Below are 144,179 nucleotides of genomic sequence, written 5' to 3' on the forward strand. Positions count from 1 at the left end.
GTTGCCTTTCCTTTGCTCTTTCTTTGCCCCCTGCCTACTTTCTTCGGATCGTTCTGACAATGCTTATTCTTTTTGATATAACCTTGTCTCAAGGGCCGCCTGCACAGCAATCAATCGTCGTTAGCGCTTCCTACTCCTTCCGCTAACACGAGTGCTCCATTCTCCTTGAATATATCTTTCATCATATTTTGAGTCTTCCTTGCTCTTCCGATGCTAGAACTAAATAGGCTATGCTTGGCGAGATCTCAGCTATCGGGCAAAGAATATCTCCTACTATTACAAGGATTTGAGGTGACCACATGTTGCTTAGGACAATCTAAAACTCTTTTTTTTTTTTTTTTACAAAGAGAGTTTTTGCTCTAGGAGTTTCGTTGCAAAGTAAGTGAGAGAAACTTTCAAACACAGGATTTTGTGATATTTAATCTTTACTTTATTGGAGGACGTCTTGAGCGTCTTGAGTTGAAATTGGACCACTGAAAACAAAATCAAACCAAAAGATTTTGGTTTTTCTTTTTTTTTTTTTTTTTAATTTGGTTCAATTTTTTTTCTTTTTTTTTTAAGTTCAGTTTTTTCAATTTTAATCCGATGTTCGGTTCGGTTTGATTTTTCTTCAGTTTTTCGATCCCAGCCCTGCTTTCAAAATTCAAAGTATTCTTCATAATTTTGTGAAGTAGGCAACCTTTTAGGTTTTTTCACGTAACTACAAAATGGGAGCAAATTACAAAACACCAGATAAGCCCCCACTCCAACCGCCAACTTAATTTCAAATTTAATGCAAAGTCCAAATCCTCAATCCTTCGACTTCCTCGCCATCACACACTCACTTCCTTTGCATTCTGGCCACATTTCTTCTCGCCCCTCTCCACCCACGTTTCCAAGAAAAAACATCATTTTCCTTCTCAGCTAACATAGTTTCTTCTTTAACCAAACCTTTATGATTTATCCATTCGTCCACCGGCAACTTTCTCAACCAAAACCTCCATCAACCCATCAAACAGTCAAAACCCCTTCCTCTCTCCCCACATTTTCCCGGTACGCCGTCAACCATCCGGTAGGTTAAAACATTGAAAAAGAAGAACCTACTGAGCCATTTCCCCAAAGACCTTTAAGAGACATACACACACACGTACGGACACATGAATGGTCGTCTTAGCAAGCTCGGGACTGCGCTCACTGTAGTGTTTGCGGTCACTCTCGCTGCCCTCGTAGCGCAGCTCTTCTTCCTCCTCTGGCGGCGAAGGAAGTCCCGGTTTCCGACCCGCATCGGGCCCCACGAAGCTCATCATAGCAACCAACCACCTAGCTCACTGCACCGCAACATTGACGTGGACGTGGACGAGGTGTTCAAGTGGCAGCAGGGACTGTACGGCGTGTCGTCGAGGGTGTTGTTCACGATCGCGGAGGAGGAAGAGAGAGAGGGTCTGGACTCGGAGACGCCTACAACGACGTATTCATCTTGTGCGGAGAAAGAGACGACGACGGCGACGACGGTGGTACTGGATGTAGCTGTGACTGTGACAGTAGAGGTGGAGGAGGAAACGCCGCCGTTCACGACTCCTTGTGATTCGCCACCGTACTATACTCCTTCGCCTTCTCCTAGTCGTGATTTTGTAGTCTGAACTGTAAAGAAAGTTCTTTTCTCCATGATCCATCAGTGATCCGAAGTTGGATTGTCGGGTCAAAGCAGGATCGGGTTTGGCAGTCCAATAGTTCATTAATGTGGTTGCAACGGTAGCATTGTAGTTAGGTGATCATTGATGGCTGTTGCTTTTCGTATAACAATGGCAGGAAAGCAAAAGTGGGGAACTGCATATGCAGATTTTATAAAGACTTGGTACTAGACGTTGGAGTAAATGTGTGTAGTTTCTGTGGCACCTCATTTCAACTTTACTCTTTTGTATCTTTTTCTTCTATTTTTATGTGGAAACTGTTAACTACGCTTCAAAAAACATCTTTCTTAAAGAGAGTTTGCAATGTATTCTAAAGACGAGCTGATATACCACATATCTTATCATAAATAAAAGGACACTAAAAAAATCCTTCTCTCTTTGGTAATGTTATAGTATATGGAAGCTGTTAATGACCCTTCAAAAGTCTTTTTCGATAAATTTTTCATTATATTCGAATACGAACTAATACATTACATGTCATAACGTAAGTAAAAAATCACTATATTTACTCTTTGCTTATATAATAGTACATGTAAAAATCCTCCTCTCTGCTAAAGTTATATTAGCATATGAAAAAGTCCCGTTTGTTCCTCATTCTCATGTATCAAGGTAAAAAAAAAATCCTAGTTACATATAAAAGAGAAATCTTTCACAACCTTTGCAGACTACCCATTGGGCTTTGGGTCGGTGATCCAACCTTTTTTTTTTTTTTTAGTGTGTCAAAAATACAATATAGTATACTAAGTGTTATAATACAAATAATTGAAATTTTTTTTTAAGTATTGAACCACTTGTATTATGATATTTGATATACCAGGCTATATTCCCAGCACACTGAAAATCTCTTCTCACCTCGACTATATATGTACTCTTTCCCTTTCTTCAGGCTATTTTTCAAGTTTCTATATGTTTTGGTTTGCGATAGAGTAAATTGTAGCAATGGTCACTCAACTAAAAATTCATTATTATTGGTCCCTCAACTTATCAAAATGTCTAGCTATGGTCTTTTTCATCAACTTCATCAAAATTTTGTCAAAATGAGTTATGTTGCAAGGACCATTGCTACAATTGGGGTTCCTCAACTCATCAAAACATGTAGCTATGGTCATTTTCGTCAACTTCATCAGAATTTTGTTAAAACGAGTTATGTTGGAATGACTATTGCCATAATTGGGTTGCAATTGAAGAACCATTACTCGAATTGGATTAAAGTAGAGGGATCATTTCTTCAGTTGGATTCAAGTTGGGGGACCAATGGTAATGAATTTTTTGTTGAGGGACCATAGCTGCACGTTTTGATGAGTTGAGGGACCAATAGTAATGAAATTTTAGTTGATAGATCATTACTCTAATTGAATTAAAGTTAGAAAACCATTACTACAATTTACTCATTACGATATTGTGGTGCATTGTTTACGGCTGTGGTGATAATTTCTCATTCGTTGGCGATCCACCCGTTGTCGACAATAGTGGTGGCTCCTCACGGTAGCAACTACTGTTTTTTATCTTAAGTAGTGCTAAGGATTTTCCTTGGGTGGCCCATTTATTTGGGCCATATATATATATTGCAAATCCTTTTCTACCTATAAAAACAAATTAATTGATGCTCAAGGTGCTCTCCCTTTCTCCGGTTGAAAAAAAAAAAAATATCACTCGTGACTGTTCTCTCTCCCTCGCAAAGGTCTTTACCCACAAACTCTGATTACCAACGGCCGGCCCCTTCTATTGGTTGGGGTACGTAGTAATTACTATTTTTGAATGAGGGAAATGAATTTGAAATTTTGATAAAAGTCAGAATTTATAAATTGACATGCACCAATTTCCTTGTTTGGATTCATAAACATAGAAATTTAGAATTTCCGCGTGGAAAAAAAACTTGGAGTTTGGGACCTCGAGTTCCCATGTTCAAATTCCATGTAAATAGGTGTCATTTCCCAATTTCTACGATTGAGAGTTTAAAAATAACAAATTCTGTATTCAATTCCATTATTCTTTTAGATTAGCCAAACAAGAAAATTTACAAATTTTAGAAAATAAAATCTCGTCATTTCAATTTCCGTCATTTTTAAATTCCTCAGTAATTTTAAATTTCTTCATCCAAACATAGTGTAAATTTACTTTTCCTATGACTCGGTTGTTTTACTTTACTTGTTTTCCTTTTGATCCTTGTTTTTGATGATTTTGTATCTGAACTCAGTTTTTGTTTCTCTATGCTCTGTCTCAATCTCCCTAGGAATTGTCTCAATTTTCCAAAGTTTTGTCTTAGTTTATGGCGACTGCTTGCGTGGTGGCGACTGGTCCCTCCTTCCAAATCTAGGGTTTTATTTTTTTTAATGTGTTATGGGCTCTTTTGTTGGGCATTTTCCCTTGTATTTTATTTGGTTGCACTCGTACTTGTTTGGATGTTTTGGATTCTCTATGGACTTTCCTGACCTTGTATTCGTCTTTATTTAATGAATTTCACTTCGTTTCACCAAAAAAGAAGTCCATCAAGTTGTAGAGTTCTAATGATACTGCAACACAATCGGTATATTACTCAAATATCAAGGTTATAAAAGAGGTTAGGCGCTAGTTGGGTGGCGGGTTAGGGCCTAGCACCTAGGCGGCCAGATTTAAGTAAATATGTCATATTCTGTATAAATAAGTGTTTGTTTATACTTAGAATATATATAATTACATCATAAATTATAAAATAGAATGACATATATATTATAATGTACTGGAACATAATAAAAACATGGGGACACAAACATATAATGTGTGTTCATTTAAATATTCAACAAGTCTCTTACAATGTATTAAAAAAAATAATCCAAAATGAAAGTTATATATTTTCTGTCTAAGTGAGTCACAACCTAGACGAATATCTAGGCAGGTCTGGGCGAGCTAGGTGGGCGCCTCAACAAGTCTAGGCGCCATTTCTAAGTTTCAAACGCCTAGGCATTAATTAGGAAAGTGGTCATCCGCCTAACGCCTAAACGGCTTTCTCCGCCGAAACTCACCACCATGGAGTTTTATTTGAACTAGAATTCTGAATCTTTGAGTGATGAATTCAACCCTTATTTAAAAACCAACCATGATCCTAATAATTTGAACCTCACCAAAATCAATTCTTGTCCTCAACCAACTTTGCCTCGGACTCGGCCGCACCACCAGCAAAGCATTACTGAGCCAAGACTCAACCCCCTTCTTGAGCTCACATCTAGCAGCTCGGCCCAAACATCAAATTTAGATTTCAAGCCCAAAGAGTAGCATACTATAGAAAATATGCATATCGTTGGTCATTCTTGGTTTTTCAACTTTTTTTTTTTTTTTTTTTGGTCAAAGGATACTTCATTAACAAAACAAGTATATGCACATTACAGGTTCAAATATAATATCCACATAAGCAAAATAATGGACCTCAAAAGTAACCCAAAAGCCCAACCAAACTTTGAGCCCACAACAGAGAAACAGACACCTAACGGTCCTAACCCTAAAGGTCTTCTTCTAGCACCTTCATCGATATCGCCGCAGCTCTTCCGACGGTCTCGAAACACCACCACCAACCATACCATTACTAGCACCTCAGAGGTAGAAAGAACAAGGATCTCGTCTTCCAGTAGATAACAACAGATCGAACACGACCACCAGATGGAAGAAGCTTGTGGGGATACCACAAACAACAGTGCTAGATTCGGCAGACAAAGAGAAGGAGGTGGTGTAGTCACCCGAGCCGTTGTAAACACCGGAAAAAAAATGGTCATTCTTGAGCTAACAGTGTGCCAGAGGCAAATGACCAAGTGGATCAATGTGTACGTAGTATCAGCAGAAATTTGTTCCTCAATCTCCAATGAGCAGGCAGTATTTCAAGCATCTTTTCACGTTATTCCCCAGTTACTACGCTAGGAGTAGTTTGGCAAAATATTATATTATATATCATTTTCGTTGAAGGAGTCACTCACAACAAAATAAATTACTTTCAAATTTGACTTCTCACCAAACTGCGTTTACAAAGTTGTTTTTTATTAACATGAAACATGAGAGGGAAATTGAAGTTTAATTGTCATGTCGACTCGATCTACAGTCCATAACATTATTATGCGGAAGTTCTAGAACGTCTTTTTTATTAGATACAAACGATACTTTACACTATATTAATTTAAACTACGGAGGAATGAGCTCAAATTTAAGTGCTTAGAGGGGAAAACACTGTTTTGAAGGTTTCAGGATTTGATCTTTAATTAAGTTATGGCCAAATCAGCTATTTCATTTGGTTTAGATATACGAGTTCAGTTCATTACTTTGATGTTTTAGGCTTAAAAACGATAAGAAAAAGCCCATGTGACAAATCTGATTTCTAATTGTAAGTTAGTTACAATCTGGGGAAAAGTTTATTTAATGGTAGAACACAGCAAGGAGCCATCTGTTTTGGTACAAGCAGCAAGGAGTACTAATATATTCCACCTACAATGTGTCGCCTTCTCTTTCAGCAAAATTAGCCCATGTGACATATACTAAGTGGCCGCAGAGACGAGAGACAGGTAACATGAGTTGCCAATGCTCAAGAAAATACTTCTCTACATATCCATTTCAGTGTCATTTTTACTCTCTTTCCTCATGTGATTGTTCACATAAGGAGAACGATTTAGAGAAGACACTGAAATCGAAATGTGTAAATTTCTCTTTCCTCACGTGATCGTAGTAGTACTGATAATTTTTTATTGAAGTGAACCGTATATAGTATATATCTCACCAATCAACTGTTCACATTTCCAATTAGATTGCATGCCATTCGCAATTGATTTCGTCCTTTATTATATGAAGTTTTCTTCCAAAAGACAATATTCAATCGTTAAGAATTAGAAATGGCATGAGACTTTAGCGGCGGATTATCTTTTTTTGAAAGAAAAGAAACGATGAACAAGTTGTAAAAAAAATATCAATTTCGTTACCATCATGGAAAGCAAAAGTCTTGCCACTAAAAATAATACATTAATATTTATTTTATGAACATGCGTAACAGGAGTAGGTATTAAATAATAATGCCAAAAACAAAAAACAAAAGAATAGTAGCAAAAATTAAAAATAAAAAAAAACTGATGAACAAGAAGATATATGAACTCGATCGATCAATCGTAGGCTGTGTAGATCGATTAGAAGTAATCAACGTCGCACTTGGTAGTCTGGAATGTGCCAACTGAACTTCCGTTCTGATTCAATGGAACCTTCAAGTCGCATTCAATCTTGGGCTTGAACTTGCCAGTCTTGATCCATCCGAATTTGAACCGAATCCGAAGATAAATTTTCAAATCGATCTCGTAAATCCCGGTACTCTTCTGCTGATTGTACTCGGAAAGCACCTTTGAGCCTTGAACCACTTGCTGGCCTTGGAACACGGGGTTCAGCACGTTCGTTTTCTTGTGCCCTTGGTAGAAAGGCGTCGAGGGAACCGTGCTGAACCTCTGATCCTCGTAAAAGGCCCGGGTCTCGATGCGGTCGTAGTAAATACCGATCTTCTTGTTAGGGTTCCGGATGGTGAGGTTGAGGGCGAGATTGTAGTGGAGGGTGTTGTCGTTGGAGAAGTTGAACTGCGTGAGGGTGGCTTCCGTGACGTGGAACTTGACACGGTTAGGGCGGACGATGAGCCAAAAGACGAAGAACGCCAATCCCATGAAAACGACGGCGGTCATGATGAGCTTGAAGACAAGGCCGAAGATGCAGCTGCAGCAGCAGCCGAGGCATCCGCCGCCACCGCGGCCAGGGCGATGGTAGGACTGGGATTTGGGAGGGATTGAGGGGCCGTAGTAGGCCCCGTTTAAATGGGCTTGTTTCTCTGACATGGCGGAGGACGTCGGAGGAGCAACAAACAATTTGTAATGGATATAGAGAGTAGTGAGATGGGTGTGGCTGAGAAGAATGAGAGGTGAAGAAGGTGAAGTGTGAGTATATATAAGGGCGGAATGTGGCAAGGCCGCGTGGGGAGGTGGGTGGAGAAAATCAACTCGACGCGGTTGCTTTAGAAGGCAGAAGGGGTACGTTTTGTGTGTGTGTGTGGGAAGTCTTTGTTTAAGAGACTATCAGCGTGTGGAGGGATGGTGATTTGTGAGCATTGGGGAATTGAGGTGGTTCGTGGTAGCTTCCGTTGTCATTGCTTGACTTGACTTTTGGCCCAAGGGACAAAGGGGATATTTATGAATGAAGCCTCTTGACCGACTAAGCTCCTTGCAAATTATATCTAAAAATCGTACGATAAAACATGATTAATTGCAAACAAATAAGTAGATTTCAAGCATTTCGTTAAAAGTCGAGCTCATAAAAATTCACAAGATTACAAGGAACAATGTAACTGCTAAATCTTGTGTTACACTTAAATCATGTGAGAAGAAATTCTCAATTCCTGTTTTGATGTACTAGTCTCCATATAGTCGCATTATTGTGTTTTGATGTAAAATATGAATTAATTGCAGAGTAATTAGTGGAATTTGGGAATAGGAAATCTTTACACTTGTGCTTAAGTTGTTGGCTATATAAAACGTTTTTGTTTGTGTTAGGTTACATAAATGCTAATAATAATCTTATTTTTTTTCCTCACCAAGAAAAAAAAATTGAATTGTTTACCAAATCTAATACATATTTTAAACAAAAAGAGCAAAGCAAATGATTTTTTCACACTAGTTTTTATCATCTTTAAAAAATGATCAAGTTGATGATCTTGTAGAACAACTTGCAAATTACAATAGTGTGTTAAGCCATGTAAGCATTTGCATTAAGCTAATTTAAAAGAACAAAGCATAAAAAAGACGGAGAAAAAGAAGCAATAAGCAGTCGATTTACTCAATTCAAATAAAATAGAAAGTGCACCAACGGTCATATTTGACGGCTGGCTTTTTAAAAAAAAAGAAAAGAAAAGAAAAGAAAAGAAGCTTATTATTTTTCTACCATGTGATAATTAGTCATATTAGTAAAGCAATCTGATCTGGGTGCAGCCACATATACGAAGCACAAAAAATATATATACACAAAAACTATCTCCATTTTTTTGGATTGAGATCCTCTTCAAATCTTACATTTTGGAGTCGACAAATTCAACTATCTGAACAATTCGATTTATAGCATTCGTTCTCCATTAGTCATATTTTATTGGCTCATTTCACATACAAAACTACACCCTCATCTCTCTCTCCAACGCCCTCATCATTCTTATAAACGGTCCAAATTATAAGATTTCTTGGTTTCATATTGAAATTTGGAGGGGATCTCAATCTTCTCCATTTAGTGTTGAATTTTATGCAAAATATTATATAGATTTGACAATCAGGTAAATTGTGCATTGCCAAGTCTTCCTTCACTTTTTAAAATATTTTGTTCACAGTTGTTTGCGGCCAAGTCCAACTTTGTGAAATCATGACCTGTGATCCATGGCACTAGTTTCGACATTGATTGGGTCGGAATCACATCAGATACATTTCAACGTTGCATCAAAGCTGATCACAAGGAGAAATTTTTTATTGAGATGAGAACACAGATGATAAATTTTGTGTTTTTTTAAGTGGTGGAAAGTTTTATTTTTTAAGTTATTAATTTTTTAACACATATATCTTTCAATTTATATAATAACACATGATATACCACTATATGTGTTGTTTATACTGAAAAATCTCTCGCTTACAAGATAAAATCACACCAAGTTCAAGAAGAATAGGCAGAACATGCGGGAAAGGAAATGCTAAGGGGACCCGCTTTTACAACATCGCCGTCAATTATTGGAAGGCAAGAACAAAGAAAATAATGTTGTCCTCAAACTCAAAAAATCCTTCAATAGTTAATAAAATCAAGGGAAAATAGTGGGCCATCCGAGCCCTCAGCTTTCTTTGTCGCTAGCGATGTAACTGCCCATAAAAAGAAATAAAAGGTCTCTATTTTACAAAGTTGGCGAAAAATAACTGAATAGGTAGTTGGAAAATTCTCTGAAAAGTGAGCTAACAAAAGAAAATTGAATTGGAAAAGAAAAAGAAAGTCACTTAGTATTACAATTAGTGTTATTTTTTTGTACTTATAAGTAAAAGGTATTGAGTTCAATTTTCGTCAAATGTGAATTTAAATTACATTATTGTTAAGCAATTATGAAGCTTAACTCATTCTTCAATCCATAAATATAGATAATATCGTTTGTTTAAAAAAAAAAAAAAAGTTTATTGCGTGCTTAACTACATTACTTACAAGTACTTAATACTTATCATTTGATGACTAGATATGTTATAATGACATGTAAAGAGCACATTTGAGCGCCAGATAATTACAATACTATTATGCTATTGACTTTTTTGGATGTGTTAAAAGTTTTTGGAACGATTTCTTAGTAAAAACGCAAGTGAATCCTGGAAAAACACTTGAAAGGTTTCTTAGAAGAAGCACATTAGTAATGCTTCTTTCAGGAGGGCACTTTAAGTGCTTTTAAAACCCAAAAACAAATTTTTTTTTTTGAAGTGTTTTCAATTATTTTAGAAGTATTTCTAAACGAGCCATAAGTATTTGTAAGCACTGTAGCTAGTCCATCAAATTTGAGTATGCTTAACTTTTAGACTTCAAGCAAGTGGCCCTTTACTATAGTGGTGAAAAGGAGTTGAGCATTTGCATGACGGCGTGGGTTTGAATTCTGTCAGTGGCTAATCTAACATCTAATATAACAAAATCTATCATTTGACCAAAAAAAAAAAAAAAGAATTTATCAAAATGGATTCGAAATTTATGATTGTGCAAATGAAAAACAGGGCTTTTGAGATAAATCCATTTTCATGGACCATACTAGGCCCAACCTAGTTTTTCCCAATTTGCCTTAATTCCTAATGATAAGTATGTTGGGCCCAGAAACCGCCCAGCTTGAAACGTACAGATCAAAGGGGTTCAGCCTACAACTGAGGAAGCTGGTCTAGCCGAAACATTTCTCATAGGTAACCAACCCCAAGATCAAAGCCTCTCTCTCTCTCTCTCACAAAAAGCCGTAGGAAAATCTTGACCTTTGCTGGGACATGTAACATGTTACTCCATTTCCTCATGTTGCAGGCGTTTTATTTTCAGTTTTTAATTCTTAGGTTTTATATTTCAGTCTTCATCGTTTTGAAAACTAAAACTTATTTGCTAACTACTTTTGGTTTTCAATTAAAAGAAAAACTGATAACCCAAGGCCAAAATTGAAAATAATTACAAAACGAATTTTAAGTTTTAAAATAAATTAGCAAGCAATCACTAAGTTGTTGGCATGTGATCCCTTTTTTTTTTTTTTAGTAAACGTTTCGGTGGTTCCTAGATCCTCCTTTACAGGCCCTAAGAAATCCCAAACATTATATTTTCAGATATATTTGTTGCCACTATAAACCCAACTTTCTCTCTCTCTCTCTCTCTCTCTCTCTCTCTCTCAGACCAAAACTTGACTTATTATGACAAATTTATTGTAAGGTTTAGTTCACTTTCCAGTCTTTCCTACTCTCTCTTAGTACATATATTATCATTTGTTAAAAAAAAAAATGATCTTTTTTGGAAATCGTTATTGGCTCTCCAAAATTCTCATTCTACACTCCAAACTTTCTATATTTAGAAAGAAAAAGAAAAATACACTTCTGAGAATTGTAAAATGAGATTTTTAAAGTACCAACAACACTTTTTTTTTTTTTTAATAAAAAGATTATACTGTAAGTGTTTTTTAATTCAAAATTATCATGAAGTTAAGCGACACTCTTGTCTCCGCACGCGTCAACAATACGTCAGGCTTACAAACACTCTAACATGCATTGAGCAGTTGCCTTTTTGGAAGAAATTTTTCGTTTTTGACCGAAATACGGATGGTACACCACGTGTTTTTATACAAATGGTGAAAAATTATATTTTTTAACTTAATAACTTTTTAACATAGATATCTCACCATTTGTATGAAAACATGTGGTGTACCATCCCGTATTCCGATCATACTGAAACATCTCTCATTCTTGGAAGCTTCATTAATTATCAAGTTTTTATTTTAAAAAAAAACTAATGAAAATAGTTTGAAAACTTTAAGTTTTAACGATAAGGACAAAATAAAAAGTAAAGTGAATAATATCATGATTAATTTTTTAACGTAAAAATATAATTTTTTATTAAAATAAACGATACCGAAAACTTTTCATTAAAGTTCTCTTTATTTTACCATAACAAAAGTCCCTTTCCATGCATCCCTCGATTACTAGTGGTAGAAAGAGCAAGTGCTGAGTCAGGGGTTATGAAAAGGACCACCACTACCACTTCCATGTCGATTGTCGAAGATAAAACCACCCCCAGACCCATCCAAAATTTCTAAACTTTACTAAAATAACATTAGGCACTATGGGAGGAGAATTTAAACCCGGTTGTAGTAGCGGAAGCACGCTGTTTTAGCCAATTGGCTAAGTTCGGGTCGACAGTAAAACATATGTTTATAAATTTATCTTTAAATTTTATATAAACTCATGAAACCCATGGCATGCCCCCATCACAACATACTTTCTAGGAGGACCACTCATATGTAGAAGCAAACATTTCATCTCATTCAATATATATGCACTCAATATTCTTCTCCTTTTCATTGGCTTCTGTTTTCTCCAACTTCTCACAAGAAAATGAGATGGACTATGTATAATAAGACCAATCCCATGTGTGAGAATCAGAAAAAATATTGATGAAAAAGTTGGATTCTATTTTTTTATTTATTTTTAAGTTTAATTTTTTAAATCAACGAGGAATACTTTCCACCTAAGTACTATAACTAAATCAGTGAAAGAAAAGGCTAAGAAGTTTTCATCATTAATTAAATTTCCAAAAGGGAAAAAATATAAAAAGAAAATGTGAGAAAGTGAGAGAGAAACAACAAAAAAATGAGTGAAAAAAAAGCAACAATACAAATTTTAAATGGGTGAATTGAAATGGAAATAAAATAACATGGACACCCCAACCTTCACTTGCACCCAAATTGCTATGTGACCAAAATAAAATGCATAATTATTGATTTCATATGATATTTAATAAAACTATATAATTATACAACTTAAAATTCAATTACCACCGACTGCAATTTTGCTATACGTCTATATCATGAAATCCTCCATATTTATTCTATAGCAAAATATACATGAAAAAGATATTCGAGAAAGACAGATATTCAGAAGCTAAAAATAAAAATAAAAAGGAGAGAAAAAGGAACTCAGCCACCGGCGTTAAACCAATAATTAACGGCACATCAGTTTTGCCTCCAATTTCTTCATACGGTCACTTTGCAGCGCTGCACCAGCTGGTACTTGACGGCGTTGTTACCGACCTCAACTCCGGTGGTCCTGGAACCCAGAGCGATAAAAGCGGGGCACCGGATGTACAAATGGTACCGACTGGAGATGAAGGTGCCGACCTTCCACCTGACCCGGCCGTCCATCTTGATGAGCAAAAGAACCGACCCGGCATTCTGGTCCTGCCCCAGAGCGATGGAGTTGTACGGAGCGATGGGGACGTCGGTGCCGTAGATGAACGGCGACCAGATGTTGACGTCCTTGTGGCCTTGGTATACCGGCGGGATGAGCGTCGGGAACGTGATCTGCTGCGCACGGTAGGTCGCGTAGACGTTGAGCCTGTCGTAGTAGATGCCGATCTTGTCGTTCGGGTTTCGGGAGGAGATGGTGACCTGGAAGCTGGAGGAGAAGACGTTGGAGGCGGAGGTGTTGAAGTTGAAGACGGTGACGTCTTGGAGGACGAAGCGGGGCTTGGAGGGCTGGAGGACGGCCCACACGATGAGGATTGTGACGAGGAGGATGAAGTTGAAGATTAGGATGCCAGCGCAACAGCGGCGGAACATCCTCCGCCGCTTGTTTTCGCGATGCAGTCCACAATCCTTCGTTGACATGGCGGTTGGTGTGGCAGAGAGAGTAGAGAAGATGGTTGAGTTGAGCTTGTAGTCTCTGTCTCTCTGATTTATCTTCAGAGTTCAGATGAAGCAATAAGCTTTGCTTAGCGATGTGCGTGTGGGTATATTTATATATTAAAATATTTTAGATGGTTTTTCTAACGATGATGATGGAAGTATGTGGTGGATCATGTATGTATGCATGGTGGAAAGCAAATATATAAAAGTAAGTTGGTGTAAATTGTAATGTGCTTAGAGACATTTTATGGTTTCACTAACTATGAGGCAAAATGCATATTTTAATTGCATGAAAAGATAAATTCATATCATATGGAAATGATAGGAAGATTGAATTTTGAAAATTAAATAACATGGAAGTTTATGATTGATTTATTACTTAAACGTTGATAAACATGCTCATTTTTATTAATGACACATTATTTAGTTTGCAAATTTAGTTTCAAAATTTTATCTCTCTAACATTACTCTTGATAAAAATAACGATATCCATCAATAAATTTTGAGTAATTAATAATAACAGCATTTTAGGTACTATAAATGTGACATCCCACATCGCCCAGGGGGTGATCCTTAAATGTATATTCCCATCCCTACCTAGCACGAGGCCTTTTGGGAGCTCACTGGCTTTGGGTTCCGTAGGAACTCCGAAGTTAAGCGAGAAGGGGGCTTGAGCAATCCCATGATGGGTGAACCAATGGGAAGTTGCTCCTGAGTTCCCAAAAACAAAACCGTGAGGGAATGGTAAGTCCAAAGCGGACAATATCGTGCTACGGTGGTGGAGCGGGCCCGGGAAGTGGTCCGCCCCGGGCGGGGATGTGACAATTTGGTATCAGAGCCTAACCCTGGCCGCGTGTGTGCCGACGAGGACGTCGGGCCCCTAAGGGGGGTGGATTGTGACATCCCACATCGCCCAGGGGGTGATCCTTAAATGTATATTTCCATCCCTACCTAGCACGAGGCCTTTTGGGAGCTCACTGGCTTTGGGTTCCGTAGGAACTCCGAAGTTAAGCGATAAGGGGGCTTGAGCAATTCCATGATGGGTGACCCACTGGGAAGTTGCTCCTGAGTTCCCAAAAACAAAACCGTGAGGGAATGGTAAGCCCAAAGCGGACAATATCGTGCTACGGTGGTGGAGCGGGCCCGGGAAGTGGTCCGCCCCGGATCGGGATGTGACAATAAATTGCTAAATTGATACGAGATATAAGTCAATAAATTACTCGTTTTATTTTTTTCTTGAGTGGGAGATTTTAGATTGTTTGGTGCCATAGTATCGCAAGGTAGTGGCAATGGGTGACCCAGCTATCTTCAGCACCAAGGCATTATTTATTGAAAAGTTTTTCCTTATTACTCAACCATATCAACGTGTTCATACTAACCAATTAAATTACACAAATACCCCATGTCATCTTGTGCCTCTTGACCAGGCTAATTACTAATTAGAACAACTAATTTAGTTTATTATCATATGATTACATCTAAATAACTTGGATTAGTTGGATGTGGGTTTCAATTTACTTTTACGGCATGGTGTGCCCTAGCTAAGATGCCCATATAGTGAAACAGGTTAGAACAATCGTTTTCTTTGTTTGGATTTATTCAAACAAATTGGAGCTGAAAATGTTTTGTCATGCTTACCCACATGCAGCATTTTGCCCTTCAACAAACGCTTGGTTCATATCCTTCCATCTTCTTCAAAATTTTCATGTGTTCAATTAATCCATAAATACATTAAAGTTTATTTAATTAAACTAGAAGTTCAACTCACTAAGCAAGATCTTGTTGTTAACTCGGAGCCCTAAACTCTATACAATAAGGTAATGTTAGGGAGATCAACATTTTAAGAGTAATGCTATTCATACCATGTTTTTGTACCACATTTTCATACCACTTTAGGTGGTATTTGATGTGAACAGCCATATCATTTGAATTAATTAAAATTTTAAATTTAGTTCATTATTTAATAAACTAATATTTAAGAACAACTAGTTAATTAAATGATGATTGTGATATACGAGGGGTCTTTCTCTATTATTTCCTTGGGTTTTGCGAAATTTTCAAATGATATGGCTGTCCACATTAGATGGCACATAAGGTGATATAAAAACGTGGTATGAATAGTATTACTCAAATTTTAAACTAAATGATATGGTTGTTGATAATTTGATTATTAATTAACTGTTGATTAACGTGCTTATTTTTCATTAATGATATTATTTTATTTATAAATTTGATTTAAAAATGTGATTTCCCTAATACTATCCTATACAATATAATAACCGTCCATTAATCCTTTCTGCCATCGATCTGCATTGTTAATATAAATAGCAAAATGAGTATGATTGTAAGTAATGACCCTATAATTTAATAATTTATCTGTGCTCGCTTAGTCAAAAAGTGAAGCTCACTACTTTTCCGTCTCCTCAATCAAATTTAGAAAGACAAAGGGCCTAAATAAAAGCTCTCAGAATCGACTTCTATGAAAGAAAGCTTCGATGCTTTAAATTATTACGTAAGTTAGGCTAATCTGAATACTGTTGCATAAAAAAATGATGCGCAAAAACAAACATGAATGCGAAAAAAAATATAATGGTCCGTACGTAAATCATTTTCAATCAAATAATGTATGATTAATTATTTAATTGTAAAGACTAAGTTAGGGTGATCACTAAATTTTGAAAACTAAAAGATATAGAAATTGATAATTGATTTATTACTTAAACGTTGATAATATACTCATTTTTATTGATAACACATCATTTCAATTATGAGTTCAGTAAGTCAGAAAAAGGAAGGATTTTGTTCGTGGGCTAATACTAATTAACAAAGAAAAAAGTGTTTCAAAAAGCAAAGAGCCTTCGCTACCGTCGGATTGAATATAATTACATAGGAAAAGCTTAAGCGACACGTCTCTTGCAACCAGTTGGTCCCACTTATCATGACAGAGGAAACCTCCAGATCAACCAACCAGCAACATGTATTTTTGGATTCCAGAATACCACTTGCCACCAGATCAAGCATAACTGTGATGCAAAAACCAAAAAAATACAAAAAATAAAAAATAAAAAATGCAAAAACAGAATGCATGATTTTGTCATTAATTTCAGGAAAAGGTTTATGCTCTTATATATTTTTCGAGAGGCTAACATAGCAGCGGATGCGGTAGTTAAATTTAGATGTATCATAATAATTTGATGTAGTTTTCATAGTTTTTTTTAATCAGGTCACAGCGTATATTTATTATGATCGCATGTATGTTAAAATCTCTACAACATCATCACTGTAAGAACAACTCATTTAACAAAAAAAATGCATGATTTTGTTGTGGATGATAAAATTTCATTATCTTTGAATCAATTAGGATTAGGAAGCAAGACTTTCCTTGGCTTAATTAAAAGCTTAAACTTTATAAAGATCCCATTTCTTTCCTACAAAGAAAATTAAGGCCTTTCTTCGATCAGTTCGTTTCCTTAATTGTTATTTTCTCTTTTTCTCTTTTTCAAAGTTCCAAAAATGTTACTTAGAAAACAACAATCGGAGAAAGTTGATTTTATCAGTGGTGAGAAGATTAAAAAAGAATACTTATTTTAATTCATGTGCTAATTTTAGTTAGGGTGGGATTATCTACAAACTTCTTTTTACCTTTTACACATATTCTGTTAATTTATGTTATTTGATCTATTTCAATTCATTCGATTTAATAGTCGAAATTTGAAAAAAAGTGCGTGAGAGATAAAAGAGTGTTAAAACCACCAAACCAAACTATCCTCCTATACATTATTGAGGCTAGAAACCAGAAATCGATTATGTCGGTTGGTACAGTATGAAGTATGAAGTAAAAGACTGATGATGTGCTCTTTCACACATATGCTATCCACATCCAATTCTAAGTCTTCCCTCTCAACCACCAATACGACCCACGACACATGTTTCTCAATTTTTCTCTTTGTACTCTCTCTCTCTCTCTCTCTCTCTCTCTCAAATTCTGATGAAAGCTACATGAGGTTGTATAAAATATGTTGGATATAACACTTATCAACGATTGTAGTGTATTCATTCGTTGCATTTCCTTCCCTTCATTTTATTATCTAAAACGTGAGATCTCAAGTTTTTATGTGCTTAAACCAAAATGATTTTTTTTCCTAGCATATAGAAATTAGAAATTTGGTAATATTACTAACATCACCTTGTCTCTAGCTTTTTGGATGTGTTACTACGGAAACAATTTTTATCTAATAATTTTATTGTCTTTTGTAACAGGCCAGAGACCAAGTGAAAAAGGAAAAAAAAAAAAAGAATCAAATTTCAAACGATGCACAATCAATTTGCACAAATTAAATAATTCATAAAAGTTGAATATTTTTAGAAGGGCTAATTTGTTTTCTTTCTTGGAGAGTCGCATGGGTGAACTTGATCGTTGCAAGAGTCAAATGTTGGCTAAGTCTAATAAAATCAAACATCAAGATATAAACCTCTTGCAGAAAAGAAGGTGATTGATGATCAAATGTGTACACCAATAAACATACACAGTCAAAAAGATTAAAACATGAAATAATAAAATTGACAAAGTTCTATAGTGTTTCGGAATATAAGATACTTTAAATTGTTAAATCATAATTTTTATATTTTGAATAAAAATTTAATAGTTAAAACATCCAAAATATTTCATATCCTGAATTGTAGAAAATTCCATAAAATCCATCCCTTCATTGTCGTATTGGCATTAGTAAAAGCAGACGACTCTCTTTCTTCTTTTTCATTTTTTTTTATTTTTTTAACAAATGATAGTATTTACACTAAAGGGAGGTAAGAGAGTGGGCTAAGTCTTACAATGAACTTGCCATAATAATGTGGTTCAACTTCACTTTTGGTGATAATTGAACCTAATACCTGTCACTTACAAGTGACGAGAAATACCACTAGACCGTAGTACTAATTAAGTGGCCTTTTTTTTCTCTTATTAGACATTTCAAATGACATCAACTTTGTAACAACTGCATCCTTCTCCTAAATTGGCTATGAAATATCAACTTGAACGAAAATTATTTGACATACGAGAAACCGTGCCTAGTATTATTATGTTACACCATATTCGTAAATAAAAAACCCTTCTGATTGCAAACCCCATTTTTAAGTTACGAATTTTCTGCCAAAGAAAACAGCAGTAATATTGCAGCCTTAGTCAAGGACATAGTGGGAAACCTCAAACCCTAATTAGTTGATACAATGGTGTTTTATCCCTGACAATTCCCTTGTGTCCCAATTTTGATTGTTTTTCCTAAGTGTTGCATCTCTTATGTACTAATCGCCAATGAATCCAAGTATATTTTTCTGCAGTGACTGTGCGGAGTAGTGCTATTTGCCCAGTTCTGTAGATGATTCTCAGTTTATCATTAAAACAAGAAGAAAATGCATCGGATAAGACTTTTGCAGAAACTGAAGGCAGCAAAAAAGAAGGCAAGGATATCCCAAATGCACGTAAAAGGTGGGGTGGTTTGTGGCCTATGGCGACTTCTAGATTCTCTACTCAAAGGTATTCTCTTCTGCACTTTCACTGATATACATGCTGATTCTTATCCCCTACTTTGGCAATTACAATGTCCCTACAAGATCTTCCTTGAACCACCAAATCCCAATTGTTCATTAGAATTATTGTTTTGTAAATCACACTTCACCTCCCCATTGTAGTCGATGCAAAGGTCCAAAGCTAAAATAGTAACTTGGATTGTGGAGAAGAAACGTTCTTATAAATCACTGGTTTTATAGATTTTTCCGTCTGCACCTACAAAATTTTCGGCCTTCTGCCACCAACAGAGAGTGAGTGTGTAACACTCCAATAAGGAAGCAACAAGTGGCCCATTCATACAACTTGCACCCAAGGATTGGTTTGTTGTTTTCGTGCGCTTTGCTGCTAAAATGTGACTGGAATCAGTGGCTCTGGTTCTCCTTCGTGACGAAGGTTAATGAAAAAGTTGTAGAATAAAGCATTGGGGAGAGAAAAGGAGAACCTTTGGTTGGTGGGTCATTCAAAAATAAGGGAAAAGTTCCAAAAAATGAGAGAAAAAAGTGGGGAAGAGAAGAGATGGGGGTGAAAGAAAGGGATAATATTCTTGGTACCACACTATTATAACTACAAGATGATGACTTTAGTTAATGGAATCGTTATTGGCACTCCAAAAACATTTTATATTTTTTTTAAATACATTTGTAAATAGTGTATAATGAGATTTTTTAAGTACCACTAATAATTCCCGTAGTTAATTGGGTTGATTAAAAGTGGATTTGAGAGCTTATTGACGGACCCTATTAATAATAAAAAGTGAAATAAATAGTGAGCTGGTGAGCCAATGAGCCTATAGAATCATTTGGATGCATCTGCCAGTTATCCCATGGGAGAAATTTCTTTAAAAAAGGTGTTGGAATATGATGGAAAATGAACTTCAAAGCAAATTTTAAGAAGAGAAAAAGGGGAATGCAAACCATGTTGGGAAGCTCATGAACGTCTCTTACTCTTGAGAAAGGTGGAGAAACATCATCTATGATGAAGGGGAAATGTTCTAGAATTCAACTTTTTCATACTTCCTCACGTGAAGTGAAATCCATAGTATTACCGGAGTCCTTGAAAGCGAACAAATTAGTAAAAAAATTCAAAACTAGCCATTTAAGATTAATCTTCAAAATCTATATTAAAAAAACACTCAATATGTTGCAAATAAGCACAAAAAGGATATTGGATTTTAGACACTTTCCTTGAATTAGAGATGAAGATCATAAGTAATGATGCAAGCAACAACTTTAAATTATGTCTCCTAACATCATCGATGAATTATTAGGAAGCGTAAAGATCAAATGACATGCCATCTAACCAACTTTTTGATGCACTCAAGTTCTTGTGGGTTTTCTTTTACTTTGTGGGTAGTTGTTTCTACTCCCTATTACTTCTATGTGCCTTCAAGGCCACGAAACAGCCTAATATTAGGTGCATTTGTTGAAACATTGTTTTGTGTTTTGACTACAAATGTTGCATAATAATAGGTGTAAACGACTAGAATCGTTTGAATCGTATTTTCCACATGGCATCACATGGACATGGTTCTCATCCTTTGGACCTTCTTGTACTATTTCTTCTTCAAAGCACAAAAGAGATCCTACGTACCTATCTACAAGGTTTAATTTAATATTCTCCAGTATATCTTACAAAATTTAATTTTAATCGAAATTTTCTCAAGGGCAGTAGTGTTTGTATCTCCAGAAGTATCGAACATTTACCCCTTCAGGTTTGAGTTTGAATCTTCATTCATTTGGCCTCCTTTTGTAACCCCAAAAGGTATGATTCGTTACAACTACATGATATAACACAATTTTATTAGAGAATTATATGGTCTGATATTTGTATTATAGTTTTGCTAAGTGAATTAACCTTTTCCTGCTTTGGTCAAATAATTCTTACTTGAGAAATTTTGTTAACTGCAACTCGTACGTATTATCTTACTCGGATGAAATAAATCTTTAATTTTTAGGTAAACTAAGGCATAGCCAAACCAAATTAAGAAATAATCATCAAGCAAAACAGATTTAACACAAGTAAAGGCTCCTCCAAAATGTGAAAACTATTACTAATTAAGATCAGTCTTACTCAAGCGAAGTACAATAACTTTGTTTCTTTACTAATTAATTCTCTAATGATAAAGGAAGTAAATGAAAAATGATTGTTCTAATAATTGTCAATAAACGTAACGCATCTCAATTTGAGATCAATCTCCCAAAACTTGGATTTTCTTTATGAATGCTTTTTTTTTTTTAATTTTTTTATTCTCCTTTCTTCGGGGAGGGGAAATTCAAACTGAAAACCTTGGGAGCAAGCGAGAATGTTCCCAACCGGCTGAAGCTATAAGTCCATTGCTTTTACCCAACAAGTCTTGCTTCTGTTTTTGCTAAGAAAATTCCAAACTGTTTCTTCACGGGGACATTATAAATTTATAACCTTCCCAGAAAAAGAAATAGAAAGAAAACCCAGATACCACAATTACTTTTACATGCACTAAGTATCGATGTCAATCTCTTTCGATCTCAACCACAATATACACCAGGGTCCTAATCATGTCCAACTTAGACATATACAAATATGGACACACTTATCGTTGTCTAGGAATCTTATCATGTTTCTTATATCATATCAAAAGTTAAACTAATATATATAAAATATAATTCCCTTGTGACTTGTATAACAAAAGGTTTCATAAAGTTATATAGGCCATGGCCAAATAGGTTTCTCCACAATTGCTTCACCCACTGGCTCCTTAATTACTATAACAATAGGTGGAACCAAGATGCCTATTAAAATCTGATAATTATTTAGGAGGAAGGGATTAAACTCTTGCTAGTCCAAGTTCAAAGTATTTATTCCTCGCCGCATAAAAAAAAAAGAAAAAGAAAAAGATGCATGATTTTCTAAAATCGGTGATAAGGCGAATTTTTTAATCAATAAGTATACATGCTCTGAGTTATCACATGTTTTTTACATCGTCATAATGATAAATGTATTGACTATACATATAGGATTCATTTGGTGTCTATAAGTGGGTTGCATTAGATAACTCATAGGATTTGAGGCATGTTGAAGTAAGAAAGAAGAATCTCTTATTTTGTAGGAATAAGAAATGATAAATTATATAGTGCTGATATTCTAATTTCATGACTAATCTATTTTCTTCTTTCAACTTGAACAAATTTTTTTCTTTTTTTCTTTCAGCATGCCTTGAATGTTGAAGCTAGTGATTATCCAAACAATCACAAAGCACCAAAATTAATGATTAGACAATTGAAACTGAAAGAAAAACTGTCATTTTATATATAGTTTATATACTGTATTTATAATATAAAGATTTGAAATAAAACGTATATGGGTTAAACCAATTGACCCAAGTTGTCCTTATTTTTTTTTTTTTTTTTTGTGACAAACGATATGATCTACACTAAGAAGAGGGAGGTGAGCTTAGTCTCATAATGAGTTAGCAACATAAGACCTCTCACTTACAAATTAAAAAAAATATTACTATATCGTAGTACTAAATAGTGTCCCCACTCTATTGAACTTAAGTTCGAAATCCCCTCCACATAGATTAGAATAGTTTAAATATTCTTGATAAATTATACATATACTAAAACGAAATTTTTGGGTACTGTTTTGCACTGTTAATGAACAGTGAAATGACGGAAATGCCCTTATTCTCTTCCTTGCTATTCGTTGTTTTTCCTCCTTGGCACAGTAGATTTACTTATTTCTCCACCTTGCCCACGCGTCGATCATCGTCGACTGCTCCGCTTCCCCAACATCTCGAATTTTCCTTCCGTTTGCACTTCTTTCTCTCACAAACCTGGGCTTTTCATTTGCTTCCGGTGGTCCTCCTTTTGGTACACGAACTCCAGTTCTCTCTCCCTATTTTGCACGAGCCAGAACATATGCTGTCTATCCGTTCCGATTCGAAGAAATTCCTCAAGGGTTGTCCATGTTGTTCTTCTCACAACAAAACTAAAATTCCTTGAATTCGCCTCATCTAAGTCCAATTCCACTCTGCCATACCCAGGAACGCTTGCCTCCATTCTGATTTGAAGAAATTTTAAACCCAGAAAGCTTGGGTTTCCTGGTGAGTTCTCGGACATATTTGTTTCGGTTTCGTTTTTGGGTTCTATTTTTTTTGTTCAAATTTTTGTGATTTTAATTTTAAAAATCTAGGTTTTTTTGTTCAATGGTTTGGTCCATCTTATTGGCCTTCTCACCAGAGATCTCTGCCATCACTGTTCCACCGAACTCGCCAATAGCGACCGCTCTTTCGAACCAGGTACGACTTCTTTCACTTTCTGTTTGTTTCCGGAAAAATGCAGGGCTCGAAAGTATGTAGAGTTGTAGAAATAAAAAAAAAGTCTCAATCTTTATGTTGTCCTGTACCCAAAGAAATTGAATTTATGATTTTGTGTTTCGGCATACCCTTACTGGAATTTTGTGATTTGGAAATTATAGAAGTTAGTACCCAGATAAAATTTCAGATTGGGGTTTTGACCATTGTTCTAGGTTATGGATTAGAACAAAAAGTTACCTTCTAGAAGAGACGTAAAGTTACGTAGTTTTCAGTGTATAAATTGGCTTTTAAACATTGTTCTGGGTTATGGGTTATTACCAAAGATTTATCTTCAAGAAAAATTACATTTGATTTACAAGAGGAGATCTTTGAAAATGAGGTCTCAGCTGGCCATGATTCATCGTTATCTTAGAAGAATGGACGCGCTGACATATTTCTTAAACAATAATGTGTGACTTTTAAGCGGACCATTTCACTTTTTGTTTTCATGTCAAATCAACTTGCCTCGCATATATAGTTCTGTTGTTAACATATATATTTTCATGTCAAATCAGCTATGTTATTTCTTTTTGAGCAAACTATTTCAATCACCCTTCAATTCTTGAGTTGTGCAAATTGTACATTAGAGGGAATCCCTTGATATATATTAGTTAGTTCTTACTAAAATTCATGCAAAATGTTTTTGTTATGTTGAAGTAAAAACCTTTTTAAGGTCGTAATTGGTTTTTCACGTGTAAATAATGTGTATCATGTATATACATCATAACTTTCTACATGTTTTATACGGTTTAAAAACCTGCAGCAACGCGCGTGTACAAATAGCTAGTATAGAACATAAAACTCAACACAGGATGATGTGGCATGATTATTTCATTGACTTGGCAGCAATATGATACAACAAGAGGGAGATGACCAAGGGCAATAAAGCATGTATGAGCTGGGTTTGATGCGATACGTGGATAAAAGATCTAAAATGAAGGTAAAAAAGACCAGAGTCCATCAGTACGTAACAAAAATGCCACATTATAAGTAACAGCATAAACATGTAAAGATCTATATAATAACATGTTACGAGTGTAATAATAATGGATTAACAAATACTGAGCCAGACTAATGAATTTTGGTGTTTCAATATAAAACCAATTGATAATATGAGGAGTAACTCAAGTACTTATAAGCCCGTCTAAGGTTCATTCTCTCATCAACATGAGATTCGTCAAAATGTCCCCTCACTTGTGGAGAATTTTCAGACCAAATACGTGGATAACACAAACGGAGTGAGATAGAGCAAGTGTGACTGTTGGATTTCACACGTAGAGAACATGCTTTGGTATCATAAAAGCGATCTTCACAAAATCAATGCCTGAAAATTACAAAACCCTTGAAATCTTTTTCACACCAAACTAGAGAGAGAGAGAGCATTCTTTTATTAATTCAACAAATGTAATTCTCTACTAAATAATCTGGAATCTCCCAGACTTATATACACAACAGTAAACATAATTAATTAGAGTTAAACAAGCTTAATTTAAAAACTAAACTCACTAATCAATAACTACATGAGTCAGCAGCTACTAACTAAATCTATGTTTCTCTATGCTAACACTAACCTCAAAACTAAGAAAATGGAGCATCCCGTGGTGTACCCAAACTCATCACACAAATTTAATCAACCAAAGCTAAACCATAACCTTATTCAACCACTTATCTCTTCATTGTAAACCTAATTTGATGTCTCATGCCTTGAATCCTTTATTTTCACTTTAATTTCTCTTGCTCTCTTAAGCCTGCATAAATCATTGCAACAAGATGTAGGAACTTATTGTCACTTCGTGCAATTGTCTTTCTCATGACAGGGTTGAATGCAGTGTTCCATCTTTTATTCCCCACTTTTGGGCTTTTCTTTTTTTTTTTGTTCGTGCCTCATTTTTAGCAACTATGTCCTTTTTTTGTCCTCAACTGGCTTCAAAGCAAGCTTCTGATATTCACAGGGCGTTATCCTTCCATTATCCTGTTTCCGTCCGATCAAAAGCATCATTATCCAATAGTAATAGATTGTATTTAGGCTCATCCAGTGCAGTTCTCTTAAATTGTGCATTCCAATGCCATAGCCTTTTTGTACATGGGCGATGTGTAAATGCCACTTGAAATCCGAAAAGCTGGTTAAGAATAAAGCTCTTTTCTGGCAAGCATGACCAACGATACCAATGGAGACTTCTTCTTGATCCCTCAGGAACTCCCCATTTTTGTCAGAGGTAGACGAGCCGTATCGGCTTCGGGGGACCCGTCACCGATCGCAAGGGCAAGGAAGAGAACAACGGCAACGGTGATGGCGGTTAAGAGTCATCTTCGCCTCTGAAAAATTTCCCATGCTTTACCCTCTGAAGAATTTCCCATGTTTTATCGTTGCTCTTGGTTTCGACGTCTTATAGTGATTGTGCTTTCCTTCATCCAGTTCAATGAGAACAGGGGATAGAGAGACGGTCAAGGGTTTTAAATTGGGCAAAGAGAAGAATAGAAAAACTTATTGAAGTTTTTGGCCTGTGCCCCCATTGTGGCGTGGGTGACACCATGACTTTTCAAATACGGCTTTTTGTACAAATTCCCATAGATGGCGTCAATTGTTGGAGTGGAAAATTTTGGTTCCTCCAATCCTCTAACAAGTAAACCTTGTAAATATGTTGAGAAGTCCACAACACCATCTTCGCTCGACATCAATGAGGGAGGAGGGGATCTGCGAAAAAAACACTCCGACACTCAAGTTAGTATTTGTTCAGAATGCTTATAAAATATAGAACGATCTTAGACCTCTCTTTGCTCCCTTCATGCTGATGAGATTATTGCCCTTTTATAGGCATTCAAGTCTTGGGCTCCAAGTTTAACTCTCCGTCTATTTCTCCATGTTCCATGTAGTGGGTATTATGTTGCTTCATTGTAGCTCTACTCCTCATGTTTGGTGTGCTACTGACTTATTTAGTAGAGTAATCATTTTTGGCTCCCACAATGTAGCATCATAAGTGCCCTGTGTGCACAACTCAATAGCGTATTGACACAGTTAAAAATCAAGTCAGAGCAGTAGCCGTTGTTCTTCTCCGAAGAGAAAACATTTAACATTGTGTAATATAGTGAAGTTGTAACGCTGTCGGAATAGTAGTTTGTTTTATTCTTGTAAGAGAAAACGTGCAATCTAGTGTCGAAGTAGAGTACCTTAACTGGAAAACGGCTAGGAAAGAAGTACATACAAAACAAGACATGTAAACACAAAACTAGAACAAGAGTTTACATTTGATAACTCCACTATTATCATTGACACGCTCTAATCCCGATGTTTCCTGAACACCAGGGTAGGTACATGCTAGCCGACACCCGAAGGTGACACAAGCCATTTAGGATGCATGAGAACAAGAAATAAATAGGACTTATAAATTTAAATATAATTAAAATATGAATAAGGAACGTGTTCAGAGCATACAACTAATTTGGAACACTAGAAGAAATAACATAAAATTGAATGAATACAAGAATGGGTCATAAACCGAGAAGACTCCAAGATGCCTATGCGGAAGTGCCTTGACGCTGGGATTGTATGCCTCGATTCTAAATTCTGAGGGGGCGCAAAACAAACATGAGTGGACCAAGTTGGTATATATATAATAAAACAGTTATCAACATACTAACCTCCAAAGTTTTATGGAAATTCAATAGTATATTCTGTAGTAGGTTTTTCCGAAAACCCTAGCATGCCATAACACTTCTCATGAAACATATCTTATATATAGTGTGCTAGCTAGTGGTATCATGTATAAGTGTCATACGGCCGAAGCCACCAACCTACGCCCGGCTGAAGCCACCAACCTACGCCCGCATGCAAAACAATGACCACTAGATATGCACAAAAACATTGAACATAGACTTTCCAAACATAAGTGTGTGTGTGTATATATCTCAAAAACATATTCATAATATAAAGTCATCCATCATCTATACTATAAAGAAGTGTGTAAAAACATGTTCTAAATAGTATATCGTCCTCCATTAGATATCTTACAAAGAACATAGGTTCGATAGAAAATAAGGTATTCCAAAATTTTCTTAGTAAGCATAATAATCATATAAGGTCAATCCAATTTACTCATAAAACATTATCTAAAACGTGATCATTAAATCATGCTTTTTATGCATGCATTTCTACTATTAAAACACACATTTTAGAAGGGGTCCACTCACAAATACTCCGTCGTAGAAGAGCCGTACGAAATAGGAATAACGGAATCGCCGCTAATATTCGCACCTAAGCACATAAAGTGTACAATTAATAAAACTTTATTCAAACGATTGAATTTCGAGAAACAAACATCATAAATGGTTCCAGGACGTCGAAATTAGCCTAGGAGAGGTCCTAGACGAAAACCCGAAAAAATAAAAAAGTCAACGCTAACTGTTGATTGGGTCGGGTCAACTGGGTTGGGCCTAAAGGGTTTGGGTCTAATGGGTTTTAGGGTTTAGGGTAAACGGGCTGGAGGCCTAAGTTCCATTTGGCCCTAAGGCCGGTTCTTGTGGGTTCTAACACACGGGCCTGCTTTGGAAGCCCGACCCAAGGTTTACGGTTAAAAAGGTGTACGAGCCTAAGGCCCTAAAGGAAAAGGCCCAAAGGCCTTTGCATTTTAGAATTAAATAATTAAAATAATTAAAATAAATAAATAAAATAAAAAGGTTGGGTTGGGTTTTAAATAGGCCTGAGGCTCGAGTTCTATACACGATCCAAAGGGGCCTGGTTTGACTGGGTTTTGGGTGAGTCGGCCCAACGACCTGGTTTCGACAGGGAAGAGGACGCCAAAGCTTCCCCAGCTTTGGTCGATGGCAAGATGCCAATCTACCTACAAACATGGAGGTACAAGAGTGGGGAAGAGGTTTTGTACCTAAGATCCAACAGAAATTGCACGAGGTGGCTGGAATCTTGTGCGAGAGGCACGGGGCTCGCCAGAGAGATTTGGGTGCCTCTGGGTGTCTCGGAGCTTGCAGAGATGAGGGGGAGTAAGAGAGAGAGTTCGCGGAGATGGTGCTGGTGGTGCGTCGACGTCGAGGTAGAGGTGTGGGTGTGATCGAGAAAAGGGCTGAGAGGGAGAGTTTCGAGAGAGAGTGAGAGTTGAGAGTGAGAGATTCGAGAAAGACTCGGGAAAGAAGAGAGAGGTAAGGTGAGTTAGGGGCCTGCCACGTGGTAGCGTGAGGGAGAAAGAAAACCTAGATGGAGGGTCCAGATTAGATTAGGATAAGGGACCTAATTTCACATTTCAATAACTTTTAGGGGAAATGTGGGATTACAAAGAGATTTTGGGGAGGGGTTTTACAATCATACCAACTGAAATCAAATAAAAACCTTCTTTAACATTAACATTGTGCTAGAAATGCTTCGGATGAGTCGAACTAACTACATTTTTTCCCAACTACTCCCTTGAATTCTTAATCCATATCGAACAGTATTGTCTATAGTACAACTTGACCAACAATCAACGCCGCATTTACACTACAAGCACATATATAGCATCTATGAGAGAACAAATACCAACAAATTTACTTCAAAGAAGAACCTTGTTTGAAACCAAACAGATAAACACTAGCATCGACCTTCCCTCCCCAGAAAAAACCTTGTACACGTTGATCGACCTTCCCTTCCCTAAGAAGAACCTTGTATACTTCCCGATAACACTGACTACAAATTTATAATCATATCATCACAATACAACAGCTTCATTCACAAAACTAACTTTACAACCAGCCATTCAAGCACAGTAAACTAGACATATGTTTCGATATCATTCACGAGTAATAGGCAAGGGTGTCTTTAGAAGAAAGAGATGAGTTTTCCAAAACTAATGCTTGGTGCAAATGTGTATCGTAAAGGCACAATCAACCCTTCAATAACGAATTTATGCGTCCCTACAAATTGAGTTGGTGTAAAGAACAACTTCACCAAGCTACATTAGATACTTCATAGTCTGAACTCTAAAGTTTGAATATACAATGGAAAGGCTTTCAAAACTCATGCTGAGGGTTAGATATATGCCAGGTGGGGAAAAATAACTCTTAGTTGTCAAACCTATTTACCAATCTCAGTTCAAATCACACTTTCCATCCAAATTCCGTCTGGCTCGAACCAATGTGTGCATCACTTGTAGGTGACTTAGGGTCACATAATGCGTGTATTGGCAAACTTGGATAGAATTCGGATAGATTGAGAACAATAACAGGTTTCAGCACATGAGCGACATTGACATATGACTTACACCAGGAGGATGATTTTTTAACCGGAAATGATTTATGCAGTCCCTTTTAACCTTGTACACGAGCCTATTCTACGCTTAATTTTAATCTTTACAAAAGCAAAGTGCAAGGTCCTAAAACATCATCCAACCAAAACCAACACTCTGCCAATTCCTACACAGAAATATGCAAAATAGTACAAACGATGCTATGATTCAGAAAACAATTCCATTCCATAGCCCAAAATCATAAACAAGGACTAATTTATAACGTTCACCAATTTTTGGGTTAAAAACGAAAGAAAAATAAAATATGAAAAAACCTATTTGTATTATTATACTGATTACTCAGTCTCATAACTCAACTTCGCACGGACTTGACTGACCCGTCAAAGTCCCGGTCCCATTATTCCGGGCAAACCCGGTGAATTCGACCCGATTGCAGTAGACCTGCAACAACCGCGATCTCGATTGAAACACCCCAGACTTAAACCGAACCCACGCCGCCACCCACACTCCGAACCTCACCGACCCGCGATCCTTCCCGTCGGCGATTCCCCTCGCCACGTTGTCGCCGACGTATTCCCCCACCGTCGCGAGCTTGAAATTGACGCGCGTCTGGTTCCTCTTGGCTAAGACGAAGGGAGGCACCGCCGCCGTGGTGAGCGGAACTCTGCCGTACACGGGCGAGGCCGTGAGGCGGTCGTAGAAGATGGTGAGCTTGTCGTTGGGGTTGGTGGCGAGGAGGGTGAAGTCCCACGTGGCGGTTAGCTCGGAGCTAGTCGCGTTGAGCGGAGAGACGCTGGCCGATTCGACCCGGAACTCGGGGAGTTGGGGGCGGAGGACGAGCCAGGAGATGAAGGAGATGATGGACATGACGGCGAACAGAGCGACGGCGGCGATGATGATGCGGCAGAGGAGGGTGGGTTTGCGCCTGAAGGGCCCATTGGGCTGAGGGTTGTAGTAGGGAGGTGGTGGGCCCGTGGGATGGTAATTATTGCGGTTGGGGTGCGGCGGTGGGGCCGCATAAGGGTAGGGAGCTGCGGCAGGGTAGCCGGCGGCAAATTGGCCCGGCGGAGCTGGATAGCCGGTGACAGTCTTGTCTTGTCCTTGGGACGAAGAAGCAGCCATTTCAAATGAGAGAGCTTTGGTTTTAGATTAACGGTTAATAATAACAAATATTTTTGACAGATAGTTGGAAGCTGTCATAAATTAATACTTCATTGGGGATGGGAAAAGATTAAATAAAAAATCAGTAGCACTTAAACCAAAAGCTGGCATCTCCGGCACGTTGGGTTGAAAGCAACGTATTGAGGAATCTTAGCGCCCCTTCAACACGGCGGCGACACTTATCTTGTCGTCATCTGTCGTCCCCACACGGTCTATCTCGGCTAACCCACACTTAGGCAACTCTCACGGCTGACCTTGGGCTCATTCAGGCTTTGCCATTTGCCCTATCGGTGATGGATTCTATATAAAGCCCAAATTCACGTAAACAAGCCCCAAATAAAATAGTTTGGGTTCCGTTAGATTTTTATTAAGTGTCATGTTTTTTAAACAAAAGATATCATCCACGCGCTTTATTAATATAATATTATTTAAAGGAGCTAAAAACAAACGTAATAGGGTTGCTTTGCTTTTTCAAGCGACGCCCTTGAAAACTAAAGCTCCAACGCGCCTTACATTTATTATTTTGTATAAGCCCAAATAAAATAGTTTGGGATCTGTTAGATTTTTATCAAGTGTTCCCTTTTATTTTTTAATTTTTTTATTTTTTTTTAATTTTTTAATTTTTTTTTTTTTTGAAACAAATAATATTATCTATACTAAAGAGATAAGGGAGTGGGTTAAGCTTCACAATAGATTAATTTATTAAGCATTGTTTGATCAACATTTCATTTACAATTTTTAATTTTTAATTTCACTTATTTTGAAAATTCAAAACTCCAAGTAATTACCAAACAAAGTTTTGTTTGTTTGTTTGTCTTTTATTTATTTATTTATTTTTAAGTAAAATGTAAAGACAAAATTATCCTCAGTTTATAATTCTGCTCTGCTAGGTAAAAACAATATGTCTTTGCCATTTAGTATTACGGTTTAGTAATATTTCTCTTCACTTGTAAGTGAGAGGTCATATGTTTGATTATCACTAAAGGTAAATTTGAACCACATTATTACTAACCCATTGTGAGGCTAAGCCCACCCTCATCCATATTAGTGTAGATAATATCGTTTGCTAAAAAAAACAACATGCCTTTAACAAAGCCTTCTATGAGAATAAAGCATGGGCCTCGGAATCTCAAGATCTGCCGTACATTGTCATTATCTCTAGTCAACAATAAATTATGTTTTTTTTCTTTTCAGGAGGGCGTGTTGACCCTAAAAACTACCAAGCCTACGTGGTGCGCATGCTGATTAATTAATAAGCTCACTACGTCATTCGGTTGTGTGCGAGGCATGCTAACTCGTCGGTCGAGCTCGGCCGGGGAGTAGAATGTGTTGATGTCGCGTTGGGCGAGCTGCTGACTTCTTGATCTTGCGACTGTGGCCGAGGAAGGAACACGTCTCAGCCTTTGAGTTCTAGAGCCTGAAGACAAGGCTGCTAGTTTTGCGAAGTTCACAAATCGTCGACACCAGGTTCAGTCTCGGTAATTATATTCGTGAGAGTATAAGTACGCTGAACTGGTATCAGACTATACAGACACAAATACTCGAAAGAGATAAATGTCTTGATGGTAAACGTGGTTCGGCCATTGGAATGTCGAACTCTAAAATGTACTTGTGAATATTCAATCATAAAATAAAACTTAGCGTTCAATGTGCCAAGCCTAATAACCTATAACACCTCACTTCGCTGAGAAGGCTGATGAGATAACCTCTACCAACAAAGACTCGAAAACCCTTATTGGCTGAGACTTAGATAAATAATCAATCGACCTCGAAGAAGTGCTGTCTATCCAAACTAAAGATGCTCATCGGTCAGTTGATTATAAGGCTCCAGTGCTGTCTATCCAAACTGAAGATGTCGCCGGTTGCCTTCACAGTGTTGTTTATCCAAATTAAATATATGTTGGCGGGAAGAAAGGGGAAGAGGACAAATTCTCAGGGTTGTTGAGAAGCTTTGCGCAGGGTAATTTTTTTGAAGTTGTAATAACACCTTTCTTTTTAAAAAATGACTTATGTGCCACAAGTACACTATCACGATGACATCTTGTGCCAATGAAATAAAAATATATGTAAGTTTTTGTCTACATATCTTTATTTTATTTACATGAACAACACACGATGGTGTACCCGTGCTATGTAAGTTATTTTATAATACACATTTTTATGAGTTGTGTGGAACTACAACCTAACACTACTCATCAACAGAATGCATGCATTTGAATGTCCACTATTATATTTCTTAGCTCTCAATACCAAGATGCCCCACTATCTTTCTTTCATAAGTAATGCTATTCATACCATGTTTTTATACCATATTTCTATACCACCTTAGGTGGCATCTGATGTGGACAGCCACATCATTTGAAAATTTTTCAAAACCGAAGGAAATGAAGGAGAAAGACTCCTCGTATACCACAATCATCATTTAATTAACTAGTTTTTCTTAAATATTAGTGTATTAAATAATGAACTAAATTAAAAAATTTGATTAATTCAAATGATTTGGCTGTCCACATCAAATGTCACCTAAGATAGTATGAAAATGTGGTACAAAAATATGGTATGAATAACATTACTCTTCTTTCATTGTTTGTGGAAGGGAACTAAGGATATCTTCCAATATTTAACAAAATTAAAGTATCTACAACAATTAGATATCAGAGGCTTCTAAATTCAGAAAAAAAACACCACTTCATCTAATATACAACCAATTAATAGATAATCTCCCACAAATGAAGACATGGAAAGAAGATCATCATCAATGAGATCATGAAATAAAAAAACAAAAATCCGACCATTTTGTCGCCTATCATGACATGACTATATATTTCAAGCAGCAGTTGAGTTACCAACCGTCGGTAATGTCGCATTTCTTAGAGCTCCCACCAGGCATGCTTCCACTACTTGCACCCATCGGAAGATTTACCTTCAAATCCGTACATTTCACCCTGAGTATCCCAGCCCTATAGTTTCTACTATACCACCACCCATGTTGCATTGTGTACGTGAGCGACATCCTCAAGTTGAAGCTCACACCCCCTCCTTCCTTCTGCTCCTTCTCCATGTCCTCCACCGACGAGCTCCCCGCCGTGGAGTTGGACATCTCCATTTTCAACTGCATGGTGCCTTTGGACTTGGAGTCCAACCGCATGTCCTGCATGAACGACCCTCCCGACGACAAAAAGTTATCTTTGTGGTACAAGGCAGTTTCCCATTTGTCCACGTACATCCTCAGACCGAAGCTAGGGTTTTCCACGGACATCGTGGCCTCCCATTTGCCCGAGACTACTTTGGTTGCCGGGACCATGTTGAAATTGGAAACGCCGAATGACTCAACTTTGAAAGTGATGTTTTCAGGGCGGACGACTGCAAACATGATGATGCTAGCCAGAAGGGTCCCAGTGAGTAAGAGGAATAATATGATGCAGAAGCAGCGAGCGAAGCTGCTCGCGGCTTCGTCGTGTTGAGAGTAGGTGGTGGCGTAATACGCATTCGGGTTCGCTTGATAAGGGTTGTAACCGGCGTTTGGAGGGTAGCCATGGTAGGCCGGGGGTGGGGGATACCCATTTTGAGGCTGAGCATAGTTCATAGTAGACGGAGGGTACCCGGGCTGGGGGTGGCTAGCAGAGGAGGGGCGAGGCTGGTCGGTCTCTGAGGATTGAGTTGGAGGTTGATCTACTGCGTGGGCTTGACTACTTTGGGCTGTAGAAGCCATGTATGAATTTCTATTATATTTATGTATTTCTATTTCTCTGCCCTCAAGAATCTCCCTGAAGAGAGAGAGAGATGGGGTTTTGGGGGGTGGGAGATAGAACAATGTGGTATTGGAGGGAGAATAATTATTGAAGGAAACAACAATGTAAAAATAGGTTCGTAGAGTGTGAAAAGCGCGGAAAGAGCGTGGGACAAGGTAATTAATTAGAAATTCTATGTTAAGCAAATAATTTATGAGTGTCAATGCATTGATATAGCTAGTAGAATTGGAAAATGACAATGGTGTTGACAGCTGAGTACATAGATAATCCAATTTCCAAATATATAGTCAAGCTTTCATTCATGACATACGGAGAAAATCTTGGGTAAGGCTGTCATGTGCGGCTGTGCGGTAGCTCACTCACATAGAGGTCACCTCCACCTGGTCATAGTTTTTGTAAGTCAGCTACTACAAAGGACAATCTCAATCAAGAATTTCTCATTCGACAATGTTATATATGTCATAGCCTCAGACAGTGAGCAACGTTTGAACACTACTACAAGCCATCATAGCTACCAAATGAGGTGGAGCAGCAGACACCAAGTGATGCAGCCGCAACGACAAAATTTAATTCTCTATTTCGGACGTGAAAGTTAATGCCACCCTAGCTTCCCGATAGACTCACAAAATGCATTATTAAAATCAAAATTAACTTCAAGCCAACATGGGTCAGGAGCGCACCATTTCCGCTGCTGCACTTGTTGTTTTTCTTTGGTTGGTTGGTTTTTACGATATTGCTCTAGCCATGTTGCCGCTTGGGTCACCATTTTCTACCATATCCATTCGCTCCCCTTGCCAAACATATTGTTCCTAGATTTCCACAACGACTAGAGCTAACTGACCTTAGGCAGATCACTCGTCATTTGGAATAACTATTCTTTAATTGATAAAGATGTTAGTATTTAAGTGTATTAGCTGAAATATGTTTAGCCATTTCTGATGAGCATCATATTCCAAATGGATGCTCTAGATTAAATCAGAGTTAGTGATATTTTGTGACACTTGTAACTATCTCATAGGATAGATGTCATGGAGGCATATAATTGTTTTATTCTGTTAAAAGAGAGAGAAGCAACAATTCAATGAAATCAGTGAGGCTTCCATCATTGTGAAGTACTTTGCATTATTCATTCCTTCTTCTAGAAATCTTTTTTACATTCCATTGAATCACAGTACAATAAATCACATAATCTAACATGGCCTCAGAGCCAGGTTGCATCATCTGTAATTGGGTGTGATATGTGACTCCGGTAGTGAAGAACTCAAATTGATCGTCGAGCTCTGTTGCTGAAGGAAATTCAAAAGAAGAAATCTCAGCGACCTTGATATCGAGTCTTATATGGCTGGATCAAGTGGTGTTGATCTTCGAGCACTAGTGTTCAATGGAGACAACTTCGATTTCTGGCAGATTTGAATGAAGACGATATTCCAATCCCATGGACTCTGGGATATAGTCGAGAAGTGCTTTGCTACTCCGACGAAGACTAAGGAGGAACTCACCGCAGCGGAGGACAAGCTATTGAAGGAGAACATCGTCAAAGATGCAAGGCACTTGGAATCATTCAAGGGGTTGTTTTCGATCAATTTTTTCTGAGAATCGCCATCCAAGAGATTGCAAACTCAGCTTGGAATGTCTTGAAGCAAAAGTTTGTGGGAGATAAACAAGTGAGAGTTATGAAACTTCAAGGCTTACAACGAGATTTTGAGTACACTAGAATGGGTGAAAATGAAGCTTTCTCTGCATATGTAGTTAGATTGTTTGATTTAATTAGCCAAATGAGAAGTTATGGTGAAGATATTAGTAATCAAAGAATTGTTCAAAAGCTGCTGATTAGTCTACCTAGATCTTATGATAGTATTCCCTTTGTGATTTAAAACACTAAGGATCTAGAGACTGTTGATGCTCAAGATGTTGTTGCTATCCTAAAGGGGTATGAACAAATAATTGATAGGCATGTTGAAACCCAAACTGAGAAATATTTTGCTAGTCTTTATGTTACTCCAAAAAAAAAATAATAATAATAAGTATAATGGGAATCAAGGGTTTAAACCACAGAAAAATTGGAAGTCAAAAGGCAAGAAGTGGGATAATAGGCCTGCAAATCAAGCTGGAAAAGCAGCAGGTACCATCGAGGGAGCTAAAAATCCTTGTATACACTATGATAAGTTGCAATTTGGTGAATTTTGGTTCAAAGATAAGCCTAGATGCCATAACTGCAATAAATCGGGGCACATGTCAAAAGATTGCCGAGGTAAGAAGGAGAGGGGTAATCAACATGTTAACTTTGTCAGCCAAGTCAATGACACCCCCACCAATGTTTTATGTTTGTAATAATGCCATTGTGAAGAAATGTGAAGACATATGGTATGTGGATAGTGGATGCAGCAACCACATGACTGAAATAGAGGATTTGTTGGTTGACATTGACAAAACAATGATTGCTAAAGTTGAAATGGGCACTAGTCAGTTCATTGATGTCACAGGCAATGGATACTTAGTAATTGAAACCAAAATGGTGAGAAGATATATCAAGGAGGTAATGTTGGTTCCAAGTTTGAAAGAAAACTTGCTCAGAAGATGGAACATGGTTACTTTCTGGTGTTTGGTGGTACAAATGTTGAGATATATGATGATTGCTCTCTGTCAAACTTGGTAGCCAAGATACCAATAAAAGGAAATATGAGTTTTCCCTTGAAACTACAACCTGATATGCAGATTGCTCTAAAAGCTGGTGTGTGTCAGTCATCTATGATCTGGCATATGAGGTTAGGACATTTAAATATGGCAGTTTGAGCTAACTCAAAGAACAAGATATGGTGTTGGGATTGCCTGAATTTAAAGTGACAAATGAGATATGTGAAGGATGTGTTATTGGGAAGCATTGTAGAGATGCATTTCCAAATTAAGCCTCATGGAGGGCATCTCTCCTTCTAGAACTTGTTCACTCAGACATCTGTGGACCTATGCAAACTCATACAAAAGCTGTGAATAGGTACTTTCTTACCTTTGTAGATGATTACACTAGAATGTGTTGGGTCTATTTCTTGAGATACAAATCTGAAGGGTTTGGTGTATTCAAGAAGTTTAAGGCCACAATTGTGTTACAAAGTGGATATCAGTTTAAAAAGATGAGAAGTGATAGAGGAGGGGAGTAGACATCTGTTGAATTCAGAGAGTTTTGTGAAGAAATGGGCATGGAAAGATAGCTAACAGTTACTTACACACCACAACAAAATGGTGTAGCTGAGAGGAAGAATAGAACCATAGTGGAAATGGCAAAATGTATGCTGATTGAAAAGGGTGTTCCATTTGAATTTTGGGCTAAAGCTGTCAACACAGCAGTGTACATCTTGAATAGGTGTCCCACTAAGTTTCTTGACAAGAAGATCCTCTTTGAGGCTTATTTGAGGCTTATAGTGGAAGGAAGCCTGGAATCAAGCATTTAAGGGTTTTTGGTTCTATATGTTATGCTCACATTCCAAGTCATCTCAGACATAAGCTAGATGAAACCAGTGTCAAATGCATTTTCTTGGGGTATGGAACATGTGAGAAAGGTTATAGACTTTATGACCTTGATTCAAAGAAGGTGATTGTGTCAAGGGATGTGATATTTGATGAAAATGCTTGCTTGGATTGGAAGTGTCAATATGAGAAGAGTATTAGTGTACCAATGACTGATGTGGAAACCTGTGAACAAAGGGAAGAAGAAAGCTCAAGTGACAGATGTGATGTAAATGATGAGTCTTTAATACCAGTATCTGAAACTTGTGAATCAATTGAAAATGGCTCACGATTGGTCCCAATGTAAAATAGCACAGGTTCCCAAGACTATGATCACACCCCACTGAAGTGAGCTTGACAGAAGTGTATGCAAAGTGTAATTTGTGTATTGTTGAACCTGAGAGTTTTGAGAAAGCAACTAAATATGAGTCATGGTAAAAGGCAATAAAGGCATAAATAGCTATGATAGAGAAGAACTGCACTTGGGAACTTGTTGACATACCATTTGATAAACCAGTAGTTGGTGTCAAATGGATCTACAAGACAAAATTGAACCTAGATGGATCTATACAAAAGAATAAGGCAAGATTGGTTGCAAAATGGTACTCTCAAAAGTCTGGGGTTAATTTCAATGAGAGATTTGCTCATGCGGCAAGACTTGATACCATTAGAATTCTAATTGGCTTAGCTGCATAGAAAGGGTGGAAATTGTTCCAACTTGATGTGAAATGCATTCTTAAATGGGGTTCTAAATGAAGAAGTATATATGGATCAGCCACTTGGATTTGTGATTGCAGGTAAGGAGGATAAGGTTTACAAGCTCAAGAAGGCTTTATATGTGTTAAAACAGGCACCAAATGCCTGGTATAAAGAGATTGACTCCTATTTTTGCAATGTTGGCTTTCATAGAAGTCCAAGTAAGGCAACTCTTTACATTAAGACTACTGAGGCAGGAATTCTCATTGTTTCCTTGTATGTGGATGACATTATATACACAGGGAGTTCTTGTGCATTGATGGATAAATTTAAAGCAGAAATGATGAGAACATATAAGATGTCAGATCTTGGCCTGTTGCATCATTTCTTGGGGCTTGGAGTCATTCAAACAGATGCATTTTTCTGCATCAAAAGAAATATGCAAGGACCTTGCTGGAGAAGTTTAGGTTGAAGGATTGCAAACCTGTTGCAACTCTACTTGCAGCAAATGAAAAACGAAGCGAAGTTGATAGAAGTGAGATGGCTGATGAAAGTCTCTATAAAAAGATTATTGGTAGTCTTATGGACGGATCCATATAGGGACCCGGGAGGTCCCGGGACCCTCCGGAAGCTCGAAGAAACACTTGTGATCGACCTATGAGACCCTCCAACAATTTGGGCATGTGCTACAGAGAGGCTAGTTGCCTCTATAGATGTGCATGCAATAGTGCTTATAAAGAAGAAGAAAAGGTTTCTAATTTTTGTTTTAATCCTCCAAATCGTTGCAACCTCCCAACTTTAAACTCAAGTTACCCTATCCCCGAGCACCATTTACCGTTCCATCACCTCTAGCTGCCTAATTTTATTTCTTCCAAATTCATTTAAGTTTTTTAATCCTAGAATCTAGTCTCAACTCCCAATTGTAATATATATGTTACATTAACAAATTTCATCTTTGTAAAGTCATTAATTGATGCGTTATATTGCTGAGGAGAATTTGTTGGTTTTATTACCTGTGAGATTAATCTTGATTATTATTATTATTAAAGCGGGACAACTAGTGGTAAGTCACGATTATCCACCCCTTTTAGGGGCCTAGAAGACTCACAGAGACATTTCAGCTTTCTCCTGGCCACAGTCAAGCAGACTCACTAGCTTGGAGCCTCGAACCCGGGACCTCACTGTTTTTTGTATTTTAAGAGCCGAAATCCGTGTCCTTACCACTTGACCACTTAATGTCATTGATTAATTTTGTTTATTCAATTAACCAAATTCAATAAAAAATAGTGTTATCGAACCAAACTAGTATAATATATATATATTTTTTGAACTTTTATCTTGGGACCCCCCGATCTTGAAATCCTGGATCCGCCACTGGGTAGTCTGTTATACTTAATAGCTACAAGACTTGATATTATGTTTGTTGCAAGTTTGCTAGCTCGATTCATGCACAATCCAACTAGAAAGCACATGGGAACTACAAAGAGGGTACTGAGGTATATCCAAGGAACACTAGACTATGGAATTGCATATATGAAAGGCAAAGATGTTGTGCTTATTGGCTATTGTGATAGTGATTGGGCAGGGAGTAAAGATGACATGAAGAGCACTTCTAGTTATGCTTTTAGTTTTGGTTCTGAAGCATTTCCTTGGGCTTTAATCAAGCAAAGTAGGGTAGCACGATCCATTGCAGAGGCTGAGTATGTAAGTACTGCATAAGCAATTGCACAAGCTATTTGGTTATGGTTTGTTCTCTCAGACTTTGGTGAGCAATAAGTGGAATTAGGTTTTATGTGATAACACATAAGCCATAGCAATTTTGAAGAATCTAGTAACACATCACAAGACAAGGCACATCAATAGAAGGGTCCATTTCATCAGAGATGCATTGCAGAATGGTGAAATTGATCTGGTTTATTGCAAAACTGAAGAGCAAATTGCTGATATATTCACAAAAGCTTTGGCAAGAGATCGATTTGAGTACTTGAGGAAAGATTTGGGGGTGATTTCAGCTAAACACTTAGAAAGGAGTGTTAGTATTTAAGTTTATTAGCTGAAATATGTTTAGCCATTTCTGATTGTTTTAATCAGAGCCTTTGGATCATATTCCAAATGGATGCTCTAGATTAAATTAGAGTTAGTGATATTTTGTGACACTTGTAACTATCTCATAGGATAGATGTCATGGAGGGCTAGGATTGTTTCATTCTATTAGAAGAGAAAGAAGGGCAAGATTCCCTTCTTGTTGCAATGGTAATATCCGATTGCATTGTAGAGAGAGAAACAACAATTCAATGAAATCAGTAAGGCTTCCATCACTGTGAAGTACTCTGCATTATTCATTCCATCTTCCAGAAACCTTTCTTACATTCCATTGAATCACAGTACAATAAATCACATAATCTAACAAGAGAGAGGGCATATTGAGTTCACTTGTAAGCACAAAGGATTAACAAACCAAAAGCGAGTAGAATGTGGACAGTCGTGCAAGCGCCAAATTTTGAATTTGAAGCAAATTATTTGAGAAGTGAGTTGTCATGTACCTTATCTAGTATGTGATCTGCAACACTTACGTTACAGAGAATGGAATTGTCTTCTTTTCAAAGACTGATACTGAAATGAAGAAAGTGTGATCAAAACGTACATCAAGCTCTACTTCTTTTGCCATTATTTGATTTTTTCATTCTTAACTAGCCAAAAAACAACTAAACATAACTAGTAAATTTCTATCAAACTCTTCCCATCAGTATGAATCTTGCCAGGAGAAAACACGAGGAGAATGAGAATCAAACTCATTTCGTGAGGTATGCTTCACACCTAAGTTCAAGAGATAATTTATTCAGGAGAAAAACAAACAAAAAAAGGCATAAGAAAAGAAGTCTTATTAGATTCTTCTTCACATATCTAACTCTTAATACTCAGGCAAGGGAATGTAGCACCGCCCTCCCTCGCTAACAAGATTTCCCTCCCCTAACGAAGACACAAATTGAATTCGTAACTCTCTACACGTCTCAAAACTCAAATCCCAAAGCCATGCCCAAATTTGAGTCTTCCCAGGCTGATATGGCACAACCAAGTCCATCCTCATCTCCAAACTAACCTCCTTCAAATTATCCTCTCTCAAAACATCAAACCCTAATTCCTCCCCACACTCTGTCATATCAAATCTTAGGAGCAGCCTGTTCGACCTCTTCGCCTCAACCTTCACTGGCCTCACAGAGGCACACCACAGAGCCTTAAATTTCGGGTAGTACACAAAACCCTGAAAGTGTTTGATGTCAACTTGGAGACCATTGTTTTGGCTGAATATCAATTCCGCATCCCAAACGGCACGCTCCAGTTCCGAGACAGGGTTGGTGAAGTTTGAGAGAGAGGAGTGTTGATTAATGGCAATGGGGTACGTTTAGGTGTCGGAGTTTATCAACATGTAGATGGTTGTGGCAAATGCAAGTGTTGTGAGGAGAATTGTGCCAATAGCAAGTTTGATTTGCATTGCTGCGAACAGTGCCTTGTTGTCACCGAACAGCCATAGAGAAGCCATGACTTTGTTTTGGTTCTTCTGCAAGAGGTGATGTGGAGTTTGTGTGTGAATGAGAGGGTTAGAGCAAAATCAATATGGAAGTTACAGTCAAATTCGGTGAATCAATGAATCATATTGTCGAGAGATTTTTCAGTGTGATCGGTACACGGATGGTACATCACGTGTCATTATACAAATAGTGAGATATGTGTGCTAAAAAATTAATAACTTAAAAAATAAAATTTCACACAACTTCTATTTTAACACGTGGTGTACCACTTGTGTACCTGTCACAATTAAAAATTTCTTCATATTGTCAAACGATACAATTTATGTCATTAAATTTAAAGGAAAACTAATGAAAAGGGCTTGAAAACTTTGAGTTTTAACGAAAATGACAAAATAAAGAGTAAGGTGAATAGTACAAATGGTTTAGGAAAACTAACGAAAATGGTTTAAAAACTTTGAGTTCCTTCATATACCACGTGTCATTATACAAATGGTGAGATATGTGTGCTAAAAAATTAATAACTTAAAAAATAAAATTTCCCACCACTTCTATTAAAACACGTGGTGTATCACTTGTGTACCCGTCACAATTAAAAATTTCTCCATATTGTCAAACGATACAATTTATGAATTTAAAGGAAAACTAATGAAAAGAATTTGAAAACTTTGAGTTTTAACGAAAAATAAAGGGTAAAGTGAATAGTACCATGATTGACTTTTTAGTGTAAAAATATGATTTTTCGTTAAAGTGAATAGTACTGGAAGTTTTTTGTTAAATTCCCTTAATTTAATGACACAAATTCAATGCTTAGTGTACGAGAAAAACAAGTAGAAAAATCATAAAGCTGGATTCTGGACATTACCGTTTTACCATACGAGAAAAACGAGTAGAAAATCATAAATCCGACAGATATTGATGTATTTTCCTTTTACTTACTAAGATTTTGCTATTTGTTTTGCTCAAGAGTTCCTTCATATAGTAAAGCCCTAAACATCTACCTTTTTTAGTAAACATTATCACTATTTCGATAGGATGTATAAATTAAATTGATTATGTTTTGTAAAGGTACTTGGGTTATATGAAATGGAACTGGATTCCCTTCGGATCCAAAGGAATTGAGCTCACTCATCAAATGATTTGAGTTATTGAAATTTGATCCAACGGCTACAAACAGGAGGCTCTCTAAAAGTTATAATAATTGTAGCAGTTTGATCAAATTTCAATAACCCAGATCATTTGATCATTGGGCTTAGTTTTTTTGGATTCAGAGGGGATCTAATGAAACATTGAAGGCAATAATGATAAAGACTTTATTGCAATTAATTGTAGCACTGGATACGAGTTAGTTGATATTTATGTAAGTTTTTTTTACGATTCATTTTTTTTTTATCATGTAAATTGGATTTCATTCTCAAATAGTGTTCATGTTAGTGAACAAAAGTTTTATATTTTTTATTGAAGATTTGAAAAAATTGTACAAAAACGTATATTTTTCAAAAAATAAAATAAAATTGGGTAAATAGTGTTTAGATACACTTGAGTGTGGCCCATAATTTTACATCAAAACAGTCCGGAAGGGAAGAACTACAGAACACTGCCGCTTGTCTGTTAATGAATTTTCATATCTAATGTTATTTATAGTCTCTACATTTTGATTTTTTGTTCCTTTTTTGGACTTGATTACGTTTTCTGTTAGATTCTTTTTTTTTTTTTTTACAAACAATAGTGTTACGCTTTCGATAAGATCTTTAATACATTAGGTTTTTCAGATCTGATTGTGATTCACTTTAAGTTCGATTTTAATTATACATATATTGGTCCAAAGTAACTTGGTGCTCAGGTTCTCTGAACTCTATAAAAATGAGTTCTTGTACTAGTTGTGATGGATTGATTAATTCATAAAATTGAGAGAGATTTGGCTTTTTCCATTTTTGGGAATTTTTTATGGAATCCACATAATTATGGATGTCCTGATTCTAGCAGTTCTCTTAATGAAAGTAAAAAGGATCAAGGAAGATTGTGCTTGTCATGAGTTTTATTGTTTCTTCAACTTCGTGCTGCATCAATATTCCAACAACAAAAAACTCCAGGGATTGGTCTAATGGAAAAAGTACGAACGTTTTGAATGGTAAGTTTTGTTAATCTTACAATTGACAAAATTATTGTATATTGAATTAGATTTACTTTGAACTAATGATTAAGGAATCACCAAAGTGGTTTATAAAATGTCTGCATGTAAATCTCAATACTCAGACTGTAGTTCATGGCATTTACAAGTAGTTTTACCTTCAAAGAAGTTGTTTGTTGGCCCAGGCCATTAACACATTATGAGTTCGAACTCTAACAGATCCATTTTTTTGGGCTACCATGTCTGCTTCAGCCAACCGCTAGACCCAAGGGCAAGGATAGGTTGCCGCCTCATGTGGTACCGGGAGGTGCATGGGGAAAGAAATTTGTCTGTCATCAATGTGTGGTGCAATACTTCATTTTTTTTAACAATGCTAAGATATACAGTTTTGCAAAAACACAATCTGACACAGACCAAATTGTTTTAACAAAAAACACAAGAGAAAAAAAAATTAAACGCATATCAAACTATAACTTGTATAGTATTCACTCTTCTTGCATACAAAGTTGAATTTAATAAAAAGTTACAAAAAAAAGTGCCAAATTATAACGGGAAGAATTAATGAACCAACTATTTACCTAATTGAAATTACATCAACAGTAGCTCAAAATTACAGAGAACTAGTTTACATGGTCATTGAAAGTTTGTAACTATAAATACAACGACATCAGCACGTAAATTACAAACAACGATCCTTTAAAACCAAACATCATTCCCTCGCCTATATTACAGCAGCAACTAGCTCAAACTTCAATATTATTGACATGTAAAATAAGATCAATTGCATCATTTAGGCAACGGAATGGAGCATTTGTGCCCCCCATTTATCTTTCCCTCGGTACCTTTTGAACCCAAAAGCTCAACCTTCAAACCTGAACAGTTCGGATTTAAAGCCACTTGGGTTCCCATTCCCAATAGCTCCTTCATACTATATGAAGCATCTATATTCATTTTCAAACTAAAACTAAGGTAACCTTTCTTTTTATCCTCACTCAAGTGCTTCATCACTCGATCTTCCACATACGGCTGTTCGCCCTCACAACCCGTGGAATCAAACTTGATCTGCACAGTTTTCTGCTTCCTCGGAGGAATGTGCAGCGTTGCATCCACTGAAGCACATGATAGAGCCTCACTTTCTTTGTAATACACATAACTCTCAAAAGGGTTGAGGGTAACAATTAAGCCGCCATTTTGGTTCCCAAATGTCAGCTTGGCTTCCCACTCAGCTGAAAGTGACCAATTCGAAACTTCGAAATTTGATAGAGAAAATGCATCTAAACCAAGCACAAGGGGGTCCGTTCCTGGACCGGACTTTGAATCCACATAGTTGCCTACGAACCATAGAGAAAATCCGATGGCGGTTGCTAGACTCACCACTATCATAACAAGGACAATGTATCCACGAGCTTTATTGAAATATGAAGATAGTTTGCACCGCAAAGAAGCCACGTCATAGTATGGTTTCTCATGATTTACAGTTTAATAACATAGTATATTAGACATGCGGTGAAACATCGTTTCTCTTTGTTTAGGTACCAAATTAAAGTTCCTAAAGTCTATCTCACTAACCAGCAAAAGAAATATTTGACAAAAAAAAAAAAACAAAAAAAAAAAAAACACAACCAGCAAAAGAAATAATATTTTAACAAATAAATAATTTGAAAGAAATAGAGTATGCAAATCCTTTTTAAATGCGTAACTACAGCGGAATATATGGTAATGGTAGGCAGGCCACGGAAGGGGATCCTCTCTAAATCTCTTCCTTCTAATCCATCAAGTTCGGGGATTCGGGCTATTAAAATCTGATCCAACGGCTAAAGTTATTATAACTTTTGAAATGGGTCATTATTTGTAGTCGTTGAATCAAATTTTAATAGTTCGGATCATTGGACTGGTGGATTAGGAGGAAGGGATCCAGAGAGGATCCCTTTCCGGCAAGCCAAGGGGAATATCAATCTAAATTTTTGCAAGTGAATTCTTACTATTTCTTCATCTCATGGTCACTGCCTGCAGTGTGTAAATTTTCATTCTTTTTAGAATTGAAATGCAGAGTGAAATCATTTAGGAGACTTGGATTTTAAAATCCGTTCGCCAAATTTGATAAACGGACTTGACAATTTAATTTCACTAGAATTTTTTTACAACTTTCTTAGAAAATAAATAAAATCATACCTTGTGATGATAAAATTTCTTGGACAGCGGGCAATTAATCCAATTATCTGGAGGTAGTTAATGAGCAGACTTAGAGAAAAAAGTGGAGATATTGATCGAAAGAGAGAAGAACAAGTGAGGGAAGAAGGCAGCAGTTACACGTTACAGGAATATTATATGACAGTTGGCGAAGCGATGTTTATGAACTTCACAGTTCAATTAGTGTCACAGACAGGTTTTTTTTTTTTTGGTCAAAGTATCACAGATATAGTTGGAAAATGGTTAATGTTAGGCTCGTAGGAAGATTATTTTCAAATCTTGTATATGAGTGGTTTTAAGTTTGATTCTCGTAAAAAATAACTTCGAACCAAATTATTATGACTAGTCAATTGAGGCAACATTTTTTTTTTTTTTTGTAGTGCCTACATATTTCAACACCATGATGTTTATTGAAATTTCCAACAATATTTTGCCTTATGGTGTCTATATTCATGTTAGGTTTTAGGTCGTCTTTCTTTCGAATTGTACCAATGACGGCACAAATGGTGAATGAAAATCTTCTGTTTAGTTTATGGCAGTGCCTTTCAAACACATTTTTTTAATCCCATGTACTCTTGTTAATTTTTATGCATTGAGCTTCTTCAATTTATTCGATCCAATAACCAAAAATTCAAAGAAATATGAGAGGTAAAATGAGTAGGTGGATAACACCACCCTTATTTTATTTGTGTTGTGACTTTTTACAGTTCCGTTTAACCATTTTTTGATGGAATCCTCTATTAAAATGGTAGAAACGTTAGTGGAAGTTTTTCCATGTTCATAATCAAGCTTTTCAATTTACAACCGATGAAAGGTCATCAACAGAAGGTAAGAAAGTTTGATCTTTGCTCAAACTAATTGTCCATCAAATTAATTACAATCTCAAGTTAAAAAAGCTCCAACTAATTGAAAAAAAAAAAAGGAACAAAGAAGAAGAAAATGTGTCAGATTGAGTCAACTAATTAGTACAGGAACCGAGCAGCTCATAGGCCCTCCACTAATCCAACTTCCGAAACCAATTCTAGGCGATAATTCAACCTTCATATCCAAACACTGAGGGCTCATTACAACATGTTGTTCCCCCCACCAACCAGTCTTATAAGTTGCCCAAACAAACATTTGCAAGTTAAAATGCACAGCTCCATCCTCACGTTGCCTACTCAGCATCTCATCCAAACCCCACTTCATGATCACCACCGGCAGACCAAGGCGATGATAGTCCTCCTCCGACCCTGTCATCTTTGACGATATCTTCAAGCGAATCATTTTACTTTCCTTCAATCCCAATTCAAACGGCTCCACAGAGCTTATCGCGACGAAGTAATCTTTGTACGAAATCGAGCCCCTTACATGGTTGAAACGAACCCATGTGACAAGATTAGGGTTTTCTACTGTAAGGGACATTTCCCAATTAGCCCCTAGGGTTGTGTTGGAGGTGTTAAATTTGGACATGAAGAGGGAATTGAGTTGGACATTTGGGGGTTGTGGAGCTAGGGACAAGGGCATGGAATTGCAAAAAATTGTGAAGGTCCCTAACATAAATATAATTAATAGAACATTGATGAGTTGGACAAGGGCCAAACCGGCAATCCATCTAATAATAGCCTGCGAAGTGTTAGGGTTCGAAGAAGGGTTATTTGAAACGGGGAGTAGTGGCGTGGTGGCTGCGAGATGAGCTTTTGAATTAATTTCCATGGTTAATAGGAGTTAAACAAATCCTTGTAAGATCTTTGAGGGGAAGAGATTGATGCTTGAAGAAAATGGGTAAAGAAAGTTAATATATAAAAAAGAATGTAACGAAAACTGTTTAAGTTGCTATATTGTTAAAAATCTGAATACTATTAAAGACTGTTAAAAAACTGAATCACTAGACTCCAACAAACATGAGCACGAAGATTTCTACACGTCATGATCTGATAACGAATGAACTTGTTCATTAACTTGAATTGATACTGATTACTGATTAACGTTAATCAAATTCAGTTCAATTAAACTAACGATGCCAAATATATACACTAGTCTTCCTTTTTGGCAGGGACAACTAGTTTATTTTTTTAAATACAAAAATATTATTTACACTAATAGTGGAGATTTATTGTTATTAACTACATTGGAGAAGTAGCAGAGATGAACAATTATAAAACCAAGAAATGAAGTTTTACAGAGAGAAGAGAAATGTGAGAAAATAATGAATGAAGGTTTTGTATTGAACTCAATGAACTAACTTTACAATCTGTTTACAATAGCTATATATAGCTCACTAGATGACTAGCTAGCTCATAAGCTTTGAGTAACAAACTCTAACTCTTTCAACTAACTATTACATCATCCAATCCTTTAAAACTATTTTGATGAGCTGGCAGTGATGAGTTGGCAGTGATATATTCAACAATCATAAGCTACACAATAAGCTAGTCATAAATTTGGAATCGAACTCGTCATCTACAAAGTTCAAACCTAAAACCTTCCATTTAAAAGTAAAGAGAAATATCACTAGACTATAATATTAAGTGACAAGAAAACTAGCTAAGAGAAGTCATATGGTTTTGAAACACCGCTTGCGTTATTAGCGCATGCATATGTTATATTATGTGCGATATATACTTTTCTTAAGGAAAATGTATGCTATAGCCTATATATGCAATAGGCCAAATTTTTTTTGTGGTCCCTGTGGTGACACATCATTTTTATTGTGACCCTTGTGGTGAAAAAGTTATTAATTAAACCCCTGTGGTGAGCCCTGTTAGCAATTGAGGTCTAAATCCAAAGTTCCGTTAATCTTCTATTAAATAAAATCATGTGACTATCACATGTGGATCGATCAAAATTAAGTTTATTTATTGTGGAAAATAAAAAGACAAAAACATGATTGAACTAAAATAAAATTACAAATAAAAGAAACTTGTAAAGATAAAGAAAAACCCAGCAATTCCCGTATCTCATCTTAGGTTCCTGGCCACCGCCATAGCCACTAGTGGACCTCCTCCACCGTCACTATCCATCACCCCAATTTGATAGCACATGTATCTCAACCTATATAATGCAGAAAAAACCACATATGCACAAGAATAACTTAAAGATTTAAAAGATAATGGGTGAAATGCAGTATATATGCATTTAGACGGGTGAAAGGCATTGTAGAATTAAAGACAATGGGTGAAAGGCATTGCAGAAAATTCAATCTTCGGGTTTGCGCTCCGCATATGAACTTCAAGAGAATAAGAAAGTTAAAGAAATAAAATTCAAAGAAGATTAAGAAAAAAATGGAAAGGTTGTGTAATAGGGCCCACATAAATTGATACAAATTGATACAGGAATGAAAATTCAAGTAAGACTAAAACTCTAACTCATGATCAAAGACGTGTTGGCGTTGAAATAAAAAACAATGGTATATTAGAGCTATTAGGATCTACAAACGAAATTAAATCATACCTAAGAAATTAGGCGTGACTTCACCTTCACCTCTTCTCCTAGCCATTGACGTGATTTTACAGGTTTAGTTTTAGTCTTAGCGTTCAAGCTTTTTCTTCTTTTTTTTCTTCTTCTGTAAAATCTAATTTCAGTTAAACCCTAAATTATACTAGATTTCCATTGAATAAGATATAATTTGGATTGAAATGACGAATTTGACCCTTCATGTGATAGTCACGTGAGTTTATTTAACGGAAAACTAACGGAAATTTAGATTTGGACCTATGCAATAAGATAACGAATACGTACAAGAGGTAGATACTGCAAAAAGAGAGAGATTCTGAAGAAATAAAAATATTGTAGAAGCTGTCAAACGAGGTTAATAAAAATGCATGTTGTCATAACTGCAGAAGAAGACCCAAATTAACCCATTTAACTTGGGACCAATAATTGGAATGGCTTCTCCCGAGGATAGGAGGCGTAAGCGAACAACAAATGTGTCTGCAAGTGCTGGTAGTAGCCAAAGAGGAGTTGGAATGGTGAATTCGAAGGAAGATTTGTGATCTCCTTTACGAGGCGAAGGAGACCAGTCTAGAGGGGTCTCCCGGGTCGCTATGAAACTCATATGTTGGAATTGTCTAGGGCATTAAGAGTACTTGACCGTTGATGATCTGTCGAAGTAGAATAGACTCCACACCTCTAACGTGGTGGTGTTACTTGAGAAAAAAAAAATGGGAATTGTTATTGGTACTCCAAAATTCTCATTCTACACTCCAAACTTTATATATTTAAAAAGAAAAATACACTTGTAAGGAGTGTCGAATGAGATTTTTGGAGTGCCAATAACATTTCCCAAAAAATTTATGTAGATGATACATATATTTAAGGCGACATTTGCAACATTTTGGAGAAATCTATAACGTCGAAAATCACTTTGAACTTTTCCAAAAATAAATCCAAACAAATTAACTCTAAAAGTGTTTTGAGTTAGAAAATTACGTGAAGTACTTTTTAGAAGAGAGTCATTTCCAATACTTTTCCAAGTAGAAATTGAGTTTTTATAAAAAAAATAAAAAAATAAATTACGTTATTCGCTTGAAAGCAGAATCTAAATAGTATTTCTACAAAATCAGCTGTGCTTTGTGAGGGACTTAGATTGGTTGCTATTAATTACTTACATCCCTATTTTAAATTTGCTTTGATTTTTGTTGTTCATAAAATTTTTTATTTTCTTATTTTTTGAGTATAACGATATTTTGTTGTTGATGATGAAATTTAACTAGCAAATTGATAACATCAGATTTTTTTTAATTTTTTTTTACTAGCGAATTGTTCTCGTGCCTTGTACACTGGCCTCTATTCATATGCCTTCTACTTCTTCGGTACATGTTCCAATTAGAAGAAAATTAAGGATTCATCTCAATGAATAATTGGATAAATTGTTGTTTGACCTCTTGAGTGTTGAATCTGATTCTTTGAATTACATTTTTGGTAAATTAATCTCATGAACTATTTTAAATTAGCCAATTAATCCCTCCTCATGGTCAGATTTGATGAAATTTCAGCAACTTTTCTGTTAAATACTAACACGACTTTACCCTTAGAGTGCATCTCATGTTGGTCACATGCTAGTATTTGACAGCAAAATGGATGAAATTTTATCGAATCTAACAATGAAGGATTAATTGGCTAATTTCAAATAGTTATGGGAGATAATTTACAAAGAGAACTGCTAGACCCATCCCACAACCTTATTTACTCACCCCATCTTATAATATCACCCCTCATAAAATGTTAAAAACTTAAAACACTCGTTTCTCACCCACCATATTCCTAAATTATCCATTAATTTAACTATTTTTCAAATATTAAAAACTAGTATGTTTCTAATGATTCTTCAAAAAGTGTCGATATTAAATCATAGTCAACTGTGAAGATCTGAACATAAACATGGCTGCCTTGCATTGAAGAAGAACAAGAGTACAAACACCAACCTCTGAACTTAAATTGGAATTACTCTCTCTTTCAAAATATCGTCCAAAATCATAGGAAACTCAGTGCCAGTTTTAGGTTCCACTGCATGTCTTCTCCAGTTCAAGATGGGAATTGGTAGTCCTGCACATCTGTAATGCCCAACCTCACAATGCCTTTAATCCATGATGTCCATATTCTCTAATGGAACAACTAGTACGTTTGAAGATTTGGTGGTAATTAACAAAGAAGAAGGTTTGTAATCAACATAAAAAATAAAACCAATTGGGTAATTTTACACTTTAATCCACTCCCTCGTGAAGGGTTTAAGACTTACAAGCTGCCAAAGAAAGCTAGTGCGTTCTCTTCGTGTTCTTTAATTTTTTTTTTTTCTTTTGGCTATAAAATATTTAGGATTAATTTTTATTAGGGCTTTAGAAGTCATTTTACAAAAGATTAAATGTGTCATTAAATTTTTCATCAAAATGTGAGTGGGGAAATAGGAGTGTGGGGTGAGCATAACAACTCTCTTTACAAAAAAATAGTTCAAAAAATCAATTTCAACTAAGATAATAATTTAGGAAGTCAAACGGCTGTTTGCTCTTAGACAATTTGCAATTGCAAAATCCTTCTACATTGAACCATTACATTACAACCTCTAATTAAAAAGCTAAATCTGGCCTCCCAGCTTGTGCCACCTTAAGAAAATAAATAAATAAAAATAAATAAATAAATAAACCTATTTGGGCTATTTGATTAAGAAAAGTCTGATTTAGTCAATTAGCACGGGAACCGAGCACATCATAGGCCCTCCACTAATCCAGCTTCCGAACCCTAGTTTAGGCAAGAAACCAACCCTCAAATCCAAACATTGAGGGTTCATTATAACAAATTGTGTTCCCCACCAACCAGTCTTGTACGTCGCCCAAGCAAACATTTCCATGCTTAATTCCACAGCCCCATCTTCACGTTGCCTTTTGACCTCGTCCAACACCCATTCCTCCACAACTGGTTGATCATCATCTTCTAACGCCATTGTCGATATCTTTACGCGCATCGTTCTTTGCTGCTTCAATCCCAACACAAATGGCTCCAACGAGTATGTCAGGACAACGTTATCTTTGTACGAAATTGAACCATCTAAGCGGTTAAAGCGCACCCATGAAACCAGATTAGGGTTCTCTATTGTGAAGGTTACGTCAAAGTTGGCACCTAGCATTCCTCTTGAGATGTTAAGTTTGGACACGAAGAGCGAGTTGAGTCGGATTTTTGGGGGTTGTGGAACGAGGGATGTGGCCATGATGACGCATATCAAGGTGACTATCCCTAATGCGAATAACAAAACACGGTGAACAAGTACTAATTTTGATGCCCATCTCGATGTAATAGGCTGCGATATGTAGGGGTTTGAACTCGAAGGGCTGTGTGAAACTGGCAGCAGCTGAATGGTGACTGAGCGCTGCGCTGTTTTACTAATCCCCATGGTTAATAGAAGTTTATGCTTATAATATAATGTAGGCGGTTAGTAGGGATTTTTTGAGAGAAAGAGAGATGGGATTTGATGAAGAAATGGTCCAGGGAAGGAAAGTTAATATAAAGGAGAAAAGGAAACTAAATAACTACTAGATAGTCGAGGTCGTTATAAACTGAAATTAATTCGAACCAAAATTTACCAAAAGGGAGTAACAAATAACTAGAGGAATTTCTACACATGAGTCATTTGATAACAAATAAAATGATTAACTGCGCTACATATCTCGAAGTAGAAGGTTGCTGAAATATTGTTGATCCACCTACTTCATTATATATGAGATAAAATCTTACCAATATATTTTTACATGACATGATCAGTTGTAAACGATGATATAAATTCATTTTAAACACTTTACATACAAAAGATCTGCGCATATGAAGTACAAGCTATAATCAATGTTTTAAAAATCACTAGGCAATAGTTGGACAGCGTGAAGGTCTAGCGTTTAGGGGTCTAGGCAGTTTTTATTGTTTTAATGAAAGTTATTGTACAACTATTGTCCTAAAAATTATACAGCCTATGTGGTGCGCAGGTTGAGCAACTAAGGAGCTAACTACATCCTTTGGTGGTATGTTATTGCACTCGATCCAGCGAATGTGTTGAATGCGATGGATGTGGTGTAATGCGCTTCTGATTCCTGAATCTAGCGATTTCGACTGAGGAAGTAACATTCTCAGCCTTGGATTCTGTAATTTGAAAACAAGGTTATGCAAATCACTGTGAAGTTCTAGATCTTGTGCACCGAATTCGGTGGCCTTGACTATATTGGTAAGAATATAAGTCCACTGAACTATATCAAACTATAGGGACAAAGATACTCAAAGAAAATGAATGTTTTAATTGTAAATGTGATTCCACTGTCTGAAGGCCAAACTCTGAAAGTGACTTGAGAATATCCAATTATAAAATGCTCAACTTCTCCTAGAAGGCTAATGAAGTGATAGTTTTTGGTGAGAGAACCAAAGACTCTTTTCCGATGGAGAGTTGAGATAGTTAACCCGTCAAACTTGAAAAACTCGCCCTCTAACCAGACAGTCAAGACTCTTAAGCTAAACTAGTTCTACAACTCTGGTCTCATCTATCCAGATAGTCACCTTTGCTAGTTGCCTTTGAAAACCTCATTTAACCATGCAATGGTCGCCTTTGCTAGTTGCCTTCGAAAACCTTGTTTAACCATGCAATGGTCGTTCGGTGGCTGTAGTTAGTAAAGTAGTTAGGTTTTTTTTTTTCTCAAAAGGGTTGAGAGGGTTTGCGAGCGTTGGTTTGTGTGTTGCGTTGAAGGTCTTGTCTACGTTACAAACCCTCTTGTATTTATATGAACAAATTTCTTTGACCCGAACTAGGGTTTATCTAACAACATTTGGATTTATCTCCATGAATAGTTTTTCCACCGGAATTCTACCGTTAACTAGGAATTTGAACCTAGTCCTTTCTCGTGATTAATTAATTCATTCCTCACCCAGCCACAAGTTTTGACCCTTACACAATTCAATCCAACGCTTATCAAAACCATCGTAAGTCCTACTCTAACCAGGACTCGATCGAATCGTGATCCATTCCTGATCACTAACAATCCCAATTCCTCTCGGACTCAGTTGAGTCACCAACATCTTGCTACTGCGGCCAAATATTTCACTATTAAGCCGAGGTTCGCAGTCTTGTCTCTAGGCTAACTCCTTCTCGACCCAAATTTGGGATATCAAGCCTAAACAATAATGTATAAATTAAGGGCCTACTTATACTTAAAAAAAATTAAAAAAATATATACTTGTATTTGTAAATATAAAATGCAAATGAAAGGATATATAAATTATAAAGTATAAAAGCTTCTAATGTTAAGAGTTGATCAACCTCCTTATGATTGTGGTAGTTTTTATGTTTCCTATGGTTTTGTGCGCATGATAAAGAACTATGAGGAGGAAACTCAATTTTTGTAGAAGATGACTCATAGCAATACTGCTTTTTGAGAATTACAAGGTCATGAAAAGGGTGATGTGGTCTTTATCTCGTGGTGCCTTTACAGATAGTTCTACAACTTGCAAAGTTTAGTCCTCGTGAGTGTTATCTTTCATGTTGGTTGGAAGTGGATTTTCCATAGCTAAATTTATCATATTCCTAATGAATTTTTAATTGCGAAGTTGTGGTGCTTCTTTTGGCATGTTTGACCACTTGATTATGTTTGGCATGACTTGTTAATTTGTATGTTTATTAGATGTTTGTGTATGAGTTTTTGAATCATCACCAGTTCATGTATGTATGAAAATGCAAGAAGAATTAAAAGTTGATCAATTGGTTAGCTCTACTGTTTAAGGATCTTATGTTTATTTTCTCTGTGTAGTGAAACTCGGTTTAATTAGTCCCTAATTAACTATATATGTACAAAGTATAGCCACAAATGTTCAATGAATTTTTTTTTTTTTCCCTCAACACTTGTAGGATTCTTTCAACATATACACATGGTAAAGATTAAAGAAGGTTTACCTTCAACTTTGATACGTACGTTCATGATTTACAAGTATCTTCTACATCCATCAGATTGTACAATCTCAACCTATACCCTAGTACTAACTAAAAAAACAAATTTCCGATTTAATCAACTAGCATACGAACCAGTCGAGCAAGTCATTGGCCCTCCGCTAATCCAGCTACCAAACCCAACTTTAGGTAAGAAGCCAACTCTTAAATTCAAACATTGAGCCTCCATCGTAACATCTTGTGTTCCCCACCAACCATTACTATACGTAGCCCATGCAAACAAATGCATGTTAAAATTCATAGCACCATCTTCTTGTTGCCTTTTGATCTCTTCAAACAGCCCCGACCGACCTTCGTGTGACACCGTTGTAGAAAACTTCACCCGCACCCTTTTATGTTCCTGCAGTCCCAATTCAAATTGACCAACAGGGAATTTCGAGAGGGGATTATCTTCATATGAAATGGAACCTTCTATGCTCTTGAATTGAACCCACGAAACAAGATTAGGGTTCTCTATTGTGAAGGCCACGTCCCAATTTACCCCAAATGATGTGTTTGAGACGTTAAACTTGGACACAAAAAGCGAGTCAATTCGGATTTTGGGAGATTCAGAAATTATGGATGTGTACATGAACACACATAGCAATGTGAATGTACCTAATGCAAGTAATAAAAAGCGGTGGACAAGCACTAATTTCGCAACGCAGCGTGACGTGATCGAATGGGATAGAATGGGGTTTGAAGGGTTGTTTGAAATTGGGAGCAATGGCATTGTGGCTGAGTGGTGAGCTTTTGCAGTATTTTCCATGGTTGGTTCTTGTTAGGATTTTATTTTATTTTTTTTATGTAAGAAAGAGAGATGTGAGTGAAGAAATGAGTAAAAAAAATTAAATTTAAAAGGGAGAAGGTGAAACTGAATACCTACTAGAGTAAGGTGGACATAACCTGAATAACGACTAAATTGAGATGGGAATAAAGAAATGTGTGGAGACGATTTGTGATGTGTGGTCGTTATTACCTGAAGTTAATTGCAAACTAACATTTGCTAAAAAAGAGTAACGAATAACTATTATAAAATTTTATAACCAAAAAATTTAACTACTAGAATTTCTAAACATTGTTAATTGTTAATTACTTAATTAAGAACAATTAATCTCAACTATATAATTTTCTCTAAATGCTAAAATAAAACAAAAATAAATTCATGCACCTTAAAGCACAATACCCTCCCATGTATTGAAAACAGTAAATACACGAGAGAAATAAAATAGGACACCAAATTACGGTGAGATTACATATAAGCTTTACAAGTTATTAGAAGTACCTAACCACCCATCAAATTAGAACAAAGATATCACACATGCCCAACTTAAAAAACAAGTTTGTGAACACTACTAAAAATAGCCTTAGTAATTAAGCATATTCAACTAGTTGATCTCTAGTCCACACGAAAGGAATAGTAATAGCCTCAGCATCTAACTTCTTAATACAATGACGATTGATCAATCTACATGCTTTGTACCAAGAGTGATTTTCATTCCGATCAAATCGGAAACAAGCACTCTAATGCCAATTCATAAAAAAATTCAGGATAAAATATTAGTTTGAGTTTTGAAATTTTGGATTATCGAAATTTATTGGAAATTTTGGATCCGGTTTTTATTTTTCAGAATTTTAGAAACATAAATAAAATTTCCTACATTTTGCAAGACTTTGAAGACTTTCAAAATTTTATGTATCCACCATTGAATATCTTTTTTTTTTTTTTTTTTTTAAATTTGTGCGATGTTTTTATGTTGTTATGTATGTGTATGACATAAAGTCATCATATTAGACAAGATAAAATAGTATGTACGATTATACTCTTCATGTTTAATATATAATAGTATCATTAAATATAATAAAATACGAAATAAAGCATATCTAAGCCTAAAAACATGATAAATAAGAATATGCATGGTTTTTTTATAGTACTAAGTTTGAGAAATTTTGGACCAAATAGGTACAATTCAATGGCCATCCAAATTTTTCCAAACTTTTTGGAATCGGAAATTTTCGAATTCCAACAGAAAATTTCGGTTCGAATTGGAATATTCAGTCCAACTTGCACACCTACTTCGTACTATTATGTTGTACTAGTTTATGAGAAATCTCAACAATTGTCTTGTTATCACAATGTAGACTCATAGCTTTCTTTGGTCCAAACCCAAGATCTTGCAATACTTTCTTCAATTACAACAATTCACAAACACCATGAGACGTGCTACGAAATTTAGTTTCTACACTAGACCTTTACCAAAAGTAAAGTATTCAGATCTGAAACGCCTATCAGTAATTAATTAAGCCAAATCCACATTTGTATACCTTTCCATTGTTGGAGTATGCTCGAAAAGTAATTGACGTGACAATACATAATTGGTTATTTGTGGCAACCCAATGTCAAGTCATCGACGACAAGGGCAACTGAGAACATCCATCAATCGAGACGTAATAGCGGATTAGGAAGATTCATTGTGAGTAAGATGTTTCCAAGGAATACCTTAAGTTGTCGGGACAGGATTGCAAAGAAGTTTCAATCCCGAATATTGACCAACCATAGAAGTGTATGAACGGAAGATTATCTATTTATCACACTTCTGAGTTGTGAATGCAACTAGTCCTTAGATCTGAGAGATCACTGATCATCTCATGTTAATAAATGTGATCTTTGGCATATACACAGGGTAAATATCATAGAAGGTTTACCTTCACCTTTGATACGTTTATGATTTACAAGAATCTTTTACATCCATCAAATTGTACAATCTCAAACTACACCCTAGTACTAACTTAAAAAATAAAATAAAAATCTCCGATTTAATCAACTGGCATACGAACCAGTCGAGCAAATCATTGGCCCTCCGCTAATCCAGCTACCAAACCCAACTTTAGGTAAGAAGCCAACTCTTAAATTCAAACACTGAGCCTCCATCATAATATCTTGTGTTCCCCACCAACCATTACTATACGTTGACCATGCAAACAAATGCATGTTAAAATTCATTGCACCATCTTCATGTTGCCTTTTGATCTCTTTAAAAATCCTCTCCTTCACCCCTGGCCGACCTTCGTGCGGCACGGTTGTGTAAATCTTCAATCGCAACCTTTTATGTTCCTTCAGTCCCAATCCAAATGGACCAACAGGGAATTTCGAGAGGAGGTTATCTTCATATGAAATTGAACCTTCTATGCTCCTGAATCGAACCCACGAAACAAGATTAGGGTTCTCTATTGTGAAGATCACGTCCCAATTTACCCCAAGTGATGTGTTTGAGACTTTAAGCTTGGACACAAAAAGTGAGTCAATTCGAATTTTGGGGGGGTTCTGGAATTATAGACGTGTGCATGAACACACATAGGAATGTAAATGTCCCTAATGCAAGTAATAAAGCGCGGTGGACAAGTACTAATTTTGAAACGCATTGTGACGTGATCAACTGTGATAGAATGGGGTTTGAAGGGTTGTTTGAAATTGGGAGCAATGGCATTGTGGCTGAGGGGTGAGCTCTTGCAGTATTTTCCATGATTAGTAAAGAGAGATGGGATTAATGAAAAAACGGGTGAAAGAAAGTTAATTTAAAATGCAGAAGATAAAACTGAATAACTAATAGAGTAAGGTCGAAATAACCTGAATAACAACTTAATAGGAGAAATGGGAATGAAGAAATGTATGGAGGCCATTTGTGGTGTAGTGACTACTAGAATTTCTAAACATTGATAATTGTTAATTAAGAAAAGTTAATCTCATCTATACAATTCTCTTTAAATGCCAAAATAAAACATAAAGAAGTTCATGCACCTTAAAGCACAGCACCCTCCCATGTCTTGAAAACAATAAAGACACGGGGGAAAAAAACACTAATACTTCGTAACTTTGTTGATGAGAATTGTGAATTGTAGTATTCTCTTAGAGAATACAGGTATATAGAGGGATTTATAAGCCTGCTATACAAGTAATTAGAAGTACAACAGGAAACCTAATTAAGGTAAGACTACAAATGTGATCTACATGTTATTATAAGTACCTAACTTGCAATACTCCTCTTCAAATTGGAGTAAAGATATTAAATATGTCCAACTTATCAAGCGCATTAGAGAACACACTACTAAAGACAACTTTAGTAATTAAGTAGGGAATTGTTATTGGCACTCCAAATTTCTCATTCTACACTCCAAACTTTCTATATTTAAAAAGAAAAATACATTTGTGAGGAGTGTAGAATGAGATTTTTAGAGTGCCAATAACACTTTCCATTAAGTATATTCAACTAGCTGATATTCAGTCCACATGAAAGGAATAGTAATAGTCTCTGCATCTAACTTCCTCTTAATATAGTAACGATCAATCAATCTATCTACATGCTTCGTCCTAGGGGTGATTTTTTGTTAGATCGAATCAGAAACAAGCATATTCGAATGCCTATCCAAAAACGTTTCGGAATCAAATATTAGTTCCAATTTTTTAATTTTGGATTATCGAAATTTTCCAAAATTTTCGTAATCGGTTTTATTTCGAAATTTTTGAAGCATAATTCGGATCTCCAATATTTGGTAAGACTTTGCAACTTTTCAAAAAAAATTTGTATCCAACATTTAATATTTATCTAAATTTTTTTGCGATATTTGTATGTTGTTACCTATGTATATAACATAAATTATATTAGAAAAAGGTAAAATTGTAACTTTGATTATACTCTTCATGTTTAATATAGGGAATTGTTATTAGGACTCCAAAAATCTCATTTGGCACTCCAAACTTTCTATTATTAGAAAGAAAAATACAATTGTGAGGAGTGTAGAATAAGATTTTTGAAGTGCTAATAATAATTCCCTTAATATATAATAGTATGATTAAATATACAGATACAAAATAAAGCATATCTAAAATAAAACATAATAAATTAAGAATAAGAATGGTTTTTCTATAGTACTACGTTTTAGAAATTATGGACTGAATAGGTAAATTCCAATTGTCATCCAAATTTTGTGGAATCAGAAATGTTCGGATTCGGAACAGAAATTTCGATTTAGATTGGAATTTCCAATCCAACTTGCACCAACTACTTGAACTATATGTGGTTCCGGTTTATGAGAAATCTCAATATTTGTCTTGTTATCACAATGTATACTTGTAGCTTTCTTGGGTCAAAACCCATGATTTCGCGATAATTCTTCAACTACGACAATTCACAAATCCCATAAGACGTGCTACGAAATTTAACTTTTACAATAGACCTCCACCAAAAGTAAAGTACCAAGACGTGAACGCCTATCAGTAATTAATTAACCCAAATCGCATTTGTATACCTTTCTCTTGTTGGTGTATGGCCGGAAAGTAATTGACGTGATTAAGATGAGTCCAACAAATACCTTAAGTTGTAGAGATAGGATTGCAAAGAAGTTCCAATCCTAAATATGATGGTAGAAAGTAAGAAAAAAATATGACGGTAGAACGTAAGAAAAATTGAGGGTTTTTATTTTTATTTTTTTAACAAACGATATTATCTTCATTAAGAGGGAGAGGATGGGCTTAGTCTCACAATAGGCTAGCAATAATATAGTTCAAATTCGCCTTTGGCGAGAATCGAATATAAAACCTCTCACTTACAACTGAAAAAGAATATCACTAGACCGTAATACTAAGTTATAGAAAAATTGAGTTTAAAGGGGAGTGAAACTTACTGTTATACTTAAACTTCAATATACATTACAGTTTGCATTGCTGATTATACGAGCCAATATTTTTTATAGTAAAAGGTCATTAAGAGCAACTCCAAGCCTTCCAATCCCCATTGCAATTAGGTGGTTATCAATCCACTTACACCAACAAAAAGTGCTCCAGCCCCCCTAAATCAATGGGCCTATTCAGTGGGCCCAACCCCCCAGACTAAGCAATCGGGCCATTCTCACTCGCTTGACCGATTGAGTGAATTTGACTTCAAACTGACGTCAGCCACATTTAAAATTTTTTTTTTCTTTTTTTCTTTTTTTTTTGTTTTTGCGCTAGGCATGTGGCCTCTATGCATGAGTGGGAGAGAGTGACGAACCAAAATGTGTCGGTGGGACATGTGTTGCAGGCCCACTCAGTTTCTTTTTTATGTGGGCCATTGGATTTATTAGATTCGACGGTGCACATTTATCTGACTTTTTAATCAGAAAAAATAAAAAGAAAAAAAAATTGAAAAAGGTTAAGTCCACTTGACACAACTTGGCATGTTGGATTGCAAAAAATTGTAATTCAATGGTGACACGCCCGACCCTGATATCCTCCAAACACCAGGGTAGGCACGTGCTGACCGACACCCCGAATGTGACAAAGCCATACTAACATGCACAAGAACTATGAAGAAAGAACGAACATCAATACTACTTGTAAATTTAACTATAACTAATATGCAGTTGTGGAATGTGTTCAGAGCATACAACTAATCCAGAACATTTAAGAAGGAATTTTATACAAATATAAGAACAAAGGAAAGGGTCCTACACCAAGAGGACTCGAAGATATTGATGCGGGAATGCCTTGATGTTTGGATTGTATGCCTCAATTCTAAGTCCTGAGGGGGCACAAAACAAAACATGAGTGGACCAAGTTTATATGTAAGTAATACTAAAATTGTTATTCTTCAACGTACTAACCCCAATTTAGAAAACTCATATAGCATAATAAGTAATAGGTTTTCCAAAAACACTAGCATGCCATAAAACCTTGCATAAAGCATATATCATATATAATATGCTTAGTAGCTGTATCACCAGGCATAAATAAATCTTCATTCGCCCAAAGGCAGTATCATTCACCCATAGGCCCTACATTGCCTAACCAAAGCCATATAATGATATCATTTACCCGTAGGTAGAAATAAATCTTCATTCACCCGAAGGCAATATCATTCGCCCGTAGGCCTTACATCACTCGACCGAATCCATATAATGATATCATTCGTCCATAGGCAGATCATATGAATAACCACTAAGTAAGCACATAAAACATGAACATAATATTTCCAAAATATATATCTCAATCGGAACTCAATTGCTCAAACATCATATCTTAAATCATATTCGTGAATATCTCAATAAATGTAAATCTAGTAAAGCATGATATTTCATAAAGTGTAAATCAAAATTTACTCATAAAAAGAACAGAGAGAGAAATAAGTAAATAGAAACTCATCTTTAAACATAGAGAGGTAAAACTGTAAATGCAAAGGCAATTAAAATAGAGAGCTGCTAAACCCATCTCATTGTCTTATTTCCCCACCCACGTTATATTTACACCCATTATAAAAAGTTAAAAAAAATAAAAATGTTATTTCCCCACCCACTATTATTCCTAAAATGACCCTAGATATATAATTAGAGATAATATTTTCTCTTAAAAAAAAAAGAATATAAAAAAATAATATTACTTTCTTCTAAAAGCCAAAAAAACCAAAAAAAAAAAAAAAAAAAAACCGAGGTCTTCTAATTACTCAAGTAAACCATCTCTCAAGCCCGAACCCCTTGGTTTTTTTTTTTTTTTTTTTTTTGCAAGGAACGCATGTATGTGAGGTTATGCTAGATGACGATGGAAAATGCTTTCTAAATTTTCATTAAGGGAAGGCAGATAGGAGTTGTAAAGAGGTGGGTTCTGATTTAGGCAACCAAAATCCTAGGGATAATAGTAATTATTCCAGAAAAAAAAAAACACTAAACTGTAGACATTGATTTGAAGAAAGAGCACGAAGTCTAAAGCAAAACAAGATAGAAAAAATCCCAATTCATATTCCTTGAGGAACAAACCAAGAGCAATTTAGTTAGAAAAATACATAAAACATCAAAATGCGAGAGTTTACTAGAAAAAAAAATATATAGTATGAACATAATCTGAAATTGTCCGACGCATAAGCATGGTGGCGCTGCTTACCAACTTCAATTTTTGTTAAGCTCCACGATCTCTCTAGTTATAACAGTAGACCCTACAATGAATTTGAACAGTTGTATACGAGCAATGTACGGAGTAGCCCATTCTAAACACATGGTTCACAGTTTCTTTCCCAATTTGTCGCTATAGGAGGAATTAGATGACTTGATTTCAAGAACACCTACATAAAAGTACAACTTAATTAAACTAGACTACAAGAAATGTATAACTTAAACTTAAAGTAAATGCATTCAATCCTTATAAGATCACCTGCAAAAATTTCCTACAATAAATCCTTATATCCATACCTGCACAAAATGATGATTAGTGAATCCGATGGCGATCTCCTTACTTGTTGCTAGTGGTATAGGTGTTGTTCTAAGAGGTGCAAATGTAAGACATTGTACATCCGATAGATGGATAAGTACCACACCATAACATGATGCAATAATATGGCCCATGTCTAGCATAGTCATCCACCGATCAATGTTTGCATGAGTTTCAAAATATCTTAATGCATGCTTCAACTCATGGACCCTATTTTCAGACCCATATAACTTGGAGTAGCAACTTGAGTAAGTCTCTAACTCTTGTAATAAATCATTTCGCACTTGTACCCTTCCATCCTCATTATAACCCAATAATGATGCAATTGCTCTGAAACCACAATGTCCATCAGTTGCCACATGTTTCACAAGAATAATGTATGGCCTCAATGCTACTAGAAATGCATTAGTTAACTCAATTGGCTTAACTGAACGAGCTCGATGCACCTTCTCCTTTGGTCGCCTCTTTTGTTTTAAACTCATTTCAGGATAAAGATCACTAAGTGAATAACTTCGTTGCTCAGATTCCACAATCTTAAACAATGACGGATCACGACGAGTAGATTTATCCGTCTTCTTACTTGGCCTACCTCTAGTCTTGGTTGTCACAGATGGTTCAACAAGTGAAGTAGTTTGTGGTAATACTAACTCCATAAGTTTCTTTTTAAGGACCATTCTTGTAGTTGCATCAGATTCTATCCAACGCCTATGAAACAACTCAATCTCTGCATCATAACTGTACTCTGCTACATTTCTTATAGGTGTACACTTCATGTCAAGTTTCCTCCAATGAGGATCAATGCTCTCAAGTGGAACTGGTTGACCATCTCTCATGTATCTGAGCACATGGTAATCCATAAGTGTCTTGTAAAACATAACCATATACCTCGGAGTCAATACCACTCATTTTGGACAACTCATACTCATTTAGGATCATATATGGTGCACTAATTGAGACAAAGCCACGAAGTTCTATGAAATCTGAATGTCTAAAATCATGATGCACCACTATCAAACTTTTCTCAAAATAAGCCTTGATTTCAGTGTGTTGCAACCCAAGTAGAGCATGTATACTTTCCTATGATGTCTCAAATGTTCCTTGGCTACTTCCAAGATGTCTTTTTAATTTGGCATGTGAAGACTCGGCCATGTTAAAGTAACAAGGGTTTAGCAATCTCACTAGAAAATGAAAATGAAAATAAAGTAACAAGTGATAAATGCTTACCTATTTGAGGTTGTATTCCCAAAGTGCATAAATTTATCGATCCATGCTGCAATAAACCTTTCTTTATACAGATTCAACCAAGTATCAATCACTTATTGAAGCATATCTTGATACTTACTAAACTCATTGCATAGTTGTCTTGTCTGCCTTATGAAATCGGCTTCAGTAGAAGATGCAACCATTGTATTCCATTTCTCCAAAAATCTATCGCAATCTTCCTTGGACTTATATAATTTTTTGAACTTGACTAGCACACTCTTATTGATGTGCCATCTACATAATAAATGCTTACTTGTACCAAATACAATGTTCTAAAAATCAGCGTAGGCGGTCACCTAGGCGCTAGTCGGTGAGGTGACGTTCCGATTAGGTGCCAATCGGGAGAGAAAAGCAGGGATATGTTAGGCGCCCACCTGGGCGCTCCCAGGCGACCTAGGCGGTGTCTAGGCTGTGGTGCTAAGCGGTCTTGTCACTGTGTTGCCTTCTTTCGAGCTCGCAGTCACCGTTCTCTCATTGCCTTCCACCTTCAGTCGCACCCAGACCTCAGATCTCCTACAAAATCCAACAATGAGGGAATGAAAGAGAGAAAGGGAAGGAGAAAGAGACGATTTGTTGCGAAGAGGGATGGGGGGAGAAAGATAGTGCTGTAGAGAGTGAGATCGAAGAGAGAAATCAGCAGTCTGCAGATGAGATAGAGAGAAAGGTGGGGGCGGGTGCGGCTATATTCTCTAAGGTTAGTAGGTTTTTTATTAATTAAAAGTTTATGGACTTTGTTTCAAGATTTGTAGCAGGCCCAATTTTAATTTTTTAAACAAAATAAGACCCAATAATAATTATGGTCTTAAAAAAAATCTAAAGTTTTATACAATACTTATATTTTATAACAAATATTTATTTTGTATGTTTTGTATTTTATTTTTTTCAACAAGTATGATTTTTGCGTGTGTAAAAATGGACTTAGTTATATATTATATTATAAATTTATTTAAAATGTACAAATCTGCCTAGGCGCTAGGCGCCAGCCCACCGCACGACTAGCGCCTAGTATTTTTTAGAACCTTGACCAAATATAAGTTCAATGGCCCTCATCAAAGCCATTTATCTATCTGTCACAATACCATCAAGCATAACAATACCATCCACGAGTCCTACCAATATACTCAAGGCCCAAACGATACCTATTAGTCTTGTACGTACAATCCATAATCAAAATATGTGCAAATGCATTTAACAATTCCAAACGAGTCGGGTGTGTCCAAAATAGTATTAGTCCTTGGGCAACTCCTATGCCACTTAGTGTACTTATGCTTAGATAGCTTATTCATCAATTGTTGCATTTAGGACCTCCCACCTTTCTCCAAAAGCTTCAAGCGTTGACGTGCATTATAAATTTTCCTTAGTGTAGATACGTTTCGTTTGTCTCTTCATTTTAGTGTAGTCAAAATCTCCTTTGGTTGCACCAAACTTTTAGACAGATCAGTCAACAACGAAGTCTCTTTAGACGATAATCTACCAGCAAATGAATGACCCTCCAAATGGCATGCTGCTATGTGATTATGCACTCCAATAACTACCGTCAATATCCATTCATCATCAGTTGCTAGCTTTTTACTTTTTAATTGAAACAGACATCCACATTTTTTCATTCTAGAATTCCTTCTATCCTCATCCTTTATGTCTTTTTTGTGAATTCGATTTACAGATTGTCCATTCCTTTCACAACCCAATGTAAGTCTAAGGCTCCTGTTATCTTTTCCACCTTGATCGGATCGTAACGTCACAATAACAAAACCATTGATCTTCCCAACTTGTCGAGCCCATTGTATTAATTCTTCTCTACTCTTGAATAACTACGTACCAAAATTACACATTATGAATAAACATACAAGAGCATAAGTAAATCAATTGCATAGTCAAGCAAATTTTACCTTATCTATGGTAAATTCACTAGTTCAGTCCACCATATGTGTAGATGCTGAATTATTACCATATTCATCTACCAATTGCAAGCGAATTCCACCATACATAAATAAATGGGCATTACATCAAGTTGAAAATAGTACTAATTAAGAAGGGATTTGTGTGTAGGTTTCAGAGACAACACATCAAGTTAGACGATCTATGACAACCAAGACTAGAATTATTACCCTAACCTACTGAAAACGAATTCCAGTAATTCTCATAGGAAAACGTGAAACATAATCAAGATGATGACAAATCAAGTCACAGAGCTATGCTTCAATTGCACCCTAACCTAATGCAAATTCAAATAAAAAGTCACAGAGATATGCTTCAATTATACGATGTCGACAAATCAAGATGGCCCACATAAAATTATCTTTTACCTCTTCGACAGAAACACAATCATCTACTTCTTCCATAGAAACATCATCTTCTAAGTTCATCCCTTATGCTTTCTCTGAATGAAAGGAAATGGGAAGGATGAGTTAGGGTTTCAGGGAAACAAATCATCTAAACATAGCGTGAGAGTTATCACGTCCAAACTTTTCTTTTTTTATTTAAAAAAAAAAAGAGTAATGCAAAAAGGGATAACTAAGGTCCTTATTAGTCATTTTACAAATGGACAAATTTGTAATTAAAAAATTCATAAAAAGATGAGTGAGAAGATAACAACCACGATTCACCTGCCTCATGGATAAATTTTGTCCCCTCTATGAAGTAAATAAAAAAATTTCTCTCTCTCCAAAATATAGTCTTATTATTTGGCTTTATTTGTGATTTCTTTTAAATATATGGGTTCACATTACTGGAAATTTAAAGTATACATAAAATGTATATGTAAGGGTCACTGCGCGCCATTGTATATTGCAACGAACTTTCGATATAACTATAATGTTGCGCGCCAATTGATTATAACCGAATTTGTATCTATAGGAAGTGTTATTGGCATTCCAAAAATCTCATTTTACACTCATCACAAGTGTATTTTTCTTTCCAAATATAGAAAGTTTGAAATGTAGAATGAGATCTTTGAAGTGCCAATAACAACTCCTTAACCACATAACGGTTTGTATAATTAACAATTTAAATATAACGTTTGTATTGCCGCCAATGTAATTACTTTAATACAACCACCAATATCGCACACCAATTTTATTATAACATTTTAAAACATAAAATAGAAAATCCTCAAAGGCATCATAAACCACACTTAATCTCATCCATAAACCAAAACATAAGCAATTACAAATTAAAAACTAGATGATCCACTAGACATTTCAACTCTAATTCAATATAACATAAACTTTAAAATAAAAAAAGACCCATTGTTCACCATAAATTAAAAAAAAAACCCATTTAGTACTTCATCCGACTTTCACTCGATCTATGCTCTTCCATCTTCAACTTAATGTCAGTCCTCAATGTTAATCACCTCAACAACCTCATCGTCACCATTCCCTCCGCCAGACCTAGGTGGAGCTACGGCATCAACATTAAATGGAGTTTCGAAGCGGTGGTGGGTTGGGGTGGGCATGATTAGGGTTTGAAAACATAGAGAAGGTTGGACACTTGCAATTGGAGTCATAAGTCGAGGTCTTGCAACCGCATGGCCAATATGCGCAAAAGGAAGATGGCTTAATGGCGGTGGTGGTGATGATGGGACTGCCACCACTGGATGAATGATTGGCGTCCTGACCCTCGGCATTGAGGGGCCTGTTGGTTCGGGAAACCTTTGCCCTACACTGAGCTGGTCACCGGAAGCAATCATAGTTAGTAGCCTATGATAGTGGTGATGGCAGTGTGGAGGAAGATTCATGGCGAGAAGGTATGGAGTGGAGGCGCAGAAGTGGCAAAGATTATGACCATTGCAGATAAAAGGATAGATGGAATCCATTCGTTGATTGATTGAACTGAAAATTTGAGCGATATGGTTAAAGAAAATTGAAATAATTAAGTTCAAAACTTAATTATATAAATGATGAGAGTTCAGCGACGCACACAAGGTAAATGACTTGAATATTGGTCGATTTTTTTTTACTGGCCTTAGTTTTCGCCTTATTGTGTTATATAAAGAGGCTGAGATGAATTCTTCGCAATGGGGATACAATGGTAATTTCATAAATTTATAACAGAGAATACAAATTGTACCCACAAAAAATGTCAAAAGAGTAGAGATCATTATGTTTTGATAATATCAAATCTATGCGTTTTGAGTATATATGGTATATAAGTAACTAAAAATTGTAAATCCGATATCAAAAGAGGAGAGACCATTAAAGCCTTCGGATTTGCATGGAAAGTAAGAGTCATGGTGCATATCCTCAAAGAGGAGACAAAATTAAATGCATTTCTAAAAAGGAGCTATGACAAATACAATGTATGTGTTCCTGGCTTTTTTGTGTGCTTCAATTAAAATTGTGAAAATACTAGTGCTATTTTCATAAATTAATCATTTCTCTAAACCTAGCTAGCTAGGCAATTTGTATTACCCCTTTGGATGTATTATTTTTAGGGAGGTAGATGATTTTTCGTGTTTACTGTCTTAGGCAATTTGTATTACCGTCAGGCGGCACAAACACACAAATTACAACTAAGCCGCGAAGGAAACCACCTTCGTCTTGTCTCTTTAGCAAAAAAGGACACGCTCGTACTGACCATCTGCAACATTATCGTATCAAGATAAATCTGCAGAAACCACAACCGAAACAAGGGTTATATGTAACAAATATGGCCATGGAAGGCTATCTAGCTACAATATTGGTCATAGGTCCGACATGGGTCTGCTCGATCGCTGAATTAAGATGGATCCGCAGCAGTCATGACCCAGGTCAGATCTGAGCATAAAAGGCAGCTTAGTCGCTGAACGGCCGAAGAGCGTACAACCGTCATGAAAACCATCTATAGAAAGCAATTTCGACCCACCACAACCACAATACCAACCCTAAACATTCGAATCTAATTGCAAATATGAGTGTAGAGATTCATTCAGGAATGATTTTTCATCAAAAGCGTGAAGGGTTGCTCACAAAATAGTGGGTAAAGAGATGAGAAAAGGGGCACGCAAAGGTTGAACAAAAAGGCGTAAAGAAGGAAGAAAAAATGTGGCCGCCGACTGTGAGCCGCAACAATGGGCTGACGATTGGAGTAGAAAAATTAGTTTAATAACAAGGGGAGGGAAAAGGTGAGTCGCAAGATGGCCTTTTAATGGCTTTCTCTAATAAAAGTTGAAATTATAATTGTTCGTGCTCACAGTCATACGTTAAGATTTTCTCTTATAAAAATTAAATAATTAAATGCAAATGTTTCGCGATAATGCCATATGACCGTGGAATCAAATTGAAGCCTAAATTTTGTTGTTATTTATATGATTTTTTTTTCTAGTAATCTGAATGTTTTAAGAAAAATGTTTGATTAGATAGGCATGTGTGAGTTCTGGTACTTAATAAGTTAGCATGTCAATAGTTTCGTATATGGTATTTCCCACACCTCCACTACCATTTAAATCAAGTCAAGTTTCAGCAATATTGTAGGCCGGGTCGGCCCAATAGAGCCCAATTCAATTTTTATATTGACCCAATGGAGCCCGATAATAAGATAAGGAATGAGCTTTTAATTTTTTTTGTCAATTTTTATTAAGCGTTGTTCATCTTGTCTGCAACCATAGCGTCCTCTTTCTGCACACATTTGCACATTTTTGCAAATCCGCTCGAAGCACAAAATTCAGATTCGTTGAGATTGCAAAACCCATATTCGAACCCAAAACCCAGACACGAATTGCAAATCCCAAATTCGACCAAATTCGAATTGCAAAACCAAGTTCGTTCGAAGCTCTGCAAAACCCAGATTTGATAGGAAAACTTTGTGGCCTCAAATCCAAAAGGAAGTAACCAAAACCAAGGGTGCTCTGCAAACCAAATTCCTTCTACAACTTTCGAGAGAGAGAGATGGAGGTTCTAGATAGGGAAATTTTGGGGCACGATTTCTTTTTTTTTTTTTTTTTTTTTTTTTATCCATTTGGTGCACTATTATATATGTACAGAGTTCCTTTGTTTTCGAGAGAATGAATGTAGTTGTCTAGAAAAAGGAGAAAGAAAAAGGAAAAAAAGAAAAAAGAAAAAAGATAATTATTTTTTATTATTTTGGTTATTAGTCTGATACTGCACCAAACGCTATACTAAATTAGTTCAGCTTAGTCTAGTCTAAGCCAATCCAGCTTAATTCCTGAAGTTAGTCCAGTCTGGGATAGTCTAGTGCAACAAACGCATCCTTAAATGATTAGACTCTCAAAAAGTTGTGTTAACTCTAGTCCCTAAATGATGGCTAAGCTCTCAAAAAGCTGAGTTAGCTATAATGACTTGACTAGTTCTCGATGTGAAAATTGATTTTTCTTGTAACCTTCGTAAGGCCACTCGTGAAGGTGCGTGTTGGAGAATAAAACCTCACATTGATCATATGACAAACTGTGTACAATTAATATATGAAAGTTTCAACTCATTATATCTCTGATGCCTTTTGTGATAAAATCGAGCATCTTGTAATAAATTAGAAAAATATCAATGATGTTGGGGTGCAATATGCTGAGCATGAAAAAGTTTTATCATGGTTAAGCATGCTTTAGCCCTTGTTGTTAGCAATCAAATTCAACAGTACAAAATGTAGTAGGTGGATTTCCAATGACCTCATATCTACAATGGGGTGTGCTATCCACACATCATTTTTTACTTCTCACACGCTCTTGTTAATTTCTGTTTGTTAATCTTCTTCAATTCATATGATTTGACGGCCAAAAACTAAAAAGGTGTGGGAAAAATAAAAAGGGTGTGTGGATATCACACCTCTTCTACAATTACTTCCCTTGTGTTTATAGCTCTGATACAAGACCAAAAAATGTGTGGGAAAAGTAAAAAGAGGTATGTGGATATCACACCCCATCTACAATTACTTCCCTTGTGTTTATAGCTCTGATACAAGTCCTTTATTATGGAAAAGGATCCAAAGATCCCGCGATCATGACCGTTTATTGTACATCGTGTGGTCAATTTTCGTTAGGTACTATTTATATTTATATTTAATTTTAAATTTTAAATTTTGAAATGATTTCTGATTGCATGATGGACAATGAACGGTCACCATCACGAAATTCTTAGAATCTCTAGGAAAAAGATCCGACAAGGATCCTTGTCCCTTTATGGTATCGATTCTAGGTGAAAAGATGGTCAGATTTGTACCATCTCTGTTAAGGAATGTTTCCATAACTTTGGCCGATAAAGCGTATGAACTCGTCCGATTATGCTCTAACTTGCCCGATTTCACTTTTAATACTCTGTAAGTCTTTAATCATTCAATCTCTAAGCAGTCGTACCCTTCCCTTTCCATTTCTTTTGCTCTTTTACCAGTTTAACGTTTATTTCAGAACCAAGACTTGAATAAGAATTGTAGATAAAAGTAAGGTCAAGTCGTATTCAGTTTCTTATTATTTGGTATGCACTAAGAAAATAATAAAGTCCTTAACAAGGCAAAAAAAAAAATCAAAAATGAACCAGTATCCAATTCATGACACAATTTTCTCATTTTAAAAAGTGCAATATAACTATTTAGAAGTGCTAATAACAATTATCTCGTATGTTTTTTAATATTTTCGCGGAAACGAATAGTTTCACATATCTCTCATTTGGTAGCTGAACAACAAAAGGTAAAAGAACTTGAACGAATAATTGAAAGCTTTACATGAGGCATATAACATGGCTTATTAGTAAACCTCATCTTAATTGTACAAAGAATACCATTGAAAGCTAAGTCCCTAGTTCTCAAAACAGGCACGTCAACTATCTATCGCTTCTGTTCTCCCCACGTCTTGCTCTCGAAAAATTCATTCAGCATCGACTCAATGGTCTCAGGGCGAAGCTTTATATACTTCCCCGGGTTTTTTCCATTCTCGATCATAGGCCTGCAACACAATGCATGCTAATGGTGATGAAAGAAATGCAAAAATTATGAATCATTTTCAAGGGAAATGTTTGAAAATATGAGAAAACATACCCAAAACGTTTGATGAATGATCTGTAGGCAGGCAAGAGGACTTCAGCAACAGCTAGCCTTAAAGACTCTCGCAATTCGCTGTCAGGAACTGTCCACTGGGATTGCCTTTGATGAAGCTCCTCAAATTGCACGTTGAAAGTCTTGAATCGATCTTTCACCATTGCTCTTGAAAGTGAACTGCTATCACCACCTGATGGATTTCCGCTCTGAACGGTAAGACACTGCAGAATCTGCACCACAAACATAAAATAAAAACACCGGAGCAGATGAGAATGATTTCAGCTAATGTCCCCAGTAGAGGGAAGAATTCGTGCATTATAATTTTAGATATAAATTATTGAAATATTGAGCCCATTTACTCCTGTTATAGATGATAAAGATGTTGCCATACTTCAACACCTTCTAATGGTATATTCGAAACATATGAATACCATAATCATCTATAATGTATTAAGAATAGACAGATTAAAAAATAGTCGAGACCAAGAGGATGGGGGAGTGGATCAAGGCCACGTGATCAAGTGTCCTAAGGAAAATATCGAAATGGATATACTGAAATTTTGAAATAAAAGGGTAAATTAGGGCTATGGATAAAAGGAAAACATGACCAGCACAAACAAATCCCTAGTGGTCAATATCTAACAAGAATTCAGAACAAGGGAACAAGGCAGCACTAGAAGAAAACAGAAAGAATATGGTGGAGAAATAGTATGATCAAAGAATCAAAACCTTTGCCCAAGAAACCCTCTTGTACTGATTTGCATGCTGCTGTACGATCCTTCGGTGTATCTGCACCCAGTCATCCCCCAACAAATCCTTTGCTTCTGACCTGTATATAATTTCTTATCAGCTAATACAGTATTAGCATGCAGATAGGATCAGTATCTTTTAAAGAGCAGGATTACTGTAAAACAAACCTCCGCACAGATCTCACTATATAGTGAATGTTGTTCATAAGAAATAATTGAGTGAGTGCAGGATCTTTATACTGCTTAGATTTTCCATCCAGGTTGTTCTGAAGAGCCTGCATAATCCTTGTAGTAACATTTGTTAACTGAGATTCCGGTTCACCATCAAACTCTTGAAAAAGTTGCTTCAGTGTGGATTGATAACTGCAAACATCAAAAACAGTCATATGGTGATGTTTGCACGGTTACTGTTAAAAAAGGCCCAGAAAAATAGAAAGAAAACCAAACTTGCAATTGGGGGAAAAGAAGAAATACAAAAAGGAAAATAACTTAGCTGATAGAGATCTAGATAAATTAAAGGCTTTCACATATAAGCCCTTGATGACATCACACTTCAAACTCAAAACTTGAGAGAAAAAACCAACTTAGTTTGTAACGTCAAAATGATTTCACAACTAAGAATCAATTAGCGCATGACAAGTGGATGTATGAAGGGCTCTTAAAGCCAACTTAGTTTGTAACATCAAAATAGTTGTCGGGAAGTTTTTTCTGGTTTACTAATAAATTAAATATTACCCTCATAACCAGCCAACATGGAAACAAACAATCCAAGTAACTAACAATTCAACAAAGCAGAGAATTTACCAAAAGCTATTGGGGCAAAAATATGATACAGTATATCAGATCGCCCCCAAAGGCATCGGTAATCACGAATACTTGAAAGTTACTATATTTGCAATCACCTCAGACAGGGAACGAAATAGCATGAAGCAGAAAGCACAGGAATAACTACTTACTCAAAGAGAAACTTTACATAGTTTATCACATAGCTTGTCAAAGGATGGACGGTTCCATCAAGAACAGCAGTTTTGGTGGCATCCTTTTCAACAGCTTCTTCAAAATCACCAAAAGTTTCCTGCGCTGTTTGAGCTAGACGCTTTGTCAAACTTAATGCAGATTCCCGCATTTCCATGCAAGCTTTACTTCCAAAAAGGAATTCAATCTGAAATTAAGATCTAAGAATTATATTTTAAACCATTTATCATCTTCTTAAAAGTATTAAACTAACATTTGATGAACATATAAAGATAAAAACGATAACTAAACTAACATTTTGACCTTCAACGTTCTTCAAGAATTCTAGTTTCCTTGCAACGTAAATGTCTATGAAAACTCTGTTTGACATTATTACACTTACCCCCATGTTACTATTTTTCTACCTTATGGCCTTCAAGTTACTCCAGTGATCATCTTACAGAATTAAAGATATGACTTTGTGAATTATAATGCTACTTATTGATGAGTTCTAAGGTGTTGTCAGGTCTCATTCAAACTTACACATTTCTGCCGTGATTTAAGAAACCAAAACTAAGGTCTTAGCAAGGATTTATATCAGCAACATAGCATCATTTTCACATTCATATCGAAGCCAGAACTACAGTATGCATTATGTGCTACTGAACACCGGAACTATTACCGTGGAAAGTGAAATACTGAATGTTTTGTCCAAAATTAGCAAGCAACGGATGGACTTCAGAAACATTTTATGCAAGTTGGTTTAAGTGCTTTAACCAAAACAATTTTGTGCACAAACTATTGACTGTGAGTGTGTGAGTATGTGTGTTATCCATTCAAAAAATTGATTGCCATATGTCCATATCGAATAGGATATAAATTTCTTCCATGAATCCCTATAAATTATCCCCCACAATATGCTGGAAGAAACTCTCAAAATGTTTAATTAAGTAAACAACAATTTCACAAATTTGTAATCATACATGGTCTATTTTATGCAATAACTAAAATTTCAATACCTCTGACTGAAGTTCTCTCATTATCTCATACATGTCTAAAAGAACAAATAACTTTTCAGGTGACCTCTTGCTTCTGGCAATAGCCTCCCCAAAACTGAGGAGCACAGCCACACTGTTTGCAGTAACTTCAGCGAAACATGGATCCTTAAGTGACTCAGCACCTTCAAATATTTGATCGCAGATTTTCTTTTCACCAGTAAACAGCAGTTTCACCTGTTTTAAACGGTATAGCATTTGGGAAATAAATAAAGAAGATAATAATAATAAAACCGGAGATGAAAAAAGCAACAGCAACTAACAAACAAGCCATTTACAATCAATTCAGCTAAAACTCACTAATCCTTACAGCTATCCGCATATAATGTATCCAATTCCCAATCTTAGCCTCTAGAACCTCCCACTGCATTTTCTGAACATCATCTTTACTAAGTCTCTCCACGCCTAGTTTCCTCAAGCTCTGCTCCAAAACAGAACCACGAGTGTCCCTGATAGATAAGGACCATCTTTGTCAGTGTATGAATAATATGTGAAACAAAGAAAGATTTGAATTCATGCACTGCCTCAACCAAGCCTTAAGTTCAAATAAGCGGGGTTGGCTACCGGAATCCTTTTTTTCCAGTTTTCCCTATCTATAGTCATATCCTTCGTTACATCTTTGGTATCTTATGTAGCAAAGAAAAAGACCAAACAAATTTATTTTTCAAAACTATTTAGAGAAAAAATCTAACAAGTGCAAATTCTCCTCCACCATTTTCTTCTTTTGGTAGTTTTCTGAGAGAAAAATGATGTAAATCATATATCCTAAAACCAATAACCTGTGTGTTGCTAAGAAATACAATGGACTAGTTCCATCCCATCAAGGTCAAAACATGACCAGGCAAAGAATTCATGGCTTAGATGCAATTTAGGCTGCATTGCATTGATTAAATGATTACGTATATCATTTCTTTAACTATTTATTATAATTCGAATAAAATAACTCAATCTCAGTCAGGTGTTTGGTAAGAATCAAGCGGTCAGAAAACCAATTTACAGAAAGGCAAGTACTTTCTAACTCATTTAGATCATCTAGATGACAAGGGAGAGAAGACGAGACGAACTCTATGAAGAAAAAATTTCTAGTATATTCTTTTTTCCTAATGAATAACAAGGATATACTTTAACTAATAAGTTAATAACAGAAATTATCACATATGACTGACAATGTAAGCAATGGTGCAACATAAGGTTAAACCACACAAAAGAAATAAAGCATTCACCTGTAGGTCCTAAATAGCTGTTGTTGATGGCCAGCTAGAACCATTTGTTGGGCTAAATCATGCAGTAATGGCAGAACCCTTGGGGGAATAAGGGTTAGTGGTGTGTAAATGACAGGTTTTAAGCTTTTGTTTGGGTGGTCAGAACCCTTTCCACTAGCTTCATTTTTCTGTCCAGCTGGATCTGGCCGTAGAGAGTCGGGGAGACAATCAAATAGACGATCAGGCTCCACAGGCTTGCTGAAATACGAAAGAAAAAACATACTTGAGGGCCTATAATCTCAAAGTTCATTTTTTCAGACCTGATATTATATCATAGGATTGGCATGGTACAATAGGAAATTTGGCATCACGAGAGAAACAGGAAATGAGGAACACGAAGAAACATTGAGGTTTGTTATGAGGTGGAAGGCCATGACTAAAAGATTGAATTTTACCAACAAAAACAAAAAACCTCTGTAACGTTTGAATTCTTCGATAAGCAAAACATCAATATTTATCAACAAAAATAGGGCACCAAGAATCTTACACAATCATGTTCTTATCAAGAATCTTACATAATCATTGTTCTTATCATGCCTTTTGGCTTGACAAAGGTGAAGTAAAATTCTTAGTGAATTCAACTTCCTAACTACCGTTTTCATTGTTTTAATCACTTTTTTCATATATTTGAGACAATGTTTCTGTACAAAATTTTACTTCCAGATCAAACATTACAGAGTATCTCCCTCAACCGAAACGGAAAAAGAATAACAAAAGAACAAAAATTTAATACGCTTAATGAGATACAATGGAAATAGTAAACAAAATTTCAATGCTTGCATGTCACATTTAACAGTTGACTGACAATAGTTTGAAAGCAGGAAATGTTTTCCCGTAGTTAAAACGAACCTGTAATTTGTGAGCAGCTGTCTAAACTCATCTTCGAGCTTCGAGATGGCTTTTGAAAGCAAGTTATTGGCATGGTGAAGCACCCCATCACTGCTCCTAACATTTTTGTGGCTACTGAAGAAGTGAATGATGCTTCTCAGCTGATCAATTGCTTCCAAATAGCTTTCCAAATCCTCATGTGGCCCTCTCAGTATTTTAGCCTCTGCCTAAACCAACACCGCCACATTTTTCCAATCAAATTCTTCAAATGTATCAACAAACAAGGACAAATCACTAATTGCATTACATTAACGAAGCGAAAAAAGGGTGATTAACCTTTCGTGTGAGGTCGAATTGCCCCAATATAACCTCTACAGCCTTCAATGTCTTATCAATGTTCTCATGCGCCCTCCGAATCGAATGTGTCCTAATCTATCATCCACAATTACCACCAATTCACAAACAAAGACAAATCAAAATCCTAAATTTATGTCAATTAAACCTAAAGATCTCATCAGCTCCATACATACACATCATATTAAACCAAATGAAAGGCAAATTACACCGGTCGAAACGAAACGCGGCGTTTGGAAACTGGTACATTCTCCGAAACACGATGAAGAAGGTGACATTTTCCTCAGGTTTCTCGGGAAACAAACAGAGAGGGAGAGAGAGAGAGATAAAGGGAGGTAATTGACCTGAGTGGGACGCATGGCGGTTTCGAGGGCGGAGAGGCGGTGGTCGAAGGAACCGAGAATGGAGACCATGTTGTCGGTGATGGTCTGGCTCTTGTGCAGCGCGTCTCTGATAGACGAAGCTCTCGCTCCCAGGGCCTCCATTGCCTGCGGAACCCCCATCTCTCAAAATTTTCCCGCCGGATTTTCTCTGACTTTCTCAGTGACCGTTTGGCAAGCGAGAAAATGCGAGATTAGATTTCAGAGCACGGGTTTGTTGTGAGGGAGAAATCTGACGAGAGAAAGGTTGCGTAATAAGTTGTTCATGTTTTTTTTCTCGTCCGTCGTCGAAATGCGGAGGGAAGCCACCAAAGTGGTTATATAAGGCAGAAAGAGGATCGTCGTGTCAGACTGTCAGTGAAGGGATCTATTATGTGGGTCCCAATATCGTTCCGCCGTGGCTTTCCTAGTAAATTTTGCGCTCCTTTGCGTTACATTCACATTTGCCTTCTTTTTCTTTTCTTTTCTTTTTTCCTAAACAAAGGGACCATTTGGTGGCTTTAATAAGATTGTCTATTTTTTGGAGATTGAGAAGACTTAAAGGCATTTCAGTCTTTTTTAACCATCATTGTATGATTCATTAACGTTAGACTTTTGATAGTAAACCCTTTTTTTAATAGGATGCTTTATTAATTAGTAGTATAAAGGTTACGATTAACAAACATTTATCATCCGAATATTATAATCAGAACCGTTCATCCTCTTTATTATCATCCAAGGGTCTTATACGCAAAAAAATATTCTACTTAGAGATTTTTTTTGTCATTCATATGTATAAAACAAATAGACAGTTTATCACAAGAACAAGGTTCTAAAAAATGTTAGGCGCTAGTCAGGGCGACGAGTTGGCACCTAATGCCTAGGTGGCTAGTCGAGGTCTAGGCGGGCGCCTAGGCGGATTTAGGTAAATTTCTTGTATATCTTGTAAATAAGTGCATATTGACACTTAAAAAAAAAAATTATACTTGTATGAAATCCATGAATAAGATAATAAAATAATGATAAAATGCAAAAAGAATATCCAACAAGTCCAAAATTTAAAAACACATTAAGCATATATGCTATATAACCATAATGATGAGTATTCTAGGATAACACATATATAACAAGTTCACAATTTTAAACCACTTAGACTTAGATAGAATTATATATATACAATTTCATTATAAAAATTTAAAAATAAATAAATAAGAGTAGCGATTTTTCTTGGGTACCCCACGGAACCAGCCAATAATCTATATTATTGAGGGAGAATCCCTTATGATTAAACATTTATATTAACTCTAAAATGGCCTTTGTTTATAACTACTAGATAAAAACATAAAATACATATAATATGGACAATATCGTAAAAATGATAGACAAAATTGAAAACCACTTGATAAAGAGATGAGCCTCAAAACGAAAAAGTTTTGCAGGATGAGGATGAGAACCGCCAATGTGGGATAAAAACTTTAGAACAAACCTCCACATGGTGCAAAACTACCAACCAGATCAGAAGCAATTGAATTGAACTCATGACTTCCTGTCAATTCAGTTAACGTACGGTAGTTCTCTCTTCTTCTTTTTTGCAAAACTGCCAACCAGATTAAAGGCAAATTTGTCTTTCTCTTAGAAAAGAAATTGGAGTGTTAAGACTGAAATGTGGTGCATATTTTATGACAGAAATTTGGAGTGTTAAGAGCTGATTCATTTGTCTAAGAAGGACTTAATTTCTATCAGTCTCCTATTATTTAATGAGTCTTTTAATTTAAGGTATTCTTTATAAAGAGACTGTACAAAATAAGATGAACAAGTCCCACCCAAGCCCAAACCGAGATCAAATATCAAAGAGAAGAACAATCTAGAAGAATCACACTAAGGGTAATATCATTCAATGTTTTAGACTTACAAGCCCACAAGGAAGAAAAAAAAGATTGTCCTAAGGTGAAGCCACCGTGTCTTATTTATTCTAAAAGTTTCCCTATTTATACTCCATCAAACCACTAAAAAGAAAAGCCAAAAAAGCACAGTTTCACAGGATGATCATATCTTGTTAAAACCATTAACCAAAAAGAAATTGCAGAGCAAAGAGTGAAAGTTTCTCGGAATCACCCTGTCCACCCCAAAGGAATGAAGCACAATGCACCAAATTTGAGTCGCAATGGAAAAAATGTAAGATGTGATCCGAATATTCACCATTAAAGCTGTACTGTATACACCGATGAAGAAACAATGAGGTGTAGGGCTTTCTTTTTTTGAAACAAATCCAAGGTTTTAAGTTTTTCATGAAATCAACCAAGCAAGAATGTGAACTTTAGTGAAATGATCTTCTAAGGACGAAAGGCGTGAAGGAAAGGAATAACAAGGTAAGAAAGGACGGGCAATTCTTTTATCAGGACAACAAGGAAGAAACACAGCATTGCTAATGCACAACGCACTGATGAGAAAACTCATTAACCTCCCTCTTACTAATTTTGTTTACTTTCCAATGAGTCTTTTAGGATTTCAATGAGCCATTTAATATTTCTAGCAACCATTGAGAATTATGGTGAAAATCTTTTTGGAAACATATTTTTGGAAACAATTCTTAGTAAAATAGTTTGGATGTGCTTTTAAAATGACTAAAAGCGTTTTTGGTGAAAATATTTTTGGAAACAATCCTTAGTAAAAATGTTAGTAAATCCTGGAAAAGTACTTGAAGTGCTTCATGGAAGAAGCACATAACTGGCGTTTTTTGTAGAAAGCACTTAAAATGCTTTTGGAACCCAAAAACATTTTCTCTAAAAGTGGTTCCGGTCATTTTAAAAGCACATCCAAACGAGCTCTTAATAATCCAATGTGTATGGTAGAAGTGTATTGTTTAGTTTTAGATAGTAACTTATGCGTATGGTAAGGCTTTATATGAGGATAGCAAACACCTAAAAAATCCCTGAAACTACAACCTGGGATGAATGTATAGCTACATGCACGGAGATTTAGCAGCAATGACCTACTAGTCAGATGATCAATTAAAACTACTATATTGGCATTGGCATGAAGCCAGAATTGAAGGGAAAGAACAACTTATACAATAAAGTGAGACCAGTTTCAACAATATGTCCGTGTCTACGTTCTCCAACTCCATTTTGCTGTTGTGAGTGCATGAGATTTTCTACGCAGGATGTCACACCATCAGTCCTAAGTATTTAGATTGTGAGTGCAAGAGATAAAAATAAACAGACGCTACGAAACAACCCCAAAATAGAATGAGTAATATAGCAAACATCTAGAGAAACAAAATGTTGATATCAGAAACAATTAGCAATAAGATTTAAAGATGTTTGAAGCTTCACTGACACAAAGAATCATCCACAAAATTTAATTGTCAAAAAAATAAAATAAAATAAACCCACCAAGAATTTGCTTTTATATGCTTGTAAGACTAATAGTGAAATTGCCAAAAATTACCAAACTTCATTTGTGGGCAGTAACTGGACAAAGCAACCACTTCTACCTTCATATCAAAAAATGAAGAACCAGAGACAATAGGCTTTGACTAATAAGAATATTATACAAAGCAAATATGACCAGAGAGAAGAATATAAGAGATCTTACAGTAAAAAATTCGCTCAAGGGGGTAATTTTATGGGCTTGGGGCTTCGGTACTCTATTCCATATCTGCAGAATTTACAATATTTAAAGATGTATGGGAAAATGAATAAAGTATAAAAGCAACATAGAGCTGAAGAAAAAATTACCTTCTGTATATCTTTCCTTAGCACAGGTTCTAGTTATTCAATGGTGGATATTAGCAGTAAGCACAACTCGGCTTACAAATTTGAAAATAACTTATATTCTTAGTCCTAGTATGGAGGAAACAACTAAGCAAGATAATGCAAAGGAATCATGGTTACTGGGTCCTTTCACACCTGATATTTTTTCATCATACGTAATAATTCAAAAGGAGGTTTAATGTATATAACATATGGGAAGAAGGATTGGTAGGATATTCTGCAGACTACTAGGGTTGGACTTGAAGGCAAGAAATCCTAGAATTTCAGTACCGATTCTGGAATTTGGGGCAGCAACTGCTCCATAATTATTTTTTTTTGTGTGTCATGGCGATTAAGCCAAAGGCTATCAACAAAATCTGAGGAGTAAACATATGCTTTCGTTGTTGTTTGTTTTAGCCGGAAGGTAAGATGCTTTTGTTGTATTTGTTGAAAAAAAAAATACAGTAAAGTAACTTCTACATTCTAAAAAATTTAAATCAAACAAACAAAAAATTCATAAATTGGGTCGTATATTGGTTTGAGGATTCAAAACTTCAAAATCACCATCCATTAGTAAAACAAAAACTTATTTTTCTCTATGAGAGCTATTAAGGTTTTAGCCAGGATGAACATAGGATAGACAAAGAGTGATCGTAAGGTTTAATTATAGTATTTGGGTTTATTAATAAAATTGACTTTTATTATTAATTTCATTTTGTACTTAATAATAATTATGCAATAAGATAAAATAGACAATTAATATTTAAAATTTAAGTTAAATGTAAAAAGATGTTAAATAAGTTTAAATAAAATTTCTCAATTTTAAAACAAAAATGCCTCTTATCTTTTCTAATATTTACACCATCTAAATCATAAAACAAACCCTAAAATTCTATCTTTCTTTCCATCTTCTCTGCCGCTGCCTTGTTTCTCCCAGTTCTCTCGCAACCTTCCTCCTCATCCTCTCCCGTAGCCTCTGTTTTCTCTTCCCCACGGAGTGGAACTCAAAGCTCTGCATTTCCAGGTTCCAGGTTCGACCTTGCTCTCTGTAGATCTTTGATTTTGTGTTTGGGTTTTACTTTTTTGTTTTGTTGATTTTTCCATGGAAAATTTCCATTTTTTAGGAGAAAGTTCCGAACACTGCTGCTAGTGGGGATGGAAGCAGTAATGGAACATTCTTTAGAGCTCTTCTGTTAGTTCGAAGAGGAAAGGTACACTTTACTGTTCTGTTAGTCATTAATACACTGTATTTGCGTTTAAAAGACCTATTCTATTTTGTTTTCTGTTGTTTCCGGGCACAGTATGATGAAGCATGTGAGTATGTTGAGAGAGCTAGGAAATGTTTGGCAACAGAGCTTGCTGCTTTGGTGAGTCTTCTATAATTTTTTTTTCATTATATTATGAGTTCATGTGATTGAGTTTCACATGATGGGGTTGAAGCATTCAGTTGGGATTTAGAAATAATGACCATATTGATTTCAATGCTAATATGTTGTCTATGTCTGAATGGTTCTGTATGAGTGCATGAAACTAAATTTACTTAATCCAAAGTAAAGGTTTGTGGGTTTCTGAGCTTTACAGAAAAGGGGGTTAATCTACCAGTTTGGGACCTTTGCGCTTAATGTGATTGATATGAAACATTAATTACTTGTCTTTGTGGATTTGCAGATGGATACCAGTGAAGAGTTTGAAAGCGTTTTTCTGGAAATGTTGCACAGGGAGATTTGTGTTGGCCAATCCTTACAAGTTCAGGGGTAAATTGATGAATACCTCTATTTTATATGATTGGATGAATATCAAATTGGATGTGTGTTTAATGCATTATTGATTGGTTTTTTTTCTTGCAGCTGCTACACCAAAACAAATTAGAGCGTTAGTGAAGGTTGATGGGCTTACTAATGATGAAGTCAAAAGCCATTTGCAGGTTTGTATATGTGATTACCCATCTGTTTTGGATCATAATTTGGTTGATGTGAATAAAATTTTACACATACATGACAGAAATTGGAAGCCATTTTGCATGCTATTAGTGATGAATATTTTTACACATACATATGATTATCCTCGTTAAATATTTTTGTTTAAACATATGTTTCCGTATTAAAAAAGGGCACATTTTTGAGCTTTCGCACTGGGCACCAAAAAACTCAGGACCGGCCTTTGCAGCGTGCCTGCAGCAGCCGTGGGGCTGTATTCGTAGATAGTGCGTCATGTTAAAGTAACAGGGTCGAGACATCTGTGTTGGTAATTGTTCGAAAATAACAAGGTCGAGTCATGTGCATTGTTGATTGTTGGATTTAAATGGATTAGGAATTTTTGGGCAAAAATGCGAGCGTTGGTTCCAGTTTTGGATTGGTATTTCTTTTGTGGTTTCGAATGATTTTGTATTCATTGTCGCCAACTTTTGCTGAAAAAAGGTTCGTTGTTTGCTTCTCCACTTTTTCGTTGTTAATTCGTGGAGATCTAGATTTTGGTTTGCCTTTATTACCCTTTGGTTCAATTTTTTTTTCCTATTTTTATTGTATGTTTGTTTTTGGTTATAAAATTAGACTGCTAATTCATGGAAAACATGTTCCATGAGGATAAATTTTTTTGGTATAAAAGCATCCTGCCGGACCAGGCAAAGGCCTCCTAGGTTTATGCCGTGTGTGTGCATGAAACCATCCATCTTTGAATACACACATACATCTGTACATAACTAACTTCGGTCACACATCGGACAAAACTCAGCCACCCACCACCTGTATGAATAGACCTGCACATTCGTCACCAAATATATAATGGACGTGCCATTTTTCTATTGCTGATATCATGTATAATAATGGTCCTCTTTCTCAATAAAAACCCTTTCTATCTTATGAACTGAGGCATATACACAGATGTAGACCTTATCTAATATGACAGTCATTGAGGGTTCAAACTGCACACCAGGACGTACTGTACGCCAGTTATTTTTGTCTGTGTGCTAACTAATTCAATGATAGTCTCGCCATGGGAATTCCTAAAATCCCGAAATCTGGAAGAGCTATTTGTAGAATCAGGAAACTTCCAAGTCCCTGCAACTCACATGTAAACATATATATGTCTAATCAGGTCAAATAGAAAACTTTGTAAGCTTAGTTTTAAGGTTCCATTAATTTCTATAGTAAGGTGCTTGAATATAATATCGACTATAAAGATAATTTGGGTTTGTGCCAGAGGACACAAAAAGAAAGAACTCATGGAATTTTGAAAGATCCATTGTAGTTAGTTATTTAGATAATTCATAATATCAGACTGAATCTAATGAGTTATGTTGTATGGGAGAGAGTTTGTTTTTGGGCTTCCCTTTGGACGTCCGTATCTTGAAAATGTATGCATACCGTCATCCAGAGGCTTATGCTGCATCATACATTGGGATAGAGTTCGTTATCAGGCTATATTTATAATTAGAATTCCGATGTACACTTGGTTTTTTAGGTCTGCTGCCATCTCTGTTGCTTAGCTATGCTTTGTAGTCTTTGTTGATTAGCATATTCTAGATAGATTTGTGGGCAACTTTGCTCCTGTATTGATCTATTCTTTTTAATGAAATTATTTTTCCTGAGGTTAGCAATTGTAATTAAGATAACGAAAAGATTTGGACTGTCAAATACCTAACAATTCAAAGAAATATACACTAAACCCAACAACATTCCTATGTTCTGTTTAACCGGTTATTGAATGACACCATATTTCAAAAATAATTAAAATGAGTTGAGGTAATAGATGCTTTGAAAATAATAAGACCCTTGAGATTTTCTTATTGATGTTTAGTCCCATTCATCTTTTTTTTATTCTGTATAAAAAAAAATATTTGGACTGTCAAATACCTAACAATTCAAAGAAATATACACTAAACCCAACAACATTCCTATGTTCTGTTTAACGGGTTATTGAATGACACCATATTTCAAAAATATTTTAAAATGAGTTGAGTTAATGGATGCTTTGAAAATAATAAGACCCCTGAGATTTTCTTATTGATGTTTAGTCCGATTCATCTCTTCTTATTGTACGAAGACCTTTAACCGAAGTAATAGGGGAGTTCTCAAGTGACAAATGTTTTCTCTTTGTTATCTGTTTTAAAGTGCCAAGACCTTTAATTTTTTTCTGTATCTTTTACAAACCGTAAGGATCTTGACATTTCAAGTTTTTTTCTTGGTTTTTACTGTTACTTGAAAGCAACATTAAAAGCATGTAATAATTTGGTTACAAAGTGTGAGATTAAGTATTCAGAATAGCAAGGTTGTATAAAGAAGTCACTTATCCATAGAATTTTTGTAAGGTAAAGGATGCTTATTGGGGTCAAGAGATTTTAATAGTTCTCTTTACAGTCTATTTGTGGTAGATATTCTGTATTGTTATAGTTTAAGAAGAACTAAAATGTGTTAGATCATTTGGTTCTTGATAGTTTAATTTAAGTTTTCATTTATTTTCCTAGTTATGCAGTGCTTTCAACGAAAAAAAGAAAGATCATTATGGTACTATTTCTGTTTTGTGTATCCCATTTGTGGCTGCATTTTCCTTTGCAGATCATTATCAAAGCAATTTATATAAGCTACAAAGTGCTTTTGCTGAAATTGAAAAAAAAATGTTAGCCAGCTTTACTAAAGTATTGTTAAGTTTACAAATTATAAATTTTTATTAATCGTATTGATAATTATTGCTTTAAATAAAAAAAATGGATTATTACAATGCTGTTGTTTTGTGTGTCTTATTTATACTATGTTATCTATTGCAGATTATTGTCACAACAATTTATATAAGCTACATAGTGATTTGCTAAAATTGGAATAAAAAAGGGTAAGTGACTGACAAGTAGCGTAAACTTTAGAATTTACAAATTTTTGTTAATCATGTTGATAACTATTTGTACATATATATAAATATGTTCTGGTATTTGTATCACCTTTTAAAGATTTATTTATATCAAATATCATCATGTGTTAAAGTTGTATTTGTATTTATGTCTTTTGTACTCTGATAAAGTCGGTTCTTTCTTTTTTACAATGAGATGTGATTTGTCTTTTTTTGCATGAAGGAGTAGGTATTGATTGATGAATTAGTTGTGTATTTTTCTGTTTTGATTTTTCTTTGTTCTTCGTCCCCTCCACAACACTACCACCAACATCACTTTCACTAAATAAGGGTGGAGATATTTACATACATATTAAGATGCAAGAATTGTACTAATAATTTGGTTAATAAATTTAACCTTTTGATACAGATGTCGGGGATCTCTACCATCTCCTTTTACATTTGGTTAATAAATCTAACCTTTTGATACAATGTGTTTACCAAAAAATTAGTGTAGCCTTTTGTAATCATTGCTTCATTGTTTTCACACTGATTTGGGAATACATCTAGATTTTGCTTTACACCTATGTTCTTAATATGTTTTGACTTGGATAGTTTAATTTAGTGATGATATGCGAATTGAAACTGAAAAATGGTCAAAGTTGGGGCTTGAACTGCTTTTTGGGTTTTGTGGTCAGTTGTAGTGTTGTTGAGACCTTGGAAAGGAATCTGAGTTTTGGATTTTCAATTACAGAATGGTTTTCAAACATGAACTTGAGCAACTCCTGAATTTTGGGCACTTCTGCGAAAGCAGGCCAATTTCAGAAATTTGAATCGCAGATTGCATAACAGACCTCTTTCTAATATTTGAAACACTATTTGATATTTGAATTGATACTTGAACCGAATAAACATCAGATAGGCCAATCAATTTGAATATCAGATTTCATTTTTGTATTATGTTTCTCAATATCATATTTTAATCATTGTTATTGGTATTAAATGTGAGAATGAAGCATTATAATCAGTGCAATGTATTATCTAATATCATGTTGATTTTGTCATCTGAGTTTCTTAGAAAGCTCGCAGCTCAGTTACTTTTTTGATTAGGGTTTTGATTTTTTATTTGTATTTTTCAGGAAATTGCAGAAACCTCGCATTAAGATTTGGTTCTTTCAGCAGTAGGACCTCAGGATTGAAGACTGAATTATTGTAAGTTTGTTTTCTTTTTCTGTTGTTTTGGCAAGCGAAATCTCTATTATGGTCCACTATTGTTTTATAGTGTTTTTGTTGATGTTGGTACACTCATATTATTGTAAAATGAGCTCTTTATCTTTGTTTGTTTGGCATATGGATAATTTTAACTACTCTAATTAATATGTCCAAGTTACAAATGAGGATTATTAGGGAAAAAAAACATTAGTTGTATAATTCCAGGAAAGGTGTAAATGAGAACTATCAGGGAAAAGAATAATAGTTTTATAATTTCAATGGTGGTCTTCCATTTGTTACAGTTGAAGTCATCGAATTTGATTATTCTCCTCCCTCAATCATCCTCATTTTGTTGTAAGTCGCTCACAATTACTCGATCGTTTTAATCCATATCAAATACAATTCCTACTGTTTAACATATTTTTCTAATCTTTGGACGCTGCTTGATGTGGTTTGTCAAATGGTGCATAAATTTTCATACCTGCTTTGTTAATATGTGTTAGACCCACCCTACTTTTGAGGTTTTCATATGCAATGCTGAACCATTTTGTGCTCAAAGTATACAACATTTGTCTTCTCTTTCAAACTTTTTGGTAAACAATTTTACCAATTTTTTTTTTCTTCTTTTGTGTTGCAGATCTCTTTGGATACAAAGTGTAGAGTATCAATTTAACATTCTAAAACAGCAAGAAACAACGCAGCAGCACTGCACGGGCACTACTGCTAGTTAAAACTGATAACTCAGAAATACCAAGGTAAACGCCAAATTCTTCACTTCTACCGATAGCCACCGAATCACCCAAACCCACGACCAGCCCACCTCGCCAACGACAACTCCGTATATTCATAGACGCCGACCAAGTCTCCTCTCTCTCTCCCAGGATTTCTTGTTTAAGTGAGTGTCGGGGATCAGTTGAGCGTGCCCTCGTAATCCCTCAATCGAGACAGCCAGTTATGTCTTCAATGGAAGAAACACCTTCCCCTCCAAAGCGTCGATTGTCGTGCGCCACCTGCTTCGACGCCCTCTGGTTTTGCTATTGTACGCTACTCCTTCGCATTCTCTTCCTCTTTCATTTATGTCGAATTAATTTCACAATTGTACGGCTGGCTTTTGCTACAGTTTTTCCCTCAAATTTGTGTACTTTTCAGCTCTTATAACTTTAATTTTAATTCAACAGAAACATGGGTTTTGCATAATTGTTCATAACATGTTTTATATATGGTCGATTTCAATTTTTACTGCCAATTTAATTACTGCCCACAAATGAAGTTTGGTAATTTCTGGCAATTTCATTGATAGTCTTACAAGCTTATAAAAGCAAATTCTTGGTGGGTTTATTTTTTATTTTATTTTTGACAATTAAATTTTGTGGATGATTCTTTGTGTCAGTGAAGCTTCAAACATCTTTAAATCTTATTGCTAATTGTTTCTGATATCAACATTTTGGTTCTTCTAGATGTTTACTAAATTACTCATTCTATTGTGGGGTTGTTTTGTAGCGTCTGTTTATTTTTATCTCTTGCATTTAATCTGATGGGCACCTGTGTTTGGCAGCTCCGGTGCATCAGATGCAACAGTATTATAGACTTGGGTCACTTGATAACTGTTCTGGGAAATGGACTTCTCTGGTTGATTGCTTGGTTTTGAAGACGAAGCGGTCATCTGAAGTGCAGGTTTGATTTTGAGTTTGACTATATATTTCCATCTTTTTTTCGTGCGTTAATGTGTTCCACTTAATTAATATGTGTCTTTCCATTGGTAATTGTACAACATGCACTTCGATATTTTCCTTTGGCTTATAAATCAGATTGCTTTATTGGGGTTTCCCTTAATTGAAGGCCTATTTTGAGAAGTTGATGTCTACCAAAATCTAAATACTTAGGACTGATGGTGTGACATCCTGCGTGGAAAATCTCATGCACTCACAACAACAAAATGGAGTAGAACATAGACACGGACATATTGTTGAAACTGGTCTCACTTTATTGTATAAGTTGTTCTTTCCCTTCAATTCTGGCTTCATGCCAATGCCACTATAGTAGTTTTAATTGATCATCTGACTAGTAGGTAACTGCTGCTAAATCTCCGGGCATGTAGCTATACATTCATCCCAGGTTGTAGTTTCAAGGATTTTTTAGGTGTTTGCTATCCTCATATAAAGCCTTACCATCTGCATAAGTTACTATCTAAAACTAAACAATACACTTCTAGCATACACATTGGATTACTAAGGGCTCGTTTGGATGTGTTTTTAAAATGACCGGAAACGCTTTTAGAGAAAATGTTTTTGGGTTCCAAAAGCACTTTAAGTGCTTTCTGCACTTTCATAATTTATTGGTTACCCACATAAACTTGCAACATATTTGTATGTATTGTTTTAAAATCTTTTGAAAAATAGCAGTAGTGTGTTGGTGTTGGATCCCCTAGAGAAGTGTTGGTGCTTTCTGCTTGCCCTTTCATTTAGTGATTGTCAGCAGTGCAAGAGCTTTGTGGCTTATTTGGAATATTTCCCTTCGAATTACCCAAGAGTTGTATTTTCATTTACTTCCCCGTCTGGCACCACACCCAGTGTAGTTTTGGCAGAAGTTTGTTGGGGTGGACAACTTGGAAGAGCCATCCTTCTATTTGTCTCTTATGAATTCTGATGTATCTTGAGTCTTTGAAGTTTGTTCATGTTCTTTCAGTTGGTGTTTTAGCAGTGGGGAAGGGGTTGTGGCTTCTTATATCGGGTCATGGGAAACTATCACAGATCCAATTAGTTCCTTCCCCGCCTGTGGTAATTGCAAATTCATGTATATGGTGCAAATGTAGGAAGAGCCATCTATTCTATTTATTCTCTTTCTCCATGACTTGTCCCTACTTATAATTCGACCTTCAAGAAGATCCCCCTTTTTTGTTTTCCTTACACTTTCTTTTAAGAAACCGGATGTAGTAAGCTTCTTGGCGATCTGCAAAATTTTCTTTTAAGAAATTTACATGTATTTGCCACCGAGGGATATGACTGAAATTTAGTCTCGCTTGTCAATCGATGATATATATGTGTTTCAGGCAATTACAAACTGGACTTTTTTTAATGCAGGAAATTTTGGAAACTCGGGAGAAAGGCAAGTCTCACATCTGGACTTTTCGAACTCCAGAAGAAGCATCAGTTAACTGGAAAGAACAATTTGGAGATTTAGATGAAGTGGAATGACTGAGATTCAGTCCAGTATTCGTCTTTGCTGCCCCTCTCAACTTTTTCCCTACAATCGGCGAGAGATGTGCGCTTACAATATTATTTTCTTGTAGAATTTTGTTTATTTTTGTCAGGAAACTCAAATGATTAATTTGAAGACACAAACGGGACGCAGATAAACATTTTTGATCTTTGGTAGCAATAATATCAAATATTTTTTCAGTACGTAGAAAGAGAGTAATGCCAAAGATAGCATATTATCTGATCAAGTTGACTGGATTTTCCTATTACACTTGGAAATCATGCAAAATCAGTGCTGCGTTTTCTCGCATGATGCGGTTTTGTCTCTTTTTAGTCAACTTGGTTTTTTACCCAATTTTTTATTTAATGCGGTTCAACTCGGTTTTTTGGTTTCTTGATTTTTTAATGCGGTTTAATTCGGTACTATTTATTTTTAACGAAAAATCCCATCTCTTGTATTATTCATTATACTTTTATTTATCATTTTTTGTTAAAACTAAAGTTTTTTTGAACTTTTCGTTAGCCTTCGTTAAAAAAAAAAAAAAAAAACCTGTGAATTGATAGTGACACAATAAATCTAGGGGTGTGATATTTACACATTCCATTTTATTTTTCACACATCTTTTTAATTTTTAATCGTTGGATCGGATGAATTGAAAAAGATCAACGAACATAAATTATCAAAGGTGTGTGACAAGTAAAATGCGATTGTGTGCACACCCCTAAATCTGAAATTAGGCGAGTATAAGAGGTTTTAGCTGCTAATTCTAGTTTCTTATTAAAAAAATATCTGGATTCATACAAAGCCATTCTGGTTAGGTAGCGTGGAGCCCCTCCTCGATGCCACAAACGACTAACCACTAACCACTAGCAGCTCAAATTGTGATCGGATGGGAAACTAATCCAATCCATGGATTACCAAAACCAAACCCAAATCCTCTTCCAAACATCAAAATAGGAAACATTGTCCCTGTCTAAACAGCTACATTACCCCCCAAAATCTCACCTCCAATTTCCTAAAACGACATCGTCCCTTTGACACTTCCGCACTCCATGCGGCCATATACACAAAATATACACACTTAAAATTATGTCATAGTCAGGTATACCTTCCTTATCGTATACCCAACTGCATACTATCAATCTCCCTATCACCAATCAAAAACCCAGAAGACCGCGACTTTTCTAGTCGGACCGTTTAACGGGTCGGGAAATCGGACCCGCCGGCGACCTGAACCCGAAAGTCACAGGGTCGTAAGCGCACCAGTGGAACCCGACTTCTCTCCCCATCTCGTTCGCCCTCGAACACTCCTCGCACGCCGTCGCTCCACTACGGCGGCCCAGCCCAATCCCGAGCCCATCGGCCCGTCCCAGCCCCATGTCCGTCAAGTACCTCTCTTTCCCAGACTGCTGCTCCCTGGCCCCATTCTCGTACTCGACCCGACCCGCAAAAGGCATGATCAATCCGGCGGCGTTTCCGTTTTCGATCTCCATGCCGCGTTTTAAGAGCATAACATTCTCGGGATGGAGATTCTTGTTGATCGGATTTTGAGCTCCAAACGACACCGTGTTGTGGTGCTCGTCTTCTTGGAAGTCTTGGTGGTGGTGGACATGGTAATTGTGATTCTTCCGCCGCCTCGACCGCTTGAGCTCCACGAGGAAGCAGCAGTTCTTCTCGCGAGAAATCGCGCTGAAGTTGACCTTGCCGGTGATGGGGATTCGCTGACGGGTCTCCGGCGAGGATAAGAAAACAGTGAACTGGCCCGGCAAGATTCCGATCTTGTGGCTCAGAACCGACAGGAACCGTGGGAAATCAAGCTTTGGGTAAACGACGAGGTCGCCGATATCGGTCTCGGTCTCGCCGTCGGAGAAGACGACAGGGAACGAGACACCTCCTTCGGCCTCCATCATCTCTACTCGCTCCCGTCTCCGGCGAGATGACATCAGATTTTCCGGTGATTAAATTCGTCAGAGATTCAGAAATCGAATTGGGGATGTTTGGTGGAGGGGTACAAACGAACGAGAGAAGGGGGATATATATACACATGTGTGTGTTGGGGTGGTGGTAAATAGGGTAAGGAGGTAGGGGTATCTAGGGAATTCTGTTTTTGATGTTGACACGAATTTATTGTTGTCTGTTTTTCAGATTTTCATTAGTTACAACGTAGGAACTAGGAAGAATTTTGAACTTGACTAGTCAAGAGTCAACTGTAGTACCAACCGCCCTCCTCCTTTTCATTTTGAGAAATTTTTAGTTGTGACAGGAACATAAATGATAGGAATGGTGAAAATTTTTATTTTTTAAGTTATTGACATTTTAGCACACATATCTCACTATTTTTTTAATGACACATGATGTACTACCCTGTATATCGGTCGCATTGAAAAACCACTCCTTCAATTGCACCACTATCGCTAAAAGTATAGATTCGATGTTTTCGAACTCAGGTACAATGACACAAACACGCTGCATTTATAACCCACAATTAGCTACGAAGTTGTTTGACCTTTGAACAGATCTCTTTTTGTAGACGTACAGTACACAAGAAATGTGTGATATTCGCTCCCTTTTAATTCCTCTGTAAACTTGAAAAGGACCTTAATTGACTTTTTGGGTTTCCATATATTTCTAGTTGTATTTGATCATATAAAATTACGGAATTACTGATGTACATGTTTTTTTTATAATTAAGGCACAAACTCAGTCTGCACCTGAGTTCGAATCTCCTACTCGTAAACAAGAATAGTTTACAATATCGTGTTGTAAACAAACCGTCTTACCTAGTGTTTGCATAGACGGGGGCCAAAAGGAGAGCATCATTGGAATGAGGACGAGCACGAAAATCACTTCCAAAATCAGATTGAAAAATTGGAAATAAGTTTTATTTCAAGCTTTTATAATTTAACAGACATGTCAAGATTGTTGTCAAAGAAATGAAACTCATGGTACACATGGACACAGTCACAGATATCTGTGACTCATGGGACAATGTGGTTGGTTTTGTACACCAGAAAATATTCACCCCCACCAATATAATTGGACGCCAATGCCTTTCCTGCCGATGTTGGTTGAGAGAATGCCAGTTGAGAGCGTTCGAGGACAAATCCCATGCAGAAACTTTTCCTGTGAGGGCGTTGCAGTGGCCGTAGTGCATCATGTCGAAGCAGCCGTCCATATAAACCCGCACGGGTCTGTTCTTCTTCCTCCGCCATCGAAGTCCCAGAGGAAGATGAGGTCCGCCGCGTTCTTGTGAACCCAGAAGCGACACCCCGACGCCGACCCCCACCGCCACCACCACCCCACCGACGAGACACGTGGCCAGAAACCTCGCCCAGCTTCGCGCGTTCTCTGAGTTCCCATCTTCCAAACCCATCTCGCAGCTTCCGAAATTTCCCAAATAAAATCAAATGAAAGTGATAGCTTCAGTCGTTTGATACAACCCAACATTTCTTTTCGGGTATCGACTCGGGAAATCGAATAAAGTCGGGCACTTTCTGATTTGCAAATTGTCGGGTTCGGTTCGGGGTTCTCCTCACTTTTCTCTCCCTCGCTCAATTTTCTCACTTTTTCTTTTTCATGTGCGGCGGGTGATTCTTGGTCTTGGGCTGCAGTCCAACTCAAAGTTTTGATTTTTATTGGGTCAAAAGAGATTCTGAGTTGGACTTTGTTAAGCCCATTTTTCCTTCTTCAAAATTAAGTTAGTTGCGCCAAAAAAATAAATTGACTAAATTTTAGAAAATTTTAATGAAAAGTTCTCAATACCGTTCATTTTAACGAAAAACCACTTTTTACACTAAAAAAATCAATCATAGTACTATTCACTTTACCATTTATTTTGTCCTTATCGTTAAAACTCAAAGTTTTCAAGCATTTTTTTTCCATTAGTTTTCCTTAAATTTTGTAAGTTATTATTGATTTTAGGCATTTTATTCAAAATAGTTCGAAGATTGATATAACTCTTCACTTTGGTAACAGTGGTCTGAGTTTGTCCACTATCAATCATTTTGGCCATTTGTTAAACATCTATGTTTCTATAAGGACCAAAATAATAAGAATATCCTCAAATTAGTAAACAATATACCAAAATGATTTAACAAAATCTAAGAGTATTTTTTAATAATTTTGGTCTTATTTAAAGGAGACTTCTCACGGAATGACCAAAATGATTGACGTTGGACAAACTCAAGAACTATTCCTATCGATTTTAAGTATCAGAAACCAAAGTGAGAAATTATGTCCATTTTAAAAGTCATTTTGGCTAAAAAAAAAAAAACCTTGAATTTAGTCTACAGACTTGCTTGGATGTACTTTTAAAATGATTGAAAGCGTTTTTTAGAAAAAATGTTTTTTGGTTCCAAAAGCACTTAAAGTACTTTATACAAGAAGTACCAGTTATATGGTTCTTCCAGGAAGCATTTAAGTGCTTTTTGAGAATTTACTTACAATTTTATTAAAAATTAGTTCTAAAAACATTTCCACCAAAAAATGATTTCAATCATTTGTTGATTGATCCATTCACCAATTATCAACATCAATTTATTTTTATTAAATTGCGATAAATGTTATCACAGATCATCTTTTCATCTCTTCATCAAATTCATAACGATGTTTTAAAAAGGAGATAAGGAGGGGAGATTTGAAAACTTTTCCTGTGATGGAGAAATAATATCGTTTCTTTGTCTGCAGATGTAGATTGAAGACTTATGTACGGCTTAAACTTTATGGCCCCAATAAGATATTGATGATTATAATAACAACATAACAAAATTAGCAGCAGCATGCAAACCAGTTAGTAGTCTTCCCGATTTTAAGAAAACTTAAAAATACCATTTCCCATGAGCCAACATCTCTCTAGTTACATGGCAAAAGCGACAAGCATAGCTCCAAGCGGGCAAGAGCAGTCTTGAGCTTGCCCTTGTCCTCTAAAAAAAACTGGTTCCTCCGCAGAATATCCTCAAAGCTTTGAAGAATCTGTCAATCAAGCAATTGTTAAAACAACCTTAAAAGTTCTCCTTAAACACAAAAGAGAGCGGTAACACTGAAAGATTCGAGTTCATCCAAAATTTAGACTCATTAGCATCCAAAACAAAAATATTAATCACATAAAGATAGGGACATAACATATACATGCACAAAGGACTGAACCCTCAATGATTGATAGGAAATAAAGCAGTGGAAAAATATAAAGGCAACGAAACAAACAAGCTCACGCACCCACCAGGGATAAAGATTCAATTAAGAATATCGGCATATAGGAATAACATGCGTAGTGGGAAAAAGTGGGAAAAAGTAAGAAAGAAAGAAGACGACAAGTAACCATCAAGAGAAGAGACCAAGAATCACAGAAAGAGCAGAGTCTTGGAGAAAAAGAATGTTGTTGAATAAGGCCTCAATCCATAACACAAGACCACAAAGTAGCAAAAGTCAGTCGTAAATTTCCAATATCATCTAGGAGACAGTGTGGAGTCTCAAAAGATGATGATGTAACTCCCAATCTTTGTGACAGGTACATAACTACCAGAAAATGCCCAAAGTCCATTCCATTAGAATAAAGCATAGGAAAATAACAAACCATGTAACAGTTCGTAGTTAATGACCAAAACATAAGAACAATTGCTGCTCTGATGCCACACTCTGCTCGGGAAGAACAATTGCTGCTCATAGGTAGCAACCACTATTCAGCACTCATTAAGAAACTAGTTCACTACGATGTTTGATTATTTCAACCACCACCGCAAGCACCGACGCACAACTCTACGCCGTCGATTTCGATTTCGGTTTCGGTGTGTTCCGTAACCGATCCCGTTTCGGTTTTTACCCTATATGTGTCTCAATTCCTCCCCTTAAACCGGTTTGGTTTCGGTTTTTACCTTCAATGAACACGCTCGATTTCGGTTTTTACTCCCAGGAAACTGATCTGGTTTCGGTTTTACCTTCAGAAGAAACGGTTCTGCTTCGGTTTTGTCTCAGACCTCCCCTTTTTCTTTCGGTTTTACCTTCAGAATAATCGGTTCTGTATTGGTTTTGCCTCAGTCCTACCCTTTATTTCGGTTTTTTACCTATATAGGAACCCATCGGTTTCGGTTTTGTCTCAGTCCTCCCCTTTTTGTTTCGGGAGATTGTAATTGCTCTTCCGTCGAGCCGGACCAATGATTATGGCTATGCTGAACCAGCTAGAGCAATCTCTTCCCGCCTACTCAGCCTTTTCAGTTCTGGTTTTTGCCTTCAAAATGTTCGGTTTCGGCTTTTACTCTCGATCTGTCTCTGTCACTCCCATCAATCCGTTCGGTTTTCGTTTACCTGCAATTCGGTTTTGTTGTTAAAATAATCGGTTCGATTTCGGTTTTCTGCCTTAAAACAACAGGCGTTGTTTCGGTTTTAAAGCTTAAGACAACGGGTACAAATGCCCTTTTACCTTATGAAAACCGGTGCAACTTCGGTTTTTATTTAAACGAATCGGTTCGGCTTCGGTTTTACCCTTCAAAGAGGGATACCATTTCGGTTTTTAACTCAAAGAACCGATCCTATTTCAGTTGCTACCTTCTAGGCTTGTAGGCTTCTTAGTCCAATAGACGACGGTGCAGCAACAGCAACCGCAAGCAACAACGCACAACTCCACGCCACCGCAGCATCCCTTTGCGGGTCCACTACTGTAGAAGCGCCGCCAAAACAGGTGTCGCAGGTGATGGAGCGGCTTTCTCACGCCGGCCGCCTTTTCGGGGACATAAGGCTTGGCGCCATCCGCCTCCTCGAAGCCCTGTTCGCGGCCGCTCAGCCACACCAGAGCTCCAAGCCTCTCCACTTGTTCCTCACCGAGGCTTAAACAGTTTCGATTTCATTTGTACTTTCAAAAAATGGGTTCGGTTTTTACCTTTAACATGGTCTCAGACTGTCAGTTTTTTCCTCTTCAACTGCTTCTATCACGTTTGTTTTTCCCTCGAAATATCGGTTAGTTCGGTTTTTTAGCTAACAAATTTCGGTTTCGGTTTCTACCTTTAGTGTCGTTCGCTTTCAGTTTCTAGTAACCGGTTGAGTTTCGGTTTTCATCTTCCGGTTTCGGTTTTTGTCTTGGTCCTCCCCTTTTTCTTTTGGTTTTACTTTTGGAAAAATCGGTTTTGTTTTCGGTTTGTCTCAGTCCTTCCCTTTTTCTTTCGGTTGTAACTTGAGAAGAATCGGTTCTGTTTCGGGTTTGTCTCTGACCTCTTTTTGTTTCGATTTTATCGTATAGGAACCTATCCGGTTTCGGTTTTTGTCTCTGTCATCCGCTTGTTCTTTCGGTTTTACCTCAGAAAAATCGGTTATGTTTCGGTTTTGTCTCAGTCCTCCTCTCTTTATTTCGGTTTTACCTCAGAAGAATCGGTTATGTTTCGGTTTACATTAACTAACCGCTCAGATTTCGGTTTTTACCCTTATGCACTCTGTCTCATACTCTCTCCAGCTATTCAGTTGGACTCTCACTGGATGCCGCACACACTAATCGACCCGTTGGGGTCCGACGACTTCATTTGACGCCGAAATTTTGACGGATTCCGTCACCTGCAGTGGTCTAGCGGAAGAGGGAGCTAAAGACGACGGAGGTGTTGCGGTGGTCTAGTACCACAGACGACGATGCAGCAACAACAACCACCGCAAGCAACAACCTATAACTCCTCGAATAAAATTTGCCGTTTCAATTTTCTGATCGGAATTAGACAATTAGGGTTTTTGATTACCAACTACCGTAGATCTAGCAACAGATTTGAATTTTACATTCTGCAAAAGGAGATCACTTGTTTTACTGCTGCAGATTCTGTGCAACGTAAACTTGCTGTTCTTAAGGTACCGTTTGGTACGTGGGACGGGACGGAACAGACAGGGACAAGGCGTTCCGTTCCACGTTTGGTGCGCCTAAAACAAGTGGAACGAGTTGTTCCACGGGACGAGTTTTGGATGAATTTTCGTTCCACCTCACCCCCCTGGAACAACTCGTTCCACATCCGTGGAACACAAAATTATAACCTCTCCGTCTCCTTCTTCTTCCTCCTTGTTTCCATCCGAGGGCATCTTTGCTCCCGATCCGTTCCGTTCCGTCCTGTCCCGTTCCGTCCCGTCCCATTCCGTTCCGTCCTGTCCCGTCTGTTTTGGTTTTTCCCTTCACAATGTTCGCTTTCGGTCCCTCCCCGTAAACGCTTTCGGTTTTTGGTTTACCGGCAATCGGTTTTGTTGTTAAAGTACAAGTTGATTTCGGCTTTAAGCTTAAGACCGGATTGGTTTCAGTTTTGAGCTTTAAACAACCGGTTCGGTTTTGGTTTTAAGCTTTTAAAAAAAAAAAAACCATTTTCTAGACTCTCCTACAATTAAATGTTTTATGAATTCTCTGCCGTCTCATCATTTTGACATAATATTTTATAATATTGGTATAAAATTTGATGTTAAACAGTAAGATGATAGAGAGTTCGACTTCTGAGGAAGACCATTAGCAATCTTCTTGAGCTTAAACAACATGTTCAATTTCAATGTTAAGCATAAAACAAACAGGCTTTTGTGGATTCTTTCAAAATTAGATTTTTATGAACTCTATCTCATCCTTTTAACATAATACAAATACGAAATTTAAGTTAAATAATAAGATGTAAAAGAGTTCACGGGAGTCTGACTTTTGAGAGAAGGGCGTTAGCATTGCTCTTGAGCTTAAACAATAGGTTCGGTTTCTGTTTCAAGCCTTTAGGTACCGTTTGGTACGTGGGACGGGACGGAACAGAGTGGGACAAGGCGTTCCATCCCACGTTTGGTACGCCTAAAACGGGTGGAACGAGCTGTTCCACGGGACGAGTTTTGGGTGAATTTTCGTTCTACCTCACCCCCCTGGAACGACACGTTCCACATCCGTGGAACACAAAATTATAACCTCTCCGTCTCCTTCTTCTTCCTCCTTGTTTCCATCCGAGGGCATCTTTACTCCCGCTCCGTTCCGTTCCGTCCTGTCCCGTCCCGTCCCGTCTGCATACCAAACGATAAAACAACCGGTCCAAATTCGGTTTTACCTTATCGGTTTTTATTTAAAGAACCGGTTCGGCTTTTGTTTTAACAAGAAGGATCCCGTTTCGGTTTTTATCGCAAGCGAACTCATCCGATCTCATTTTTTACCTTCTAGTCTTCTAGTAACCATAGACGACGATGCAGCAGCAGCAGCAACAACCGCAAGCAACGACGCAGAACTCCACGCCGCCGCAGCCTTCCTTTGCGGGGTCCACCACGGCGGAGGCGCCGCCAAAACAGGTGGCGCAGGCGATGGAGCGGCTTTCTCAAGCCAGCCGCCTCATCGCGGACATTAGGATTGGCGCCGACCGCCTCCTCGAAGCCCTGTTCGTGGCCGCTCAGCCGCACCAGAGCTCCAAGCCTCTCCAGTTGTTCCTCAACGAGGACGCCTCCATGCGCCAACACCTCCTCGACCTCCGCTCCGTCGGTACCTCCTCCTCCCTCTCTCTAGGGTTTAATTCACAATTTGCTATCTCGCATTGAAAAATCCTCGAATTTTTAGGGATTTGGCGCTAATTTTTTGTTAGGAAGACAGCTGGAAGAATCTGGAGTTTTGAACGAGTCTCTGCGATCGCGGAGCAATTCTTGGGGATTACACATGCCGTTGGTTTGTCCGGATGGCGCTGTGGTTGCGTATGCTTGGAAGCGGCAGCTCGCCGGCCAAGCTGGTGCTTCTGCAGTTGACAGGACCAGGTTGGTTTCGAGTTTCATAGGATTGGTCTTCCTGCTTGTTAGCATTGCCTCTCTATTTCCTTTACTCGAAAATTCATGATTGAACGATTTTTTTTTTTAAATTCAAAAGCATATGGAAGCTTCTGTTCCCGAAAAGTATAGATTTTGAATAATTTTCACTGTAAAAAACATGGAACCAATACAAGTTTCATAATTTCATAGCAGGTTTCGAATCTGGTTTATTGAGGATTATATTTAGTGCTTGTGTATTTTGTTGTGTTGACCTTTGAAGCCATTTCTTGAATTCTGTTATTCAATGTTTTAGGCTAGCTCTCAAGGCATTCACTGATCAGAAAAGGCGATTTTTTCCTCACCTTGATGATGCATCAAATGATCAGTGTAATGAATCAGCTTCGAAGAAGCAACGCATTTCCCAAGCACCCGCAGCACATAATCAAGAAGATGGTTTAGATTGCAAAACGCTATCAGAGGTTTTACTGCGTATGGAAAAGGTTCCTAATTTGAAAGTTTCCATTTATGAACGATTGGATTGGTTGAAACGAGCATCTTCACTGCCAGAAAATGAGAGTTCCAGTGAAACATTAAAGGATCATGGTTATCATAGTTCAAGTAAGTTACGATCAGGTCCGCCTGATGTTGATCCAGATAAGGTTGCTGTCATTGAGTTGCTGTTTCCTTCTACCTTCAGAGCTGTAGTTTCATTGCATCCTGCTGGTTCTATTGACCCAGATGCAGTGGCATTTTTTTCTCCAGATGAGGTGATCTTGGTTACCACCATGCATATTTCAGTTGATCAAATTACATAGTCATCCTATGATAAACTAGCTCCAGATGCTACTTAGGTTGTATGATATTAGAGTTTGTAGTACTATCCAATTGTACAGTGGATCTGTCAGGCTGTAACCAACCGTGCGGTTGAACATCCTGAAGTAGCTTATAATTACATTTGTGTTCAATTGACGATATATCATAGACTCTGGTTTTGATGAACTTAAATCATTTGTTGTTCAACCTCAAACATATATATCCCAGTTTCATGCTATGTTAAAACGTGTCATGTATCCTGTGTTCTGTTACAAAGCTTTTAGATTTTCAATCCCCCCAAAAGAAAAGAAAAAAAATTGCGCTGAGCATTTTTGTACTTTTCCTATATTTGAAACTGATCCATACCGTACGATTGAACTTTACGACATGCTTTAGTAGAACTGATACTTGCATTCGTGTTCAAAAGAAGATGGTATATCATAAACTCTGGCTTGATGAACTTAAATCATTTGTTGTAATCATTGCTTGTTCAACCTAAAAACACATTTTCCAGTTTCATGCTTTGTTGAGGTAGCCTCTGTTCTGTTACAAAGCCTTTAGATTTTCACTGGTTTTCGGATCCTATAGGAATGTGTTTCTCTTCTTTTTTCCTCCAATTATTACGGAGCATGATTGCATTTTCATTCTATAACAGGGAGGCAGCTACATACATGCAAGAGGTGTTTCAATTTATCATGTCTATAAGCATATCACGGTAAAAGCTTTAATCAACTATTCAAGTTTATTTTAGTCAAGTAATGGTCTTTCTATTAAATTGCGTATCATTTCTTCTTTCAGGAACATGCTGCTACTGCTTTGCAGTATTTCATTGGAGTTCGAACTGAGACAGCTTTACATTGTCTTTTGGTACCATCTTTAGCATGTCTCTGTGAACCAACTATCTATTAAATTATATGCGTGCACCAGCTTATACACATTAAATTCTAACTTTCTGTGTTCATTCTATAGCATTGGATCTGCAGCTATCAAACTCTCTTTACAAAAGTTTGCAGGTACAACCTTCTCACTTTATATGTCTGAAATCTTTTACTTTCTTTAAAGTTATTGACGTTACATTTTTGATGCAGCAAGTGTGGACGGCTGCTAGCAATGGACCGGAAATCAGCTCAACTGTTACCGCCAGTTTATCGTCCTTATCGGCAGTTCACCACATCGAATGTGTCATCAAGTTTGAATGTTTCCGGGGCCTACCACGTAGGTTGTTTCTCAGAGGAATTGTGATCTCCACTGTTGACAGGTAAAAACTGTCTGTTGTCTCAGATATGGAATTGGCAAGATAAAGAAATTATAACACATCATTCAAAGAACTCCCACTCAAATGTTGAATTTTACGTCTTTTCTTAATTTGTTTGATCGCTGTGTTGAAACTGGGTCGTGAACTTTTCATTTATGATGTTTTTTCAGTATTTCAGGGAGATGGTTATAATCAAATTATCTGCACTATAATCTATTTTCTAGTCTTGTGACAATGCATAAAATGAACAAAAGTTTTCTTCTTGTCTCCATCATCAATTGGCCTTAGCAAATTCTACAGCCATTTCATACTTCATGATGGTCTTATCAGTTGTATGTGTTAGCTGTATTGGCACCTATGGACTGGTCTGACAGTTTTGTGTTCTGTTGAATACTAATGATATGATTGCGTATCATGTAATTTACCATGAGGCTGCCTTATTCTCTTTTTTGGTTCATACTGTTGAACCAGCCGTTATCTTGGTCTTCGGTTTACTTAATCAAGAAAATTATCATAAGAAACATGTTGATCACTAGTTAGAAGTCGTACTCGCTTTTCTTTCTAACTGAATTGCCAATGCTGCCTTTCTTCCTTTTCCTTGTTATGGTTTGATTGTTTTGTATCTGTAGTACTAGTAAATGATAGGTTGTCTTATTTTTTTCGAATATTGTGTTTTTGTTGAAGTTTACTTGCATGTGTGTTCCTCCGATTCAGGTGTTATTATCTTTAATCGGCATAAGTCTCAGTTGTGCTATGGGAAATTGCCCCTCTGATGTTGCCCAATAGATTTTATTTGTAGAAAAAGATGCAAGCAGTGCCTAGACAGAATTCGTGACATTCATGTATGTGATCACACTTCTAGAACAAGGCCGAGTGGTTGACATTTGAGAAAAAAAACTTACAATTATAGTTTGCTACAGCGGACCGTCGTAATTCCATGTTTGGTTAAAAGGAAATTCGATATACCTGTTGTGGGATTCGTTGTTCGGCTTGTAGGATGTATACCGTTTACTCGCAAGAGTAGATGTCACCTACATGCTGTTCTATCATCATTTTGAGTGCAATAGTTGCATACTTGCATGAAGCGCGCTCGGGTGTTAAGTGATTGTAGTTGGACATTGAGAGCAGACTGAAATATTTACGTTGTTAAGCAGGTCACGTCCGAAAATGGGTAACGGGGACAAAGGGATTGGGCCAATGTGCATCCTCAATTGCCTTGCCAATGAACTTTCTCTTTGACATGTACGAAGTTACAACTTACAAGTGTTGTTCCCTTGAATCTCGCAAGCTTTTTCAGAGTTTGCTAATTCGACTACAAAATATTATGGTGTTACAAGTTTAGAACTTGTGGCCGTGTTTGGTACACCTCCTTAGGGATTAGGAAGTATTGTTTTAGGGCTTGTTTGGAAGTGCTTTTAAAATGGCAGAAAACATTTTTGATGGAAGTGCTTTTGGAATCCTTAGTAAAAATGCAAATGAATTTCGGAAAAGCACTTCAAGTGCTTTTAGAACCTAAATACTCACCAAAAGCACTTTCAATCGTTTTAAATCACTTTCATACGGCCATTCAATATTACGGTCTGGTGGTATTCCTCTTCACTTGGAAGTGAGAGATTTTAGGTTTGAATTTTGTTGATGACGAATTCGATATCAAATTAGGTTGCTCATTGTGTGATTTAGCCGAACTTTTCCTACCTTTAGTGTAAAAATGTATGTACCAAAAAAAAAAAAAACACTTTCAAACGAATCCTTAAACAAGACCAATAACCCACACTTCTTGTCATGAGTGACTTGGTTATATGCGGCTATAGGCCTTGTTTGTTCGAGGGGATTGGATTAGGTAGGATTATACACTATTTAAGGTATTTTGGAGGAAGAAATAGATGACAATTGTGGGGATTAATAGGATATCTTTTCTTCATGAGTAACCTTCAATCCGGGCAAAATGAGGAAGTCGTCAACTATTTCTTTTTTCAAAATACTTTCAACATGGTGAATAGCCATATCCAGGCCAATCCTCTTAATAAACGATACCGCATAGCCCGTGTTTTCTGAAATGTATTGTGTACCGGCATGTGTGGGTACTTAACTAAACAAGAACATCGCAACACTAGGAAGCGAATCCAAAGGCTCTCCCTGCGTGGTTCTCCTTAGTGGTGCCAAACTTAATAGTACTATACGTTGTTGATGCATTGTGGGATTCATATGCATCAATGGCCTACACATCTCAGACACGCGTGAGCGACTTACAAGACCAAACCAACAAGACACTGCCACCTGTGGAAAATGAAAGAGTGATTCGGTGTCATGCAACAGCAATCATGTCGGGAACTCACTTGCGTTGGTTGGTGTTACTAGCACTAAAATGCTGACCACCGCCACCACCACGCCTTTGGCTCTTTCGATTGGTCATGGCTTTCCGCGTTATAGAGAGGGGCCCACGAGACATTGTCATCTTCCTCGATTTTAGGGACTGATTGAACCCCCTAAAGTTCCCACTTGACAGTCCCATGACCAAATATGTAATTCCAGTTAGGGCCCACAAGCATGAACAGCGTGGTGGGCTCCGTGTGTTCTTTCATTGATTCCAAACAGTTAATTTTAAGGAAAATTAATGAAAATAACTTAGAAATTTTGAGTTTTAACGATAAGGATAAAATAAAGTGTAAAATAAATAGTATCAAGATTGACATTTTAGTGTGAAAATGTAATTTTTCGTTAAAGTTCCTTTAATTTTAAGATTGATGAGGTTTTGTTCCTTTTTTTTTTTTTTTTGATATTGTTATATTCCTACAAGCAATAGAACTACTCTATGCTTTATTAAGGCAAAAAGGAGAGTTGGAACAAAAAAACACAGTGGGTTGAAGGGAAAATGTCATATTCACTAGTATAATTCACCACTACAGTAACAAGACTGTTTAGACATTAATTTTTTAGTGCCTTAATTGAACCAAATTCAATACACTAATCTTGGTTCATTGGTTATATGTCACCCTCAGTTGAATTAGATCTTCAACCGCATCTCAGCTTCTGACTTTAAACTCAATGTAGCCAACCAGCTATCAAATTACTCCAACCTAACCTTGTCTGTTGAAGGAAGTTTGATCAAACAAAAATGATTTCTGCACACTTTCTTTTTTTCTTTTGCCTGCTCCGGTTACTCTTCCCCCTTAGTTTTCTTTTAACTTTCAGTCTAAATACCTGAAATAAACATGCGTGTAAAGGAGAAGAAACATGACGTTCGGTAATCACTTCCCTTTGATCTGATCAAATCATATATTATCCTAAAGTGAAGCAATGCGACGTTTGTGAATATATTTTATTTCTTCCTGGCTTCCTAATTATTCCTATGTCAACACTAAATTGTTTGGTGAGATTACCATCCTGAATCAACCAGATTTAAAATTGGTTTCCAAGAAGCTCCCTTCTCATCAATTTTAAACTGGCACAAATCATATATAACTTTAGTCTCCAACCTACACAAGATAGCAGTTGCGAGCCTTGGCGCAATAGAAGGGTTGCTCCCTTGTGACCGAAAGGTCACGGGTTAAAGTTGTGGAAACAACATCTTTGCAAAGCAAGGATAAGGCTGTGTACTATAGACGTTATCCCTGACCCTCGCAAAACGGGAACCTTGTTGGCTTGGGGTCTCCCTAGTACCAAACCCTAAACCTATTGGTTAACTTCAGCCTTTACAATCAAATAAAACGCCGGAACATTCAGATTTCCGGTTACAAAAATGTTGTTACTTTCAATCTGCAACTTGGGTATGTTCTAGTTCTGGACATAAAAGTCTTCACAAGACTCAGAACCATGCAAACATTTTCATGAAACTCAGATGCGGAATTTAAAGTAAAAGATTAAGAGCAAAAGGAACCAGTTCTTGTTCATAATTGCGCTCTATCTACAGCATTAGCGCGTAAAATCTTAAAAGAGGAATATATCATAGCTTACACCGGAGATCTCTACCAAAATCTCCAACTCAAAACCAACATCACAAAATATATATTGACATTTAATCCCCAAGCAGATATCATAACACAACATACTATCTACACCTAACAGAGGATGGAAAAACAACCTCTAGAAAGGAAAATGAAGCGAACAAAAGTACCTCCTTTAACGACCATCAGCGGAAGTAAAAGACTCTGCAAAGCCAGTTGGCCTTGCCGGTATACTCCCCTTGCTGTCTTCCAGGCTCAGATAACCGGAGTCCTTTCCTTCTGCGTCCTGCCAACCCTTTACCATCTGGTTAAGCGGCTGGCTATAATCAATCCCAGAATACTCCTCATTCTCATCATCGACAGGTTTCCATTTTTCAACAAGTGGGGACAATACATTCACGGCATGGCCCATATCCGGTCTTTGGCTGGGTTCCCTTGCAGTGCAGTGCCCAGCGAGTTCTGCAATTATAGCGATGGTCTCAAATGTTTCTTCTTTTCTATCAAGAGTTGGGTCAATAGCAGCCATGAGTTTCTCCTTATTCGATTTTATGTGCCAGAACCATGCAGCCAAGTATTGGCTTTCTTCAGGTCTATCCTCATCTAGTGCCATCATTCCGGTTAATAGCTCCATTAACACAACCCCGAAACTGAAGACATCTACTTTTGTTGTGATTTTTCCCGTCACTGAATCAATCAGCAAGTGAGGTGGAGTTAGCAGGATTGATCACAAGCATCAAAGGAAGACAACAGAAATTAAAGAAGTATATACTGCAGAATAAAGAAGTTAAACCTTTAACTCCTACCAAATTGTGTCATAGTTTGATAATAATTCACAAACTCTAATATTTGTTCCCAAGAAACATATATTTCGGAAGATACATTAAATTCAATTTATATATGATCAGGATAGCATTTTGTGTAGAGGGTAATGCTGCTAAACTCATGTTGTGTCAGCTATACTATTTGAATTGGAAGAAACATACAAATCATATGTATTTGAAATATCAATCAGTAATATAAGTTGGAAACGTCTCAGAAAGCTTACCAGCATACTCTGGTGCTAAGTAACCAAAAGTCCCGGCAAGCCTGGTCACAACAGATTTTTCACCATCAGGAGCCAGTTTCACCAATCCAAAATCCGAAACTTTTGCTTTAAAATCATCACCAAGTAAGATATTTGATGATTTAAGATCTCTGTGTATGAAGCTTTTGTGAGCTAGATTGTGAAGATAATCCATCCCCCTAGCAACATCCAAGGCAATGTTTAGCCTCCTCTTCCAAGAGAGGGGCTCTAATTCGAAGGTCTTCCAATGGAAAAGATGCCTGCTCAGAGCCCCTTGAGGCATATATTCATAGACGAGCATTCTCTCATTTCCTTCAACGGAATAACCCAAAAGTGATACCAAATGACGGTGTCTAACCTTTGACAGAACTGCAATTTCAGACTGGAATTCATCCAACGCTTTGTTGCTAATCACACCAGCCTCCATTCTTTTCACTGCTATTTTTGTCCCGTCATCCAATTCTCCCTTATAAACCACCCCAAAGCCACCACGGCCTAACTCATTTTCTGGGGCGAAATTCTTTGTCACATTTCGAAGAACTTGAACTGATATGATGAGATTCCCAGCTTCAATGACATGAGACTCAGCTCTACCACTACTGTTTCTGCTGGCAGAGCTCCCTGTAACCGTAGAAGCGCTTCCCTGGGTATTATCGGCAACAACAACCTTAACCATATTATCCGGATCAGATGGATCTCTCGGGTGAATTACAAGTGAACTTGAATTCTGGATTGCGTCTCTTCTCTTCTTACAGCAGTACATAGATAAAGGAAGTACAAGCAAAACAGCAATAGCAGCAACACTTGCAATCGGAGCTACAATAAAAATAATGCTAGACCTTTTCGATCCTTTTTGTTGGTTTGGTTCAGAAGTACCATTGACACGAGAGCCTGAGCCTGTCGACGAGGAATGGTTACCCTTTGGTGCTGTCGATGAAGACGGGCTACCCTTTGGTGCAGCACCCGCCGCAGATGGATTACCATTAAACAAAAGATTCCCATCAACGGAAACTTTGACAGTGCTACTGAATTTCGGCAATGGAGGGGAAATATTGTTCCCACTAAGATCCAACTCAGTCAAGGATTTCAAGCTAGTCCAATTGTCAGGAACAAAACCTTGCAAATTGTTATTCTGAAGCCTAATTTGAACAAGAGATTCTAAGTTCGCAACCGAAGGACTCAAGGTACCATTCAGATTATACTTGGGCAGATTTATAACAGACACCTTCCCATTGTTCCCACAACTCACTCCCAACCACGACCCGCACGGATCATTACCAGACCACTTAGAAACAAGCGTTGAAGGGTAATTCAACCCGTCAAGGAACTCAATGAGTGCCATAACCGCCGCGGCGCAAGGAACCCCGGGAGTAGATTGACAAAACGCATTCATACCAAAACTCGCAATGCGAGCTTTGAATTTCGGGATTGGACCCATCAAATGATTATTGTTCAAGATCAATCTATCAAGTGCCAAATTAGCCAAACCATCAGGAACTAAACCAACAAATCGGTTTTGATTAAGATTGAGATCTTTCAAAGAAGTTAAATTACCAATGCTGTCCGGAATCACGCCGGAAAACTGGTTCCCGTGAAGCCACACGCTGTTGAGCTGCACCATTGTGGTCAGAACATCAATCGGACCACTCAATCCGTCGCCGATTGGGTTGTTCAACCAAAGAATCTGCAAATTAAGGCCCTTAAAGCTCGGCGGGATGCCGCCGGACAGTCCGTTGCCCGACAGTTGCAAAACCGTTAAGGACGACATGTTCCCGAGAAAATCGGGCAACGGACCGGCCAAATTACAACTCATGCAACTAAGATTCTGCAACTGCGCCGAGTTCCCCAGCTGAGGAGGGAAATTCCAGCCTGTCGTGGCATTCAAAGTGTTGCCGTCCAACGCCAAAACCTCAAGAGAATCGAGGCCTTCGAAGAAGTCGACAGGAATCGAAGTGAAGTTGTTGAAATCCAAGTAAGCAAACCGGAGCTTGGACAGCCCTTTGAGGGAAGGGATGGGCCCACTGAACTGGTTCCTCTGGAGGCCAATGTTTGAGAGCTCAGTGAGCTGGTTCAAGTTCTGGGGCAGAGGACCCTTCAGGCCAAGGTTCTGGACTTGAATCTGGGACACTCTCGAACCGGCGCAGAAGACGTGGGGCCAACTGGCCCCACATGGGTCGTCGCCATTTTCCGGCCACTCCAGGAGCTCTGGATTTTGCAGGTTTTTTCTCAGCTGGTTGAGGATTGCTAGGTCGTTCGGGTCTGTAGCGCTCAGAGCAAGTGAAGCAAGTGAGAGAAGGAGGAGGAGGAGTGAGAGAGCAAGCTTTGCTGCAGCACTATGGTGTTCTTCCATGGCAGATCTGCAGCTTCAGAAGTAGCATTGAAGAAAACCCAGAAAGCTGTGGAGAAGAAGCTTTATGCAAGCATCAATGGCGGTTTTGTTGGACTGCCCTTGTGAAATCTTGGAACCCAATTGACAAAAAAGGCGAAGGAATTCGGATTTTACTTGAAGACCACGACCAACTGCGAGTAGTTATTGGAAAATATTGATTAAAAATGGAATTAAAAACCCTAAAGGTTTAAGCTTTAACTTTGTTTTCTTTTTTTTGCTTTTTCGAACGAAAACAAGACAAGCTTTCAGAGCAAGTTGCAACCACCAAAGGCGGATCTTTATGAAAGATTGGAAATGTTGGATGCATGTCTTAATTAGGATTAATGTTTCCTTGTTGTGTTTGTGCATGTCTCATCCATACTGGACGTTTGACGCAGAGGTGGATTGTATGCCCTTCATTTTCATACTCTGCCCTCCTATAATGTGTGATCACGGTTAAGCCACATTAATATTTTATATTAATTTTTTATAGAAATAATAAAACAAAAAGTAATAAAAATATAAAATGTTGACGTGATTTAACCGTGACCACACAAACAAAAAGGCATAGAGAGAATATGGAAATAGAAGGACAGACAATCCACTTCTGTTTGACGTACACCACACTTTCCTTTTTCCAACTGCCAAAGAGCGTTATTGTCCTTCAAACATATGCTCAATGCTTAAGCGGTGTTCGCACACTACTTTTCTTTTCATGCACGTTTATGTTTATTTTTACATTTAAAGTAAATAAGTTAAAGAAATTTAAGATGCTGAAATAAACAAGAATCGTGTGAAAAGAGAAAAATAGTGTGTAAAAGTTATTTTCGCATTTATAATTGATGATTGATATCATTTAGTATATGAGCATGCATTTAGCCACTCGTACTACGGTTTAATGTTCTTTTCCAATCGTAAATGTGAGATTTTAGTTTTGGTTTTTATTGGTGGTAAGTTCACTACCTAATTGCATACGACTAGCTTATGTCTCAAGTTCAATACCAAGAGCTTATATTTAGACCAAAATAACTTAGGTATGACATCTGCCACAACAAAATATTGAACTCGCTGCAAATAAAACCCTAAATTCACATTCATGTCATGAGAAGTTGAATCTACTCCAACCTAGTATAAACAAACTAATGTTCGACCAAATATTAGTAGGTGGAACTTTGACTAGTTAATTATAAATTGTAATTCTATAGCATACTATGTTAGACTAAAAATGGTATCAGATTGTAAAAACATTTTTCTTTAATTTTGTTTTCTGTTTATGTTTGTGCTGTTGAGCCGACCCAAGTTAATTACTAATAAGATGGGAACGAGACTTATGGTTGGTTGAGGCCGTGAGGGCATAATTACACATATATGAATTAATAATTGATTAACCTATCAAACAAAATATTATAATAAATAGTTTAATTTATGCTTAATTAATTTTGTCTGGAATTTTGTGGTGGCTTTGGACATGAAACCGATCCCATATGCTGATATGCATACATGACTGCTTCTCATTCCATGACCTGGATTTTGTCTGATATAAACTAGAAAATGGTTATAGATTAGAAGCTAATCCACAGGTTCTGTCTGATACAAGCAACCTTTTTAACTCTTTTTTTTTTTTTTTTTGGAATAAATGATATTGCATTAGTAGTTAGATGTTAGATTAGAGAATTAACGAGTTTCGAACCCATAGAGCAGATCATATTTTTATCATTGTAATAAAGTTCCACTTGCAACTTTTAATTTCATATTTTGTTGGAAATTTTTAGTGGTCAATTTTATTTTATCTTTATACTGTCATGGCAAATTGTTTTATTTTGTATTGTCATTTTAAATGGATAAAGATAAAGTCATTGCAAAACTTGCGTATTGTGCTCAAAGTTGTAAGAGAAGGTATCTGTTGGTTTATTGACACGTATAGCTATCAGCTTTCAATAATAGGAAGGGTGAAAAAAAAGAGAACACGATCTATCCATCAATTATTTAGTGACCCCTTGTCTATATCATGGATTTATTTGGTAACATCTGTAAGAAACCCTAATGCTAGTGAGTTTCATCAGGTCACATATGGGAGAAATTTTAGTTGTAACGGAAACATAGATGATACATCACGTGTTTTTATATAAGTTGTGGGAAATTTTAATATTTAAGTTATTAACTATTTAACACATATATCATACCATTTGTATAATGACACGTAGTGTACCATCTCATATTCCGATTACACTGAAAAGTCTCTCTACATATCGTGCAGTAGTTTCAAACAAAATGGTTGTATTTAATGTAGACTTCTAAGCAGTAGAGGAGTCAAGATTTTATGTATGAGGGGCTCTAATTTACATAGGTAATTTGAACTCTACATGAGATATTGGAGTAATTGCATAAAAATTCAAAGACCCTAAATTTAATAGAGAGCTAAAAATATTGCACACATCCAAAAACCCAAATATGGGGTAAAGAGTAAGAGTTTTTAAAAATATAAATTAAAGCCAACGAAAAGTTGATAGAATAAGGAGGGGAAGTGAAGATCGCAATAAGGCGGATGCAGAGAAAAATTAAGCCTAGCCTGAAATGGAAAAGAATTTGAATTGAGAATACACTTAAATTTCAAGGATTTAAACTGATATGCAACAACATCTGTTATAGTAGTAAGAAGAAAAAAAGGCAGGAGCATGCAAGAATAGTATGCACCGGATCAAAGTCATATTAGAGGGAAAACAAATGAATTTAATTGTGTGAACTAAGTGGCAGTTAAAGCCACATAAAACTGACTGCAACTGCATCCTTAATGAGTGGATGAGTAGCAACTGATATAAGAACTTATTGGTCTCTCTTCTCGGGTAGTTACTGAGATCTCCTTTTCGGTAAAGAACCAACCCACGTGTGTTCTGGGATCTAATTTGTGTCCAAGAGAAGAGAAAACAAGTTCGATCATGGCTTCAATGTCTTCGACTACAAGTAAGAAGCCTTAACTACAAAACTGTAACCCTAATTATGTTGATACTGCACTTAATGCAGTACCATGCAACAGACATTACAAAACTGTAACCCTAATTATGTTGATACTGCACTTAACGCAGTACCATGCAACAGACATTACAAAACTGTCTTCTAGGATTTTATTATTTTGATCCTTAGTTAGCTAACAATATCATCCTTGCAAATCTCATATTGTAAATCAGTTTTATTGTTGCTAGTATTACGGTTTAGTATTATTGTTACTGTTTGAGAAGTTTTTGTTTAACTCCATTAATTTAAATAGTGGATTTGATATCAAATTGATACTGGCCTATTGTACAGATCAACTTAAATCTTTGCCTCACAAATATTATTGGCTCTATCAAAACTAAACATTTAGCTATTAGGTGGAAAAACTTGATAAAGATATGCAACTATATTATTTGGCACTTTTAGCCATGTGGAATTATTAGTGGTGTTCAATGAGTGACTCTTATGAATGCATGTGGGTAGTGATTCAACTTTCAGATGATCGGGACTTATAAGTTCTTTTTATGTTTGTGTGTGTGTGTGTGAGCGCGACAGATATAGGTGTTGATTATTATTATTATTATTATTATTATTATTATTATTGCCTAATTGGATTAATAGTTTTATGATGATAGGATAGTTGAAAGATAGCCCCTATGATTAAAAAAAATAGGATTTAAGCCATATGGTAAAGTCTGTTAGGATTTATATCCAAAATTGAAAATTCCATCAATTTTCTATTAATAATTAGCATGTGAGCCGTACATATTAGGTTAAAACGGAACTCTCGATACACATATTTGGCTAAAGCGGACCTCTCTGTTAATTGTTAACACGTGGGGATGGCTCACGTGTTAATAATTAATAGAAAGTTGATGAACTTTTCAATTTTGGGCATAAATTCTAACAGGCTTTACCACAGGGCTTAAATCTAAATTTTTTTTTTTACCACATTGGCTATCTTCCAACTATCATATCACTACGGGGACTATTAATCCAATTAAGCAATTTTATTTTTATATACTTTTGTCCTATTAAATAGTAAATTTAACCATAAATACATAATTTTACATTACAACAAATTATATAACTACGATATAAGTATTAACGACAAGATTATATATTGTTATTGGTTAATATTCTTCTAAAATATATATGAAAGAACATTCACTCATCAGTCCGCTAATAAACTAAAGTATTTGGTTTTTTATTTAGAAACATCTGTCCATCCAGGCCACGTAATCGATTTCCGTCTTAATTTTCCAATTTTCCAATTTTCCAATTTTCCAGTCAAATATTGATAGAAAACTAGATTGTCCAAGCTTTGTATAAAATTATTCTGTTTCCCCCCCCTATATTTATTGAAAACTATCTAGATTGTCCAAGCTTTGTATAAGATTATTCACTCATCAGTCTGCTAATAAGCTAGATTTGTCTAGACAATGTTGATTGCTCAATCTCTATTCAACTGCCAACTCATAGTCCATAGATGAATGAATCAATGCATGACTCACGAAAAAATCCAAGAACATCACGTGTACACAAGTTTGAAGACTTTCAATTGAAATCAATAACAAAAAAAAAAAAATAATAACGAAATTATAGAATACGTACATTAAAAATCTGAGATCTGAGATGTAAAATCATTGACCAAATAGTGTGAAAACCACCAAATTAATTCTATCAATTTTCTTAGGAAATTGATTATTATTTCGTACATATGTGAATAACAAAAATAAAAACCGGAAGTGTGACATCTCGTCCCGGAAATATCGAAACGTACATTGAAATTACAATTTTACCCTAATTTGTTTGTGTACGTTAAGTGTTGTGTAGTGTGGTGTTGTAGGACCACACACACACTCACACATCACCCTCACTCTCCCGGGATTCCCTCCCTCATTCCCTCACTCTGTCTTTCTCTCTCTCTCTCTCTCTTTCCCCGAGTTCCTCTCTTCTTCTTCTCTTCTCAACATACGGACATACACACAAACACACTCAAATCTTTACCAATCAAGAAACCAAGACCACCCTCGTGCTCGTGAGGCTGAGAGGAGTCCAGTGGTGCCATTTCCAGGTAAGAACTTTGACGTTTTCACGTCGTTTCGACGAGGTCCGATTTGAACACTGTTCATGCAAACCTAAACTAGCTTGTTTTTGCAATTTCTAAGCTTGTAGATGTGTTTGTGAGGTCCCAAGGAGCCTCGGAGTGGTTCGTTGGGTGAAATTGGACGTCGGGAAGGCTAGGTTCGAAGTTGGCCGAACTTGGATCGTTGTTGCAGGTGAGATTCCTTAATTTTTAGGCCTTAAAACTAGTCTAACGTTGTTCTACTAGTTCTAAGCTTCATTTTGGTATAAAGAACGTGAAATTTGGTTGAAAAACGAAGGAGAAAACACGGTTGGAAGTTTTCCGGCGCCGTCGCCGGAGAAGAAAGGGGAATATTCCGTTAAGTTTAACGGAATATTCCTAACAGCAGTTAACGGTAACAGTTAAGTTTAACGGAATATTCCGTTAGTTGACGGAATATTCCTGACGGCGTCTGTTGACACCGTCAGTGTGCATGGCACGTGGCCGCGCGTGGGGGGCGCGTAGGTCCGTGCCTTGGCCGGCGCGTGGGGGCGCGTGCGGGGTCCAAAAATTATTCTAAAAATTTGGGTGTGATCCTGAGGTTGTGTAGAGCACGTTGGTATATTCATTTGTCCAATTTGAGCAATGTATGAGAAGTTATTACGAGAAGTTGCTTAGGTGCTTTTAAATTAACGTTTTCGTAACTTTGTAGCGTTTAGATGATTCGTATTCCGAGGACGAGCATACACACTCGAGGCAGGGGGGCTACGACCCTTCTAATTATCAGTGAGTGGGCTTTTATTTTCCGTATATACCTATATACATTTATATTCCCAGAAATTAAATAGAAAAGGTTATTTGTTTTATGCCATGCATCATATGAATGACGTTTACGCATCATCACATGCATTGGTAGTGGCATACATTTATATATGTGTATTGGTGCTGTGGACGCACAGGTAAGTGCCAGGTGAGTGGTATTCATGTTTGTATTTCCGTAGTAGTTTGAGATGCTTAGAGAGCTCATAATCTGCACCCCCGGTGTTAGTGCTCCCGCCCAGAGAGGGGCAGAGTCCTTCACGTGATGTTCACCCGCACCACACGCTCGCCTTGGATCCAAGTTAGGTGCAAGCCTTGTCGTGCAGACCACATTAGGTGGTTCCGACTCGTAGGTGACCCGCGATTATTCGCATAGTCTTCACGTGATCGTAGCACTAGAGCGTATATATTACACCCAGTCCTGTCGTACAGACCACATTAGGTGGTTCCGACTCGTGTGCAGATTCAGATGTTGAGTTGAGATTGGAGCTCTATATGCAGCGGTACATGTCACGTTAGGTGACTCCCGGCTGCCAGATTATATGTTATTGATGTGAATTATGCTTGAGCATTTATATTTGATTATGAGATTCTGTTGTGGCATATTCCCAAGCATGAATGGCATATTGTGAGCATGAATGGCATATGGTGGAGCATGATTGGCATTCCTATACATACGTATATATGTTCATTTTCTGGGAAGTATACAGGTTTTACGGCGAGGGGTTAGAATATATTTTGCTAAAGAGTTTTCAAAGAACTTTGTTTTTGCCCACTCACGCTTTTGTTTTTGCGCCCCTCCAGGTTCTAGTGGTCTAGCAAGTTCGGTGGTTTATCCCAGAGGGCGTCCCGGCATTTCTGACAGACACTCACCATTGTAGGGTCACCTTCGGGTGTATATATGTCGTATCTTTTCCTTTTGGACTGTTGTAGACTTGCTCTGAATTGTGTCTCACATACACTAGTACTTTGTATGCTAGTAGGTTTTTAATTATTAGTACTTTTATATTACTATCTTCTTAGCTTCCGCACGCGCACATGGCTACGTCACCTTCGAGTGACGGCCAGCACGCCCTGATCCCGGTCGGGGTGTGTCAGGAAGAATGAATTAAAGTTGGTATATTTAACTTTCTGTGTCCTGCGTTCAAATTCCTCTTTTTTTTCAAAATGATTTGAAATGAGTAATGCTAAAGAGATTAACTTTATAGATAGAATTTTGTAAATTAAATAACATGAAAGTTGATGATTAGAATATTACTTGAGCTTTGATAAAAATGTTCATTTTCTATTGGTGACACATCATTTAGTTTGTAAATTTTGTCTACAAAATTAATCTTCCTAGCATTATCCATTTCAAAGAGAAATATCGCTTATATTCAAGATTCGAGCAAGATGCAAATAGTTTGTAATTCAATTGGTTAAGAGCATTACTTATTGCGCTCAAAATTTCGTATTCAATTTCTTTTCCGATAATTTAAATAAATTTTAGTGTATATTCCTCCATTGTTGTCAAAAACAAAGCCGAGCAAGTCAAAAGCTAATAAAAAAAATTAATTAGAAGAGTCAATAATCCTGGAATTAGGGTTAGAGACGTGGCCACGTATTGAACGATAATTACGGTGGACGGTGGCATAGGCACCACGCACGCACATCACTGTTGAACAGATCAGTATAGTATTGACCAGAGAAGAAGAAACACTAAATACAGCTGGGCACGACTTGTCCCCCAGATTTTTTACGAATGATAATATGTTCACCCCAATATCTTATATCCTCACCCATCTTATATTTACATCTATCATAAAAAGTGAAAAAATACATTAACTTTTTTCCCACCCACCATTATTTCCAAAATAACCCTACATATTTCTTTTTCAATTTTTTCTTGCTTTAAAAAAATTATTACAAATTAAAAAAAAAAATTAATTATCACTAAATGAAAATACCCAAGAACTCCAAATACCAGCAACAACCCTCTCCCCAAAAAATTTACAGAACAATCACTACCGACTCCCCAAATCCCCAACACCAAGCACCCTTCCTCTATCGCCAACCAGCACAGCACCACCATGTCTCGAAAACCGCTCCAGTACCCAATTTCTATCATTTCCAATTTGAATTTAGACCACACAAGAGAGATTGTGATTAAATTGGAAGAGCTTCACTCATAGTTTGGTGCTGCATTGGCTTTCCCTTACATCAAATTCCTTCAAATTCAGTATATGGTAGGTGTCCAAATTGTTCCAAAACACCAAACACGATCGGAGTTCAACGAGTGTTGGATCCGTGAGTCCCCTAATGTAATATGGACTATGAGCTTCTCTCCTCATCTATCTTAACATTATAATAGTCTTGAAGACTAACTTGCTCTACTCTCTGGTGAAGCTTGATAACACCTTCCACAACATGCGCTTTATTGCGAGCCTCAAGGCTTTGCTTTGTCAAGTCCGAATTCACCCTCTTCTTGATAAGTTTAATCTCTAAACTTCCTTCCCCAGGAAAGCTTGTGGGGTTCATTATATTATTTTTTCTTTTTCTTATTTATGATATTTAGGTTTTTTTTTATATGGTTGGTTGGTCTTTAGGTCTTTAAAGGTTATTTTATACTAGGATAAATTTGTCAATAAGAGTATCATTTTATAATGGGTGTGGAAATAAGACACTGAGGTAAGCTTAACGGCACTCTTTTTTTTTTTTTTTTTTGGCTGCCCGCCTCTCCCCTGCCTCCTGAGGATGTATCGCAAGTAGCAATGGTGGCCACGTTCGACTACTTGATTAGCCTTAATGTCGCGTAAATCCCGTGATCTTTTCCAAAGCAAATTAATGTTAAAGCTTCTAATTAAATAAATCGGGTTGGCTTAGGCAACAAAGAAACGGGAAAACAGTGAACAAAATGATGGCTTGGCTGTATATCTTCATGCAGTAATATGTATATATGCAGATTTCATGCCTTTTGCCTTCCTTGAAAGAAGTGCGCAAATCATAATTATGATGTTCTCCCACAATTTCAGTTCAAATAATTCATGTAGTTTTGTAGTAAACATCTATTCAAATTAAGATGTTCTCAGTTAATTCTTCTTCTTTTTTTATATTTGTTCTGTGTGTGGATTTTGTCACTTGGTATGTTATTATATTTGTTTATTTTACATGCGATCTTTTACACTAACATCATTGATTGAGTTATAGAGAAGATAATTTGAACTTGAGTGTTAAAAAATATTGTTTTAGTCAACTTGATTAAGCTCAAGTCTGCTTAATTCTACTTGTTTATATTCTCATTTTGGGATTTTACTTTTACTAGTTAGTAGCGTTTTTATCTTTATAGTCACAAGTAATACTACATGCCATACTCATTCACTAAATTTTGATAACCAAACAATTTGTTTCAGTCTATAATTTAATAAATTTATATACATTGTGAAAACTCATTTCTTAGGGGGCGTGTGATAACCAATTCGTATTCAATTTTCACTTTTTTGAAAATTGAAATTTTGTTTGTTAACTACTTTCAATTTTCATACTAAAATAAATGAAAATGAACAATCAAAAAGTGAAAACTCAATGCTTAACTTTGAAAAGTACTCAATGAAGTAATTTTCAGTTTTATGTTTTGGCAATAATTTAATCAAGTTGTATTTTTGCTAAACCTTTGTTTAATTTGTGGTTCAATTTGCTTACGAATGGGTTCCAGCAAAACAAACACAAATTTAAATAATTAATCATATTATTAAAAGTGAGAGTCACATCAATACATCATGCAATTTTATGGGCATTGCAAAGAATGAGACACCAAACAAAATGCCAAAGATACTGCGATCTTGGACATTATTAATTACTAGCCTCCATGCACGCATTCATGTCACATCCTGGCTTGGGTCCTCACCACATCTCGGCCCGGGCCTTCATCACATTCTGATCTCGACTCTATCATAGCACGATATTGTCTGCTTTGGGCCCCTACCACACCTTCACGATTTTGTTTCTAGGAACTTACACGAGAACTTCCCAGTGGATCACTCATCATGGACTTGCTCTCGCGCGCTACTCGCTTAACTTTGGAGTTCCCATGGAACCCGAAGCCAGTGAGCTCCCAAAAAGTCTCGTGCTAGGTAGTGATGAAAATATGCATATAAGGCTTACATGATCCTTTCTCCTGGGCGATGTGGGATGTCACAATTCACTTGCGTGCAGAAGACATTTTTTGAATTACAACGTGCTACGCGCGACTTACACGTTTTAAATATATATATATATATATATATATATATGTGTGTGTGTGTGTGTGTGTGTGTGTGTGTGTGTGTAAATTGACAAAAGGAAAGTCAAATATTTGAAGTAAATGAATAATCTTAGATCATGCTAGAAGAATCTCCTCATAAACCAATTAAAGCAGCTGAATTCACATAATAAAATCAGTCTCTATAGAATTTAAATTAAGAATAGAGAAAATAATATTTAATAAACAATTGATTGAATCACATTACTGCTAGCATATTATGAAGCTAAGCCCACCCCTTCCTGCTTTAGTGTAGATAATATGGTTTGTTAAAAAAAAAAAAAAAAAAAAACCAATCATTTAACAACCAATTTAATCACAGTATTATCCACATGTGAAAGACTTTTTTTATAACCAGCGTTACACGCCTCTTAAGATGTTTTGAACATGTTTTAAATAGATAAAATAATATTTAATAAACAACTGATTGAATCACATTATTGCTAGCCCATTGTGAGGCTAAACCCACCTCCATCCCCCTTAGTATAGATAATTTCATTTGTTACAAAAAAAAAAAAAATTCATTTGACAACTAATTAATCACATTATTATCCGCATATGAAGAATCTTTTTTTTATAATGGGCATTACATGTCTCTTAAGATGTTTTGAACGTGTTTAAAAATAGATAAATTGAATCACATTATTACTAGCCTATTGTGAGGTACTAATTAAAAAAAAAACCACAAAATAATTTAATTATTAAAAAATACTATTAAAATGATGAAAATGCCTTTACTTTATTTGATGCATTATTTTGAGATGTCTTTGAAGTTTTTTGTTTTGAGGGCATTTGTGTCCTTCTATTTGTTGAAACTTGATGACACCAAAATACTATCTACCTTTTCTTCTCTCTTTATATATAATGGATAAATCTGTCAAAGCCAATTGGGCAAGAATTGATGTCTTCTTTCGGGGGTTGGCCTTGTGCATTTGTGCACACGGTATAATAAAGTGTACTGCATATTTATGTGGTAACGACTAACAATCGAGCAGTTTAATCCAATGAACATACGAGCAGATCTAAATTACATTGGTTTTAACATATGCATATTAGGTTTTACTTTAACAATTCAGTCCAAGTAAACTAAGTAAGTTGGATTGAATTGAACTCTTAAAAGGAATGAATATTGTAACATCCCGCATCGCCCAGGGGAGTGATCCTTAAATGTATATTCTCATCCCTACCTAGCACGAGGCCTTTTTGGAGCTCACTAGCTTCGGGTTCCATGGGAACTTTGAAGTTAAGCGAGAAGGGAGCTAGAGCAATCCCAAGATGGGTGACCCATTAGGAAGTTGCTCGTGAGTTCCCAAAAACAAAACCGTGAGGGAATGGTAAGCCCAAAGCGGACAATATCGTGCTACGGTGGTGGAGCAGGCCCGGGAAGTGATCTGCCCCGGGCCGGGATGTGACAAATTTGGTATCAGAGCCTAACCATGGTCGCGTGTGTGCCGACGAGGACGTCGGGCCCCTAAGGGGGGTGGATTGTGACATCCCGCATCGTCCAGGGGAGTGATCCTTAAATGTATATTCTCATCCCTACCTAGCACGAGGCTTTTTGGGAGCTCACTGGCTTCGGGTTCCATGGGAACTCCGAAGTGAAGCGAGAAGGGAGCTAGAGCAATCCCAAGATGGGTGACCCACTGGGAAGTTGCTCGTGAGTTCCCAAAAACAAAACCGTGAGGGAATGGTAAGCCCAAAGCGGACAATATCGTGCTACAGTGGTGGAGCGGGCCCAGGAAGTGATCCGCCCCGAGCCGGGATGTAACAAATATTGGATTTAAAGACCTCAAATAGGGTTCTTTATATTTGAATATTAATTGCTTGTAAAGGGGGTTTTCTTCTCACAAAACCGAGAGATTTTTCAGTGCAACCGGTACACAGGATGGTACACCATGTATTACTATACAAATGATGAGATATATATGCTAAAAAGTTAATAACTTTAAAAAATAAAAAATTTCACCACTTCTATTAAAACACGTGGTGTATCACTTGTGTTTACGTCACAATGAAAATTTTCTTCACATAACGAAGATGTGTGAATAGTTAGTCTTCGACCAGTTGATACATGTAAAGTTGGTTTAATTGTGTTAAAAGTGTTACTGTGAGCCTAATAATTGCATGTAGGAAAATTACTTTTCGCAATTTTAACGAGATAATCTAATGTGTGGTCATGATTCGTGTAGAGTAAAAAATAATCCAAAAAATTCAGAAGATGATACGTGGATTTTTTCCTTAAGAAGACAAAATTACCCTCATTAAATAGGCAGGGCACACAAATATTCTCACGCAAAGTTTAACATCCCTGGAGACTCGAGCAATGTCAAAGACATTAATGATATGATTAATTATCAAATTCTATCTTTAATACCTTTCTAATTGAAGATTAACTCAAACAAGCAAGGAATCTTCATCACAATCAATCAAGAATACTTATTTGCTAATCCCACGATATTATCTCCTAATTAATATCTTAGGATAATTTTTTCCTCATCCATTCTATAAATGACACAACTTTGGCCAATGGGACCCCATCATGTGTAGAGAAAAACCCTAACCCCATGGCCGACCACCTCCCTTAAATACCTCATTTCCACCTTTTACTAGTAAGCCTTAGGCATCAAAGATCCATTGGTCAAACCCCCTCTCCTCTCCCCAGATGGATTTTTGCTACCACAAATTGATGTTTTCATTGAGAGACTGATTTGTTACACTTGAAGAAGACTCTCGCATTTGGTCTTCGGAAATTTCTATTAAATTGAATAATCTGTAAGATTCTAGCCATTGAATTTTTTCTAGAAAAGTCCTTCATCAGTCTCTGGGGAAAGGATGCAATGATAAAAAAAATTTTGAAATCATGCGAACGGAATGCCCTACGTAGATTTTTCCTAGAAATGTTCCTTGATCAGATTGTTTATCATGTAAAACATATTTTTTCATTAATTTTGTTTTCTGTTTATGTTTGTGATGTTCGACCGACCCAAGGTAATGACTAATAAGATGGGAATGGGATTTATGTTCGTTGAGGCCGTGAGGACATAATTACACTTTAATAATTGATTCTAGTTATTCTTCCCTATTAGGACTTGTATTCCTTAGAAGAGAAGGATTTCTTCTCCCTCTTATTATTATAAATAAAGGCACTGCGTAGGAGGAATAACAACATCCTCTACACAACCCTACAAACACATTTCTCTCTATTCTCTCTCTGTGTCGTCGGCCCCCTTCCCCTATTAGTTAAATATAGGCCACAACATGTTATTAGCATGCTTCTACCATTGCGCTTAGGAATTTGACGTGAAAGTTTTTTGCATCAAACTAGTTCACCAATATCATCCCACAATTAGGTTCTTTCAAAACAACGGCTTTTATCTCAATATTTTTGTAGGCTTGATAGCATGAACATTCACCATAATGCATGACCCAACTTTACGTTTTTTCGAATTTTAGATTCTACATAAATTGTGTATGCATTATATCCATAATTGTTGAATTATGTGAATTTGATATTGTCATGAATTGCATCAAATATATGTCCATGCATTAAATTATTTATATGAATATGCATTGAATTAATCTGAAATTGAAAAAAAAAAATTAAAATATGGATTAGGGTTTCGTTCTAAACCCCTCTATCGTGTGAGTCGTGGCTGTAAGCTAAAAAGCCGTCGAGCCAATAGCCCTAGGCCTGCAACCTGTGTGGCTGAGCCGAGCAGTAAAAACCACAAAGCCGGAGTTATCGGCTCCTGGTTTGAAACCCAATGCCTTCCATGGCGTATTCTCCCTCATAGGTGGGCATGCAGCCGAATCATGACCTTCAGTCCTCGTCCCAACGACCTGAAGATCGTCCCTCGATAGGTTTTTGACTGAGATTCGTTCGGATCTAACCAGTTTTTCTTCGAAATTCCGAGTTAATTTTTCTAGGTTTTCTAAACACATTGAGAGTCTTTACTCTCCGTTTACATCTATGGGTCACCGTCGAACCCACGATTTTTTTTGCCATGATTGTTGCACCATGACACGATCGCCTGAAGTGATGGCGCTGGTCTCCTTCTTCGGCGAGTTCACCCAACTAGGGCCGAGGTGTTTGGTTCAAACCCCAAGCCCACTTGGGCTTAGCCCATTCTTAGTGAGCACCAGCCCTTTGAGCTTTGAAGCTCTGCTCGGCCCAACACCGGCCCTCTTTGGCCATGTGTTCCCTTGTCTCGCCCCATGGAGGATCATAGTGTGGCTATTATGGCTTCCATGTACCGCGACACATAGGATTGCATCCCCTTGGGTGTATATGTCCACGAAGCACCAGATCAGAGCTCGTTTGGGCCTCTGTCTTTGGGCTTACACCTGCAACCTATTTTTTGTGATGCTGTACCTGCCTACATGCTAGGCTTATGCTTAGCCCAGCCCAGTTTTGGGCCTGGACCTCAAGGCACCAATTCACTCAGCTCATTCGTGGCCATGTTCCAAATTTTTGGGCCCCAATGTTAATTGCCTTTTTTTTTAGGTACTTTTGAGTTTTATAATTTTTCATCAACACTTTAAATTTGCCTCGAAGTCCAAATAATTAATTCAATTATAATTATAGACTTGAAGTTCTATTTGCATATTTTATTGTTGCATATTTCTGTATATATATTTGTGTTTGTCTGTAGGAACATATGAACCTGAAGTTCATAATTATTTCGAAACCTGAAGTTTCTAGAAACATGTCTTCTTTGAAAACCTAAAATTTTCCTTAAAAACATCACCCATGAAACCTGAAACTTTTTCATGTGGATTTAAACAAATACATGTCTATTAGAACCTAAATGTTCTACTCCTATGTGAATGGATTGATTTTTTTTTTTTTTCTCCATTACATTAATCACTTCTTGTCCATTTATTTTGTGATGGGAACATGTCGAATTTGAACAACTCGACTTTACCACTTTGGAGGTCTCTAGAAAAAACTACGTCAAGGAGATCCAAGAAGCTCCACCTCAGTGCAAAGTATTTGCGTCCCGCCATTGAAGATGAGACGGATAACCCAATTGGCGAAGCTGAGGAAGTAACTACCATGATCTTCATCCGAAGACATATTCATGATGCACTGCAAACCGAGTACCTTGCTAAGGAGGATCCACGAGCACTCTGGGTCGCTTTGGCTGATCGCTTTGATCACCAAAATGACATCTTCTTGCATGAAACAAGACATGACTAGTAGCATTTGCGCTTCTAAGATTTTAAGTCCATGAATGAATATAATTCTGAAGTTTGTCAAATCTGATCACTTCTCAAGTTCTATAACGAGACCTTGACCAAAGAGGATCTACTGGAGAAGACCTATTCGACATTCTCTACTACTAATATTGTCATGTAGTAACAATATAAGGCTCAGAAGTTCACTAAGTTTTCGAATTTGATCTCTATTTAACGTCTCGTTGAAAAGCAGAATCAGTTGTTGATGAAACATCATCAAGCTCGACCTACTGGGCGACTGATGTGCCTGAATCACATTATACACAAATAAACGCCCAAAACGCCAAAATAGGCATGGTAGGGGCAGCTAGAAGCCACCCCGTCAAGGTCAACATAGCCAAGGCCCATCTAAGGGAAGAAACTGACCCCAAAAGCGCCCTAACCTCTCTCCAAAGGCCCCAAACTTTAAGAATAAGGGCAAAACACCTGAAACCATGGATGCAGACGTGTTATAGCTGTGGTTCAAAGGACCATTGATCCCGTATTTGCCGAGCTCCCCATAAGGTTGTAACTGAATATCATTCTCGTCGTAAGAAGTTTGAATCAAACTTTGTAGTGTATGAACCGAAGAGTACCAAGATGGAGGTTTCTGACTTTCAAGATGCTATTACCCCTATGAAAGATTACAATCTTAGACATAAACTATTTTCTAGTTGAAATTTAGATAATGGGGCCGAATTCCACCTAGTGGCAGAAACCCCCCCCCTTTGTTTTTAGTTTAATTTTTTGAACAATTTTCCTTTATGTTTGGATTATTTGTTGGTGATTTTTTTTGGATATTAATTTTTTAATTAATTACCATCCTTGAATACTTAAATTATCTTGAATGGATATTTGTTTTTAGAACTTTTATGCATGTGACCGATTCAAATTAATTTTTATTATACGTATGACTAGTGGGAAAGTTAGTTGTCTGACAGATAGTGTAACTACGCACATCGTTTTGCGTGAACACATCTATTTCAATAACTTCATACCTAAGAATGCACCTCTGACAACTCTCTCAAGCCCATCCAACCTGATTAAAAGGATACCATAAGGCACATATAATGTTGTCGAATGGTACAATTTTGACCATTGATGAAGCACTCTATTCTCCATGTTCCGGAAGAACATTGTTGAGTTTCAAAGACATTAGAGAAAATAATTACCACATTGAAACCTATGTAGAAAATGGAGTTGAATTTATGTGCTTAACTTCCTACGAATATGGCCAGAAAACGTATCCTAGAGAAGATGGAGCATATCCTAAGTGGTCTGTCTACTACGACCATACACCCTATAGAAAGCCACTATGTGGTGGACCCTACCTCTAGGACCACGCACAAAATTACACTTTCGCATGATCATTTGGGACACCTTGGATGAATAAAGATACACAGTATGCTCAAATCATCACACGGGCATCCACTAACCCGAAGTTTAGGTTTGATTCAAGGAATCGCACGTCAAACCTGCTCCATAGGAAAGCCTATTATTAAGCCTTCTTATGACAAGATTCGATCAAATCCCCTTATTTTTCTACAAATGATTTAGGGGGACATTTGTGGACTAATTCACCCTCCTTGTAGACCATTTAGATATTTTATGGTTTTGGTTGATGCTTCCACATGTTGGTCACACGTGTGTTTGTTCTCCACAATGAACGCTACATTTTCCAAACTGTTGGCTCAAGTTATCAAGCTCAAGGCTCACCACCCTTATTATCCGATCAAATCTATTTGATTGGATAATGCTGGAGAATTCACATTTAAAACTTTTAATGACTATTGCATGTCGGTTGGGTTGAAGTTGAGCATCCAGTACCCTATGTTCAAACCCAAAGCGGCCTGACAGAGGCATTCATTAAGCACTTACAAATGATTGTTGACACACCCTGACTCGGAATGTCCACCTGAACTCCGAATTGAGCTGTGCCGGCTAACACTCGAAGGGTGATGAAGCCATACAATGTAGTGATGTGGAAAATGTGAATAAATTTAAACATAAAAGTGCCTAAATATAAGAGTGCGCTTGTAAGCGGGAATGAACTCATTTCACACGTGATGTCAGAGTATAAGTAAAGTACAATAAAGTAGGATGAAAATTATACCATCGAAGGTAACACCTATACCAAGATTTGCCAAGAATCCTCGTCCACACGAAAGCTCAACGCTAAAACCTGGAGGGGCGAAAAACAATCGAATTAACAGTAAAAAATAAAAATTAAAAAAAAAAACGAAATTATAGGTGAGATAAGCTGTAAAAATATTGACAAAAAGAAGTATGAAAATAGTGTGTAAATCACCAAATTACTTCTGTTAATTTTCTTAGGAAATTAATTAACGTACATATGTGAACAACAAAAGTAAAAACTGGAAGAAGAGTGAATTAAAGCAGATAAATGGGTGGCTTTGTGTTCAAACTCCTTGCTTTTAAAAATTTAGAATAGAAATATCGTTTGTATTCAAAAGTCGGGCAAGTCACAGATTGTTTATAAGTCAGTTAGTTAAGATTGTTTATCTTGCACTCGAGATCTTGTTTTCATTTTTTTTTTTCACTACAATACAAAGGGGTTTTTATCACAAATAGTCCATGAAATTGACCCTCACCATCAAGATGGTCCCTGAAATTGAAAATCAATCAATGTAGTCTTTGAAAATAGGTGTCGCAAATCAATGTGATCATTTTGTCACAATTTTATTAAAAACTCCGTTAAGTGCTGATGTGGCACATAAATGGGTCCCATAAATCTTTTTGTCTCACAAATGGTCATTGAAATTGACTCGCGACATCAAAATGGTCCTTGAAATTGACCTATGACATCAAGTGGTCTCTGAAATTGAAAATCGCTCAATGTAGTCTTGCAAGTAAGTATCCTCAATGTAGTCATTCCGTCACAATTCTATCAAAAATTCTATTATGTGCTGATGTGACACATCAATGGGTCACACAAGTCTAATTAAATTTTAAAAATTACAAATTGGTTTAATAATTCAATAGTTAATAAAAAGTTGTGAACCCAAAAACCCAATCCTACAATCATCTTCGATACCAATCCACATTCCTCTACCTCCTTTGCTGTCTATTATCAAAAAAAAAAAAAAAATCCCAATACATTCATCTTTACACACTTCGATGCCCTTAACCGAATTGAACTTGGATCGAGATCACCTTTGGTGACGGCTTGGCTAATTGGCAATGACTTTTGGGACATCACTGTTAACATTTAGGCAATCAATATCCTCACAACCTTAATCTTGGAGAGCTTATTCGTCGGCTTCCTTGGTGGTATGGTGACTCAAAGAATGGCGAGGTCTGCCTTGAGATAATGAAGTTATAATTGAGGTGCGTCTATTGTTGATTGAAAACTATTTCCAAACCCCATCTTAGGCCTTGGTTAAGCCTTGTGCTTTGAGAATTTATGGAATGGATCTCTCTTCGAAATAGGTCCTACCATAAGAAAAAAATTCCATTGTGCAAAAAGGTATTTAGACAACTTTTTAAATTAATTATTAAACCCACATCAACACATAACAAATTTTTTTTTTTTTTATAGAATTGTGGCGGAATGATCATATTGATTTGCGACACCCATTTTCAAAGACTACTTTCATCGATTTTTAATTTTATGGATCATCTTGATAATGTGGGTCAATTTCAAGGACTATCTTGATTGTGTAAGTCAATTTCAGGGATTATTTGTGATAAAAACCCTTAAATCTTGTGGGGCCTATTTATGTGCCACATCAGCACTTAAAGGAATTTTTAACAGAATTGTGACGGAATGACACATTGATTTGTGACACCTATTTTCACTTCAGAAACTACATTTATTGATTTTCCATTTCAGAGATCATTTTGATGGTGAGAATCAATTTCATGAATCATTTGTGATAAAAATCCAGTAAAAAAAATGGGGCAACTCAAAAGCAAATAAAAAAAATATTAGTTAAAATAGTCAATAAAAACTTTTCTAATCCTAGTTTCCCAAAAAAAAAAAAAAAAAAAAAAAAAAAGAAGAAGAAAGATAACTTGATATAGATCCAATTTTGTGAGCCATAAGTAAAATTAGTCCACTTCATTGAAATAGATCCAATAATTGAGATTCCATGTATGTTTATTTGTGGTTTGTACCATATTTACCACTTAAGCTTACGAATTGTAGTAAATAGACAAAATTTCTTAATTATGAGATAATTTGTGGTTTAACTAATCCCTTTATTGTAGGATTAGTTATAGCCATATAATCACCTCAACCCCCAGTCCATTCATCCCTCATTTTTTCCTTCTTCCAAACAATTCCCTTTATCAATCCTCCTCTTTTTTGTCTCTTCTTTTCATGGGTGATATTTTTGTGTTCTTCCCTCCAAATTCGTTCCTTTGATAGAGGTATATTATATCATATTTATATTTTTATGTTCTGCCATGTAGGTTCCCAACATTTTTCTTCCAATACAATAGGTAATTTATTTTTGTTTTGCAGGTAGATTATATCTGCTTTGTAGGTATAAAGCATTTTCTTCCTATACAATAGGTTGGTAGTTACTAGATTATATCGGTTTTGTTTTCTTCATAAATAGTAGGTAGTTACTAGATAATATTTTAGTTTGAGTATTTAAATATTCAAAATTTAAAAACTGAATAAATGATAAAAAAATTAAAAAATTTAAATATTTTTATTAGAAGGGGCAAAATTGACATCAAAATATATAATTGGATAACTGAACTTGGTTCCAAAAACTACCTAAGTTTTTGAACCTAGATCCAAAAGCCCCAAAAAAAAAAAAAAACTGTGCTAATCCCGGATTTAGGGTTTAGAGACGTGGCCACGTATTTAACGATAATTGCGGAGTGAAGCTTTTGACGGTGGCAAAGTACCACGCACGCACCTCAAAGTTGATCAGATCGGTTTTGACTAGAGAAAAAATACCGCTGGGCACGACTCCTTGTTCCTCGTATCTTTTGTTGAAAAATGCTACAAAGATTTTAAAGTATGATTTTTTTATGAATTCTTAATCATTTTAAGTTTTTAGTACAATTTTTATGTCAATATTATAAAATATTATGTTAAAATCGTGAGGTAGGAAGAGTTCACGAAAAATATCACTATAAAAAGTCTCCGTGGCATTTTTTTTGTTTTGGCTGCCGGCCTCTCCCTGACTAGTGAGGATGTACAGCAATGGTGGCCACGTTCGACTACTTGATTAGCCTTAGGGCTGGTTTGGTATTGCTGTGCTTTGAAAAAAAATTGCTTCTGCTGTACTGTGAGAATAAGCAGCTGTGAAATAAAGCAGCAGAGTGTTTGGTAAACTTTTTTGTAAAAGTGCTTTTGAAAAGAAAAAAAAACAGTATTAGAGTGTTTGGTAAACTTTTATGTAAAACAGATGTGAAAAAAGCCGGTTTTTCAAAGCTGGGTTTTGCAGCTTCTTGTTTTTGGCTTTTTTTCACCCAAAACTGTGGAAAAAAGCTGAAGCTAGGTGTTTACCAAACACAAAAACAGCTCCCAGCTTTTTTTGATAGCAGCTTTTTTCAGAATCACCTCAGTACCAAACTAGGTCTTAATGTCGCGTACATCCCGTGATCTTATCCAAACAAATTAATGTTAGAGCAGATCATAATTATGATGTTCTACCACAAATTCAATTCAAGTAATTCATGTACTTGTGTAGTAAAAATCGGTTCAAATTAGGATGTTATCAGTTCATTCTTCTTCTTCTTTTTTTTTTTTTTTTTTTTTTTATTTATTTTTTTATTTGTTTGGTGCGTGGAGTTTGTCATTTGGTATGCTATTCTATTTGTTTTTTTTTTTTTACATGCAATCTTTTATACTAACATCATCGATTGAGCTATAGGAAGAGAAATTTGAATTTGAATGTAAAAATATAATCACATTGCTCTAGTTAATTTTGCAAAGCTTAAATTTGCATTATTCTACTTGCTTATATTCTCGTCTTGGGATTTTATTTACTAGTAGAGCTTTGATCTTTGTAGTCACAAGAGTACGCAATAATCCCACACCCAATAGTTTTCACATAATTTTGCTCACGAATCATGTGTTTCATTTTATAATTTAATAAATTTATGTCCATTGTGAAAGTTCGTTTTTTAGGGTAATTTGATAATCATTTCATATTCAGTTTTTAGCTTGTAGATATCTTCTTCTTTTTTAAAATGAAAGTTTATTTGATAACTACTTTCAATTTTTGTATTTAAAAAATAAAAACCGAAAACAAAAAAAATAAAAAAGTGAAAAATCAATGTCAAACTTTGAAAAGTCAATGAAGTAGTTTCAGTTTCATTTTTTTTTTTTACAATAATTTAATCAAGTTGCATTTTTTCTAAACCTTTATCCATCTTAATTTGTGGTTCAATTTACTTAAGAATGGGTTCCAGACAAACAAACACAAGCTTTATTAATAATAATCATATTATTGAAAGTTGAGGAGTCACATCAATACATCATGCAATTTAGGAGCATGGAGATTGCAAAGAATGAGACACCAACACCAAGTACTAACCAATGCGCAACGGCGGAGAACTTTCACAATATATGCCAAATATAATGTGATCTTTGACACTATTAATTATAAATCTGTCGAAGTCAATTGGGCAAGAATTGATGGACATGGATCCTCTTTGGATTCATTGGTCATAATCCACCAAGTCACATTATTTAGACCATTAAAATTTAATCCAACGGTTACAAACAGGGATTCACTTTAAAAGTTATAATAACTTTAGTTGTTAGATTAAATTTCAATAACCCGGATGATGTGACTTGGTGGATTAGGACCAATGGATCCGAAGAGGATCCATGTCCAGAATTGATGTCTTCTTACGGCATAATGGTATTCCTCTTTATTTGTAAGTGAAATACCTTATGTTCGAACCTCTGGCGAATTTCAATACCAACTTAGGTTGCATATTGTGTGGCTTAACCAAACTTTCCCTCCCTTTAGTGTAATAGTATATCGATGTACTAAAAAAACATGCATATTAGGTTTTACTTTAAACATTCAATCTACGTTAACTAAGTAAACTGGATTGAATTGAGCTCTTAAAAGGAATGAATATTGGATTCAAATACCCGAAATAGGGTTCTTTATATTTGAGCATTGCTTGTAAAGGAGATTTTATTCTCACAAAACCAGTCACATAACGAAGATGTGTGAATAGTTAGCGTTCGACCAGTTGATATGTGTAAAGTTGGCTGACCGTTTTATTAAGTTGAAAGTCTTACTATAAGCATAACAAATGCATGCAAGAAAATTACTTGTGATTATTTAACGAGATAATCGTATGTGCAGTCATATGATCTGAATGATGCATACTATGTTTTGTATACACTGTAATATATATTTGGTTACTATAGTACTTATTATCAAATTAGGAATCTAGACGACATAATATTAAGACAAGAATCAACATAATCAATCTTATAAAACAAGATATATCTCTCTATATATATTTTGTTCGATGTGATCAATATCCCGAACGTCTTCTTGCGTGATAGTTTTATGTTACTTGCACTAAACATTGAAGGTACTTCAAAAAATGGAACTTAGAGAAGGGATAAAACTCTCTCGTGGTCAATAATCCAACTACTGCATGTATTTCTTGGAAATGATTAGTTTAACAATCTCTCTGTCGGTGGAGAAAAGACATTAGAGTGCACAAAAAGTAAATCGTACCAGTTGCACTTGCATTAGTGGGAAATGAGTGATCTCGTGTCTCTGCTGGTTTATTCACGGAAGAAAATTCTGGAGCTCTCGTACCCTGTTGGACCAATCATTCTCCTTCCACAAACACACCGACATTAAGGTGGGATACATCGTTCATATATTTCCGCGAATACTGAAGAGACTATCTATTTAAATTCAATTTTGTAAATTATATATTGTAATTATTGATGAGTGAATCATAATTTAAATGTTAATTAATATGTTTATTTTCTAGTAATGACTCATCACATGATTTATAAATTTTATTGATAAAATTGATCTGTCTAGCATTATCAAGGTATCTCCTCTATTCTAACCATCTTTTACATTTTTTTTCACTTTATAATACTATTGTTTTTAATTTGTTATAGGAAAATTTTAGTTTGTGTGGGGTTATTCTTGCTCAATTATTCTATATTTGGTCAGGCCTGGCGGTGCAAGGGATGCTTTTGATTGAGCCACAAAAGCAAAGACAAAAATATTAGGTATTTTATGCCCTCATGCCTTGCTTTTTGGTGATTGGTGAGAGAAGGAAAAGAGTCAAAAAAAAAAAAAAAAGAAAAAAAAAAAGTTTAAGGTTTTCCTTTCACTTTCACTAACGCCCGTCCTTTGAAATTTGTACTTCTTTCCGTGATGTGAGATTTATACTCTGAACAGGACCTCTCACGTGTAGCGAATTTTCAAGTCTTACATGTGGACACAAACGGGGGTGACGTGAAGCATGTGTGACCCTTGTGCTTCACACATGAGACAACTTGCTTAATTTGATACCATGAAGAAAATTAAGGTTCTATCATAAAATAAATTAACAATATGAGAAGTAATTAAACTACTTGTAAACGCATGTAAGTTACTTTTTTTATCAGATGTGAAATTTATACTCCCAACACGTTTACTAAATCTTAAAACATTGATCCAAATACAATGAATGAAACGGTTGGAATATGATAAAGTAGAATGGAATTGTAAGCTTTTTACAAAGAGAATAACTCCACATTATACTACTGACAAAGATGGTACCCTTTGTTAGGGTAAAGATAAAATGAACAAGCCATATCCAAAAACTAGATTGATTTATTCGTTCGTTCGTTTGTTTGTTTGTTTTTTTTTATTTTTTTTTTATTTTTTATTTTTTTTTATTTTAATCGTTTTTCTGTTGTTCTCTATGATTGACTGCGAAGTAGATTTTTTTGAGGATTGCTACAGAGACCAAAAACTACCAGTCTTTGCTCAATAATTTAAAAGATAAGGTCTCGTCCAGATAACATTGTTCTGTTGCGAAGAAAATACCCAGATTGCATGCCTACCACTATCAGCGGAGAATGTATGCCGGTCAAGTAGGAGAAAGTTTTGTTCTAGATCACGGCATGGATTAGTTCGACCAAGATATAGAGTACTGAGTGATTTGTATGTGGTCGGACGGTTACGTGGTTCAAATGTTTGGGCATAAGAATTTTCGTAAAAAAGAAAAGAATGTGTTCATTAAGAATATAATATTTACATAAAATTTGTTAATTTGATTATTAGAATCGTTGATGTTTGTAATTTTTTTATTTTTTACATTAGAGATAGAAAGAAAGTATAAAGAAAAAAGAAGGAATTCAAAAGGATGACGAAAGGCGATTTAAGGGAGCTAGGAGGGGCAAATGAAGGAAATGAAAAGGAAAACAAAAACAACCCCAAATTGTTCAATTTTTTTTTTATTTTTGACTAACATTTCGTGTGTCATCCATGGGAGGAACTAAAGTCAGGCTAAGGCGGGCTATAACCCAGGACAAAGTTTGAAAAATTAAGAAATTAATATCAATTTGTAGACCTTCCAAACCATTTTACATAGATTGGCCCAGCCTACTAAGAAGAAATTAGCCTACCCACCACTCAAGTTCTCCCCTAATTGAAGCCAGTCAGCCACCTCTCTATGCTTAATAAGTTGAAGCTTTCTTGTTAAAAAGGAAAGAAGGAAATTTACTTAGACCCTTGTAGGAAAAAAAAATATTAGCCCACCCTTACAAAAATTTCTAGCTTTGCCTTGATCCTCCAGAGGAAATTACGTTCACGGCTTCATTTTCACATAGTATTCCTTTTTATTATACACTTAAAACGAAATGGTTATCCAACCAACGGTTGATTGGTTTTGTTTCTTAAATTTGTTCGTGGAACTCGCCTGCCATGCACATAAGCACCACATGTCTGTGTCATTTTTGCTTCTTGTTGTTATCGCATGGATTTAATCGATTCCCCCAGAATGTGTCTCCGAGTGTCACATGCCTAAAGTTCAACTTTTTTTTTTTAAAGTCTTTATCTAGTTCTCCAAGATCACTTACTCCCTTATCCTCCAAATATTCGAAAGCAGCCAAATCCCCAATGCCCAATTCGCAGGGAAACATGCATATATGCTTGGGACCATATTCGCTTACATTATTCCTCAATTCATTGCCTGTAAGGCTGTCATACGGATAAGCATATAGCTTCGCGGATAGAGACTTATTTGCCCTCATAAGTTGGATAGAGACTTATTTGCCCTCACATAAAGAATTTAACACTATGTTCGCCTATTTATAATATCACAGTTGGATAATTAAACGATTTTTTATTTGAGTTGATTCTATTGATCTTTTAATCATACTAGGGGTGCAAGTTGAAATAGGTTTCTGATTTCCAAGAGTAAAATTTCTGAATCCGAATACTTTCTGAAAAGTTGGAACAAAAATCGAAATGCATTTAGTAATTCTGATAATTCCATATTTCTGATCCAAATTTTTTCAAAGAGTTCCAAACTTTATTTAGAAAAATAAAACTATTCCAAAATATTCTAATTTCTTATAGTTATTTACTTAAATATTTAAGTTATCAACTTTTATATTTTATTGCTAGCTTTGAATATATTTTGTTAATTGTTTTATATTAAACATACTTATGTATATTAAAACGGATAACCATATTAGTATAACACAAAATTACTTGTATCTATACATAAACATATACTAAATATTTAGAAAGAACAATAAATTACATGTACAAAAATACGAGAGTATTCAAAAACTTGTAAAATATGTGAATTTTTGAATTATGTTATGAAATTTCCTAGATTACTTCGACTCCCAAAATTCCAAATTAAAAAATTGTGTTCAAATCAGAAAATTGAAACGTGGTCGTAGCATGTAAGATGATCAGTTTCAATTATGAGAAATTTTGTTGAGTAAGACCTAAATGAGTGGTTACGTCATACTATGTTACTAGTTAGTAAATGGTTAGTGCTTGAGCAGTCATGAGTACACCAAATTGTTGAATATTGAACAAATGCCATTATCTACCATCATCTACAATAAGTTAACATAAATATGCTACTATATGGCATTAACATCAATACCAGAATCATACAGCTATACATGCACCACCGTCTCTATCAGCACCATATATCACCTTTCACAACTAGTTCCTCACCAATATTATCACTCTGTCATTAGGACCACCATGGCTAGCACCAGCACTCAACGACCACACTGGTGCCTACTTGCCTGCATCTTCCGCCACTAGTAACTGCCACCATTGTTGTCCTAGCCCTCTTCATAGCATCGTAGCAACTATCGTCGTAATTTCGTAGTTCACACCGTATCTACGTATCTGGTAACCTTCACTATACCACCATTTCTTGCATCATCATCAACTCACCGTTCGAGGTTTAACCTTTCATTTGTATCAAACAAAAATTTTACAAATATGATGGGGTTTCGTGATTTCATCCTCTTATTTTGTTTTGGGCCGTTAAATGCCATCAACTATCATAATATATATATTTTTTTCTCGGATTTAACTTGTAGCTCACTTTTTTAAAGCATTCACTCAAGAGACTTGTAGGTTATACATACACCCGAGCTCTCGAGTTCGATTTCACCCTCCCGAAGATCATTTGTGTTCATACTAGTTTGATTTCCCCCTCCCCAACATCATTTTCCAGGATTTAACTTTATAGTTCACTTGTTTAAAGCATTCACCCAAGAAACTTGTAGGTTATACATGCGCATGAAGTGTCGAGTTTGATCTCACCCTCCCGAAAATCGTTTGTAACCATACTAGTTCGATTTCCCCCTCCCCAACATCATTTTTTTCTCGGATTTAACATATAGCTCACTTGTTTAAAGCATTCACCCAAAAGATTTGTCGGTTATACATGCACCTGAAGTCTCGAGTTTAATTTCACCCTCCCGAACATCATTTGTGTAATCCTCCCGAACATCATTTGTATCCAACATGAGTTCGATTTCCCCCTCCCCAACATCATTTGTATCCAACAAAAAGAAATATGTGTGGCACAAATTTAGAGGTGTTATAGTTCGGTACCTTAGTAAGTATGATCATGAATAAAGTAAAAAAAATCCCACACCGATCATTTTACAAAGAAGGTTTTTGAATAAAGGCAGATGCCACCAATCTTGGCCTTATAAACTCCAAATATGCTGGTGGACAACATGAAGAAAACACAAACATCTCATCATACAAGCCAGCTTAAACAGCAGATGTCATTGCACAAGTGCTTATTAATGTAATAAAAACAATCAAACTATCAAGCGACAAGGTTCGAAGAACCTCCTGCAAGGGCCGTGATTGGGGCCGCTGTGATTTGGGCCTCGGCCACCTGGAGCAGGCCAGCTGCCACTCTCCTCGTCATATCCTCGACCGACACCTTCACTACATCCCTCCTCATGCCAATGTCAGCAGCATACCTACTAGCACAGTAGACTCCAATGGCAGTTGCGGCCATCCCATAAACATTGGTTGTGACAAGACGCAATGGCGTGGACAAAACAGCTGCAAGAGGTCCCCCTATGATGGATACTGCTTGGCCGCTTTGCCCGATTGTTCCTTGATCCAGAACAAGCAGTCCCGTTTTGCAGTAAATAGCAAAGTCTTCACAGTTGTTCTTGAACACGTTGTAGCAACCAAAGCCATTCTCAAACAGGTATTTTGCTCGATGGACCACAACATCGTCTGGGTCTGAGACTGCAAGGGTACAGGTTCCGCCGCGTGCTTTTGCAATAAAAAGAGCAGGGTTGACAGCATATTCAAAACGATACAAGATGCCACCTGCAAGAAAGCAGTTCAGGCATGAGGAGAGAACACCACTGCCCTCTTCCCGTGGAGTGCAAATTTGGCAGGGTTGTTGAGGTTGGGCTGGCCCTGAGCTAACCAAGAGAAGATCCAGCATTGTCCCCGTTCCTACTTCTTGTCCACGTCTCGTAAAATGAATGACTGTGTCATTCCCAACATAGATGCCTGTCCTTTGCCATGCACAGGAAGGATATTTATCAAAAAACAGGTATAAAGAACACAGAACTAAGAAAACTGGTCATATTGTAACTGAGCGGTATCACAAAAAAGAGGCAATAGACGATTCCTAAACAGAACTATTTGGCTCCGAATGAGTCTCCCCCAGCCTTGAAAATGCAAATGGTACCTCTTCAGGATATTTACTTCTAAACGCACACAAAAGATTAACGAACCAACATATCATTGCTGCGAACAGAGAATAAGAGCGATGTCCTTGTTGTACAGAACCATTCATGACATTTCTTGAACTCAAATTAATTAACCAAGATTTAGGTCAATGTTATGAGGAACGATATCCCCTGGACATAAAACTCCAACAAGGAGAAACTAAGGATCGTCACTCATAATCAAGACAAAATTCTAGAGAGAGCACTATAACCTAAAATGCATAGCCTGCCGGCTCGCCCTCTTAGATAATTTATAACTTTACCCGCCTTTGATAACACCTTAAGAACACAAAAATTTTATTTCTTTATTTGTTCATTTTTTTGGGTTTGAAGCAACGCCATGCCAGTGCCATAGAGGCAGGTACTAAAATTTTGAGGTATTGAACACTATTAATGACTCTGGAGTAAAGAGATAAGAAAAGTAGTGATGGTTGGAAAACATGTAGTTTAAAGTGGGTAATAATGCCACTCAAAAACAACCCTAACACAATTAGAGGGGCAGATAAAGATGCATAGCAATCGGGTCCGAGGGTGATAGACTGGAAGGAAACATTGTAAGGAGCTATAGACTCTAGTCACTAGAAAAAGAACTTGTTCAAAGACGTCTCCACCTCCCACGGGGTAAACCACAGCTGCAATGTACCAAAGAAACCAAAGGCCACTGGGTTTATTAGGGCATGACTTAATAGCTCCCATGTAAACTACTACACAAGTCATCAGGCATGCACCTACTTCAGCCCATTAAGCAAAATCATATCAAGTAATAACATTCCTCATAATCGAGAAGCTGGTGGTTTCTTGGAAACGAAAGACAATACACGCTAGCTAACAATACGCTTGGTGCTACATCATAGCCATACAGGGGTAGATTATTGCAACCATATACGTATGAATCGAGGGCAATGAAACACCGATTCTCGGGCTTCATTTATCGAATTACACTAAATAATTGTGGTTAGAACTCAAATGCCACATGATCAAATCATCATTTTCCAATAATCTTAATAAAAAAAACTCATGGAGCTTAAAGTTCCCATCTTTGTCATAAAAACTTTAATCACATAAAAGTCCTTAAAATTTGGATAATCTTAATTCTTAATCCACCGATCATTGCCTCAGAAATCGAAAACAAGCAAGCTACTCTAACATCCAAACCATGTAATTTCCTAACCAAAAAGAGGAAATTTAAAACAAAAAATCAATGGAAAAAAAAATGGGAAGCGAGAGAACCGTGATGGGCATAGATATAAGCAGTCCTCCAAGAGTAGATGTGATCCCCTGGCTTCAAGCTCCCCTTATCCACCCTGCATCATTTCATTCCACAACACATACGCATTTCAATTCCCATTCCTTCAAATTTTCAAAACCCACAAAAAAAAAAAAAAAAAAAAATCCTGCTTTCCCAAAAAATAAAAAAGGAAGATCATACCTGTTGGAGAGCAGCCCCATTCTCTTCTGTTTGCTTTTTCTGTTCTTCTTCTTCTTCTTTTGATTTCTGAGGAAAAGAGTTGAATTCTGGGGAATTTGATTCCTGGAGATTAAAGGGAAAAGGAAGGAGGGATAAAAGCGACGGGGTTCCTTCTCGTAAAAAGCAAACGGAAACGGAAGGGAAAGCTTACTCATTAAGGTAATTGTGTTGGGGGGGGGGGGGGGGGGGGGGCCAGCTGTGGCAGGATTTCCACGTGTCCGACGGGACAGCCTCCGCACAGTCTTCGTGGGCAATGCCGACAGAGGCCCGGCTCGCTAGTGCCTAGCCAGTGGCGATGGGCCAAGTTCATTGTTCGGCCCAAAATCTTGTCTTTTTATCAACGGCCCAAAATCTTATTTGGTTAATATATTGTCATTTGATGCTTAGGAGAGCAAAGCTCGTCGTCTTATCAACAGCCTAAAATTGGTTAAACATCAATCTTTTTTTGTTCTCTAGACATCAGTTTTTTGACATTTACGTTGTTCCTGATCACATTATACAATGTCATACAATCAGAAACTTATATTTGACATTATTTTACTAGAACGAGACGCAGGGTGATGCTAAATCCATTTTATACAAGTCCTTATAGATACAAAGACTATATTCTCCTACAGTTTCATTCTAAATGAGACTGATGGCAGTAGCTGAAACGGGTTAGCAGGTTGCGGATCATACTCATGGGCTACTCGTATAGTTCCAAGGGTAACTTGATACACTAAAACTCTCTCTTACATTGAGTTTGAAGCATGTAAGAGGGCTCCTCCAAGTTGGTTCCCAAAAAGGTTAGATATTTACTCTCTTGTTTTGGGCCGTTTAACCCTTTTATCTTAGGACCAATGTCATGTATTTCCATAAGTTAGTCACATGGCCCAAAATCACTTTCTAATTGGTTTACATGAAATGGATCCCTTTTTATAGTTCATTTAGATTACAAAACCAAGTTCTTTTAATTTAGAAATAGCGATACATGGATCCTTATATAAGGTAATCATTTTGACTCACTTATCAACACATTTTGACATACATATCAAATATCTAATTTTTCTTGATGGGGAAATTACTATTTTCACATGGAAAAAATTGTAGCAATGATTCCTCAATTTTAACCCAATTGAAGCAATAGTATTTTAATTAAAAAAAAATCGTGATTATTGATTCATTAACTCATCAAATTGTGCAACTATGGTCTTTTTAGTCAATTCCGTTAGAACTTCCGTCAAATGAGTCATGTTGGAACGATTATTGCTACAATTAGGTTAAAGTTGAGAGACCATTGCTCTAATTGAGTTAAGGTTGACGAACTTGTTCTCCAATTGGTTTAAAGTTGAGATGCTACAAATTTTCTCATTTGGTTTTCCATATTTGCCTCTTGACTCAGCCTCATGTGTGTAACACATGACTCATTTTAATGAAAGTTTTAACGAAGTTGACAAAAAAGACCATAGCTGCACGTTTTGATGAGTTGAGGGACTGATGGTTACATATTCTTAGTTAAAGAAACATTACTTCAGTTAGGTTAAAGTTGAGAGACCACTACTACAATTGCCTCTCACACATAAGAAGCCAAATATATTGCATTTAAGAAAAGTTTCTTATTTTTTCCCCTTAACACTCGCCAGTGAAACCCTAATTATTTTAAAAAGATTACATGGAAAAAAAATCGAAGTATGAACATATCATATGTTGGAAATTTTGAGTAGAATTTCATTGTCCCACATTGGTCACTACCAAAAGATTCACTCACTTTATAAGGCTTTGTCCCTTATAGAAAGTGATTGGAGTGATGGACTATGGAGAATAAAATTAGGCTCAACTTTGGGTTTGACCTTTGTGGTGTACTAATTAATTGATAATTAATATATAATTAATTATCAAAAGATGGGCCTTGGGTCTTGGGGCTCTTGGGCTCGGGCTCTAATAATTATATTCTTTAATTAATTATTTTTAATTCATTTCAGATTTAATTAATTAATTATTTTTTACCAATAGACTCATCTTTTCAGATGAAGTCTGAAGTGTGGTGAAAGAACGCAGAGAGCAAATACCTCTCTAAGAAGATGTCTCCCAACGAATGCATCCCTTTTTCATACTTGTTGCGAACATGCATAATCCTATTATATATACATTCATATGCATGACATTTAGAACGCAGGAATACATAATTTTTCTTTTACAATCAAAAGCATTCTTACTGAGAGAACCATAAAGAAATTCGCCAGAAGTTAAGTTTTTCGGTGTTGAAATTCTGACTTGATCGTTGAATCCTGGTAAAGCAAACGTCTGTAGAACTACAAGCACTAAGTAGGGGCGAAATCTGTTTCAAGGATATTGCGGTACGCAAGCCTCGATCTTCAGTTTATCTGTTTAATATAATTTCGTTGTTCATACTCTATTAAGTTAGTTGTTTGCATTTATAATTCATTAGCATTTATAAATATATCATTGATTGTTGATATTTATCCAACAATCTTGAAACGGATAAATGGATCAACAATCTGTGAATATGAATGGCACTATGTCAAAATACTCTGATAAGCCTGAGAACTTCAAGGGGCTAGATTTCAAGAGATGGCAACAAAAGATGATGTTTTTCCTGATAACCATGAATCTCGCTCATGTTGTCAAGGAAGAAGCTTCAAAGTCTAATGAGAATCCAATGACAAAAGTTTCTGTCATGGCAATTGAAGTTTGGAATCATTCTGAGTTTTGTTGCAGGAATTATATTCTAAATAGTTTGGATGACAATCTCTATGATTATTCTCTATGCAAGACTGCAGAGGAGTTGTGGGAATCCCTGGAGAAAAAGTATAAGATTGATGATGCTGGTTCAAAGAAATTTGTTATTGGTAAGTTTCTCAAATACACTATGGTGGATTCAAAGT

General features: G+C 36.5%; 14 protein-coding genes and 1 long non-coding RNA gene across 19 annotated transcripts in view; 5 read left to right on the forward strand and 10 right to left on the reverse strand.

Moving 5' to 3' along the window:
* The first annotated feature begins 792 nt into the window (after window positions 1-792).
* On the forward strand, window positions 793-2,027 carry LOC137711878 (uncharacterized). Its single transcript, XM_068451035.1, has one exon. The coding sequence runs from the start codon at window positions 1,137-1,139 to the stop codon at window positions 1,617-1,619; it is 483 nt and encodes a 160-aa protein (XP_068307136.1). The 5' UTR covers window positions 793-1,136; the 3' UTR covers window positions 1,620-2,027.
* Window positions 2,028-6,627: 4,600 nt separating this feature from the next.
* On the reverse strand, window positions 6,628-7,617 carry LOC137713137 (NDR1/HIN1-like protein 3). The gene has a single exon (XM_068452397.1). The coding sequence runs from the start codon at window positions 7,490-7,492 to the stop codon at window positions 6,806-6,808; it is 687 nt and encodes a 228-aa protein (XP_068308498.1). The 5' UTR covers window positions 7,493-7,617; the 3' UTR covers window positions 6,628-6,805.
* Window positions 7,618-12,641: 5,024 nt separating this feature from the next.
* LOC137712983 (NDR1/HIN1-like protein 1) lies at window positions 12,642-13,689 on the reverse strand. The gene has a single exon (XM_068452204.1). It carries the CDS (start codon window positions 13,552-13,554, stop codon window positions 12,922-12,924), a length of 633 nt encoding a protein of 210 aa, XP_068308305.1. The 5' UTR covers window positions 13,555-13,689; the 3' UTR covers window positions 12,642-12,921.
* Window positions 13,690-22,900: 9,211 nt separating this feature from the next.
* LOC137714000 (uncharacterized) lies at window positions 22,901-24,845 on the forward strand. Its single transcript, XR_011065351.1, has 3 exons — window positions 22,901-23,219; window positions 23,356-23,414; window positions 24,318-24,845. It is a non-coding gene; the product is annotated as an uncharacterized lncRNA (long non-coding RNA).
* Window positions 24,846-29,880: 5,035 nt separating this feature from the next.
* LOC137713525 (uncharacterized protein At1g08160-like) lies at window positions 29,881-30,956 on the reverse strand. Its single transcript, XM_068452835.1, has one exon. It carries the CDS (start codon window positions 30,821-30,823, stop codon window positions 30,047-30,049), a length of 777 nt encoding a protein of 258 aa, XP_068308936.1. The 5' UTR covers window positions 30,824-30,956; the 3' UTR covers window positions 29,881-30,046.
* Window positions 30,957-33,704: 2,748 nt separating this feature from the next.
* Window positions 33,705-34,574, reverse strand: LOC137713383 (uncharacterized). Its single transcript, XM_068452673.1, has one exon. It carries the CDS (start codon window positions 34,572-34,574, stop codon window positions 33,705-33,707), a length of 870 nt encoding a protein of 289 aa, XP_068308774.1.
* Window positions 34,575-45,255: 10,681 nt separating this feature from the next.
* LOC137713384 (uncharacterized) lies at window positions 45,256-45,852 on the reverse strand. The gene has a single exon (XM_068452674.1). The coding sequence runs from the start codon at window positions 45,850-45,852 to the stop codon at window positions 45,256-45,258; it is 597 nt and encodes a 198-aa protein (XP_068308775.1).
* A 1,761-nt stretch (window positions 45,853-47,613) lies between these two features.
* LOC137713385 (uncharacterized) lies at window positions 47,614-48,063 on the reverse strand. The gene has a single exon (XM_068452675.1). The coding sequence runs from the start codon at window positions 48,061-48,063 to the stop codon at window positions 47,614-47,616; it is 450 nt and encodes a 149-aa protein (XP_068308776.1).
* Window positions 48,064-52,813: 4,750 nt separating this feature from the next.
* Window positions 52,814-53,524, reverse strand: LOC137713387 (uncharacterized). Its single transcript, XM_068452676.1, has one exon. The coding sequence runs from the start codon at window positions 53,522-53,524 to the stop codon at window positions 52,814-52,816; it is 711 nt and encodes a 236-aa protein (XP_068308777.1).
* A 19,535-nt stretch (window positions 53,525-73,059) lies between these two features.
* LOC137713527 (exocyst complex component EXO70A1-like) lies at window positions 73,060-79,403 on the reverse strand. Its single transcript, XM_068452837.1, has 11 exons — window positions 79,094-79,403; window positions 78,732-78,827; window positions 78,417-78,622; window positions 77,529-77,765; window positions 76,616-76,754; window positions 76,270-76,482; window positions 75,253-75,458; window positions 74,465-74,659; window positions 74,277-74,376; window positions 73,548-73,777; window positions 73,060-73,455 (listed from the first exon to the last, which is right to left on the reverse strand). The coding sequence occupies exons 1-11, from the start codon at window positions 79,250-79,252 to the stop codon at window positions 73,338-73,340; spliced, it is 1,899 nt and encodes a 632-aa protein (XP_068308938.1). The 5' UTR covers window positions 79,253-79,403; the 3' UTR covers window positions 73,060-73,337.
* A 4,334-nt stretch (window positions 79,404-83,737) lies between these two features.
* Window positions 83,738-92,294, forward strand: LOC137713764 (uncharacterized). 4 transcript variants are annotated; one of them, XM_068453115.1, is made up of 11 exons: window positions 83,738-83,894; window positions 83,988-84,074; window positions 84,165-84,230; window positions 84,532-84,617; window positions 84,711-84,787; window positions 87,626-87,687; window positions 88,821-88,893; window positions 89,531-89,648; window positions 89,775-89,932; window positions 90,449-90,567; window positions 91,974-92,294. In XM_068453115.1, the coding sequence occupies exons 9-11, from the start codon at window positions 89,848-89,850 to the stop codon at window positions 92,085-92,087; spliced, it is 318 nt and encodes a 105-aa protein (XP_068309216.1). In that variant the 5' UTR covers window positions 83,738-83,894; window positions 83,988-84,074; window positions 84,165-84,230; window positions 84,532-84,617; window positions 84,711-84,787; window positions 87,626-87,687; window positions 88,821-88,893; window positions 89,531-89,648; window positions 89,775-89,847; the 3' UTR covers window positions 92,088-92,294. The 4 variants fall into 4 exon arrangements, with proteins under 4 accessions (XP_068309216.1, XP_068309215.1, XP_068309214.1 ...); XM_068453114.1 differs by having other exon boundaries at window positions 84,127-84,230; window positions 89,531-89,932; XM_068453116.1 differs by having other exon boundaries at window positions 83,749-83,887; window positions 89,531-89,932.
* An 8,875-nt stretch (window positions 92,295-101,169) lies between these two features.
* On the forward strand, window positions 101,170-105,011 carry LOC137712800 (mediator of RNA polymerase II transcription subunit 27). Of its 2 annotated transcripts, XM_068451963.1 has the most exons (8): window positions 101,170-101,536; window positions 101,637-101,802; window positions 102,107-102,560; window positions 103,262-103,321; window positions 103,405-103,473; window positions 103,576-103,619; window positions 103,695-103,864; window positions 104,576-105,011. In XM_068451963.1, the coding sequence occupies exons 1-7, from the start codon at window positions 101,248-101,250 to the stop codon at window positions 103,846-103,848; spliced, it is 1,236 nt and encodes a 411-aa protein (XP_068308064.1). In that variant the 5' UTR covers window positions 101,170-101,247; the 3' UTR covers window positions 103,849-103,864; window positions 104,576-105,011. The 2 variants fall into 2 exon arrangements, with proteins under 2 accessions (XP_068308064.1, XP_068308063.1); XM_068451962.1 differs by lacking the exon at window positions 104,576-105,011 and having other exon boundaries at window positions 101,171-101,536; window positions 103,695-104,135.
* A 2,710-nt stretch (window positions 105,012-107,721) lies between these two features.
* Window positions 107,722-111,582, reverse strand: LOC137712632 (receptor protein kinase TMK1-like). The gene is made up of 2 exons (XM_068451744.1): window positions 108,851-111,582; window positions 107,722-108,489 (listed from the first exon to the last, which is right to left on the reverse strand). The coding sequence occupies exons 1-2, from the start codon at window positions 111,216-111,218 to the stop codon at window positions 107,981-107,983; spliced, it is 2,877 nt and encodes a 958-aa protein (XP_068307845.1). The 5' UTR covers window positions 111,219-111,582; the 3' UTR covers window positions 107,722-107,980.
* Window positions 111,583-138,673: 27,091 nt separating this feature from the next.
* LOC137712998 (protein LEAD-SENSITIVE 1) lies at window positions 138,674-141,395 on the reverse strand. The gene is made up of 3 exons (XM_068452224.1): window positions 141,256-141,395; window positions 141,057-141,130; window positions 138,674-139,605 (listed from the first exon to the last, which is right to left on the reverse strand). Exons 1-3 carry the CDS (start codon window positions 141,273-141,275, stop codon window positions 138,896-138,898), a joined length of 804 nt encoding a protein of 267 aa, XP_068308325.1. The 5' UTR covers window positions 141,276-141,395; the 3' UTR covers window positions 138,674-138,895.
* Window positions 141,396-143,779: 2,384 nt separating this feature from the next.
* Window positions 143,780-144,179, forward strand: part of LOC137713390 (uncharacterized) — a 591-nt gene continuing 191 nt past the window's right edge. Inside the window, exon 1 of the mRNA XM_068452681.1 lies at window positions 143,780-144,179. This exon is cut by the window's right edge and continues 191 nt beyond it. Within this exon, the coding sequence (XP_068308782.1) occupies window positions 143,780-144,179 (400 nt within the window).

Source organism: Pyrus communis, chromosome 13 (genome assembly GCF_963583255.1).
Source record: "Pyrus communis chromosome 13, drPyrComm1.1, whole genome shotgun sequence".
NCBI lineage: Eukaryota > Viridiplantae > Streptophyta > Magnoliopsida > Rosales > Rosaceae > Pyrus > Pyrus communis.

What these genes read in the sequence shown, in the direction of transcription:
- LOC137713385 (XM_068452675.1), bottom strand. Translation starts at nt 48,063, where the DNA reads ATGTCCCTTACAGTAGAAAACCCTAATCTTGTCACATGGGTTCGTTTC.
- LOC137713525 (XM_068452835.1), bottom strand. Translation starts at nt 30,823, where the DNA reads ATGGCTGCTTCTTCGTCCCAAGGACAAGACAAGACTGTCACCGGCTAT.
- LOC137712983 (XM_068452204.1), bottom strand. Translation starts at nt 13,554, where the DNA reads ATGTCAACGAAGGATTGTGGACTGCATCGCGAAAACAAGCGGCGGAGG.
- LOC137711878 (XM_068451035.1), top strand. Translation starts at nt 1,137, where the DNA reads ATGAATGGTCGTCTTAGCAAGCTCGGGACTGCGCTCACTGTAGTGTTT.
- LOC137712998 (XM_068452224.1), bottom strand. Translation starts at nt 141,275, where the DNA reads ATGGGGCTGCTCTCCAACAG. An exon ending in ATGGGGCTGCTCTCCAACAG is followed by an intron (nt 141,131 to 141,255) that starts GTATGATCTTCC and finishes GAAATGATGCAG; the next exon opens with GGTGGATAAGGGGAGCTTGA. An exon ending in TTATATCTATGCCCATCACG is followed by an intron (nt 139,606 to 141,056) that starts GTTCTCTCGCTT and finishes GGCAAAGGACAG; the next exon opens with GCATCTATGTTGGGAATGAC.
- LOC137713137 (XM_068452397.1), bottom strand. Translation starts at nt 7,492, where the DNA reads ATGTCAGAGAAACAAGCCCATTTAAACGGGGCCTACTACGGCCCCTCA.
- LOC137713384 (XM_068452674.1), bottom strand. Translation starts at nt 45,852, where the DNA reads ATGATAGTGGTGAGTCTAGCAACCGCCATCGGATTTTCTCTATGGTTC.
- LOC137713383 (XM_068452673.1), bottom strand. Translation starts at nt 34,574, where the DNA reads ATGGCTTCTACAGCCCAAAGTAGTCAAGCCCACGCAGTAGATCAACCT.
- LOC137713764 (XM_068453114.1), top strand. Translation starts at nt 89,848, where the DNA reads ATGTCTTCAATGGAAGAAACACCTTCCCCTCCAAAGCGTCGATTGTCG. An exon ending in CGCCCTCTGGTTTTGCTATT is followed by an intron (nt 89,933 to 90,448) that starts GTACGCTACTCC and finishes TGTGTTTGGCAG; the next exon opens with CTCCGGTGCATCAGATGCAA. An exon ending in AGCGGTCATCTGAAGTGCAG is followed by an intron (nt 90,568 to 91,973) that starts GTTTGATTTTGA and finishes TTTTTAATGCAG; the next exon opens with GAAATTTTGGAAACTCGGGA.
- LOC137712800 (XM_068451963.1), top strand. Translation starts at nt 101,248, where the DNA reads ATGCAGCAGCAGCAGCAACAACCGCAAGCAACGACGCAGAACTCCACG. An exon ending in CATTTTTTTCTCCAGATGAG is followed by an intron (nt 102,561 to 103,261) that starts GTGATCTTGGTT and finishes ATTCTATAACAG; the next exon opens with GGAGGCAGCTACATACATGC. An exon ending in ATGTCTATAAGCATATCACG is followed by an intron (nt 103,322 to 103,404) that starts GTAAAAGCTTTA and finishes TTCTTCTTTCAG; the next exon opens with GAACATGCTGCTACTGCTTT.
- LOC137712632 (XM_068451744.1), bottom strand. Translation starts at nt 111,218, where the DNA reads ATGGAAGAACACCATAGTGCTGCAGCAAAGCTTGCTCTCTCACTCCTC. An exon ending in CTTAGCACCAGAGTATGCTG is followed by an intron (nt 108,490 to 108,850) that starts GTAAGCTTTCTG and finishes TGATTGATTCAG; the next exon opens with TGACGGGAAAAATCACAACA.
- LOC137713387 (XM_068452676.1), bottom strand. Translation starts at nt 53,524, where the DNA reads ATGGGGATTAGTAAAACAGCGCAGCGCTCAGTCACCATTCAGCTGCTG.
- LOC137713527 (XM_068452837.1), bottom strand. Translation starts at nt 79,252, where the DNA reads ATGGGGGTTCCGCAGGCAATGGAGGCCCTGGGAGCGAGAGCTTCGTCT. An exon ending in CAGCTGCTCACAAATTACAG is followed by an intron (nt 77,766 to 78,416) that starts GTTCGTTTTAAC and finishes TTCGTATTTCAG; the next exon opens with CAAGCCTGTGGAGCCTGATC. An exon ending in ATAGTGAGATCTGTGCGGAG is followed by an intron (nt 74,377 to 74,464) that starts GTTTGTTTTACA and finishes AATTATATACAG; the next exon opens with GTCAGAAGCAAAGGATTTGT.